General features: G+C 40.9%; 3 protein-coding genes across 5 annotated transcripts; 2 read left to right on the top strand and 1 right to left on the bottom strand.

The window, feature by feature from the left end:
* Window positions 1-422: 422 nt before the first annotated feature.
* Window positions 423-39,557, bottom strand: LOC127653649 (uncharacterized). Its single transcript, XM_052140419.1, has 8 exons — window positions 39,196-39,557; window positions 25,035-25,123; window positions 24,432-24,499; window positions 13,852-13,901; window positions 2,789-2,853; window positions 2,423-2,492; window positions 1,805-1,879; window positions 423-1,699 (listed from the first exon to the last, which is right to left on the bottom strand). The coding sequence occupies exons 2-8, from the start codon at window positions 25,100-25,102 to the stop codon at window positions 1,406-1,408; spliced, it is 690 nt and encodes a 229-aa protein (XP_051996379.1). The 5' UTR covers window positions 25,103-25,123; window positions 39,196-39,557; the 3' UTR covers window positions 423-1,405.
* Window positions 38,207-42,426, top strand: LOC127653648 (uncharacterized). The gene is made up of 5 exons (XM_052140418.1): window positions 38,207-38,325; window positions 38,414-38,542; window positions 41,738-41,878; window positions 41,969-42,104; window positions 42,206-42,426. Exons 1-5 carry the CDS (start codon window positions 38,236-38,238, stop codon window positions 42,424-42,426), a joined length of 717 nt encoding a protein of 238 aa, XP_051996378.1. The 5' UTR covers window positions 38,207-38,235.
* Window positions 42,427-66,146: 23,720 nt separating this feature from the next.
* On the top strand, window positions 66,147-111,771 carry LOC127653640 (kelch-like ECH-associated protein 1B). 3 transcript variants are annotated; one of them, XM_052140406.1, is made up of 7 exons: window positions 66,147-66,204; window positions 72,365-73,703; window positions 73,874-74,119; window positions 82,413-83,089; window positions 87,321-87,526; window positions 94,207-94,383; window positions 109,267-111,771. In XM_052140406.1, the coding sequence occupies exons 2-7, from the start codon at window positions 73,374-73,376 to the stop codon at window positions 109,428-109,430; spliced, it is 1,800 nt and encodes a 599-aa protein (XP_051996366.1). In that variant the 5' UTR covers window positions 66,147-66,204; window positions 72,365-73,373; the 3' UTR covers window positions 109,431-111,771. The 3 variants fall into 3 exon arrangements, 1 of the variants encoding a protein (XP_051996366.1); XR_007971842.1 differs by lacking the exons at window positions 66,147-66,204; window positions 94,207-94,383; window positions 109,267-111,771 and adding exons at window positions 91,160-91,783; window positions 91,892-92,153; XR_007971843.1 differs by lacking the exons at window positions 66,147-66,204; window positions 94,207-94,383; window positions 109,267-111,771 and adding exons at window positions 91,160-91,783; window positions 92,015-92,143.
* Window positions 111,772-144,179: the final 32,408 nt, after the last annotated feature.

The raw sequence follows: 144,179 nt of genomic DNA, 5'->3' as shown, positions 1-144,179 counted from the left end.
TGTTTTCATTTTTTTTCTGACATAGCCTACTGCAGTTCTTGTTAAAACATACTAGACATGCAAAATCTGTGCATTTTGGGCACTTTTTGTGTGAAATCATATTTATTTTTGTCCATCAAAAGTGTGCTTTCACTTTTAATTAAGCATGAGCAGCGCAGCAAAAATAGACTCGGATCTGGCCCATTATCTGTTCACCGATGCCAACAGTGACGCATTTCAGCCGGCTTTTTATTTCTCATCTCCATAAATATATCTAGTAGTAAAGCTAATGCAAGGGCTAGAAATCAATGAATTCTTTGCTAATACTTCCTCGTCATCATGGAGAGCGCAGTTCGCACCGCTTTCTCCTTTCCACAAGCGCGTGCTCTCCCGTGGCGTCTGTCGTTGCTATGCAACAATGAACTTGCGCGCCTGTAAAACGAGCGCGCCGCGTCGCTATTATGAGCTAATATCCAAAATATTTCCATATGTGTCTCTTTCCTCCTTTCTTATCAACAAGTGGATTTACAGCCACCACATCAGCAGCACCGCCGGTCGCAATGTCTCAGCACTTTTATGAAGAGGACGCAACTGCACGCGCTTCGGGCATGCACGCGCATCAAGTACCGGGTTTGAGAAAACCTGGTACCGTGGCGTGACGTTTAAAACAAAATTAGTACCGACTTGGTACCGGGTCTTTGACAACACTCATAAACGTTGGCTGCGCTGTTTCTTACCTTGCTCTACGTTGACTTTACTAACGTTAGTTCCAGCTTCTCCGTCACCACCTTTTTTAAAATATTTGTTTAGGACATCTCGAAGGCCTCTATTTTCTTCTTCCCTTCTTCTCTTTTCTTTTCTTTTCTGAGCACCAGACTTGTGCTGACCGGACATTTTGATCGTAACGTTAGCCTACTGAACTTCAAATCAAATGACAACATCAAATTTTGATCAGTGGCCAAACCAGTTTTGTTTTGGGGGTGGGCGGGGGTTCTTGACCACTATTTCAAGGACAATTAGGAAGAAAACAAATAAAAAGCTTTCATGTAACTTAAATATTAGATATTTTTTCCACAAATATGCCTATTTTATTTATTTTTTAACAATTATTCCATAATTTAATGAGGGCCCAGTTCTGGGCCCCCCTACCCTGGGCCCGGGACAACAGACCCGTTTGTCCCCCCCTGTCGGCGGGCCTGCAGATAGACATACTGATATACATACAGACACACTGATACAGACAGACAGACAGACATACTGAAACAGACAGGCAGACAGATACAGAAAACAGATACAGACAGACATACTGATACAGACAGACATACTGAAACAGACAGACAGACAGACAGATACAGACATACTGAAACAGACAGACAGATACAGAGACAGACAGACACCAAGTCTGTCACCAATAGGGAAAAAAAATTTAAATATCAGGGTTGTAAAATGATGACACTCTAACATTTTTGTTGTCCCTAACCGCTGACATGAAAAGGAGCATGTCCTCCCTGTTTTTAAATGTAAAATAGAATGGGGCTCTTATTTCATCATCCTCATCCAAAGTTGTGTCACAATGTGTATGCAGTCGAGCAAGGGCTTTCAGTGCATCTTCCTCCTCCATGCAGTCAATGCGTGGTGGCAAGTACTTGCTCTTCATCAGCTGGTGATTTTCCTTCAACCATTCAACACCTTTCCTGATGCTGCTCATCATATTGCCATTCTTTATGAAAAATATTTGAAAATTAACAGCAATCAACAATTTTATAGTTTCAAATAAATAAAACTTGAAGTCTAAATATATACATAGCAGAACTCTACAAAATACCTCAAGATTGTGTGGTGGCGTGACCCCCTCCAGCGCTCCTACGCCATACTCAATTTCTCCTGGTCCATTCATCGGCTGTAGAAGAGCACAATGTGATGTAATGTATTTCAATTGTCCATAAGACTACAAAATTATCATTTAATAAAATTTATAATTTCATGCACACTCAATGCAGAACCAAACAAAGAGTTGATATACTTCTAATTTACACATGAGAGAATTCAGGTATTTGTATCAATCCACTTTACAAAAACAAACAAAAATAACAAAGGTTATTGTCCCTGCCCTAATACAGGGTGTCCACCAGTTAAGACTTTTAAGCCCTTTTTAATACTGCATCATAAAACTACAACATTACATTTAGCAAGAACATACATTTAAAGTAGTACATGCCTGTAATGATCAGACTAGCTCTAGACCATTTGGCTTGGGGCACATGTGTTCACAGGGGTCTTTTAGGGTCTTTCAAGGATCAACCCTGGATCAATGGGACTTACTTGGTGTGTGTTTTTAGAACCCAGCTGATCTCTGTGTCCCCTGAAAGTCTAAGTATAGAATATTGTCGACTGAAAATCGGATAAAAAAATAAATAAAAATACTTTGACAACAAAAGCTTACTTCACTGTCAGTGAGGCAAGATCCAACCGCCATGGCCTCCTCAGCCCAGTGTGCAAGCCACCTTCCATGTCTGACAAAATACAAAAAGACAACAATGAGAACAAAGTTGTGCAGAATACATCAGTTGGTTGTCTAGTCATCAATAGTCTGTGCTTCCAAATGGAACACAGTATGGTTGTGAATTCAATCCCTGGGGCTGTCACCATTCTGTCCCTGAGCAAGGCACTTAGCAAAGCACTTGGACAGTCCTGAGCAAGGACTGTCCCTAAAGTTAGTTTACTAAAAGTCACTCTGGATAATAGTGTCTGCTAAATGACAAATAATAATAATTTGGTTAAAAAAAAAAAGCATAATCAGAAACCCTACCCTCCAAGAGCAAAATTCTCCATGAGGAGAAGGCACCACCACCGCCTGATGACTGGAATGTCATGCTGAGAAAAAAGCAATACTTCAATGAATACTATGAATAAGATTAACAATAATAATATTAATATTATTAATAATTATGAATCTGTAATCTGATATAACAGTGCCGGGAACAAAACATATGAAATTAACACAAAAGGAGAGTCAAAATTATATCTGTTAAGAACAATCGTCTGACTGTATGGTTCGATATAACTAAAAACTATAATTTTTGATAGTAAAGAATATTATAGTATAAGCCTAGATACAGGTTACATTAGTTATTTATAGCCATAACGTTACTTATCGATAAATACATTTCCCGCAGAACACATTATCTTTCTAAAGTTGGCTAACGTAAAGTTAGCTTTTAGCTCACCCTCATGTTGAACTGCTCGGTTAAAATGTAATTGAAGATGACGCTTGAGGTGACTTTCTCCTGACGGTTTATAATAATGTATTGAGCAGAACGGACAGTGATATTGGTCACAGCAAGACGAACATTTAGAATAATTAGGTAAATTATTTCCTTCCAGTGCCGTAATATGCATTTTGAGCGGGTAAAACTGATGTAGTGAAACTGCGCATGCGCGGGGTAAAACTGCTGGTGTGAAACTGCTGGTGTGAAACTGTGGCTCTGCGGCTCTGCAGTCAGACCCTTCTCGTTTGAGTTGGGAGCCGGATGTTTGCTGGATTCCATCTCTTAAGATAACGTTACCTAGTGTTGCAGACTGTTTGTTGACGCTGTTGAATAGCAGAAGCACTGAGGCAAGGCTCTCGGAAGCACACATAAACGTCACATCCTTTGGATTTTTCCGGTAAAAGCAACATTTGCATAGTTTTTTCATCTGTTGATTTGTTCTTCACGATGGTAAGACTGAAATAATGCCTTCTAAAGCTTCACAAGGACATGGAAAATATTTTTTTTTTTTCCTGCAAACTGAAAGCTGATTTGTGCTTTTAGAGACTGAGTTATTTCAAATACAGACTTATTTGTCATACTAGAGACAGATTTGTTCCAAATACAGACTTATTTGTCATACTAGAGACTGATTTGTTCAACCTAAAGACTGACTGACTAAATGTGAATTGTTTTCTGTATTTTCAGATTTTTTTCTGTTGTTAATTGCTCTGTATTGTAAATGTATGGTTTTATTTGTGAATTACAGACTTATTTGTCATACTAGAGACAGATTTGTTCCAAATACAGACTTATTTGTCATACTAGAGACTGATTTGTTCAACCTAAAGACTGACTGACTAAATGTGAATTGTTTTCTGTATTTTCAGATTTTTTTCTGTTGTTAATTGCTCTGTATTGTAAATGTAAGGTTTTATTTGTGAATTGAAATGAAATTTAAGTGGTTTGATTTGAATATCAAATTTAAACAAATTTCTGGGAATATAAGAGAGCAATAATTTGACTTAAATAGGTTTTAATAAAAAATATAAAATAGATTTTCACTAGGGAACAAAATTAGTTTAAATAATTAAGTAATAAAAAGGGAATCAATTAGTAAAACCTAAAAGTAAGTTTAAAAGAGTTCAATTAGTAAGCTGAATCATAAAATTAGACTAAAAGAGAGTAAATAAGATTTGATAATTAAGTTCATAATTCTTAAGAAAGAAAATAAAGAATAAGCATAGAAACCAATTTATTTTCATTTAATATTTTTATATTTGCTCATTGTTTACAGTGACATTGCTGTCATTGATGTTTGTTTTATTTTTTTTTCTGGAAAAAGAAAACGTCTAGGTTACGGATGTAATCTCCTTTCCCTGATGGAGGGAACGAGACGTTGTGTCGGAGAAGTGACACTAGGGGTCTCTCTTGAGCACAGAATATACCTCTGATCTATGAAAAAAGGCCAATGAGAAGTTGGCAGCCAGTATTTGCATACCTCGCCCCCGGACATACGGGTATAAAGGCGAGGAAATACTAGAGTTCAGGATTTTTCTGAGGAGCCAGAAATGGTTCTGGCCACTACAGCGGTTCGGCTCAGCAACGTGGCCGGGAAGACACAACATCTCGTTCCCTCCATCAGGGAACAGAGGTTACATCCGTAACCTAGACATTCCCTGTCTGTCGCTCTCTTCGATGTTGTGTACCTCTTTTCTCTCTATGTTTCTCGCATAGAGCAATAGACAGCCGGGGCCCTTACATGCATTGAGGGAAGGGGGTCTTACCCAATTTCCTATTCTTTCAGGGGGAAAAGACCCTGCGGAGACCACACCTACCCGGCGGGGAGGTAAAATGGCGAATACATCACATGTGTTTTTAGGCGACACATGGAAGTGGCACGGTGGTAGATCCAGCCTCAGCGAGGGGGAGTTGCTACAACACGGCGACCGGGGGGCAGCCGAAACTTACCCAAGGAAAACGCGGGTCCGCTCGTAAGGGGACCGTATTGCGGAAAATACACATGGGGGAGTCCGAGTAGGAGTCCTCACCCTGCGGAGCACCTATTCAGTACAGAGTAGACTGAGTACCCGCAGTGGATTGGGTTGGCAAGTTCCTCCGCTGAACTGCGGAGCCATGAGGGCTAGGGAGGAATGGACCAGTGATTCGAGATGTGGAATCTCCTGGGAAAAAAAGACGCACAATTTTACCTCAACCGAGGGAAAGGGCGCTATATGCAAGCGATTCACTCCAGGCAAGTGTCACTGACAGAGAACGCTTGCAGGTCCCCGACCCTCTTGATGGAAGCGAGTGCGATCAGCAGGGCAGTCTTGAGAGAGAGGGCCCTGAGTCCAACTGATTCTAGCGGCTCGAAGGGAGGTCTCTGGAGGCCTGCGAGGACTACCGAGAGATCCCAGGAGGGGAACAGGCTTGGCCAGGAGGGATTTAACCTCCGGGCGCCTCTTAGGAACCTGATGATTAAGTCGTGCTTACCAAAGGATTTGCCGTCTACTGCGTTGTGGTGAGCCGCGATAGCAGTGCCATACACCTTTAGGGTGGAAGGGGACAGCCTCCCCTCCAGCCTCTCTTGCGGGAATAAGAGCACTGACCTTCTGCGCACCTCTGTGGGTCTTCAGCCTGGGAAGAACACCAATCTGCGAACAAGCGCCACTTCAGGGCGTAGAGCTGCCTGGTAAAAGGGGCTCTGGCTTGGTTGATCATGTCCACGATGGTAGGTGGTAGACCAGCTAGATCTTCCGCGTCCCATCCAGGGACCAGACGTGAAGTTTCCAGAGGTCTGGATGCGGATGCCAAAGCAAAGAAGGTCCTTCCTCGGGAATTTGCCAGGGAGGGGCTGTCGCGAGGAGTGCGAGGTCCGAGAACCAGGCCCGGTTGGGCCAATAGGGAGCCACTAGTGTGACTTGTTCCTCGTCCTCCCTGACCTTGCACAGCACCTGTGCAAGAAGGCTCACTGGGGGAAATGCATACTTGCGTAGCCCCGCGGGCCAGCTGTGTGCCAGTGCGTCTGCCCCAAGGGGAGCCTCTGTTTGGGCGTACCAGAGCGGGCAATGGGAGGTCTCTAGGGAGGCAAGCAGGTCTACCTGGGCTCTGCCGAATCGTTCCCAAATCAGCTGGAACGACTTGTGGTGAAGCCTCCGCTCTCCACTGGGCAAGCGTTGTTATGACCGTGCATCTGCTATCACATTGAGTTTGCCAGGGATGTGAGTGGCATACAGCGACGGGCGAGTCGTGATGTGACGGGAGCGTAAGCCGCCTTGGCGATTTATGTACGTTACCGCAGTGGTGCTGTCTGACCTGATTAGGACATGTTTGTCTCTAATTAATGGGAGAAACTTCCACAGGGCAAAGAAAACAGTCAACAACTCTAGGCAATTGATATGTTGCGACGGAGGATGCTATATGCCCCAGGAGCCTCTGGAAGAGTTTTAGAGGGACCGTTGTGCCCGGCCTGAATTTGGCGAGGCGTCTCAGCACCGACTGCACACGCTCGTTGGTGAGACGTGCGGACATTGAGACTGAGTCTAACTCCATGCCGAGAAAGGAGATGCTCTGAACCGTGGTGAGCTTACTCTTTTCTCGGTTGACCTGAAGTCCCAAGCGGCTGAGGTGCCTGAGCACCTGGTCTCTGTGAGCGCATAGTAACTCTCGGGAGTGGGCCAGTATGAGCCAGTTGTCGAGGTAATTGAGTATGCAGATACCGGTCTCTTGGAGTGGGGCAAGAGCTGCCTCTGTCATAAGCCGCCGCCTTTCTTGGGTACAATGAAGTAAGGGCTGTAGAAACCCTTCTTCGTTTCGGTTGGAGGGACAGGCTCTATCGCGTCTTTGAGTAGAAGAGTAGCGATCTCCGCACGCAGGAGTTTGGCATGTTGGCCGTGCACTGCGGTAAAGCGGACGCCCGCGAAGGGGGGCCTGGCAAACTGAATTGCGTAACCGAGTCGGATGGTCCGGGCCAGCCAGCGAGACGGGTTGGGAAGTGAGAGCCACGCATCCAATCTCCGTGCTAGGGGCACCAAATGGACAAGTATTTTTGACGTACCCGGCAGGGCTTCGCAGCAGGCGGAGCAGGTAGCACGCCGTCGGGAGGCGAGGACGCGTCCCGAGGCTCTGGTGCTGAGAAGGACTCGAAGCACTTACCTTGCTCCGCACACCCGGCAGGGGGCAGGTTAGTGACTGAGGAGGAGGATTTGTAATGGCATCCTCTGGACTCGTCAGAACCGGCCGGCCGGGGAACAGTCGTGGGGCTGAAGTGCTGTGAGAACGGCATTTGCGGGCCAGATGACCCAGAGACAAAGGAAATAGCTCTTTTATTCAGAATTTGTGTACCGCTGCCCTAGTTAAGGGGAGCGGCAAATTAAATGTATTCAAAGAAAGATTCTCCTCCTGGCTCTCCACCGGGAGACGGAGTGGTCTTACCATCTCCAGAGCTAACGTCTTGGGCTCTGGGTCATCCGTCTCAGGAGTGCCTGGGAGCCTTCCGGGTCCTCGAGGGGGTCCGTCAGACGGGGGGCGTCTGCTTCCTGCGGGGCGCTCGACGCGTGGGCTGAGAGCTGGGCCCAGGTTGAGGCGGAGCAGCTTGTTGTTTCCTCGCATGGGGTCGCCCTCAGCAAGCAGACGGGGCATGGCCCGAGGCGGCGGGGCAGGATATGAGATATCGCCTCCGTCTGTTTCTTCATCGCGGAGAACTGCTGGGTGAAGTCCTCGACGGTGTCGCCGAAGAGACCGAACTGGGAGACTGGGGCGTCGAGAAAGCGAACCTTGGCGGTCTCACGCATCTCGACCACGTCCAGCCATAGGTGTCATTCCTGGACCACGAGGGTGGCCATCGCCTGCCCGAGTGACTGCGCCGTGAACTTCGTGGCTCTAAGGGCGAGGTCGGTCGCTGAGCACAGTTCCTGCAGCACGTCGGGATCAGGGCTACCCATGTGAAATTCTTTAAGCGCCTTGGCCTGGTGGACTTGCAGGAGGGCCATGGCGTGCAGGGCGGAAGCGGCATTTCCGGCGGCGCTGTAGGCCTTCGCTGTCAGCGAGGATGTTGTCCTACAGGCCTTGGAAGGGAGTACAGGGCGACCCCGCCAGGTGGTAGGGTTTCCGGGTCATAAGTGGAGAGCAACAGCCCTATCCACTGGGGGAATCGCCGTGTACCCGTGGGCCGCTCCGCCATCGAGGGTAGCGAGAGCGGATGAGCGCATGGCTTTGTGATGTCGTGTGGTGAACGGTGCCCTCCACAGTGACGTCAGCTCTTCTGGGAAAAACGGGACCGGGGGGGGCGTGGCTGTGAGCGGCACCCGGACTCCAGGAACCAGTCATCCAACCGCGATGGCTGTGGGGAGGACGGGGGGTTCCAGGCCCGGGAAAGCATGTCGGACATCTGGGCGTCAGCCTCAGCTTGGGCGTGCTGGCCCGAAGGCGGCAGCCCAAGGGACGGGTGGTCCGAGGGGGGGTACCCGACGGAGCCGCACCTGCTGCCATCCCCAGATCGCTTCCAGTGCCACTCGCATCGTCCTCAATCCCGTGGGAAGAAGGAGCAATGCGAGGGGCGGCTGGAGTGGCTTGCTTTCGATTGAAAGCGAGCCGTGACCGCAATGTTGTCATAGTCATGCTGTCGCAGTGAGAGCATGAACCATCCACAAACGCAGCCTTGGTGTGATCGCTACCCAGACACACGAGACAACGCCTGTGGCCTTCTGAAGCGGAGAGCACTCTACCTCCTCCAGGAACTACACAGGGGCAGAAGGGCATCTTTATAAAGACGCGTCCTGAAAAGGACGTTCAACGCCGCTGTGTATTTTGCTCTTTTACAGAAAATCACTCTTTTAGAGGAAATCACTCTTTTAAATAACTCTTTCGAGTTTGGGTTTACTGTGCTGTCGAAGTGCCCAGGGGCAACATGCACTGCAGTGCAAAGAGAAATCGTCGCTGTAATGCGCCCTCAATCCAACAGCATGCAGTAGCGTCAGAGGAATACAGGAACAGGTGTGTCTTCACGCAAACAGCATGCGCAACCATAGGCTCTGAAGAAATTTTCTGAATGTCCGGGGCGGGGTATGCAAATACTGGCTGCCAACTTCTCATTCTTTTCATAGATCAGAGGTATATTCGGTGCTCAAGAGAGACCCCTAGTGTCGCTTCTCCGACACAACGTCGAAGAGAGCGACACACGAGGAACAGTAACTACAATACCTTTCAACATAAACCAATGAATGGTTCAAACTCATCTTTATTGTCTGTCTGTTCATTCCATTCTCACTACGGCTCCCTACGAACCTAGGCACTGGTCCACACCACCCTTATACAACTTACCTGGTGCACTGAGGGTGGGCGTTACAGTTACAAAAAAGCAAACAAACATGTTTTCTTCTTTAACAACAATTGAAAAAAGCTAACTCTTTTCAAGCAACATATAGTCCTCAAATATTTCATTAGATTAGCCCAGGGGCGATTCTAGGGTCAGAGCTTTAGGGGTGCTGAGCACCCAATGAGCCCCACTGCCACCACCCACCCTCTTTTCACACAAAGACAAAAAATATGTCTATTGAAAAATAACTTTATCATTTTAACATTGGTTCAACTAACTCCAAAATCCAGATTTTTTTTTCTTTTTTTTGAGACCTTTTCAGAGCACCAGCTTAATTGTGAGAGTTCACACAGACAGCCCCCTGTAACAAACACAAAACCTTCTTCACTCAGCTGGTTTTCCTGACCGTTAGCTCCTTTTGTATCAACAGTCATCAGATTGGTTAGATTAGATTCAACTTTATTGTCATTGAACAAAGTAACAGGTACTTGGACAACAAAATGTCATTCATCTTCTGTAAATTATTTACAAATGGCCATCTCTAACATATCTGGTTGCACGCCTGTCTGAACTTTCATAAACCAATATAAGTCATCAATAAATAATAATAAAACAAGCTTCACATCAAGAGCAAAAAAAAAAAGAAAGAAGGTAAAACCAAAAAGTCCAAAATATCCAGATTATTTACAGAGGTCTTGAAAATACTTAGAAAGTAAAGATATAAAAAAAGAAAGAGAGGGATATCTTTGAAGTACTTCACCTGAATCCCCATTTGGCTCTACTTTGGGAGTTAATCTATGTCGCCGCACTTTGAGGGTGGCAAACCTGTCAATGACCCTTTGGTGTTCAATTTTTTCAAGCAACTCCTTCTCAATAGACATCACAGCTAGGTGCTGGAGTCTGCTTTGGCCTGTGGTCCTCTTGAGCCATGTATGGAGCCGACGCAAGGCACTAAAAGACCGCTCACATGTACAGCTGCTAACTGGTATTGTCAAGGCAACCTGCATAATAGCTTTCAGTGAAGGGAACATTTCCGAATCTAGGAGTTTGTACACTGCTAGCATGTCCTGAACTGTACCAGCCTCACTCTTGCGCTTCAGAAAGTTTTTTGCAACTATCACTTCCTCTGACTTAAGTTCAATATGGTAATGCAGAGCCAGTGCTGTCAGATGAGTCTCAGACAAGAAATGGCCTGAGGTTGGACTGCATGCCTGAATTCCATTGAGCACATCCTCATTCACACCAGAAAAACGCCTCTCAAGTTCACAGATCATTCGGTCCAGACAAGGAAACAAAAGTTTCCTCTTGAGATCTTTAGACTCTGAAGAGCCACAGGTTTCACTGCCTGCCCCACAAGTTGACTCAACAACATATTCATCCATTCTCTTTGTCTTCCGCCTCTGTCCTGAGGATGATTCTACTGCTATCTGGTTTGCCTCACACATAGCTATTGTTCTGGAGTACAGATCTGCAGCAGTGGTATCACTGCGTTTCTGCTTCATGGTGTCAGTCACTGCATTTTTGTATGTCACTGCTTGGGCAATGTCAATGGTCTCCTACTGTAGGTATCTGTGTAAACCTGCTGTTAAAGGCAGGAGAGTGTGGAAAACCATCAGCAAATACACTGAGGAGAATTTACTGAGTTTTGCCCTCAATCCAACTGCTGTAGGTGTCTTGATTGTGGAGAGGCACTCAATGATAGCAGGGAAATTATCAATCACTGCAGTCACTGAATGAAGCTGGCATGCCCAGCGTGTAGTTGACAACTGCACAAGTTCTCTTGGCTGCAACCCTAACTTCTTTTGAGTGTCCACAAACTTATGGTGGTTTACAAGGGAGACACTAAAGAAAGAATGGAGACTTTCCAGCATGTTGAAGAACTCTGTGGCTTCAGAGACAGCTTTGCATGTGTGACATAAAACAAGATTTAACTCATGTGCATAGCAATGCACATAAATTGCCTCAGGGTGCTTTTTTTTTTTTTAAATGGGCTTGTACACCCCCAACATCCCCACTCATGACAGCTGCCCCATCGTAGGTCTGTGCCACACATTTCAACTGATCAATTCCCTTCTTTACCAACTGATTTTCAATTGCAGATGTTATGGAAGTAGCATCAAACTGTGACACCTCTGTAAGGGCTAGGAACCTTTCTTTGACGGCACCCTCAACAGACACGTATCTAACACAGAGTGCCAACTGTTCTGTCTTTCCATCCCTGGCCTCATCAGCCATAATGGCATACATATTTGCTCCCTTTATCTCACTGATGATATTTTCTGTTAGTTCTTGTGAACAGCACTCTCTCAGCTATCAGATGAGAGGTACGTGGTGTTTGAAGGGGCTGTGTATCTCTGCAAGAAGAGATCAAATTTGGTCAAAAGTGACATGCACTCTAGGAAATTGCCTTTGTTGTGACTCTCATCTGTTTCATCATGACCTCTGAATGCTATGCCTTGCTTCCCCAAGAAGCAGGTTACTGCCATAATACGCTCTAGGTACTGCCTTCTTTCACTAATTTCAGTGGTACTTGCTGCCTCTATCTGCTCTACAACATTCCCTTTTGACAGGCTTGCTTTGTAGCTGTTCCAACAAACCACACTGTCCTTATGTGATTGTGTTGTTTCATGTTTTTGAAACTTGCTAAGTGACTTTTGCCAGTTATTAACTCCATCATTAACAAGTGCATCCTTTCTGACATTTTTGCCAAATACCCTACAAGGAAAGCAGAAAGCAGCATTTTGTCTAGCTGAGTATTCCACCCATCTGAAACTTTTGAACCACTGTTCTTGAAAGGCTCTTTTTTGTGTGCCAAACTGAGTATGAGGGTATTGAGACAGCTTTAACTGTTTAGGACCAGTGTCCTTATCCCCTAAGTCTGAACAGCTCTCTTCTATCTCTGCTGCTTTGGCTTGGTGGTCTCTATGTTGCACTCCCTCTGTCTCTTCATTTCTTTCACTAGTCAATACCCTCTCATCCCTTATGGACTCTCCCTGTTGTTTTCCTCCTCTATTATGAAAAAATGTGGTGTAAAATAATGTTACAAAAAGTAAATGTAATATAGGCTACTTAATGCCAATAAGTTAGTATAGTAGTATGAGTAGTTACTGTTTTGCTTGTGTAATAGGGTGATTTGTTAATAATTTTTTAAATTGTTGAGTCAAAGATCAGAGGGATCACACTTCAATTCATGAGTACAGTATATTCATAAAAGTAAATGTAAACACATCTATTAAAAGCTTGTTAAGACTTTCAAGAAGGTATAAAATGTTTCTATAATGTATAACATAGTAAATACTGTTTGAGAACGTTTGTATGTAAGCTATACCTGTTAAAGATTTCAGATCTGTTAGTTTAGTCTTTTTGAGAAAACCGATCCGTGAACTCTCAGCACGATGCCTCATTCTCGGTGTAGCTTCCGGAGAGAAAACATCGTTGTCTGAGTATTCATTTCTATCTCGCATTTCCAGCATTTCCAGGCAGTTACATTTGGAGGTCCCACCGAGATGGACGTGACGAGGGCCAGCTGTCTCTGATAGACGTCCCCGATCATCATTCACCTTTTCACACATCTACAGCCAGGGTGGACAATAGCGTGTGGTGATTCAACGCCTGCCGAAAAAGACTTGCATGCAATCTGAGGTTAACCACGGGTGCCAAGAGAGCTGCGTTGTCCATTCTGCAGAGAAGTAACTTCACCACACTGACATAATCCACGGGTCCAAGATGGAAATGGAGTCTTCAGAGATCGATGACTTGAAACTTGAAGTTGGTGGTGCTTTGTACAAGTTAACGAAAGACAACTTGATTGAAGTTTGTGATTTTCTAACGATTGCTGGGTGGGAATTTGAAAAAGTGTCCGGCAAAAGTCGTTCCTTTCATATATCACGATGTATTTAGAGAGAGAAGAGTTAACTAAATTGGAGGATCAGAGCATGGCAGAGTTACTGACACTTAATGATACAATTACCGAGCTGCAACAGGTTTTTAAAAATACAGTACAAGACAAGGTAACCTTAAGTAAAAAAACCAGACAAATTCTGCAGAAGAGCAGGTCTATCAGACTTCAGAGGAAGAGCGTTTAGAAAAAGAGATAGAATCATTACAGCTAGCGTTAGCATTATCACTGCAGGAGAAAGCAAATAAAACCAGAAAAACAGAAATGCCAGTCAATAGGGAGGGTAATAATGCCAACCATGAAAATGCCTCTGTTCAGCAGAACACCCAGCCCCGGATCTCATTACAGTGGGGTAGAGAATACAAAATATCAGGCCAGATTGGTGAGCCAGGGCAGAAGGATAAACTTACCTTTTCTAGTCTTGCACACCAGATCGAACAAGGCATCAGTAAGGGTTTTCCTGAAATAGAAATAGTTGATGTAGTTATAAGGGCAATAGCACCAGGTTTACAACTGCGTAGCTATCTGGAGGGCAAAACCAACCTTACCTTACCTATCTTGAGGAGGATTCTCAGATCCCACTACCAGGAAAAAGGTGCAACAGAACTGTACAAGCAGCTCACATCGGAGGTTCAAAGTACTAAGGAAACTCCACAACATTTCCTGATACGTGCTTTAGACTTGAGGCAAAAGATCCTGTTTGCATCACAAGAGGCAGAATCTGGACTAAGATATGATCCCGTCCTTGTGCAAAGTATGTTTCTCCATACTGTCTTAACAGGCCTGCAAAGTGAGAGTATTAGGAGCGATCTCCAGCCGTACCTACAACAAACAACAACAAGTGATGAGCTGCTCCTTGAGAAACTCAATATTGCCTGCGCCAACAAAACAGAAAGACAAAACAAAAAGCAATTACTTGCCCAACAGCGACCAACCACTGTGCAATCAGTCCAGTCCCATGACACACCTGCCGATAAAAAAGGTAAAAACATGAATTCAGAACGTCCAAGCAACATCCAGTCAGATGTGCTAAACGAACTGAAAGAAATGCGCTCTGACATGGCCACATTGATAAATCTAAGTGCTGAAGTTGCACAAATCAGAGAGTCAATTCAACAGCCTAACTCACAGACACAATATCTGACCGCACCTGTACTGCAGGAATGTGCCCCACCTCCTCAGTTTCAGTACCCACCGCAAAGCTACTGGCGTCCCCAAGGACCATGACGAAGAAGAGACACAGCACAATATCAACAAATGTTTGCCCCACAGCGCTACTATCCCATCCCAAGTCGTGCACGCCGGAGAAAATGTATTGGCTGCCAACAAAGGGGAAGTGAGTATTGCACCCATTGCTACAGGTGTGGTAGTACTGAACACTTTCTCGCTGGTTGCAGAGTGAGTAACCACGCAGAACATGGACAGTCCTTTAAACGAAAGAGGGTTACCCCACGGGACAGGGAGTAGCCAACAACAGAGTAATGTCCCAACATTATTGCTCGCACTGTGGCATTGCTGAGACAAACCAAAGACTCGGAAGATGTGCATCCTGTAAAAAAACCTTTTACTGTTCGAAGATCTGTCAAGCCAAACATTGGCCAGAACACAAGAAACATTGTAACCAGCATTATCACCAGAAGGCAAATGTCACCTGCACCAAGTAAAAGGACACCCGATCTCGTCTTGTAGGTAAACGATGTATTGTTGAGTGCTACATACAAGGACATAAAACTCGTGCATTGTGGGATACAGGCTCTCAAGTCTGTATTGTTGATGAAAAGTGGAAAAGGAGACATTTTCCAAGAGAAAAATTAAAAGATGTCTCTGAATTACTTGATGCACCTGATGATTTGAAAATAACAGCTGCTAATGGGCAAAATATGCCTTACATAGGTTTCATTGAAGTCACTTTTGGATTAGCTGCTTAAGGCGCTAACCCCAAAGAACTTGTTATCCCCATGTTAGTGATGAAAGGTGGAAGACTTTCGCAGCCCATCCTAGGCTACAATGTCATTGAGCAAATAGTAAAAACCTGTACTGCAGAACAACTGGATGCTGCAACAAAAGAGAAGTTCCATGAGACATTAAAGGCAGCTTTTCCCACTCTTGAGGAAGGAAGTTTCCCAGCCTTCATTGATCTTGTGACTACTGAACAGCTGTGTGACTACATGGTGAGAACGACAAAAGGAGAGTCACTGTGCCCAAACACACCTCTGTCCAGATTGACTGCAAAGTGCAAACATGGCCATTTAAGAAAGACACTACACTTCTCTTCGAGCCTGGCCTTAACCCACAATGGGCTGAAGGCCTCGAATTTTGTGAGACTTTGGTGATGATCAGAAGAGGTGTTTCACCTTACATTGTTCTTGATGTGCAAAATCCCACTGATCACGATATTGAGTTAGCAGGAAAAACTGTTGTGGGCACAGTACAGCAAGTCCAAGCGGTTTATCCAGACACCATGTTGGAGAAACCTGATCATTCCCCCCCAGTCTCAGTGTGTCAAGTGAATGCAGATACCGGACGACAAGTTACTGAGAGCTCATGGGATCCACCAATCGACCTAAGCCATCTGACTGAACCAGAGAGAGAAGTGGTGCAGAACATGCTTCGAGAAGAGTGCTCCTGTTTTTCCAAGTCAGATGATGATATCAGACAAATAGAGAAATTGAGATTGAGCATCTCATTGAAAGACATGGATCCAGTAGCACGCACTTACCTGTCAGTACCGAAGCCCCTGTACAAAGAGATGAAAGATTACCTACACAATCTCATTGCACAAGGTTGGGTAAAGAAATCCAACTCACCTTATGCTTCACCAATTGTCTGTGTAAGAAAAAAAGATGGAAGCCTACGTCTTTGCATCGATTACAGGGAATTAAACAAGAAGACTCATCCTGATAGACAACCGATTCCTCGAGTGCAGGACATCCTTGACAGTCTTGGTGGCCACTCATGGTTTTCCTTATTAGACCAAGGAAAGGCCTACCACCAAGGTTTTATGGATGAAGACAGCAGGCCTTTGACTGCATTTGTGACTCCATGGGGCCTATACGAATGGATAAGAATCCCGTTCAGGCTAATAAATGCACCAGCAGCCTTCCAACGCTGTATGGAGGAGTGTCTGGAGGAAGCGCGAGACAACATCTGTGTCCCTTACTTGGATGACACGCTAGTGTACAGTCAATCATTTGACGACCATGTCTGTCACGTCAGAAAAGTGCTCCAGTTATTGAGGAAATATGGAGTCAAATTAAAGCCAAGCAAATGTGAATTATTCAGACATAAGGTCTGCTATCTGGGAAGGATTGTTTCAGCTGAAGGGAGTCAAATTGACCCAGCTGACACCATTGCTGTGAGAGCTTTGAAAGATAAGAGACCAAACAACGTAGGAGAGCTTCGAGCAATCATGGGCTTATTAAGCTATTACAGGCAGTACATACAAAACTTCTCACGGATAGCGGGGCCACTGTATGACTTGCTGAAAGGGACAACAGGGAACAACAATGTGCCTCAAAGCAGGACAAACATAAGACGTTTCACAGGAAAGGGGAAAGGAGTACCATCATCCAAGCGGATTGAGTGGACTGAGGATCATCAACGTATTTTGGAGCGGCTGATAGACTGTTTGGTTGAGCCTCCAGTCCTCGGGTTCCCAGACTTCTCGCAACCGTTCATCCTTCACACAGATGGGTCAAATCAAGGTCTCTGAGCAGTCTTATACCAGCAACAAGATGACAAACTCCGTGTGATAGCCTACGGTTCCCGTACATTGACTTCTGCTGAGCAAAATTACCATCTCCACTCAGGAAAGTTGGAATTTCTTGCATTAAAATGGGCAATCACAGAAAAGTTCAGAGATTATCTGTACTACGCACCAACTTTCACTGTGTTTACCGATAACAATCCACTTACATTCGTCCTGTCAAGTGCTAAACTCAACGCAACTGGATGTAGATGGGTAGCAGAGCTAGCAGACTTCCATTTTACCATCAGGTATCGTCCTGGCAAAGAAAATGTGGATGCCGATAGCCTGTCAAGAATGCCTTTCGAAGTTGAGGGGATGATGAAACAGTATGTAGAAGAGCTTACATCAGATTGCATAGCAGCGACTACCCAAGCTGTTGAGACTCAAGACTCCAGCTCACTGTGGGTTTGTTCAGTGCCTACCTCTCTGCAATGTTCAAAAGCTAATGCAGACACACAAAAAACATTGTCAATTGCTGAGATCAAACAAGCACAACAAGATGACAAAGACATTGCGCCAGTATTGCAGTGCAAATTGGAAGACAAAAAACCATCGGGACAAGAATTTAAAGCCTTCAGTATGCATAGCAAGTGTCTGCTACGTGAGTGGGAAAGACTTCAAATTGATGAAGATGGTATTCTCTGTAGAAGAACCGCAAACAAAACACAGCTGGTATTACCTGAGCGGTACAAGACCACAGTACTAAAAGAGTTACATGATGAGATGGGACACCAAGGCACTGATCGAACAACATCACTGATTAGAGATAGATTCTTCTGGCCTTACATGCAAAAGGAAATTGAACATTATGTGGCAAGGACTTGTACCTGTCTGAAACAAAAGACACCATGTAAAGAAACACGGGCACCACTTAACAGTATCATCACAATGCAACCCTTTGAACTTGTGTCGATTGATTTTCTCCACTTGGACAAATGTGTAGGCGGATACGAATATATATTGGTAATCGCTGACCACTTCACCCGTTTTGCTCAGGCTTACGCCACCACCTCCAAGTCTGCCAAAACAGTAGCTGATCGAATATTCAACGATTTTGCCCTTAAGTTTGGACTACCAGCACGGATACACCATGATCAAGGAGGTGAGTTTGAAAACCAGCTCTTTGCCCAGCTGAAAAAGAACTGTGGTGTACTTGGATTGCGAACGACACCATATCACCCCCAAGGTAATGGGCAAGTCGAATGCTTTAACCGGACGTTGTTACAAATGTTAAGAACACTCACTGAGAGACAGAAGACAAACTGGAAAGAATCTTTGAATAAGTTGATCTACGCATATAACTGTACACGATGTGATGTAACAGGTTTCTCTCCTTTCTACCTGCTTTTCGGAAGATCCCCAAGGTTACCTATTGACCTCTTATTTGGTTTCACTTCAGAAACAGGAAAAACAGATCACCGAACATACATGGAGAAATGGAAATGAGAAATGCAGGAAGCCAATGACATAGTTCGAGAGAATGTATAGAAGTCCTCAGAGAGAGGCAAAAGACACTATGATGGCAAAGTGAGAACATCCGTCTTGTATCCTGGTGATCGTGTCCTTGTTCGAAATCTGACACCAAGAGGAGGCACTGGAAAGCTCCGTAATCACTGGGAAGAGAATATCCATATTGTGATCCGGCAGGTTGGAGAAAACATCCCAGTTTATGAAACAAAACCCGAACAAGGCAGAGGAAGATCAAGAATCCTACACCGGAACTTGTTATTACCATGTGATCACTTACCTTTGGAAATTCAGCCGAAAGCAGCATTTAAACAAAAGAAAAGGATGACAGAGACACCTGCAGAAAACGCAGATCAAGACGATGACGAAGAGGAATGAGTCTACTTCTATAAGCCAGTAGTAGAGGATCAAGTGCCCATTGCAGACAGAACTACTGAACATGACACACAAAAGGACAGTTACCAAGAGACACCATCACTGGACACGGATGAGCCCGAATCCAATACAAACAAAGCTGAGATGCAGCAGGAGGATGTACTGTTGGAAGCGGAAAACCAGTGTGATGATGAACCACTAGAAGAAGCACAGGATGAGGTTTCAATGTCCCCATTTTCAGATTCTGTTGATAACGAGAGACAAGAACAAAGACGTGATTTACCAAGGAGAGAAAGACGACCTCCTAAAATCCTCACCTATGATCATCTTGGAACTCCTGTATGCTATAGTGTAGCACAGACAAATAGAATGCCTTACCAGTATCAGCCCTTACCATATAGAGAAGTTCAGCCAGCGACAGTGTGTATAAATCCATACCAAATTTACCAACCTTACTGTATGCAGGAATATTAGGCATAAAATCCATGTTTTTGTTAAGCTCAGAACACGTATGTGGCAGCGGGGGCGTGGTCAAGCGCCCGTCCGGGAGAGAAAAGCGGTAAGAGCGCTCACACCTGAGCTAAATTATGTCTAACACCTGTCTCTAATTGCAGTAGCTTGAGGAGAGCGGCGTAAAAAGCAGCAGCAACAGAGCCCAGGGGAGAGCCCGACACGAAGGCCAAGAAGCTAGTGTGTTGTATTAGTGAGTGAATTAGTGTGTGAATTAGTGTGTGAGAATTAAAAACAACCTTACCTGAATCCTGTTGCTGTTTCCATCCCTTCCTCAGTGGAAACTCATTACACTGGTGCCGAAACCCGGGATTTGCAGGAACAGTGGTCTAAAGCTATGGAACAGAGTCGCCCCATAGAGTCCTCCCAGCTGGCGGAAGTCCTCCAGTCCCTCGCTACGCTCCATCAGGGCCACCAACAGTCTCTGCTTGAGCTCCGACAGGACCAGGATCGTCGGTTCTTTGAGATCATGCGGGCTCAAGCAGAGGACCGGCTTGCCATCCGGAGCCTCCTCAGCCAGGAGGCCGCTCCAGACGCAGCCGCGACCCCGGACACCCGCGCCACACTGCCCCCACCCGCGCTACAGAAGATGGGGCCGGCAGATGATCCAGAGGCCTTCCTGGACCTCTGAGCGCACGGCGGAAATTTGGGGTTGGCCACGCAACCAGTGGGCAGACCGCCTCGTCCCTCTCTTGTCCGGGGAAGCACAACTCGCGGCACAACAACTTCCGGCAACAAGCCTCCTGGCTTATACCGACTTGAGGAGAGACATCCTGCAACGGGTTGGTCGGATCCCGGAAGAAAGTCGCCAGCTCTTCCGGGCCATGAAACTGGATAAATCCGACCGCCCGTTTGCGTTCGCCCAACGGCTCCGTGATGCCTGTCGGAGGTGGCTGCTTGCGGGGGACCGCGACGTCGAGGAGCTCGTCGATCAAGTGGTACTGGAGCAGTTTGTCCAGCGCTTGCCCCGGAAAACGGCGGACTGGGTCCAGTGCCACCACCCGGCGTCGCTGGAGGAAGCCGTACGACTCGCGGAGGACCACATGGCGGCGATTCCAAGGGCGGATGAGCCCTCTCTCTCTCTCTCCCCTTCCCCTGTGTCTTCCCCTGTTTTTCTCCCCTCCCCTCTTCCCTCTCGCTCTGCCCTCTCCCCAGGGTCCGTTCCTGCCCCCCGCAGGCGCGGAGGATTCATGAGACCAACTTCCCGGCCGTGGGAGAACCCGCCTACCCCTTCCCCGTCCTTCAGCCGCTCTCCTCCTCAGGTGGGGGCGCCCACCAGCACGGGTGCGGCCGTGGCGCCTGGGCCGGTCTGCTGGAGGTGCGGAGACCCGGACCACTTCCGGGATCAGTGTACGCTGATGGAAATAGGGACGGTGGTGCAGGTCTCCGACTTCCCGACGGCTGTTCCCGATCGGGCTGGAGCGTACCGTATTCCGGTAAGGATCCAGGGGGGTACATACCAAGCATTGTTGGATACCGGCTGTAACCAGACCACCATCCACCAACGCTTGGTTCAACCCGGGGCTTTGGGATTAGCTAAAATGGTGAGGGTGAGGTGTGTGCATGGGGATGTTCACAAGTATCCCATGGTGACTTTGGCGATTAAATTCAAGGGAAAAAACCATAGTGTGGAGGCAGCGGTTAGTTCCCGCCTCACCCATCCGCTAATCTTGGGTACTGATTGGCCGAATTTCAAAGATATTTTAGAGGGTATTTGTGCGGATGGGTCCTGCATTAAGAGGTGTGCGGTGTGCAATGCTTTGGCAGGGGAGGCGGAGCCGGGGCCGTCCTCGGCTGCTCGGAATGATGAGGGAAGGGGCGAGGTGGCCGCCCCTCCTCTCAGGGAATTCCCTGAGGGGGACTTCCCTCTAGAGCAGTCGCGGGACGAAACCCTTAAACATGCTCTTGGCCAAGTGAGAGTAATTGATGGTCAACAGCTCCGGCCGGGCATCGCCATTGCATACCCATATTTTTCACTTATTAAAGATCGGTTGTACAGGGTGACGCAGGACGCTCAAACAAAGGAGGAAGTGACACAATTATTGATTCCACGGAGCCGCCGGGAAATGGTTTTCCAGGCGGCTCACTATAATCCTATGGCCGGTCACCTAGGGGAAAGAAAGACACTTCTCCGTCTAATAGCCCGTTTCTATTGGCCGGGCATTGGCGGTGACGTCCGCAGGTGGTGTGCGGCGTGCCGTGAATGTCAGTTGGTAAACCCACCGGCCACCCCAAAAGCGCCATTGCGCCCCCTTCCATTGATCGAGGTCCCCTTCGAAAGAATTGGAATGGACCTCGTCGGGCCATTAGAACGGACAGCACGCGGACATCGCTTTGTGTTAGTCCTAGTGGATTACGCAACGCGATATCCGGAAGCAGTGCCCCTGAGCAACATCTCCGCGACGTAGTGTTGCAGGGCGCTCTTCAAAATAATCTCCGGGTGGGGATTCCGAAAGAAATCCTCACCGATCAGGGCAAAACGTTTATGTCACGTACACTTTGCGAGCTTTACGAACTATTGGGCATTAAGTCGATTCGCACTAGCGTTTACCATCCGCAGACTGATGGCCTAGTGGAGCGATTTAATAAAACACTAAAAAATATGATTCGTAAGTTCGTACACGAAGACGCTAGGAATTGGGATAGGTGGCTCGACCCCCTGTTATTCGCAGTACGGGAGGTCCCACAAGCCTCCACGGGGTTCTCACCGTTCGAACTGCTGTACGGGCGACGCCCACGCGGGGTCCTGGACATCATCCGCGAAGCTTGGGAGGAGGGACCTTCTAATAGTAAAAACGAAATTCAATACGTTCTTGATCTTAGAGCAAAACTCCACACACTGAGGAAATTAACACTGGAGAATTTGCTCCAGGCTCAAGAATGCCAATGCCGGCTGTATGACAGGGGTGCCCAGCTACGGGAATTCGCACCGGGAGATAAAGTGCTTGTATTACTCCCAACATCGAGCTCGAAATTACTCGCCAAGTGGCAAGGACCCTTTGAGGTCACACGACGAGTAGGGGATCTCGATTATGAGGTTAAACGTACCGATAGAGGGGGCGCGCGTCAAATATATCACCTCAACCTCCTGAAATTGTGGAGAGAAGAGGCGGCCTCTGTGACGTTGGCAACGGTAGTTCCGGAGAGGGCGGAGCTCGGACCGGAGGTAAACAAAGCCCGCAATCTCAACACCCCGGTTTCTTGTGGAGACCACCTCTCACCGCGCCAACTCACAGAGGTTTCCGAATTACAAAAGGAGTTTGCAGACGTGTTTTCTCCTCTACCGGGCCGCACAAACATCATACATCATATCGAGACCGAGCCGGGCGTGGTGGTACGTTGCCACCCCTATCGCTTGCACGAACATAAAAAGAAAGTAGTTCGAGAAGAATTGGACGCGATGCTTAAGATGGGAGTAATAGAAGAATCCCACAGCGATTGGTCCAGCCCGGTCGTCCTTGTTCCCAAGAGTGATTTGTCTGTACGTTTCTGTGTGGATTATAGAAAAGTCAATGCGGTGTCTAAATTTGACGCGTACCCAATGCCCCGTGTTGATGAACTGCTCGATCGGTTAGGTACGGCTCGATTTTATTCGACCTTGGATCTAACGAAGGGTTATTGGCAGATCCCCTTGACATCAATTTCCCGTGAAAAAACGGCCTTCACCACGCCGTTCGGATTACACCAATTCGTGACGCTTCCTTTCGGTTTGTTCGGGGCACCATCCACGTTTCAGCGCCTCATGGATAGGATCCTCAGACTGCACACTGCTTACGCCGCTGCCTATCTAGACGATATCATCATTTATAGCAATGATTGGCAGCGGCACATGCAACATCTGAGGGCCGTCCTGAGATCGCTGCGGCGGGCGGGGCTCACGGCAAACCCAAAAAAGTGCGCGGTTGGGCGTGTGGAGGTACGGTATCTGGGGTTCCACTTGGGTCATGGCCAGGTGCGTCCCCAAATTGACAAGACCGCGGCGATTGCGACTTGCCCTAGACCCAAGACCAAAAAGGGGGTGAGGCAGTTCCTGGGGCTGGCTGGCTATTACAGAAGATTTGTGCCTAATTATTCGGATGTCACCAGCCCGCTGACTGACCTCACTAAAAAGGGGCTCCAGATCCGGTCCAGTGGTCGGAGCAGTGCCAACAGGCGTTTATACAGATTGAAGCTGCACTTTGTGGTGGGCCGCTTTTGCATGCACCTGACTTCTCTCTCCCTTTTGTTTTGCAGACTGACGCTTCAGACAGAGGGCTGGGGGCCGTACTCTCGCAGGTGGTGGAGGGAGAGGAACGCCCGTTGCTGTACATTAGCCGGAAGCTCTCCTTGAGGGAGACTAAGTACAGCACCGTAGAGAAGGAGTGTCTGGCCATCAAGTGGGCGGTCCTCACCCTCCGATACTACCTGCTGGGGCGGGCCTTCACCCTCTGCTCGGATCACGCCCCACTGCAGTGGCTCCACCGCATGAAAGATACTAACGCCCGGATCACCCGTTGGTATCTGGCCCTCCAGCCTTTTAAGTTCAAGGTGGTCCACAGACCGGGGGTGCAGATGGCTGCCGCTGACTTCCTCTCCAGAAATGGGGGAGTGGTAGGCAGGCCGGATGACGCCCGGCCTGAGTCGGGCGGTGGGGGTATGTGGCAGCGGGGCGTGGTCAAGCGCCCGTCCGGGAGAGAAAAGCGGTAAGGGCGCTCACACCTGAGCTAAATTATGTCTAACACCTGTCTCTAATTGCAGTAGCTTGAGGAGAGCGGCGTAAAAAGCAGCAGCAACAGAGCCCAGGGGAGAGCCCGACACGAAGGCCAAGAAGCTAGTGTGTTGTATTAGTGTGTTGTATTAGTGAGTGAATTAGTGTGTGAATTAGTGTGTGAGAATTAAAAACAACCTTACCTGAATCCTGTTGCTGTTTCCGTCCCTTCCTCAGTGGAAACTCGTTACAACGTACTTCAGGGTTATGACTACCAAAACATAGTTGACAATTAGGAGATATTAGGTAGTAACTGTTAGTTTATAGAGATTGTGATGTCGGGATGACATCTAATTTTGCAGGGGAGTGTGTAATAGGGTGATTTGTTAATAATTTTTTTAATTGTTGAGTCAAAGATCAGAGGGATCATAATTCAATTCATGAGTACAATATATTCATAAAAGTAAATGTAAACACATCTATTAAAAGCTTGTTAAGACTTTCAAGAAGGTATAACACGTTTCTAAATTGTATAACATAGTAAATACTGTTTGAGAACGTTTGTATGTAAGCTATACCTGTTAAAGATTTCGGATCTGTTAGTTTAGTCTTTTTGAGAAAACCAATCTGTGATTGATTAGTTATGTCTGCAAGGAACTCTCAGCACGATGCCTTATTCTCGGTGTAGCTTCCGGAGAGAAAACATCATTGTCTGAGTATTCATTTCTATCTCGCATTTCCAGCATTTCCAGGCTGTTACACTTGCCACTATTCACTATGTCAATTTATTGTTGTTGTTTCCTCACCTGGTTCTTCCTGCATGCTCTCCCTTTCCTTTCTCCATCTCCCTCTCTTTCCCTTTCTCCTTCTCCATCTCCCTCTATTTCCCTTGGTACTGACAATCATACACAAATATATTGTAGGCAGGAGAGTTGAGGTCAGTTTGTCATGTCACAAAAATTTTATGAAGACCATTTACAGATTCTAAGGATATGATCAAAAGGCACACAGAGGCATGCCATTTTAAATATCTTTATTATTATTATTATTATTGGGCTTAGAAACTTTTTTAAATCACAAATTCCTTTCACAAGAGAAGCTGTATTCTCCATTGTGGGTTGAAATAAATAAAAAAAATAAAAGCAGGGGACCATTGCCTAGATATGTAATTTGATACAAGAACAGATAGCTGGTTTGCATTATCTGTTACTTTAGCTTAACACTTTTCAGAAGAACAAAAAAAACAAAAAACAAGACAGAGGTCATTATGGACTGTCCCTAGTCTCTCACCTGAATCTGTCTTTTTTCTTTTAAAGAACTGTCGTATGTCCATTGCTCACTGGCAGGCCACACACACGCACACACACACACACACAGAGAGAGAGAGAGTAACGCTAGGAGTTCAGGAGTTAAGCCTGTTTCAGGTTAAATCCTCTGTGTGTGAGGAATTGTTACGTTCCCGTGTTGTCTGCCCTGTGTTCTCTGTCTCACTAGTCACGTTTATGTCACGTTTCCTTGTTATCTGCTCCGTGTTTTCCGTTTCACCCGTCACTGATCCCGTTCCATGTCACGTTTTCCCTGTTGTCCGCCCTGAGTCTCACTGTCCGTGTGTGAAACTGCACTTCCCACAATTCCCGGATCACGCTCCCAGCCCTGATCACTGTGTTATTGTCCGCACCTGTCTGTTACTTTGTCATTACCTTGTCTGTTTAATTAAACCCCGCTTTCTCCCCATCCCTTTGTCAATCGTTATCGTTTCGTGTTCGTGCTTTTGCCCGTGAGTGCTTCATTCGTGTTTGTGTTGCCATCTTCACTCGTGTTTGTTTTAGTTAACCCTGCCCTTCGTGGATGTCTGTCAACCTGTGTTCACTCGTGCCTTATTTTGTGTTTGAGTTTACTTTTCCCATTGTGGACTTTTCATTTGCTCCTGTGTTTGTTTTGTTGTTGTAAATAAACAGCGTTTAGATCCGAATTCCCCGTCTGCCTTCTCCTGATTTCTACACACTCATTACAGGAATGAATAAATAAATACAGCAAAAGAAAAACATTAAACTTTCTTTTAATGTCTAGTTTGATAGTCAGCCACAACTGAAAAATAACAGATATAAATCTAGGAATGAATAACAATTCATTTAAGAAGCCACAGTGAGTGTTTTCACACATACTGGTGGTATACAGTGATATGTTTGTTTTCACTCTGGTCCAAACACCAGGGCTTCATGTTTCCATGACGACTGACCAGAAAAGACGCACTTGATGTCATGTTTACATGACTCCTGATTGTTAAAATGAGTATCAAATTAACGATAAACTTTAACAACAGAGACACACGTACGCACTACACAGGTACGCAGTTTATTTGTCGCGCTGCTGTTTTTGTTTCACTCTCTAGCAGTTAATAAACAGAACTGCATGCGTCTTGCGGAAGAACATTGTAACCGGCGCTACTTCTCTCCGTTTATGACTATGGACGAATCACCCAGGTCCTGTGCTACTCCACAGCGGCGGCGACCCGCTGAACTAAAATAGTCCGAAAATAAACACTTATTATAGGTGTACCATGGTGATTCAGGATACTGACTCCAGTACTCACTGATATGGTTTTGGAATCGGAACAGCTCTAGGTAAAAGGAAAGAAGTGTGAGACACAGCTTTGGAGCAACTTAGTTGATTCACAACACTACATAACGGGTACTCACTCTGCGTGTGTTTCGCGCTGGATGACGGTCGTGCTAAGCGGTGCAGGTACAGAGGAGAAGTAGAAGACGAGAAGAGGATGACACCATTTGCTAAGCGGGGGTGTTTTCATTTTCATCCTTAACACATACATTTTAAACCACAAACTACGGAGTATGTTTTGGACATTATTTAACCTTGTCAAAGACAAAAATTTTTTTAGAATAACAACATTTCTTACTCCAAGTTTTAGGGGTGCTGAGCTCCTTTTTAGGGGTGCTGAAGCACCCTTAAAAAGGGGCTAGACTCACCCTTGATCCTGACGACAGCAGCTTGATCCAACGAGGCCCACAACCCCAGCTGAGTGGCGCGTTGAGAAGACGAACAATAACACGACCCTACTTCGCACGATAAGCGACGGCATCCATTGCGGTTTTAAGTTCGTTTGAACAAATAAAACAAAAGACTGTAAGTAAAACACAAACAAACACAAGAGTATTTGAACTCCACTGGCGGCAACAGAGACACGCACGGACGCGGGAGAAAACTTTATTTCACCTTCACTTTTCAAACACTCATTAACTCAAACTGAGACTCAGGAGCAACATTACGTAACTGTAGAGCATTTCGCGGGTCTAACGTAACATTTTAACGTTTTATCATTGTCAATTCCCCGAAAACTACCACACTCTTCTTTAGCGCGTCACACACTTCTTCTTCTTCTTTCAAGTTTAATGGTGGTTGGCAAACCAAACTTTAATGGTGCATTCCCGCCACCTACTGGATTGGAGTGTGGATAACGTTATGGTAGTTGTGACCTAAATCCTGTTACTTAAATGAGTGTCTTTTAAAAAATTAAATACTTCTTCATATATTTTAAATTGCTTTGGGACATTATCTAATAATGCTTGGATAGACAAAACTTCCATTTCCATTTTTCTTAATGCTTGAAATAATTTAAATCTTTCTTTTGCAAAAGCCTCACATTTTAATAATACATGTTCTACTGTTTCCATATTTTCGGAACTACATTTGTCACAATACCCTGTCTGGTGTTTCCCAATCCTGACCATACATTGATTTAGTAGACAATGGCCAATGCGCATTCTTGAAATTATCACATCCTTCCTCCTATTTCCAAAATTTCTTCTTTCAAAACCAACTGTTTCTTGAATTTTGTATAAATGTCGACCCGTATTTCCACTATCCCACTCCTTCTGCCATTTCTTCCTAATTTCCTTTGCTATTATACTTTTTATCTCAGTCTTACTCAATGCAATTTTAATATCAACTTCTTGAAATTTTATGGCCTGTTTGGCTAAACTATCCACCTCTTCATTTCCTGCCACCCCCATATTTGCTGGTATCCAAAGAAACTGAATAATGATTCTCAATTGTCTGATTCTAAAAAGACTTTGTAATATTTCAAAAATTAAGTCCTGTCTAGCTATACAAGTACTACTTGTTATACTTTCAATTGCAGATAAAGAGTCAGTGCATATAACTGATCTGATTGGCTGAACTTCTTCGACCCTAATGCTAATATAATTGCTATTAATTCTGATGAAAATACTGAGATGTGATCTGAAGTTCTTTTCAAAATGTTGACTTTAAATTGCGGTATGAAAACTGCTGCAGATGTTATACCAGAATCTGGATCTTTTGAGCCATCAGTATATATCTGGATGGCACTATAATATATATGATCTATGTAATATTGTACCTTTACTCTATCCAGGATACTCTCCTCATTATGTTTGTCTTTATGTAACTGGATATCTATAGAAGGTATTGGAAAAAACCAAGGAGGAATTGCTGGCAGAACCACACAAGTGGCAATATTAACATCTTTAATTATTTCTCTTGCCTCCTCATTTATAAACCATCCAAAACTTGTTAGCTTTTTATAGTTATATTCCCAACAATCACTTAAAACATTCTTAACTGGATGATTTTCCGATTGACCTATTACGTTTGCCCAGTATCTCATTCTTAGCTTAATTCTTCTCATTTCCAGTGGCATTACACCCATCTCAACATTAAGTGATGCCACTGGTGATGAACTTATTGCTCCACCACATATCCTTAATGCTTGATTCTGAATTGCCTCAATCCTATCAAGCTGAGTTTTTGAAGCAGAACTATACACCATGCTACCATAATCTATAGTTGCTCCAATTAATGCCACATAAATACTTTTGAGCGATTGCTAATATGCTCCCCATTCAGCTCCAGCTAGACATCTCATTATATTTATCACTTTTTTACATTTATCTATTATTTTCTGTATATGTACTCTGAAATTAAATTTTTAGTCCATCCATACTCCTAAAAACCTAACAACTGATTTCTGCTCCAATGTTTCTCTATACATTTTAATATTTATAGTTCTTTTTTGAAAAACAAATTACTTGTGTTTTTGCCATAGAGAGCCTAAAGCCCCATTTATTACCCCAGTTTTCTATCAATTTGACAGCATTTTGAAACTTTTCCTGTACAAACTTAACATTCCTACCTCTTTTCCATATAGCAGCATCATCAGCATATAAAGATTTCCCTATCCCAGGTTCTATCTGAGAAAAAATTTCATTTATCATTAAGTTAAACAAAATTGGGCTGCTGACACTTCCTTGAGGAGTTCCATTCTCGATTTCATAAATCGGAGCATACTCACATCCCACTCTAACTTGAATAGTTAACAGAAAGTTCATAACCCAGTTATACATTTTACCTTTAATTCCCATCATATCCAGCTTAATTAAGAGTCCCTCCTTCCACAACATATCATATTTTCAACGTCAAGAAAGACACCTACCAAAACTTCTTTATTAATCTGAGCCTTTCTTATGTCAGCTTCCAAACACAGCACAGAATCCATAGTGTTTCTCCCTTTTCTAAAGCCACTTTGATAGGGGGAGAAAATATCCCTCCTCTCGATAACATACACCAGCCTGCTCATTACCATACGCTCCATAATCTTGCATATATTTGAGGTTAGAGCTATAGGCCTATAATTTATGGGTTGCGTATGATCTTTTCCTGGTTTTGCTACTGGGATAATTACTCCATGTTTCCATTCCATCGGAAGCTTTCCTGAATTCCATACCTTATTATAAAGATTTAAAAATGACATTTAATGAAAGATCTGATAAATGCTTAATCATTTCATAGCATATCTCATCCCTACCTGGAGAAGTTTGTTTAGTCCCTGCAATTGCTCTTTTTAACTCATACAAAGTTAATTCATAGTCCAATGTATCTCCAGTTGACTCCTTAGCTTCCAATATATGTGGATTCTTCCTCATACTCTGTTCCCTTGACTTCATCATGTCATTTGATATATTTTCATTACTATGTACTTTCACAAATGTTTGTGCTAGTATCTCTGCCTTCCTACTATCAGACACAACTACTTCCTCATTATGAAATATCGTCGGAATACTATTATTTCTTTGTTTTCCTCCCATCTTTCTAATCATATTCCAAATCTCGTTGATTCCAATGTTTCCCCCAATATTATTGCAATACCCTCTCCAATAATTTCTTTTTGCTGTCCTGATAACCCTCCTCACAATTGCCTGAGCTTTTTTTATAAACAATAAAGTCATCATAGCTAATAGATCTTCTTACTTTTTTAAGCGATTTGTTTCTTTCTTTAATTGCGACATTGCATTCTTCATTCCACCATGGAACAATTTTTCTCCTACTACATGCCTTCTTTCTACCAAATACCTTCTGCTGTGCTCCTAAGAACCTCACTAATCTTTGAATTTAAAACATCTATATCTTCCTCAACATCCTCACTAATTTCAGCCATTTTATTATGACATATCTCTAAGTACAACTCCCAATCCCCTGATTTAAAATTCCACCTAGAAATTCTTTCCAAACCTGATTTTACTAAGTCTACTCCAATTGTACTACACACAGGAAAATGATCACTACCAATAGAACTTTCATTTAATACTTTCCAATCACACCTACAAGCTACATTTTCTGATACTATTGTCAAATCTAACACAGAATATTTGCATATAGAAAGATTTACTCTTGTGTAGCTTCCGTCATTAATGCATACTAGCTCTCCCCAGTCCAGCATATCTTCTATGATCAATCCATTATAATCAGTATTAAAACTCCCCCATAAAGTACTGTGTGCATTAAAATCCCCACACCACACCATTTTAAAGTCCCCAATTCCTCTAATATTTTCCATCATATCCTTAGTTAGCTTATCACATGGATTATAAAAATGTATTACCCTAATACTCTGATTTCCTTCCCATACCTCCACTACCACAGCCTCATACTCATTATTAACCTCAATTTTCCTAAATCCTATACCTTGTTTAATAAAAGTTGCTACTCCACCACCATTACCTTTATTTCTATCTTTCCTAACTGTCTCATACCCACAAATCAAAATATTTAACTGTGGTTTAAGCCACGTTTCCTGAACACAAATAATATCTGGGTACACATCACAATTTTCTATAAAATGCTTAAATTCTTGCCCATTTGCAATTAAACTTCTTGCATTCCACTGTAAGATTACCAAAGCCATTATGAGCCCCCACATGATGTCTGACTGTTTGTTGCTTGTACCACGAGTCTTTCATTTATCATGTCAATTGATATGTTCTTCCATTCCAAATATTTTCCTGCAGCTCTAATGATTATCTTAATCCTTTCAGATCTACTTTCAGTCTGCGCTGAGCAATTCACCACTTCTGCCACAAAAGCTATGAATGAAACTTTGTCTTCAATCAATTCAATTATTTTCCTTGGTGTTGGCATCTTACTTGATTGTGGTTGTACCCTAACAGGGGCCTCCACTACGATGCTTTGGGTGTTTGTTTTACTTTTTTAATTGCTTCAGCATATGATATTCCTTCTTCCATTCTCACGTTTTGGACCTTAATTGCATCTTTCCTTACTTCACAACCTCCATAAGCTGCACTGTGCTCACCCCCACAATTACAACATTTTTGGCATTGAAACACCTTATTGGAGGAGGAATATAAATTCTGACTCCATAACTGACAAATCCTAGAAATACTCTTTCTGGTAATTTGAACTCATCAAAGACCAACATAATTGACAGACTGTCCATTTTCTCATTGTTTCTGAAACACTTCAAGCGTCTTACTTCCTTAACTGCTGCTCCCTTTACATTTCTTTTTATTATCTCATCTGAAACATCCAAAGGAATTCCAGATATTACACCTCTAATCCAGTTTCTCTCTTCTGGAATTGAGCATTCTATTTTATGTCCGATCATTGATTTAATTCCCAAAGTTGCTTTTTGTTAGCTACTCTCTTTACAAAATAACAACAGTCTTGATATCCTTCAAAGTTTTTATATTCTCTACAATCCCTACACTTTCTTTAATTGCTTTAGTAAGTTTCAAAGGGTTGATGTTACTCACAGAGTCGGTAGCAAACTTTATCATTACTTTATACTCCTTCTTTCCTTGTGCCAGTTGATTTCCCTTGTCACTTTCCGAGTCTGATTTTAACTCACGACATTTCTTCCTTTTCTTTGTTTTAACTACGTTCCACCCTAGACTTGAATTTCCCCCACTATTTTCCTCACACCTTTCGTCCTCCATTTCCGGATCGCTTCCGGAATCTACGTCAGATCCTACCATCCGTACACCAGTCACAATCCAGCCGTTTGCCAACCGCCTGTCCCGTCACACACTTCTTCACCGTCTCACCGTTCTCTTTTGCACACCTATAATGGCGCCGCCCATGGCAAAGAAAAAAAGTCAAAATAAAATTCTTCACCGGATAGAATTTATAGATCCCCTACACATACATCAATGTGTTTTGGATTAACGGTAATAACGGTTTTGATTTACAAATTTTATTATATTCTCTATAAGTGCAATTAAGGTTATACTTGAGCAAAAATGCTAAATGTCCTAAAAAGTTACCATAATCATCTAATTTATCATTCACAAACACAATACCCTTCTCATACCAATCACTTTTAAACAATGATTTCATATTAATTGTAATGAACCTGTTATTCCATAGGGTGGATCCATGGGGAAAAAAGTTGTGGGTAAATATAATTTTACAGTATTGGAGAAGTTGTTTGTGGAAGTTTGATAATTTAATAGGAATCTCAATCACATTTGAAAAGAAATTCAGTCCCACCTATTTTATTAAATAGAAATCTAGAGATCTATCACATAGAGTAAGTATGATTTACACGTAAATGCCCCAAAAATGTATTCAAAGTCCAAGGCATTAATACCACCCTTATCATTCTCTTTCACTAACTGTGATTTCCTATGGAAGTTTTTTCCTAACATAATGAAAATTAAAATTAAAATGCTTAAAAAAATCTAATAATAAATCAAAGTCTCAAAACAACTGCTCAAATGATGAATCAAATGGTCAAATTAGTAAATAATAAATCAAACTCTCAAAATGGCTGCACAAATGATAAATCAAATGCTCAAATGCAATTTTATTTCCTCATTCGTGGAAGCATGAACTGTATCAAAAATAAAGTTAAAACTCATTTGTATTTGATTTTTAATTTTCATTATCAAACCAGTATAAACCTGTCATAATTAAATCTATAAGTCAATGCTCAAATCATAAATCAAATGAACAAAATATAAATCAAATGCTCAAACCAACATCGAAAATGATAAATCAAATGCTCAAACGGACATCGCAAATGATAAATAAAATGCTCAAATGGAAGCCGGAAACGGCAAATGATAAATCAAATGCAAATGAGGAATGTCAATTAAGTTGCGTGGGCGGAGCTTTGAGACTAACGGGCCGTGTAACGTTACCTTAGCCGCTGCTGTAGTTACCTCTTCGACGACATCGTTTTTTTTTTATATATAAAATGGACACAAATGCCATAACAAAACTTTTAAGGGATGCAGCAGAGGCTCTGGAGCAGAGCACATTATTGACAACCGGCCCTCCCCAGCAGCCTTCGGCTGAATGTGCTCCAGATCGACGGGCACAAGAGGTAGTAACGTTGCAAGGTGAGTCTAACGTTAATCTCAGTCAGCCATTTTGTAATCGCTCCAGTCCCCTTAATATCTATGGTAAAAATAAATGTGGTATCGTCATGTTTTCAAAATAAATCTGAAATTAGCTGTTTTAACTTTGTACTTAGTAACAGTGTATTGAGTGTACGAAAGAATAGGCGACACATTAGCATTAAACGTTGCGATGGCGCGCCTGCCACAGGACACCGCACCAGTCGCTTAATGGCATATCGTTTAATTCGCGTATAACTAGTGTTGAGGAATCGACTCCATGGTCAAATTCCAAACGCCATTTTGCGCCCTTTAAGGGCATTCAGGGAAAGAGAACAACGGGATCCCTTCATAAAGGATATAAACGATAAACTCAGATATAAACGATATCTGGTGTCGGGTGTACATGGAGACTGCCTGCTCTTTAATGAGTACTTTGAATTGAGACATACTACTTTTGTCATATTGGTGATGTAAGGGGACAGAGTTAAGCTAATAATGACTATTTTCTACTTAAGGCAAAAGTCAATACTTTGTATTTAGCACTGCTTTAAATTTTGACATTTCTAGGTGAGGTGAATCGATTATTTTCACCCTACCCTCGTCGTCCAGTTAATCAACTAAGAAGAACTGGGCATTTCCCTCCTTCACAAACTCCTAGACTGAAAAAAAAGTGTGTGTCATACACGCACAGATTCTTTTGCCTAGCCAAGAGGAAAGATTCAGAAGTTCCAAAGGTGCCAGAAAAATTTCAACTGGAGAGAGCAGGACTTGGAGAAAAGAAAATTATTTTCTCTGGTGAGAAAATAACAGTTATGATAATAACAGTTATATCATATACATAATATCATAACTGATAATGTGTTGTATGTTAATGTGCATTTTCTTTAAATGTTTTCCTCATCAGACAAATACTCTTCTTCGTCAGAGTTTAGTCAAGAACTCATGCGCCAGTTCCCAAAACTAAGTGAAGCTGGTGGTTTTCAGCTTTTAAAGACGAGAGGCTGCACCAGGACAAAAATTCTGGAACCTATCCCATGTCCAGATGAAGGCTACTCTCCTGAATATTTGTGCTCTGATGCAGTCGGTATAGGAGCTGCAACAATTTATGTAAGACCCCTGCAAAAAGATCTGAATACAGAAGTAAGTGTTTAAAAAATTCTTAAAACAAAGCTCTGTTTGAGGTACTTAAAGATAATTTGCATACGAAATAGATCAAAGGGACATACTGTACTAAGGGAAAGAGCAGATACATGTAGCCTCACGGGAAGAACTTTGCAAATGGGTTTCCACGAACACCATGGGGATAACCAAACCAGTGGATGAGTTTTATTATATGTACAAAATACGTCAGGCTACAAACAAAAACCCACATAATCTTTTAGAGTGTCTACAGTTTGTTGCGAGTTTTCAGCCACAGGGAGCTGAGCTACGTGTCATCTGAAGTTTTTAGATCCAGGATTGAATAAAATTGTCAATTCCAAAAAACTGGCAATGTGAACCTTATACATGCAGTCAGTAATTAATATTTCACTTGCGTTTTCAGTATTCCATAGAGAAGATCTAGGGATTGTTTCAACATGCTTTCTTAATGCAGAGCAATTAAGAGTGCAGAGTCTTATTTCCAGCAGCTTTAAATAAAAGATTAAAAGATTTTTCTAGAATTACTAATTATATTTTAAAGTGCTCACGTCCAAGCACGAGAGTAAGTAAATAATTAATTTTCATTTTTGGCTGATCAGTATGGAAGCATATGGGTAGCAATATTCAATTTGAAATGTAATATGCAAAATGACAATGCAATATGTAAAATGGCAATGCATTCTGTATTTAAATTTACATTTTACTTTACCATTCTAGCAACGTTTGGTGCAAAATGAAAATGAAATTACATAATTTACATTTGCCATTTCATACACTAGTTTTAATATGCATATTTGAAACGCTTTATAAGTTGCAAAATTAAAATGAAAATGCATTACAGAAATGATTAGATATGTGTAACATGTTCAAGCAAAAACCGTAGCAAAATGATCATTCAAATGTTATTTTTCTTAATTGCATTTACACTCAGTCAAGACACTTGCGATTGCATTTTAATGAAATGTCCCGCAATGAATGTAGCAAAATTCAATGTGCACATTGAAAATGCATTCCGAGCCGATCACGCCCTCTCCTGCCCTGTCAATCACTGCATCAAGGCGGGGCTTAAGTTGTGTTGTTTCTCTCTATGGCACTGGTCGGGGGTATTACGCAGAGGGTCAAGAAGGTTCAAGTGAGGCAACATGGACAAGTCTTCGGAATAATAATCTTCGGAAATACTACCGTTTCTCTGTTCACGCTCCACTTCATCTGCTAAAGAATTTAACACTCGTATTAGCTCTGCCGTCGCCATTTTTTCAACACCTCAAAACACTTAACATAGCCATAACATGTTATGTTTACCTGTTGCCGAGCCCCGCCTTGATGCAGTGATTGACAGGGCAGGAGGGGGCGTGATCGCTCGAATGCATTTTCAATGTGTACATTGAAATCTAGCGCCACTTTAAGCCTTTGTAAGTTTGGTATGTTTTTGGCAGGTTGCTGTAGGACCAGTGTCTGGAAATGGGCCACCAGTGGTCTGTTTGTATTGCAGCAAGATTTTCCCATTACCGGAGATACAAGAACATGTTGATCGCTGTGAACTGTAAGTATATTCCTTAGGCTACTTTAAATTTTATTTCTGAAGTGTCAAATTTACAGTGCCCCATTCACACATTATATTAATATAATCTGATCACAAGTCTTTTAAAACTCCACTTTAGCAACATGCAGGGCAGCTTTACTTGCAGCAATACACCAGCAAGTAGTCCCAACACCCTACATTATGAGAGCAGAGCAGGTTGCAGCAACAGCATTCCCACTTATCAGAGCAGCAACAGCATTCCCATTCTCGAAAGCAGCAGCAGAGCAGGAAGCAGCAACAGCTTTTCCATTCTCGAAAGCAGCAGCAGAGCAGGTAGCAGCAACAGCCTTTCCATTCCTGGAAGCAGCAGCAGAGCAGGAAGCAGCAACAGCTTTTCCATTCACGAAAACAGCAGCAGCAGAGCAGGAAGCAGCAACAGCCTTTCCATTCACGAAAACAGCAGCAGAGAAGGGAGCATTCTTTCTGGTAGAGAGCAGGAGCATCAAGAGGCCAGTGTATCTGAGATCTGTGCTGTAGTGGAAGGTCTGCACATTTCCAGCAATATTCTAAATGGTTCTTTTTATCATATGTCTTCAAATGCAATTGGGCGAGCTGATGTCAAAGCAGACAAGAATAGTAAACAATAGTTTTTTTTACAAAAGAACACTGAATGGCCTAATATTTTAAGTGCAACCACCAGTCCTAACCAAGTTATTATTTGTAAAAACTTTAGATTTCGATTGTAAAACTAATTATGTTTTAAAAATGTGTTATTTGGCAAGTGACCATGGTATAAGCGGGTTAATGCCCTTCGAGGTGTCCATTGTCTAGGTATTAATGGACTTCGGAGGAGGCAACCGTCCGTCCATTAATACCTGACAATGGACACCTCGTCGGGCATTAACCCTTACATAGTTTTATGAGGAAATATCTGTCTGGCAAGAAAAAAAATTACTAGCCAATCACGATTCTACTGCCAAGATGAGGGTTAATTTGTATGTTTGAAACTAATATTTTCAGATTGGAAAATCGAGAGTGATGAAAAGCAGGCAGCATACCAGTTTAGAAGAAATGTATTACATGGATCGGAGAACCAGACACCCCTTAAGGTTACACTAGATCTAACCAGCAGTATGGAAGACAGAGATAGACAGTTTCTGTCATTCTACAAGTCAAACCGAACTGACTGGGCATCCCCACTATCAATCAACCTTAAAGGTATGGTTAAAACGTAATCTTTTTCATTAAACATAGGTTTATTATTTATATACTATTTGTATGTATAAAGAATGCTTTTTTTATTGCGTCAGGTGATGCTGCAATTGGGGATGGCGTAACGCGTTACTACTTTGCAATGCTTATGTCCAGAATACAATACGGCTTCTTTTTAAATATTGGTAAGTGTATTTTATTTACTTTTCTTGTGCAATTGAGAAGTTTTTGTCTTAATTATTGTGTGAACTAATTGCCACCTTTTACAACTTTTTAAGATAACACTGGAAAAATGCTGTTCTTCAATGGAGAAGAAGATCACTTGGTACCATCGTCCTCACGAGTTCTTCTGGACAGTGATCTTTTAAGGTCATTGGTCGAATGATTGGCCACTCGTTCATTCATGGAGGGCCACTCTTGACAGGACTGAGCACCTCCATGTTCAACCTACTTCTAGGAAGTGATGAGCCAGCCATCACAGACATGAGAGACTGCCCAGACCAAGATATAATCGATATTGTTTCTCTGGTTAGTTTAATTCTACTTTAAGCTTTTTATTTTGCAATTTAAATGACAAATAATTTATTTAAACAATTTGCTTGTTCTTTTTGTATAGCTTGAAGAGCCACGGAATCTAACAGATGTGGAACGATACAAAGTGAATGATCTTGCTTTTAGCTGGGACTTGCCAACATTAACTACAGAAAACCGGAAGTGGCTTGCAGAAACCATTCTTCAACATGCGGTATTCAGTATTGTGGTGTATTTCTGTGTGAAACGTAATGTTGAATGATAAGGAATAGCTTGTTTGCAGTCACATGATTCTAATGAAGTTTGAAATTCAGATGGAGGGCAGGAAGTGAAATGCAGATTAGACCAGATGAAGAAAAGTTCCTATTACAGGGTCATATCAATCAAATTTCAGAAACTTCCCTAGCTGAAATTTAGTGCTGAGCAGTTTTGACAAAATTTGTATTTTTTTTTTTAAGATTCTAGCCTAACGACCCCGATTTTTAAATGATTTTATTTGTCCTTACAATTTTTAACAAATCAGTACATAAAGCTAACAATTTAGTTTAAAATGTAATCAAATGAAAAATATATAATAATAGGTATGTTTTAACTGTGTGCAATTTCTGTAATTTTAATGGACATTAACGCTTTCCCGGTCCGACGTGCCGAACTCGACCCACGGTGTGTTTCAGAGGTTTATGTTTTTGAAAGATAAAACTCCAAAAAAAAAAAAGTAAACATAATACATATATTTGGAAAGCTGAGATACTCGTGATTCGAACGATGTAAACCTTTTTAAGATACAATCACAACAGCAGGTACAATCTATATCTTTGTCAGACCACCAACATATAAACAACCAAAAACAAAATTTAGGCAACTCACCTATGAAGCCTCATAGTTGTCCACTGAGCCATAACTTCCCGACAAAAACGGTGTTGTTTCATTGTCAAATGTCCAAACGATCAAATCAAGTAAAATGTTTAGTCCAAATCACATTATTACATCAATAAATATCCACAGACTCTTGTTGCATCATTTCAAAGCACCTGGCAGCTGTGCCTAATCTTTCACATATTATCGGTAATAACTTCAGTTCAGATGTAAACATTTCCTATATCCGGTATCAAAATGGAAGCACGCACTCTGACCTTTCGATTGACACCTCATTTGACCCAATAGGAGCTTCCATGTCCTATCCAAAGCCTTCAATACCCAACCACAGTCTGTGTCGAATGTAAGGGCATACCCACATTCCTTTGTTTACTGATCAAACCAATTACATCGTCGAAGAGTGGAAATGACTGACGCATCGTATAGCCAATGAAATTCTGAAAACAGTGATATGCGGCTTTAGTGGATTGATTAGAGCACGATTCTGTTATGCGTGTGCGTAAGCAGCCTCGAGTTTACCGACAGTTTTGCGCCTCCGCGCATAAAGCCATTGGAGAAATGTTTTGGAACTGTTTACACATTTGCCGATTTAAATATGGTGAAACGGACGCGAAAAACAGGATTTTCACCCCAGTATGTGATATAAGAAGGCATTCATTGTCAAAATTCTGAGTTTGGAGATGAAATTTCTGAAAACAATACGGATGATTTGGAGGCAGAGGAAATATGGAGAGATGAGACATGGCTCTGGACAAGTAAGTGTTTTCTTGTGTTTTATAACATATATTACTGTATATTCCGCATAAATAAGCTTTAGTTTGAATAATGAACACATTTTGTAATTACCCTTTGTCGTGTGTTTCCTCAGTGAGTGTTTGAACCGTTTGTGCGTGTTTTTTGTATTTGTATGTGCGTGTGTGAGGTTTTAGTTCATTGTTTGTTTCAGATCTATTGACATGCTATATAGATGTTTTGTATATTTACTGTAAATATATATATATATATATATATATATATATATATATATATATATATATATATAAATGGATATATATATATATATATATATAAATAAATAAATAAATATAAGTTGAAAATAAGAATATATGTTGTGTTTGAGAGTCTATTTGTTACAATGCGGGGAGGTGGGGGAGGTGTAGGCTCATCTATTTGTTACAATGCTGAATTGATGGGTGGAGGTGTAGGCCCATCTCTTTGTTCCATAGTACATTGGCAAAGTATACAGTATTTACAGTAAATATATATACAGTAATGCATATTTACACACTCGAAAAGAAAAACTATATATATATATATATATATATATATATAATACAGAAAAGATGGAAAAGTTGTGTCTAGCTTTGTAAATTACATTTATTTATTCTCCCCCACTCAGCAAGCGGCCACATAAAGTGGAGCAGCAGGACAGCACCTCATCAAGAGAGGAGGGCTTTCAGAGAGACCCTTGCTGAGGAGCTGGCAGAGTTGGGGTCTCACTCCACAGCCAGACCCGTATCTCCTGCTCCACGAAGAGCAGATCACAGGCCGTTGCACATCACCAAATCTTGCACCGCTGGTCGTCTGAAGTGCAGGCAGTGTCATGCAAAGACACCAGTGAAGTACTCTTCCTGTGTTCTGCCTTTGTGCTTTGTACCCAAATGTGACTGCTACAATGACTGGACACAATTTTATAATGGTTTGTAAATACTTTGTGTAAAAATTCATGTAAATAGTTTGTTGTGTATTTTTTATATAAACAAATTGTCCACCATAGCACTAGTTTTGACTCTTTTATATGCACAACATTTAGTTTCAAGAAGGGAAAAGGCACTCTAATGTGTTTATGCATCAGTTACTCTGTGTCAGCAAAACTAATAGTGGATCTGGATATGGAATATGATAGCTCTAAGTGTCATCTTTCATTAGAGCCCAAAATTATGACTGTACGTTGAAGCGTTCAAAAGTAGGAGCCTTTTTGTCCTAGGTTACCAAAGGGTCCTTTTGGAGTATCCAAAGACACTTTTGTAATACGCCTGGGTGTACCCTTAGAAAAACATGTGTAAAATATTCATTTTTTATGGTATTGTTCTAAAATTTGAACTTGGACTAGGTAAGGCTTCATGCTGTGATCCCATTGTGTTCTCAAGCTAATAGCTACAAGTTATAGTCATCTGCAGGCATCTGTATGCAAAAAAAAATTCAGGCGGAAAAAAAAAACTTCTATTTCATTGTGTTCAAACTTCTATTACTCAGAATCAGTAGCACTTACAGTAATTCTGACTGCTGGGGAAAAAACTTCAGAGTATCCCCTTTCAAATGTGACCAAAACCATGCATGTACTCCAAACGGTTCAAGAACAGCTTTAAATTTACTTTGGGTATGCCTTGATTAGGCGTTTTAGGCTAATTTTACAGGATTGGGAAGAGGTTTTAACAAATAGCTAAACTAACCTAGGGGATAACATAAGCTGCAAACCTTTATGATGTTTATAAATATGCCAGTTCTTATAATATGGTGCCTGATTCTTTAGGTTATTGGTCGTAGAGAGAAGCAGATGAAACAAATCAAACGGGGTCTGAAGGACACTGGGGTCCTGCTCATGATAAAGGAACGCCCTTCTCTCATTACAGTGCTGTTCCCAAGAGCTGTTGACAGAATCATCCTTCCTGAAGTAATTGATTATTTATTGTTCTGAAAACATGCAATCTTTAACCAAACTTTTCATTTTCTAAAGCATTTATGCTATTTCCTTTGTCCATAGATGGTTTTAGAAAGAGTTATATGGCCAATGACGCAGAATGAGGACGACGAGGAGGATGAAGATGAGGATGATCAAGAGGTTCCTCTGGAGTTGAAATGCCAGATGGCATCGTACCTCAGGATGTACATTGAAAATGGTAATGGCCTTATTACCACACATTCATTTCAGACATCAGTTGGCTCATTTCATAATTTTGTAAATTGTGCACCCACTTTTTTTTAATTTTCTTTTTTACAGCTACAGCATTGGATATTGAGCAGCTTGTTACATTTTGGGTGGGTTGGGCAATCCTCCCACAACATCTCTATGTGGAGGTGTCTAACTCCATTAAAATGCCCACTGCATTCACATGCACAGAGAAAATAAATCTGCCTTCTCACTACACTAACTATATGGACTTTCAGGCGGACTTAAAAGCAGCCATGTCCACAAGTGAAAGTGGATTTGGATTAATTTAATCATTTGGAGAGTTCCTGGGCTTTTTAAATGAAGAGGCCAGTATGCTCCCTGCCATCAGGCTTTTAATTGGACTGTTTATTGAGAGAAAAAATTTAAATTAATGAATTCAAATGAAACTAAATACTACATGATTTTATAATTTCATGTCCATTTATTTGTTGCAAGTTACATATCTTTAAGTTACAAATTGAAATTTTATGGTAAAAAGGTAAATGTACTAGTACTTTAATATTTGTAATATGTGTATTTGTAAGTTTAATCAAATGTAATTACCAGCCAGTGCATCAGAAAAAAAATTATTTGTACAGCAATAAACAAATTGTATTCAAGAATCTCAAGAGTTGAACTTGAAGTTCTTATAAGAGGTATAAGTTTTAGTGATTATGACATTAACTGGTTAATCACACTGACAGTATCATAATAAATTTGAACAGCACTTAAAAATGGAACGTCAGGATGAGGCAAGGTTGCAATTTCCTCATTGGTAAGTTCTCGTGGTAGTTGAACCTCGGGGATATTCACACCCTCTTCCTCAGAGGAGTGTGGTCCTTCCCAGTCCACACCATAGTCGTCATCCACCTGGAGTAAAGAAAATCTGTTACATTCTCCCCAATATACAGTTAAGGATGCTTAGGAAATGATGAGAGTCTATTCATGTGTTCAAGATTTCTGCATTTTTATGAAGGTAAACATAAGATCAATGAATGTAACATTAAGGAGATCACAATGTCAATAGGTTCTCTAAATGTAAATGTCTACACAATGAATAACAAACCAAAGTTTGAAAATACAACTCCAGTCAGTGTTATTGTCAGTAATTATCATTGTAATCCTAAGATTGTTTTTGAAGTTTCAGTAATTTATCTAATTTTGTATATTTATGTAACTATTTTAAGTAATGAAATATTTATATATTTGCAATTAACTAAAATAATCTTGCTTCAGTAGATTTAATTTATTGTTAATTTCCAATTTATTTAATAAATTTTTTTTTAGCTCAACTACAGTATAGAAATCACTTTTACTCAACCTTCTGATCACGTATTTTTATTCAAGGATGTTCAGATATTTGTATTGGAAAACAAGAAAATGATTGGGGAAGACATTTTTGAAGTACATGCAACTTTTAATGTCACGTCTTTATGAATTTAAGACCTTTTTAAGGCCTTGTTTTGTGTAATGGCACATTTAGACTGTAAGCCCCAAAAATTTTCCTTTAATATTTTTGTAGTTCAGTTTCTTGTTTGTCATCCACTACTTAAATTTGTGATTTTGATTAGCAGGTAACTAACTTAACAATTTGAAAGCACCTGGTATGGATCTTGAATATCTTGGAACCTTGTCCAGAGTTGCAGTGGAGACTGGTTGCCTGCTGTTCTGATTTTATGATTATTCCATGCCTCCTGGAAAAATCCGAGATGCCTTTGCAGCTGTGGCAGATAGGTCCAATGCAGAGCAAAAAGATGCACCTCATTGTCAGGATTTAATGTGCCATCTGCCTCCAGATCAAGGAAGAGACAGGAGAAAAGGTCCAAAACTTGCTGGTAAACGTCCCTCCACAGTCTCTCGATCCTGTAATTATAACATAAATGCTTCCTCAGACAAAAGGCCCGATGTATTGTGATAACGTAGATACTTGGCACTACAGCATTTCTTAATGCTGCATTTCTTACAAATTATAGAATATTTTCAATCCTCATATGCATTTCTTTATAGTGGGAAAGAAAACCCACAGAGTCTTAATATTAGATGCTGAGATATAATCAATCACTTAATGGCAAAGTACTTTTTGAGTAATAATAAAAGGGGGGGAAAAAAAGCAACCTTTGGTTATGGACACTGCGCCCTGTGATGTGGGAGTGTCGGTTTTCCCCTCGATTGGACACCATGAAGTAGGCCACATCAAAATTCTCCCGGCCCTTATCAGATCGCACTCTGGAGGGTAATCCAAAGCGATTTACAGCTTCTACGAAACTGTGCAGCACAACAGAAGCACTATTTTTCATAGCAGCTTTTAGGTACACAATCATCCTGCTGAAGCCATCTATGCCTCCATGGACCACTATCCTCCACCTATGCAAAAAAAAAAAAATTAAAATGTACATCTTCTCTGTTGCCAGAACAGTGAGTTTATAAATCAAGGAACAAAATGTCAGCAAACTAAAAGATAAATTCTGTCATTAGCCCTATTCAGGCAGTAATCATTTCTCATGTGGACATCTGTAAAACAAACAAAAAAAAAGTGCTTGGCATCTCTGATAAAACTCATGCACTCAGACGGTTCTATTTACAGTGATAGTTCTGTGATCCTATGAACATGGAAAAGCGCTGCTTATGTGGTCAGTCGCATGGTTGTAAGAAAGACATGAACATCTTGGATGACGTGGGGGTGAGTAAATTATCAGGAACTTTTAATTCTGAAGTGAACTTGTCCTTTAAATCTTAAAAACATACCTAATTAGTTTGTGGTTCCCATCTATATGCCACATGGCATTAGGTGCTGGAACGGAATACTGTCGACGCCTTATTGTGTGTAGCGACAAGGCTCGTAGCTGTGTTCCCTGTGGATCCACTCTCTGCAGGGACTTGCGCACTCTTTCAACTAATATAACAAGAAAGAAATAACAAAAAAAAATCTTAATCTTACTGATTATCGAATTTGCCTGTTTCAGGAGTTACTTAATTTAATGGTGTCCAGGCTACTGTAGAAGTATGGCCAATTGTATGCAATAATCATTTTACATTAAAGATACTCCACCGTTTTTTCATATTAAACTATGTTATTCTCTTAACTAAGATGAGTTGATACATACCTCTCTCGTCTCAGTGCGTGCACTAAATCGCTCTGTCTTTCAGCGAAACTTCGATAGCACTTAGCTTAGAGGATAACTATAATGTATGGCAGAATACCATCCCAAGCACTTGCTATGGTATTCCACCATACATTATAGTTATCCACTTAATACGCTTAGAAAAGCGCAACGTTTTATTTTGTGTCACCATTCTTGGTCGAGTTACACTACTCGTGTATTTAAATAGGGAAAACGTGGAGGTGTTTGGTCGCTTCTCTGCTTGGATCCTAATGAATGAACTGGGCTAAGCGCTGTCAAAGTTTTGCCGCAAGACAGAGCGATTTAGTGCACACACTGAGACGAGAGAGGTATGTATCAACTAGTCTTAGTTAAGGGAATAACATAGTTTAATATGAAAAAACGGTGGAGTATCCCTTTAAGATGAACAAGTCTTACCTTGTACTTTAACACCTCTTGAGCTCAAGTGGCCATGCATCATACGGTAGCCAGAATTGGGGTAGAGGTTCTGGATTTCTGCTACAGTTCTGTCCAGATCATCATTTGATATGTCTGTGTATAGGTCAGATACTCTGCAATAATGGGGAAACAATGGTATGGCAATTAAACGAAAAACAAAGTTTAAGCCACAAAGACAGAAACTAGTTCCAAATTCATTTAGAAAGAACAATTTGAAGCAAGCAAGTTTCATGGGACTTTATTACCTTCTAGTGCCCCTAATACAGTAAATTTACCACTGGTTTTTCATACACATTTCTTAAATTAATCCCTGACTAAAATACAGATTCGAGTTGAAAATAACTTAGACTGACATATCTTGAAATATGCCATTGTCATTGTCTCAAGATGCACACCAGTAATGTTTTATCTAAGACATTTTTATAAAGCTGCTTAAATATCCAAGTTCTGGCTTAAAATAAGCCCTGTCTGTGAAAACTATTTGGTTACAATTGGTCCCTTACAACGATTAAGACTAAGGGCTTTTAATTCAAATCAAACTGCACAGACCTGTTCTGACAGAAAAAACTCTGATCACACGTAACTTTAGTGAATCATTCGGTGAATAATTTCTCCAATAACTAACTTAGTTAACTGCAACTAACTTATTTAACTAACTGCAATTTAGTAATAACGCAAAAAAAGTCCCATATGTGACTTACCTTTTTCCATATTCACGCATTCGACGACGTATAGTCATCTCCGAAACGCCAAACAATCTTGCGATTTCCGCAGCCTTTATACCTCGCATTAGATACGTCTCGATGGTCTCTGCTGGGATGTTTTGACTTGGTCTCCCTGGCAATGGCGTTCTTTTGACTTTTTGCACCTGCAGTTGCCTCAGTACTTTGCGCAGGTTTGCAATCGCAACGTTGTTGACCTCGGTGTCTGTAAGGGCCGATATTTCCCATATTATCTCTAGAAGATATTCCACCATTGAGTCCAAAACCTTTTCATCAAAGCTTCCCAAGGACACATCTTCGGAGATGGCACGCAAATGTAAAATTAATTCTTGAAAAACCATTGTCACCGATCTTAATATCTTCCGTCTTAAAGCTCCGCCCACGCAACTTAATTGACATTCCTCATTTGCATTTGATTTATCATTTGCCGTTTCCGGCTTCCGTTTGAGCATTTGATTTATCATTTGCGATGTCCGTTTGAGCATTTGATTTATCATTTGCGATGTCCGTTTGAGCATTTGATTTATATTTTGTCCATTTGATTTATGATTTGAGCATTGACTTATAGATTTAATTATGACAGGTTTATACTGGTTTGATAATGAAAATTAAAAATCAAATACAAATGAGTTTTAACTTTATTTTTGATACAGTTCATGCTTCCACGAATTAGGAAATAAAATTGCATTTGAGCATTTGATTTATCATTTGTGCAGCCATTTTGAGAGTTTGATTTATTATTTACTAATTTGACCATTTGATTCATCATTTGAGCAGTTGTTTTGAGACTTTGATTTATTATTAGATTTTTTTAAGCATTTTAATTTTAATTTTCATTATGTTAGGAAAAAACTTCCATAATTTCCTAATATAATGGGTTTTATTTTTACAAAGGAGCTAGGGAACTGGGAAGATTGGGAATTGGATGATGGCAGACAGTAAAGAGGTTATGGTTTCTTTCTAAATTCCTCCTTAATTGATGTTTTGTGCATTTATTTATATATATATATATCTGTGTGTGTGTTTTCTGTCTTTGATAATAACTGAAAATAGGTGGAAATATAGAACGCAGAAAGGCGTTTAGTGAACCTGTTTAGAGGTACCCTATCTATCCATATCTATAAATCTAACGTTAATGTTGAAGGGAACGTTAGTGTTTCACAAAATGGTAAGTGTAGATAGCAAGATGCCAGATAGTTCCCAGCTTGTTTGTGTGGTACTGCAAGGGCCACCCACTACTCATCAGCCTCTACATTAATTCATTATATAGATGATATGCAGGCTCAGAGAGGAAGCCAGTCAGGCCCTGGGACCCTTGGGGCTGGGAAAGCAGAGCAGGTGCAGCAGAACAAGGCCAGGTTAGGAAATCAAGTGTACATAAAATATAATATTATTACAGGAATGTCTCTCTGAAATGTTTGATTCTGATTTGTCAGTTGCAACATTATATGACCGATAATGATCGTCGTCAGTAGCAAGGCTTTATAATGACCGCTCATCCGGCCCATGTCTCTTATCACACTTCAGATGGACGCGCTCTTGTTTTATTCAAACGCAGCTAGTGTCATCTTGCCTCTCATATGTGTGTGTGTGTGTGTGTGTGTGTGTGTGTGTGTGTGTGTGTGTGTGTGTGTGTGTGTGTGTGTGTGTGTGTGTGCACAAAACATCTTACAGCTACAAGAAATTGAGGAATTTAGAAAGAAACCATAACCTCTTCTGCATCATCCTTCCTAATTTCTGTCTGTTCTCGTCCAACAACAGCCAATCGCGAGAGATTCGAAGAGATGCAGCCAATCAATACAGTATTTGGTCAGCAACCAATAGCATTTGTTAACAGAAAGGATTGGGCCCCGCCCCTGAATGTGAAAACCGACTTGTGTGCAGAAAATAACTCGCGCGTGTGTTCAGATCTTTATTGTTATTAATGCTCGTGACTTGTTAATTTGTGTGCACAATCATATTTTTTTGTGCTCAAGTTTGGGATTTGCAAGTTCTGCAGGTTTACATTTATGTGCGAGCTTTGTCATGGTGCTAACAGTGTTGTAATTCACTTGCTGTGTTTATGCACTTGCGCTGTTTTGTCCAACATTTAAAGCCATAGTAGGCCTCCACTGTTGTTTCAGGCGCTGCATCAGGGAACTTCACACTGTGTTGTGGAAACAATATTACTGTAGAAAAACCATGGTTAACTATTTGTTTTAATTACTTATTAACAACAATTACACACAATTCTAAGAAATAAGAATTGTCACCTTTAGATATGTTGTTATTTTAGTGTGAATTAACAGTGGTGTCATAGTGTCTGAAGAGGTGGGCATACTGTGCATTTAAGAAAGACCCCTATAAAAAACAAAACGTATGCACCACTGATCTATATATATATATATATATATATATATATATATATATATATATACACACACACACACACACACACACACACACACACACACACACACATATATATATATACACACACTCACCTAAAGGATTATTAGGAACACCTGTTAAATTTCTCATTAATGCAATTATCTAATCAACCAATCACATGGCAGTTGCTTCAATGCATTTAGGGGTGTGGTCCTGATCAAGACAATCTCCTGAACTCCAAACTGAATGTCAGAATGGGAAAGAAAGGTGATTTAAGCAATTTTGAGCGTGGCATGGTTGTTGGTGCCAGACGGGCCGGTCTGAGTATTTCACAATCTGCTCAGTTACTGGGATTTTCACGCACAACCATTTCTAGGGTTTACAAAGAATGGTGTGAAAAGGGAAAAACATCCAGTATGCGGCACTCCTGTGGGCTGAAAATGCCTTGTTGATGCTAGAGGTCAGAGGAGAATGGGCCGACTGATTCAAGCTGATAGAAGAGCAACTTTGCCTGAAATAACCACTCGCTACAACCGAGGTATGCAGCAAAGCATTTGTGAAGCCACAACACGCACAACCTTGAGGCGGATGGGCTACAACAGCAGAAGACCCCACCGGTACCACTCATCTCCACTACAAATAGGAAAAAGAGGCTACAATTTGCAAGAGCTCACCAAAATTGGACAGTTGAAGACTGGAAAAATGTTGCCTGGTCTGATGAGTCTCGATTTCTGTTGAGACATTCAGATGGTAGAGTCAGAATTTGGCGTAAACAGAATGAGAACATGGATCCATCATGCCTTGTTACCACTGTGCAGGCTGGTGGTGGTGGTGTAATGGTGTGGGGGATGTTTTCTTGGCACACTTTAGGCCCCTTAGTGCCAATTGGGCATCGTTTAAATGCCACGGCCTACCTGAGCATTGTTTCTGACCATGTTCATCCCTTTATGGCCACCATGTACCCATCCTCTGATGGCTACTTCAGCAGGATAATGCGCCATGTCACAAAGCTCGAATCATTTCAAATTGGTTTCTTGAACATGACAATGAGTTCACTGTACTAAAATGGCCCCCACAGTCACCAGATCTCAACCCAATAGAGCATCTTTGGGATGTGGTGGAACGGGAGCTTCGTGCCCTGGATGTGCATCCCACAAATCTCCATCAACTGCAAGATGCTATCCTATCAATATGGGCCAACATTTCTAAAGAATGCTTTCAGCACCTTGTTGAATCAATGCCACGTAGAATTAAGGCAGTTCTGAAGGCGAAAGTGGGTCAAACACTAGTATGGTGTTCCTAATAATCCTTTAGGTGAGTGTATATATAGATCAGTGGTATGCACCCAATTTATATTTATCTACAGTACATAAGTAAACCTTGTAAGAAATGATTTTTTTCCATTAAAAATAATATGAATGTTGTATTTATAGTCCCACATAAACTTACAAAATGTATATCAGGGCAAGTTTCTTGCTGGCATAGTGTACAGTACACTACTAAGAACCATGGTATGGTAACTTGATGTTAAATATGTATTTAAATTAACAGGTGTCATTAATGTTCCTTTTATTAGGCTACTATGAAAAATGTTAATACTTTATTATTATTCTAACTAGTAAACTAATTCACTATACGCAATAAACCTTTAAGCATTGTAGCTAATATGAGGGTAGTAATGTTCACGGTCCGGGTATCGTTCGTTCATTTGTTTTTGCTTTCATATATAAAAACGAAAAAATGAGAAAACAACTCCTTTTTTCGTTTTTTCGTTTTTTTTGAAAAACGAAAAAACTAAATTATGACTTGATTTTTGGTTTTCCCGTTCTTGCACGGAAATCAGAAAAACTACTTGATATTCCGATTTTCCCCTGTGGGTGGGGCTAAATCTGATTGGCAGGATATGCATTCATTGTTTTTTAAATTAAGAGTTTTCCAAACGCTGTATTTGTTAGCCTGTAAAATTAATAGTCTATATGCATGCTATTTGTCACCCAATTATTTGGCTTCACTGACTGAAAAAATCTATTGAAATAGCCTAAATTCAAGCCTAAAAGCCTGTTCACACACTGACAGTTGTCATTATACAAATTTAAATAATACATTTATTCTTTGTTTTAGATGTTTTTATTAACTTAAATTCTTATGAATAATATATTTTTTATAATGTCTTTTTGTTATTTATGGCCTGTATGCACATACACATAAATATGCTTTGAGGTTCCTAGTAATATGCCACATGCAGGCTATAGTCAAAGTTTAGTGCTATATTACATCGTCATTATAATACAATATAATGCAGGATTGTCATCTGTCCTCTTATGTCAGATTCTTAAATTTAGTCAACAAATTCAATCAGAATGCAAAGACACTGTGTTTGGTGTATGGTTACTATGACCAAATAAAAGGAAGTCGGTATCAATATAATACATTTTTGGATTGAGATTTTGGATTGAGATTGACCCAGGCTGTTTAGCCTGTGTCATATGGATTTACACATACACAGCAAATTATAATTGCATAAATTATGTTAAGAGATTAATGTTTTAAATGTAAAAAATTGTATGTAGAAATATGAAATTATTGGAAAAAAAATGAAACGTCTACTTTTTAACTATATGAAACTAACACCGCCATTAGGTGGCGGCAAGTCTCTAATGAGGGAGTTGATTCCTTTATTCCAGGGGTCGACAAGTAAGGTTGGCATCGGGCCAAAAAATATTTTTGACACTAGATGGCTGGCCAGAACATAGTCAATGGATAATTTAAGAAATTAATTGATGAAAAATGCAACTAGAATTGCATGTGACAGACTGTTACAGTGTCTTTTGTAACTGGTAGTGAGCTGTTACTCTGTGTTAAATCCTGTAGTAGGACAGTCATTAACAAAAAGCCACATTTGTGTGGGGGTGTCCGGGTTTTACACTGAATACATTAATAAAGCAGTAGGGATGAGTCACGATTTTCGTATATTCGATTTGTTGATTTAATTATAGAATATCGAATAGGTCGTGCGATTATTGTCTAAAAAAATCCCGATGTTTTCGGTGCGATTCGGTGGTGACGCCGTGTAACCAGAGGGTGACGCTGCCAATAACGCAAAAGCTGTCACAAGGAACCGGCAAAAGTAATGATTATGAATGTTTCAAATATAGCAAGGAGACATTTTAATTGTTAGTGTATGTGTCGGCTGCAATATTGACCGCAGTAGTTAACGCGCATAGAGAAATGCACATTTCGGATTAGACATAAGCAGAGAGTAGGCTAGTCGGTTTCTTTTCGTTTTGAATTGTTTCGTTTAAAATTAGACATTTTTAAGCTTTCTATATATTTCTGGTGTCTGTGAGGCAGCTTAAACGCCGAGTTTCGGTTCATTTATAAGATGAGCTCCAGTTCACGAGCAATGCAATCTTGCCGGCGCCTCCATGTCCTGATTATATTGTCTGCTATATTTGCTTCTTATTTATTAACTCCAGGCAATTGGTTGATAAAACATTGATTAAAAATAAGATACAAATGATACAAAACGAAATTAAATTTTTAGAAAGGCTTTCTACAAAACAAAACTTAATGATGGTCAAAATTTCAGGCAGAGGAGTACCAAATCGCCTGGCTGAGGGTGGATGCAGAGCCAAGATTGATGAAGTGTTTCTGCCAAATGCCTCTGTTGCAGCAGATATGTATCATCAAGAAGTTGGGTCAACTCTGACCAGGTTGTCCATGTTTGGCAGTAATCCCATCACATCAGTAGAGGACAGAGCCAGTGTGGAACAGCACTTCACAGAACAGTGGCCTGACATTTCTGTTCTTTTTGATGAGGCAGTGAACTACAATGGCACACCTTTCAAAAATGCGTTGATGTGTCTAATAAACACAACAAAAAGATTTGCCTAAAAATTGTTCATGTTTTATTGATTATCTGATGTTTCAACGATTTACTTAATCAAAATAAATGCATGTAACAAGCTAAAATTTCTGTAAGTGTTTCCATGCATATTGGAAATATAATTTCAATAACATCTTAGTGAAAGCTACCCTACATTTCAGATGACAAATGTGGATATTTGTAGGCCTATGAGATTATTAATTCATGATTCAAAAGTGTAACAGTTGTTACTTATTTTTATATATTTGATATAGTCTATTGGTGAAGTAGCTTTTTTAATATAGAACTGCTTTTGAAATTATTATACAAATGTAAAGTCATTCTGTTGGATAATATTTGTTCCTTAGTGTAAAATGGAAGTATATGGTAATTTTATTATATGAGCAAAAAACTATATGCTGTAACAGTTTTAGAACTAGACAAATCTCTGCATTAATAATATGGTAATAAATGCATTAATAGGCTAATATAAAAATTGCTGTGTTTGCTCGGGATTTGAACCCGTGTCATGATCGTAACGTAAGTTCTACCACTCGGCCATGAGTGTACTCACTGAGAAATGCCCAAACATTCGTTTCTCCAGTGTGTGTTCGCTCACATTTCATTCGTTTCATTCCTCAATAGAATAGTAAAAAAATATCAGCTTAATTGCACCTAATTTATTTTTGTTTGTTTATTTGATTTTTTTTTTTTGTTATCGCGCTGCTCCCCGGCCCGGGGAATAGGCTTATGTCGCCAACCGACGTCAAGATAGGCCTACAATATGAAATATATAGGCTATATATTGTTCTTGTCTCTATTTTTTCTATTTTTCTGGGCTAAAAATGTTTTATTCTGTTTACCATAGTTGTAGTATTTCATCTTTACTGTTAATTGACATTAACCCCACTTACATTTCAAAATGCGGCAATTGCTGCTGTTTTGCACAATATCCATTTGCGCCACCTCCCAGTAAACACAGAACGTTCCCCTAACGTTCCCATATGGTTCTCATTTGGTTATTTTTTGGGGAACCAAATAAGAACGTTCTAGGAACGTTCTCTGTAGGTTTTCTTTTTTATAACCTAAAGAGAACGTTCTGGGAACGTTCCCTGCAGGTTGTTATTTTATAACCTAAAGAGAACCTTCCCAGAACGTTCCCTGCAGGTTATTTTTAGGTTTAATTTTTATAACCTAAAGAGAACGTTCTGGGAACGTTCCCTGCAGGTTGTTATTTTATAACCTAAAGAGAACCTTCCCAGAACGTTCCCAGAAGGTTATTTTTAGGTTTAATTTTTATAACCTAAAGAGAACGTTCTGGGAACGTTCCCTGCAGGTTGTTATTTTATAACCTAAAGAGAACCTTCCCAGAACGTTCCCTGCAGGTTATTTTTAGGTTTAATTTTTATAACCTAAAGAGAACGTTCTGGGAACGTTCCTGCAGGTTATTATTTTAATATCACTTACCATTAACAGGCAGTAGAGGGCGCTCATATTTAATATTTATAGGGTTTCCTTACCATTTTCCTGGAATGTTTCAGGTCTTTAAGTAATTTACTACTCAACAGATGACTTGAATCAGGTATGTTATACCTATATTATAAATTATAATATAGAAATGATATAAATTTTAAAGATTAATGGTTTATTTGAAAGATTTTTCATTTTTATGGTTTACAATTACATACACTGTTGGGCGAAATCTATTTGGCAAGACTGAACAAAACAACACTACAATTTCACTACAGAGTTTAACAGTTTTATTAAAACAATAACAAATGGGAGGGAGGTTTTATTTCAACAGGAACAATAAAATAAAAAACTGACTCTGTTGTATTCCAGATGTGTTCCTCGGGACACCAACCCCAACTGCTGAATACAGGGGAAACATTATTGTGCATCATTCACCTGTCACCCATCTGTGTCCTTCATGTAATGCAGCCTCCTCCCAAATCAGCAAAATGATAAACCGAGGAATAGATGAACACTTGCAAAAGTAGAGACTGGCCTAGTGGTGGATAACCTCACTTTGCACCATTGAGGCTTCCAGTGGATAAAGCAATTTCCAATTGACTACATGCATCAAACCTGCCTAGGTGTTTAAAAAGAAAACACAACATTAGTATCACTAAGGTTGTAATTTTCTAAGAGATGTACATTTATGAGGGGACACTGAAAAGTGAAAAGAACTGACCTGTGCTAGTTTGCTCTTTATACACTGGCAGCCAATGTATACCATGTGACCAATATAACCCAGTTGTAGGTTAGAAACAAAAAGATTCATATGAATGTGATTTTTAAAAGATCCGATTCACCATTACATCCTACAACAAAATATATAACAATTACAAATGATCCATGAGTGTTTTAATTTTTATAATCTTAACATTATTCACCTCAGAATGCTATGTCATTTTACTTTACCATCACGGTTCACTGTAAGGTTGTTGAATATGATGTGCCACACCCCCGGAAGTGATGTCATAGCCATATAACCTATTTTTTTTTACCTTAAGACCTCTTTTAACCTCTTTCTGAATTACTTTACTAGGATTTTTATTTAATTTTAAGAGTAAACACCCACATTTCTAAAAACTTTCTTAGGATTTTGTCACTATAGCTACTCTTTGCAATTATAATTTTTATGAATACGGGCCCAGATGTGCTATTACAGTAGTCACAGTCAAATCCAGACTCAAAACACATCTGTTTAGCTGTGCATTTACTGAATGAGCACTGTGCCACTGTTCGTACTTTAATTATTCTTATTTCTTTTGATTATTTTAATTTCTTCTATGTAAAGCACTTTGAATTACCATTGTGTATGCAATGTGCTATATTAATAAACTTGCTTTGCCTGTCCCTGCATGTTTCATTCTAAAACCTGTAGAAATTTCCTGCACATATTGTCAATGCATAAATAAAACAATATCCTGCAAAAAAACTGCAGGATTCCTGTACGTTATTTTTGTATGCAAAACGGTTTCATTCACAACTAATTAACATATGATGCACCTTGCACTTCTCTTACATGTTTGATTTACTTTAAATTCTATAAGATAGATTTCATCACTGCATTTTAAAAATTTTAAAGCTCCTTTAACAGGGCCGCGTGCAAAACGCGTTAGACAGCTCTGGGAAAGCGCTCACAATCCCACAAATTATCACACTATGAAAAAAACATACATTTCCACATATTATTCCATATCATTCTACTTACTTCTCAAACATTTGCACATCAAAGCCGAATGCTTCCACCATAAGGGCTGCCACGCGTTGATAGAGTAAACTCGCGTGTAGCTGGTTAACCAAATTAAGTTAAGAATTCTTCGCTTGCATGCATGCTTATGACGACTATAGCATATATCGCCACCTATGGGTTGTTGAATATGTATTATACGTTATGTGTATTTCCCATCCCGTCCAGGCAGGTACCCAACACCCGATTCATTTTAATTGTTAATTAATTTCGTAAATCTAGCCAATTTAGTTAACATATTTATATTCAAAAGTTTATATATAACTTATATTTACTAAATTATTGTGGTATATCACTTTTTGAAAAGGTAACGCAAGGTATCATTATATAAATGTAGCCTACATTTTAAAAAAATATAATAATAATATAAATATACATTTGTGCGCGTGCCATTGTCCGCGAGCGGGCATATATAAGCAGGGGTTGTGACCACTGCGCGCAGAACCCGGTTTTCATTGTAAGTGGACATCCTATTCTACCAGCATTTTTGAGGTAAAGTACTTTTTACGTAACTGATTTTACTTTTAAAACATACGAACCCCTACAAAGGTATTACACTTACAAATTTGAAGAAAGTAAATAATAAAATCTAATTATAGCATACTAGTATAACCTAACGTTATAGGCTATAACGTTAGGCCCCTAACGTTAAGTTACTCTAACCACATAAATAAGATAAATAACTGCCGCTTTCACCTAAATGAACATTTTTAATTGTCACAAAATTGATTAACTGTCTTTTCCAGTAAATGTACCCCTACTTTTCACATAAACAATGGTTTTCCGGTTTTTTCCCCACCGTCCACTAGTCGCTATAATAAAATACCGTTAAATGCCGTTAAGTCTGTGTGACGTCATTTGGGATAATAACCCGCTCATTTTGAAATGAACTTTTGCGTTTCATCAGTCATCATGTCTGTGATGTTATCGTTACTTTAAAATAAATAAAATATACAATTATTAATAATATTATCTTTACTTTGTATGGAAAGCCCACAGGCTTGGCTGCGAGCGCGTGAGCGCTCGTTGTTTGGCTGCGAGCGCGTGAGCGCGCCGCTGGTGGTGTACGCGCCAGCGCTCGCAGCTAAGCCTGTGGGCTTTCCATAGACGTGGCTTGTAAAGATGAGATCAGATCTATAATGAAATCGGCCATCCGTCTGTCTGTCATATTATTATTATTAATACCACTACATTTAATAATATTTAATAATATTTATAATAATATAAATATTGTTTTATTAATAACAATAATTATTATTATATTTTATTTCAATCATTATTGTTAGCAGTTTTAATAATAATAATTATTATTATTAGTAGTAGTAGTAGTATTACTACTACTTCTACTATTAATAATAGTTAAACTCAAATAATAATAAAATAAGTTATTATTAGTATTATTAATACTATTCATAATTATAATGACAATGATAATAATTATATTTTATTATTACTGTTAACAGTATTAAAAATAATAATACTAATTAGTAGCCTAGTAGTATTTTCAAGAAGGAAAATGTATTTTACTGACTTAATATGGTTTCTTGTTTGTTAGTGGGTTGTAAAGTCTCATCAGATGCATTACTGCATTCTTCTCATGCATTTTTTGATGCAATTGATATATTAATAAATCAAGAGCCTTTATTAACTTTTGGAATTAATACCATGAAAATAATTATTCTCTTCTCTTTTTTCAGTATATATTGCAGTCTGATTATTGTAAGTGATAAGTAAGCTAGCAGTCATCCTGATTAGTCAAAAATTATTGCCGAAATTGAATGCATTTTAATTTGTACAGATATATCTCACTCATATTCAGACATGTTTCTACTTTCTCTCCCGTTCCTTGTGTCAACAGCAGCTAACTACACCCCAAAGGCTCTTTTAAGAGCCCTAGCACAGAGCGACTTTGTCTTTGTAAGTAGCCTATACGTTTTGAATGCCTACCAGAAACATTCATTTAAAAGTTATAAGTCAGATGTTGACCTGGAGACTCATATAGATTTCATAATTCAATTTGATTCACAAGCTCTTGCAGTTTCTGATTTTTTTCGATTCATGATACCAATGTATTTACCTAAACCAACCCAATGATTATCTTTTTTAGATTTTACATCGTTTTCAAGAGTCAGCAGCCACTGATCAAGGTAAGTGACAAATATTAAGAGTGGTGACCTTCATTAAATTGTTGTTAGAAAAACAGAAGCACATTCAGACATTAAAATATTTACAGGCTTAACAATGAGTGAGGACAAAATAGAACGTTCGAGGCAATATCTAAGATCCTGGAGAGCAACTAAACGTGTTCTTCAAAAAATACAGTGGAAACTTAAAATACTCTATCATTTCTGGTCATACAGAAAATAATAATACATCGTGAAAAGATCTTGGTGAAAAGATCCTGAGTGGAAGATCCTGTGGATCCCACAATATTTTGGCCTTATAATGTATTGTCCTATAAATATTGTATAAAAATATGTATAAATATTTCCAAACAACATTTTACATGAAATCAAAAATGTTGGATTTAGAATGGACTCAAGATCCATGAGGCAACGCTACACAAGGCAGTGGAAATATGCCAGGAGGTCACTGGCTGAAAGGAGTATTGGAGAAGAATCAAAATGGCATCCAATAACAACTCAACACAGTCAAAGTCATGTCAACATGGATGAAAGAAATTATAATGACAAGGATATCCAAAGTGCTTTTGAGAGTGTAGAGTCTGGAGTCAGTGAGCAGAAAAGCAGTTCAGGGCATGAGAGTGTGGGAAATGGAGACAGTGAAGAGAAGTGCAGTTCAGGACACGAGGGTGTGAATAATGCGGTCAGTGAAGAAGACTGTAGTTCAGAGCCTGAAGATGTGGATGAAATGCCTCCAGCCTCACTCACAACGTTTCTGCAAGAGTGGAGTATGAAACACCTCATTACTCATAATGCCATTGATGACCTTCTGAGGGGACTTAAAAACCATGGACATCCAGAACTGCCTTTAACAGCAAGAACCTTGCTGCAAACTCCAAGACAAATCAAAACAGTGACAAAGTCAGGGATGGGGTGTGTTCATTTTAACATTAGAGAGAGTCTTAGTGAGCAGCTGCAGCACTACCCGAAAGAGATGACAGAAACAATAACAGCACTGGAGATATCATTTAATATTGATGGACTGCCGATTTTTAGAAGCAGCAGGACACATCTATGGCCCATTCTCTGTGCCATTCATCTGACACCCATCAGAGTTTTTCCTGTCACACTGACATTTGGTCCTTCCAGACCAACAAATTTGGATTTTGTTGAGGAAGCCATAAAAGACATTCAGGAACTCCTTGACAATGGTTTGGAAGGAAAACAGATCAAAATTAGATGTGTTGTCTGTGATGCACCAGCAAGAGCAATGGTGAAGAAAATCAAGCAGTATTCGGGTATTTTGGGTGTGACAAATGCACACAGAAGGGAACATGGATATCTAGGCGAGTGACGTACCCAGAGGTAGACAACCTCACACTACGCACCAATGAAATATTTCGTGCTGAAATGACCAGACGTCAGGAGAATGAGGCCACTCCAACATCTCCCTTTTTGAGGCTCCCATTGGACATGATAAGTCAATTCCCAATTGACTACATGCACCAAGCCTGCCTGGGTGTTATGAAGAAACTCATTACAGAGTGGGTTAGAGGAGACAGAAAGGTGCGAATGTCTGCTGGCCAAATAAATGAGGTGACCCAAAGGCTGCAGTCACTCAGGAAGGCCATCCCAAGCTGTTTCCAAAGAAAACCAAGGGGTCTAGAGGACATAGATAGGTGGAAGGCAACTGAACTGCGACAATTTGCTGTATACACTGGCAAGATAGTGTTAAAGGGAATTCTAGCAGACCAGCTGTACGACCATTTTATGGCATTCAGTGTTGCATTGGGCCTTCTTCTTTCACCCAGCTTGGCAGTGGACTACAACAACTACAGCACTGAGCTGATGACTTACTTCGTGGGAAAAACAAAAGACCTATATGGCGACCACTTCATGGTGTACAACATCCATTCAATGGTACATCTACCAGCAGAGGCGATGCATTTTGGCAGTCTTGATGCTTGCAGTGCATTTCCATTTGAGAACTATCTTGGAAAGCTCAAGCGACTCATAAGGTCAGGAAAGCAGCCACTTGTTCAAGTGGCAAAACGGTTGATGGAGATTTCAAAGTCTTCACAGACTCAATCTGTGGTGGTCACAAAGTGCAAAACCGCAAGACCAAACAATGCCTTCATTCTTGGGGAAGGAAAATGTTGTGAGGCCATTGAAGAGAGGGTTGTGTTGGACGAGTCAGGTTCCCCAATGGTACTGTGTAAGATTTTCAAAAATCGGAACCACTTTTCAGGGAACCATGTGACTCACGAATAATTGGCTGTTTCAAAGTGCAGTCAAGGCAATCCACAATGACACTTGTGCCGGAACAGCAGCTGACAAGAACTGCAATAATGGTGGAAAAAAACCAGGAAATATTGTTTTTGGCCATCCTGCATGAACTTTAACTCTCGCGCTCACCCTCACACACACACACACACACACACACACACACACACACAGCCAGAACAAGACACATTTATATAGCCCACAACCTAACAACAAAATGTAGAGAATGTTTAGAACATCATTGTAACAATCTCCTGTATTGTCCTACAGCTACACTGTAAAAAATTGCTGTAAAATACGGCCACATTTTGACAGTAACATGCTGTTTTCCATTAAAACAGTAATATACCGTAGAAAAGATGCATTCTGTGTGAAATTTGTTGTTTTCGAGAAAGTAGCGCACGGAATCACCGTGTTTTGCACCTTGCAAACAGGTAGGCCAAAAAGGGAAATAATATAATTCAAGCAATTGCAAGCTGTTGAATGACTGTACAGAACTGGTTATGTGTTCACCTTTATTAATTGCTTAATTTTATTATTATTTTAATCTCTTAACAGATGGAAAAGAAAACATTTGCAGTGGTGGAATTTGCAGATGACAGTTCGGTGGAAATCATCCCAACCACATGGCTGGAGGAGACCACTGAAGTATGCTTTTGTATTCAATTAACTTTAAAGTAACATTAACTTACAATATTAAAATCAGATTAATAAAATACAAACAAAACAAAAAAAGCTTCTTTTTTTTTTTTACAGGGATATTCTGTTACTGGACATTTCTGAACACACGGCAGTTGGTTAAAAAAAGTGCCATGCCTGACAAACAAAAATGGAAACGGTTCCGTATTAAAAAAATTTGGCTAAGAACAGGTACAACAGGATTAAAACAGGTCTATAGACTATGTGTATTGTCTGTAACTCGTGAATATGTTGTTGTAAGGACCGCCTATTTACCAAACAATAGCCTTACAATGTTGTTTACATTTTTTGGTTTATCTCTAAAATTACTTAATGAAATGTAATATTCTGGCAACAATCTATATTTTCCAGACTCATATACAAAAGCATCCCAGAAATGCCGGCTTGTTGCAGAGACGTCTAATTTGGAAACGGAGGACACCTCAAATAAAAAGAGGCAGCTCAAAAAGCCAAGAAGATTTCAGTCTGAAACTGACATCTCCTCAGATGGTAAATGTTTAAATCACACAACATGCATGTGAAAGGTCAGTTTATTTATATTGTAAGGGCTGTCTGCAGAAAGTCACAGGAGTGCTCCAGTGGAACATAATGACATTTTTTAGCATTAAGTAATTATACTTTTTAACATTTGGAAACGTTATACATTACAACGTGATTAAAACTGTGATTAAAAAGTAATTAAAACTGAAACTGTTAAAAATCTATAAAAAAATATCTAAATACCAAGTCCACTGAAGAGCAAAATTGTCAATTACTTTTTTTATACATAAAACATGCATTTTGCTATAACTTTTATCTTTTATACTTTTTCTATATATTTTAGATGAGGGCAGATTTATCCCAATTCAGGGAAAAAAATTGTCAAAACCTGTTCCACCCAAATGTAAGTCATGTAATAATACATGTTATTCACTCATCCGCTTTAATTAGTTTTCTAAAACTCTGAAAATTCAAAGCAACCTGCTAACATTTAACACTTTTCAAATTTCTGGTGTGTTTTTAGATCAGCCATTTCCCCAAACATTCCCACAAGACAAAGGTTTGCAGAATATAATACTCTCCAGTTTATTTATTTATTTAACATATAAGGTATCATTCAAAATATATTTAAAGCAATATATTACTCTCTCTCACCCACAGAACGACAAATGACAAGATCTCCGGATTTATTCAGTAAACAGTTGAATGATATTAAACTTTTTCAATGTTTATTTATACCTGCAGCTCTATAATAAATGTTATTTTTACAGCAGAAGAGTCATTACCAGAGTCTTCAGAGACAAATGTGTCTCCCCTCCATCAAGGTGTGGAAATCAAAATGTATTGTGTTCTATTCATTAGCATGTAATACTTTGTAACCTATTTTGTTGTTTGTTGCAGTGTCAGATCTCCTCCTAAATGAGCCACAGAATTTAACTGAGGAAGCCACAAAAAGTAAGCTACAGTAGCAGCTCTTCGACACAAACATGCCTGCATACATAGTGTTTCCCACAAAATATTATAGGAGTCTTAGGAGTGGACCCCTCTGGGTCTGGGGGCAAGGTCCAGTCCAAAAAGTGGAGGTGATTAGGTATTATTAGAAGTGTACTGTCATGCGGCCACGTCTAGATAATGAATGGCAAAAACTGCATAGACATTTAAGGAACGAAATTTGTCATGTTTATTATTTCTCCATAGACTATCGCACAAAAGTCCTACAGAGATTGCAGGAATTATGTGAAAATCAGCAAGACATCCTCTCCTTGCAACGCAGTATACTGGCTGCTGTGGCTGTGCCAGGTGGCGAAGCAGAGGAGGAAATCCTTGCTGGGCCATGTCAAAATGTTGAGGCTTTTAAAGAGTTGGACATTGCATTGAACAACAAGGAGAAAAGGACAAAGATGGTAATAAACGTAATGTAATAAGCAGAGGCTGTGCTGTATCGTGAATTCACGGCTGAAGGGCGTTATAGGCACGAGGTGAAACGGAGAAAAAAAGACCAAAAAAAATGTCTTTATGTTTCTACAATAATTTCGAGATTATATGTGAAATTGGTACAATATAAAAAATATATTACAAACTTTAATGGTGCTAATAATAGCGATTAATTACAAAAATAATGTGCAACTAAGTTCGTTTTTTAATCGATTGACAGCACATATACAATTTATTAACAGACACTTTAATCCTTTCAATCAGCTATTGCATGATAATTGCATTATTTTAATCTGTAGAAGCCTATTGTTCCATTTTAATAGATAATTGTATTCTTTGTTTATATAACATTGTTGTTTTAGTTGTTAATGGTGTTGTTGTTGTTTTATAGATGAACTACCTTCGCTCCCTTGGGGTGCAAATCCAGGGCAGCTATACGCAAAATGTTGCGTAAGGTGGCATCGAAAGAAGTGCTGAGTGCCTACAGCCTGAAGGGGAGGAAGAACAAACTTGCCTTCCAAGGCCTCAACATTTGCTCTAGTATAATAGGAAAGTTTCTTCTAACTCTTCTAACTTCTTTTGTGGAGTTATCTAAAAGTAACTATTTTATATGGAAGCCCGTTTTTGCCACTTTATTAACAATACAGTGTATATCTTGCAAAATCTGCTTCAAGGTGCAAAAGCGTATGTGACGAACGGATCACGAATTGACCGAGGCTCAGGATTTAAGGGAATACAGAAACTGAAATGTATTATGATTAATTATATTGATGATACGTGTAGGCCTATTTAATATAGCCTATAATGTTGTAATCCAACAGCATAAAGGGCTGCGTTTCCCAAATGCATCAGCAGGTGCAGTTGTAGGCCCATAGCATACCACTCAACCATTTTTTTCACGTTTTTCATCTGCAGAACAAAATTAATAAAGATTTCTGTTTACTAAATTCACTATGAAATGGGATGGTGGTGAATGCACAAAAATACTTTACATGTCGGCAGACATTAGAATGAATCTTGTCTTTCTGTGTACAAAATGCATTATTAAAATGCATTTTTATGTATATTTTAATACAAAATTTCGAGAAATTAGGCAGGTCCAACTTGAGAGCATCATGGTTTCAGGTCCTGTGTTCACATGTCAAAACTTGGAGTAATTTGAAAATGTCAGATGGTAATTTTATTTAATGTTTATTATTATTATGGGCGAAAACGGACTTCTAGCCTACAGGTCAACAATATGCCTACACTTCAAATCTAACTCTATTTCTAATATAAATGTATATACAATGTACGTTACGAGATTATTTAGACTTTAACAGAGATTATTTCATTCTATTTCTAGGAGCAACGCAAAAAAACTTCAAAACACTGAAGGCGACTGAGGTGGAAGACCAAATTGGATTGGCCCTGAAATTTGCCCCACACAGGACTTTAAAATGGTAAACACACTGTATCAGAATTTATTATTTATTTATTTATAATTTATTATATGCGTTCATGTTAAGTGCATTTTTGGGAAACGCACGTGGATTTGCCGCGAGCGTTCGTAACCTTGCGTATGAGCGCTCTCATGCTAGATAGCCTTTACATCGTTATCGGGAAACCCGGCCCAGGCTAGATGCGACTGTCACTTCATGACAGAAGATTGTTTCTTTAATTGTTCATCTAATTGTTTCATCTAATGTCCATGTAACTCGTTGTCTTTTCATTTTCTTGTTAAATTTGCAGATAACGGTGTTGGAGGCTATACACGTTTTGAGCGGAAGATCAGTACATTGTATATTGTATATAAATTAATTGTATATGAATCAATTTTGGTGTAAGTTACAGTTTGCAAAAAGATAGTTTTAATTAAAATGTTTGTGCAATTTTATTTATTGAAATATTTTCATGTTAAATATTCCTGTTCCTTAATAAAGTTTGTTAACGCTGTGTTAGTGACTTATTTTAGGTTGATAATTAAACAATGAATCAACAAAAACATGGATTGTGTGCTGATTTAATTATTTAATACAAACTGATTTAGGCCTACTTATTTTCTGTAATATATTGTAGGCTAATAATAATATATTCATAGGATTCTTAAGTGTTTGAGAATAAAAATGTAGAATATGTTGTTTGTAGACCTATAATTTGTGTACAGGCATATCAGAATGTAGAGGTTAGGAAAACGTTCGAGGAACGTTCTGGGAACCTTCCGAGAACCTTCCGGGAACCTTCCGAGAACCTTTCGGGAACGTTCCGAGAACGTTCCCCTAACCTATAGGAAACGTTCTATTAACGTAAAGAAAACTTTCCTAGCTAACCAACAGGGAACGTTAGAATGTTAGTTCAGGGAACGTTCTGGGAACGTTCTGGGAACCTGAAAGTAACGTTCTGGGAACGTTCTGGGAACCAAAAATTGTTAACTGGGCTGGCGGTCATTTCGCGAATGACTTGAAATGCGACTGGTTTATTTTTTCTGCGGCGATAATAGGCATTTTGGTTGACTACTGTAGGTGTTTGCCAATGACTGTCTTGAAAGGCATCCTCAAAACTGTAGTGAGCAGGAGTATAGGGACGGCAAAAGTAACCTATATTGCGATGGAATGCAATAAAAACTGTAATAAGGGCCTTCTCTCCATTCAGCCTTTTGTCTGATAACCACCGTGACAACTTCAATGCGTGAACATGTTTACATTTAGGCTATTTCAATAGATTTTTTTCAGTCAGTGAAGCCAAATAATTGGCTGACAAATAGCATGCATATAGACTATTAATTTTACAGGCTAACAAATACAGTGTTTGGAAAACTCTTAATTTGAAAAACAATGAATGCATATCCTGCCAATCAGATTTAGCCCCACCCACAGGGGAAAGTCGTTTTTCTGATTTCCGTGCAAGAACGGGAAAACCAAAAATCAAGTCATAATTTAGTTTTTTCGTTTTTCAAAAAAAACGAAAAAAAGGAGTTGTTTTCTCGTTTTAACGTTTTTATATATGAAAGCAAAAACAAATGAACGAACGATACCCGGACCGTTCACGTTAACACGTTATCTTGTATTACCATATATAAATTACATACAAATATAAAATACAATTTTATACAATAAATACATTTGTTTAAAAACGTATAGTTAATATGATTAATTGACGAGCTGCTCTGGTGTGCGCGTGCGTGCAGGGTTCGGGAGCGCGGGTGTCTGTGCTTAGTCACGCTGAATTTCTTCTTTCAAAACACGCACACACACACACACACACACACACTCTCTCTCTCGCCGCTGATGATCCGTAAGTGTGATGTTACTACAGTCTGTAGTATTAATGAGAATTGAGAAATTAAATTGCATATTTTCAGAGTTTTCTCTGTGTCGGCATAGATATATTTGCAGGCTGCCGTAGTCTGATGCTTTATTGCTGATATTAAACTTGTACAGTCATAACAGTTGATAGATATTTATTCCGCATCATGTTAATCAAATATTAAGGTTTGTGATCGTGTAGAAATGTCCGTGATTAATAGTTTGACACAACAACATTTTGCACAGAATATTTTAATACCGACTGAAGCTGTAGTTTGATTAAAAATAAGCGTTGTAAACTAATTTATCAAGTAATCTTTATGCGCGGTGCTACTGCTGTGTGTGACCGACGGAGATGTACTGAAGGCCGGATTGAGTCTGAACTCCAGCCCGGGGTTTTTAGGCGTCTCGATGTTTTAATGCGAAAATGTGCGAATATGTCATATCGTAGACACACTTTGAACGCTGTGTTGTATTTTTTCCTGCAGTGATCTGAAAGAGCAGTGACAGAGCATCTGTAAAAAAGGAAGACATTTATCAAACCGTTTATGAAGTTTCAGACTAAAAGTGTAAAATCAGTGTTATGTTAATTGCTTTTAGAATTAAAAACTGTGAGTTTAAATACTTATTTGCAGAATAGATATAAATATACATATTTCACAGACGTTTCCTGATCTGTGTTAAACTTTCCCTCCAGTTCAGTGAAAATATTGCGAATCAGGAGTTTGTTCATTACGTGTGTGTGTGAGAGAGAGAGAGAGAGAGAGAGAGAGAGAGAGAGAGAGAGAGAGAGAGAGAGTGTTTTATGTAGGCTTAGAACACACACACTCTGGTCTTTGTGGACATCTCTCTCTCTCACACACACCCACACCATTACCATTGAACTTGAGTCCAGTTGAAATCGCTCTGTCACTGTTGTTCAGTCCACAACTGTGATACTCTTTTGGAGACGGGTCACTGGTCTGCAGAGGTGGACAGCAAAGTAATAAATTTACTTGAGTACTGTACTTAAGTACACTTTTTGAGTATCTGTACTTTACTTTAGTATAATTTTTTTCTGGAAACTTGTGACTTTAACTTCACTACATTTGAAAGACAAATATCCAACTTTTCACTCCACTACATTTCTATCAAGGTCCTCGAGTAGAAAGTCGTTACTATGTAGCAGCTTTGAAAATCAGTGGATGATTTTTTTCTTCTTCTTTAAAAGGTGATTGCTTTACAGGTTTTGCAAGTGACAGAAAGCCTATCAATAATCACTTATAGCATTTTTTGAATACTGATCAGTTGGCAAAATGGAAGACGGCAGTTCCTTGGCGCAGTGCATGCACCCATGGCCATATTTAGAAAATATTTACCAGTTTTCTGAAAATGTTGATGCGTTTCATTTTAAATGTTTTTTTGCCTTAAACGAACCATATCACAGCCTTCAAAAACTTGCCGTCCAACCTGTGGAAGCATATTGGTGTATGTAAACTTTTAATTTTTTCTGAAAGCTTGAAATTATCTTTGCTTTAGAGCTAAACTTTCAGTATGAAGTATGGTCGATCAAATAATTTTTTATGGATTTGACCAGCAAGTTGCCATAGCTTATGGATACACTGCTAACGCATCGGTAAGGTTTGACAATGAAGTTAGTTAGCACACAAAAGTGTGAATTCAAATGTAAATGAGCTAAAGAGTTAAATAAATTAATATCTTGTGACTTTTAAAGTTTTGTTGTTGTTGTTGTTACCTTGCATAATTACTATAGTTATGTGTAGAGCTGCATGTTTAAATCATAAAAAGATTGTGATCTCGATTCAAACACCCACACAATCTCTTTCCTAAATGATAACGATTCGCTGTCTATTAAACCTTTGACAAAAAACATACCAGAACATTCAAATCTGCGTTGGTGCTGCCGCTGAGCCACAGAGATTAGTTATCATGTATAGGTATGAAACAGCTTCATAAACAATTTTTCTAGACCAGAGGCGGCGATAACATAAAAATTCGCTCTGGCAGCCCTGCCAACAACACTATCGAAGATTCGTGGACGCTCTGACGTAGTTGAAATAGGTGGCAGCGTTTGTTCAGAATGCTTGGTTTTGTGAATTATATTTAAAGGGGCCGCAAAACATCCAGACATGTCGACCGGTATCTTTTTGCCGACATATCACAAGTAGCATATATCCTCATGAAATCTTTTAATATATTATTATATAAACCATAATATCCACTTCACCAACTCACCTGGCACACCAACAGTTTCAGACACCTTTGTCAACACATTGTTTTTTTTATTTTTTATTATTTATATCCCTGTAAGCAAACGGACAGATCATATATTATGGTAAAACATCAGTTTCAATCAGTTTGTCCTCCATTTTGTCTTTGGAACTAATGTTTGATGGGAACCAAAGTTTACACTGTTGTGTTCTGTAGACTTCACTAGAGCGGAGCACTTCTATACTCCAATAGGTTGCCGCCGAACTGCATCAAAGCTCATTACCATAATGTTGTCACACTTTAACTTTTCTCTGACGGCCACACTGCCCAAGACGCGCCGCCCACGGCCGCGCCTCTTCTCGCCGCCGAGAGATGCTGGCTGCCATAGAAAATGAACGACTTCCAGTCGATTTGATGCTCTCAACTCCTCTGGCCTTTTTACAGCTGTAGTTATGATTGTGTTCATATCAGAGATGGGGACTCGAGTCGCATTTTAATAGGCTTCAGGCTCCACGTAAAATGACTTCAGACTTGACTCGACACAAAGGACTTGTGAATGTATCAAAAACTACTCGAGTCTCATAACTTTAACTATTGATAACGTAAAGGTCTTATTTGTAGGATATTATTACCTCTGCTTTACATTTTTCCCCATGAGCATTTCCCCTTGTGCCATTATCGATCGAACTCTTATTATATAATTCGATTATGTATTTCCACGTAAACCCCGAAATGTGATAAGAGTCCCATTAAACTTGACGGCACCCACTGTGCCATTTGTCCTCACATTTGGTTGTGCCCTCAGAAGCAGAAATTTAAGGAAGAACACATTGTCAAAGGTTAGTAACATTAAATAACACACAAAGCTAGCTAATATTATATTGTCGCAAACATTGGGTAGTGTAGCTACATAGCTCATTTGGATCGTCGATTCCAACCAGAGGTTGCGTCATTTTAAACCTTGCACTTTTATTAATGTTTTCGTAGTATATTTGGTGCATTACCGCCACCTACTGAGCTGGAAAGTTAAATGTCACTAGAAAGTCATTAGTTCACCCCAAAATGTACTCACCCTCACCTAGGTGTATATGACTTTCTTCTTTCAAACACAATCAGAGTTATATTAAAAAATATCCTGGCTCTTCAAAGATTTATAATGGGAGTAGAGTTCTGGTGTGTGACGTAGGCATAGCATAAGCTCCGGTGAGAAGAGATGAACATGGAAGCGTGTGTTGTTTACAGCAAAGGAAACCGGAAAAAAGTAGTGAGTTGTTTTATCTATACTGTAGATTTGTATTAGTCTTAAAATGGTGCGTTCTTGTGTCTATCAAGTCATTCCAATCGTCCATTCAAGGCAGTAAACACTCTTAGCCTCTGTTGGCATTACCTCGCATTTCCTGCATGAGCACCACCACGTCTCCCGTACTCTCTGTCTACGAGATTCTTTTGTTTGTGCCGCTGCTGCAGACTCCTCCATTCCTGGTTGGTGTACTCCGGTTTAAACAAATAGGGCTGGGCAAAAAACACAATCTCCTCTTCTCTTATATTGAAATCCTCTGACATTTAAAAAAAAATCCTTGTTGTTGTCTTCTAATTTGTGACCGCCGTTTTGTTTTGCTCTATACACTGCGCTTCCGCGTTCGCCACTTCTCACCGGAGCTTACGCTACGTCATACGCCGGAACTCGACTCTCTTGTGAAAATGCGGATGGCCTTTACCAGAAGCCAGTGATTATAGTTTATAAAGTTATAAATATGGATATTTTTCTTACAAAAACACATCGCTTCGCTTCAGAAGGCCTTTATTAACCTCCTGGAGCCGTTTGGATGGATGGATTTTTGATGGATGGATGTGCTTTTTCAAAATCTAATTTACCATTCACTCCCGTTATAGAGCTTGGAAGAGCCTGGATGTTTTTTAATACAACTCCGATTGTGCTTGGCTGAAAGAAGAAAGTGTAGGGTATTACATATATAATTAGAGATGTGGACTGGATCAGTTATGTGGAGTATTTTGCACGCATTCTACCACCATTATATGTAGGATATTTGGTATGAGAATTTAGGTTCTTGAAATATGTGAGCTCTGGACTGAATTAAACTGTCCTTATTGTACCTTATTAGGTAATTAAATGTATACCGGAATTAGTCGTGTTTGACGACCATTATAAATGAGATAAATGGCAAATAACTAGATTATTTGTCTTAATAGATTCTCCACCTAGTCTAGTTGTATCAGCTCACAATTTCTACTGTAAGGAATTAGCTTTAATAAGTGAATTATGGTTAATTCACTTATTGGAGTGATATTATTCTCATGGCTTATTGGAAATAATATCACGTATTTAGGTACAGCTAAGAAGTCAAATCTTGTAGAAACAGGGATGATATTTATCAAAATATACCACAGTCAAGTCGTCTTTGAACACAGACAAATATTTATTACTATTCTAAATATAAATCTAATCTAACACATATATGCATAAGATAGGTTGGTGAAACAAGTGATTAGTACAGTGAAAATGAACTTTTAAGGAGTCTGTTGACAATAACTTAAGGACCATTTCATCCTTCTTTGAGTCTACATAGATTTGCTATCAGATTACCCAAATGATTTGATTAATACACCAGGTGTGGCTTGGTTCTTGGTTGAAAGTTTGTTCCGTCTATGTTTTGATCTCTGTGTGAACAAATTTATTGACCGTATGAATGGTGAGGTTAGTTGTGAAGCGAGGCCTTCTCACTCCTCCTCGCGACATCAAGTCCCGTGCTCCCTTGGATCTCACATGTGGAAGAGTCAGCACGAAGTCTGAGCAGTCAGCGGAGCAGAAGATGAAGCAGAAGAGAAGAGACCAGAGAAGAGTGAATAGAGAATGTGTTCTTCCTGTTTGGAACTATTTGAACTGAAATTGGCATCCCCCAAAGGTGTCCTGCGCCAATCGGAAGTGACTTTTCAGAGTCACATGGTCAACTGGGCTGTCTTTTCCGACAGTTGAGTTATGGTCCTTTGTTTCAGACTCTTAAAAATTCAAATATAGTGCATATTTAATCATGAGCTTATATATCTTGAGAATGGTACAAGAGACATGATATTCGTTTCATCAGCTTTCTCTTCATACACCAGCGAACGCTTGCATACTAAAGATTAATTTTTTTCATGGATGTTATAGGTGTAGGTAACAAAATTATGAAAATCTCTGGTTACAAAATCAATTTGGTTTTGCACATCATTGCATTTGATCAAGTTAAGCCTTATAGTTACCATTCTTTAGAATTAGATGAATCATACAAAATTAAAGATTGTATTTATCAATTGTAGGTGATTGCACCTCGCTACACACATTTTAAAGAGTTCCATCAGTCTGTAATCATTAATTTGTCAGGTACAAATGTTACCACAGTTCAGAGTAATTTTCAGCATTATCTAGCAAGGCTAGATTAAGATGAAATGTCTTAGAGTTGTGCAAATCTGATGGTCCATGTAACCTTACACAGAACTGACTGGTGTAACTGTGTGGGGGTTCTTGTGAAGGCCTGTTATTTACGATGTTGACACATTCACAAACTGAAAGGCTGGATTTTTTTCATAGATTCAAATCATGTTGCTGGAATTCTTCTACATATATCATCTTACAAAAGTCATATCCACTTAGGATGGCTCTAGTAAGAAGTCTACAGAACACAACAGTGTAAACTTTGGTTCCCATCAAACATTAGTTCCAAAGACAAAGACATTTTTTAAACATGTGAACTAACCCTTTAAACATCCCAGATTTTTCAAAGATCATACATTTTATAATTTTTATTAGAGTATTAAAATTATATATATAAGATGAACAGTTAGGGACATGAGACTTGACTCGGACTTCAGATAAAAGACTCATAAACATCTTTTTTTCAGATATCCAATGTAAATCTCTTCTGTGTTTGTTTTTATAGGACTCATAGTGACCAGAGGAAACCATTAAACTACAAAAAAAAGAGACAGAATGACACACTTCTGTCACTGTTCTGCCGCTTGTGTACTGTGAAACTGCAGTGTGACGCTCACCCATAAAGAGTCTGATATCTGTCAGTCATCTCAAAAGTTACTTAACAGTCAAAAGACTTGCAGCCCAGTTTCTCATGTTGCTTTTCATCATGTAACTGCCTAGGAAAACCTCTCATTATTATTGGGCTGTTGAAAGTCACTGTGGCATTGGGGGAGTGGTCATGTGTCGGTCTGCGGGAGAGGGAGAGTGGTAGGGCTCGAAATCTGACTTAGAATTATCTCTAATACCTGTCTCTCATTATAGTGATGGCGGAGGGAGACTTAAAAGGCACGCCAAAGCATCAGAGAGGCAGAGAGTGACCAGAAAGCGTGACAGCCCTGAACCCGAATGAGTGCTTTCATTTCTTTAAAAACTATCCCTTTTTTTTCAACGGTTACCGTCGATTGTGTGTTTAAGAAAGTGAGTAAAACGATTGACCTTGAGCCTGCTTTTTTGTCTCCTGACTCATCCATTGCCCACAAACTAGGATTCTTTACAGTCATATATTCTAGATGTTTCTTTTTCTCTCTCGAGTAAAAGACACAAACATATGAGCGACAGACCGGTCAGATCCTTCTCACCTGACAGGATCGCTGCTGCTGTGCTCTTCCTGTTTTTTTTCCATAACAAATCAAATCTGCATGGTTTTATTTGAGCAGTACGAGCATCAGGTGAAGGTGTACTACTAAATCTAATTCCCCATTCATGAAATGTCGTCATTCGAGAGACATCATGAACCCAAATCTCCCAAAGATCACTCGTGTAGAGGACCGTGAGCAGTGTGAATAATCATGAGCTGTGTGCCACAACCTTTTATAACATTAAATCTGACCTGAGTGACCCGTAAGACTCACCTTGTCTTTCCTCAATCTGCTGACCGTTGTTTGCTTGTGCTGGGGAGTGAGGATGTGTGTGATATGCTGCAGCCGGTGATGATGTACGAGGCGTCTGGTATGACGGAATGTAAGGCGGAGGTCACTCCGTCCACTCGGAATGGGCACAGCGTGTTCAGCTACACACTAGACAGCCACACGGCCGCCGCCTTCAAAATCATGAACGAGTTGCGACTAGAGCGACAGCTTTGTGACGTCACGCTGAGGGTGAAATATAATGATCTTGAGGCCGTGGACTTTGTGGCTCACAAAGTGGTGTTGGCATCTTCGTCGCCAGTGTTTCGTGCCATGTTCACTAATGGACTGAAGGAGTGCGGGATGGAGGTAGTGCCCATCGAGGGAATTCACCCTAAGGTAAAAGGAGCTCTGAACCTGGATTTACCAGCCTCATTTTTTTTTCTTCAGTTCTAGATTTCACTGTCTGAACATTCTAAAATCTTAATGTCATTCAGTGTCTACTAAAATCTAATGTCATCACCATTAAGTAATGACGATGAGTCTGTAACTGTGATTGTTGTTATCAGGTGATGGGGCGACTGATCGAGTTTGCATACACAGCGAGCATATCTGTGGGAGAGAAGTGTGTGATTCATGTGATGAATGGTGCTGTCATGTATCAGATCGACAGTGTGGTGAAGGCCTGCTGCGATTTCCTCGTACAACAACTCGACCCGAGTAATGCCATTGGCATTGCAAACTTTGCCGAGCAGATCAGCTGTACGGAGCTTCATCAGAAAGCCCGAGAATACATCTACATGAACTTCAGTCAGGTCAGTCATGTTCATCGTCTGCTGCAATTTTAGTTTTCTTTCCTAAGAATATAAAAATATCAGCACTTCAAAATATGTGATTAATTGTGATTAACTATGAAAAATTATGCAATTAACTGTGATAAAAAAAATTAAGCGATTGACAGTACTAATGACAATTAGTGGTCAATCATCGCAATTATTTGTTTGAAAATGAATCATCAGCCAATTTCATAATCCTGACAGCCCGAGTTCTTCTAAACATTCATCATTTGCTGTAGTTTCTCTGAGCTGTGGTTGAAGCTCTGATTAAACCTTTATGACAGTCTGAGAGTTACACACGAGGTTGACCGGATTTACAGCATACTTCCCTGGACAGCTGTGATTTACATTCAGAAGATTTACATGTCACATAACATCAGCAGTTATGACTTAGTCTTATTCTATTAGTTTAACACATGTAAATTGGAAACTTTATGTGACACAGCAAGATGTAAAGTGTTTCTGTGTTTTTGAATCAAAACATAATACTGTATACTGTAAGATTCTCTGTGCACTCGTGACTTGAGAAACTAATGGCTGAAACTGAACGTATCGACTGATGCCAGTTGTTAAAAAATTCAGAGTACTGCCCCATTTATCAGCCTCTGGAAATGATTACCGTAATTTCCGGACTATAAGCCGCAAATTTTTTCCCACGCTTTGAACCTCACGGCTTAAACAACGACGCGGCTAATATATGGATTTTTCCCGCTTTCAAATTTTATTTAAAAAAAAAAAAAAAACATTCTGTGACGTGCTCAGTTTTTTGCTGGCATGAAGCTTTCATTAGACCAATGAAATTGCCGAACGGGTTAAGGTCAAAAAGCTTTTTTGTTTACTGTTTATATTAAATCGAGCGCGCTCAAACTTCCCACCATTCTGATTATGGTAGTCATTTTGTCACCCTCAAGACACGGAGAAATGCATATGATGCAGCTTTCAAGTTGAAGGCGATTGATCTGGCTGTTGGAAAAGGAAATAGAGCTGCTGCACGGGAGACGTTGGAAACAGCAGCGTGATGAATTGACTCAAAGTGCAAAAAGACAACTAAAGCTGAGGCTATTCAACTCCGACACCGAAGGAGATGACTTCAGTGGTTTCATGTGCACAAGAGGAGGAAGATAGTGACCAATGACTTTCTTGCAAGGCTACTGTCTACTGCTAATTTTTTATTTTTTGTTACAAGCCCTGTGTGGCAGCGGGGGCGTGGTCAAGCAAAAAGCGGTAAGGGCGCTTACACCTGAGCTAATGTCTAACACCTGTGTCTAATTTCAGTAAGCGTGGGGAGAGCGGCATAAAAAGGCAGCAGAGTGAGAGTGTGAGTGAGTGAGTGAGTGACAGACAGACGTCAGTCGTCAGTCTAGTGTTGGTGCATAGAAGTCCAAGAATTGAGAAACTTTATAAAATTGATTGTAAACATTGCTGTGGCCATTAAAAGCCTTACTTGGAACGTCAAGTGCCCTGCGTCACGTGTCCTTCTTGGTGCCAGTGTGACAGTTTTCAGCACTTGATGTAAGCGCCCTTACCGCTTTTCTCTCCCGGACGGGCGCTTGACCACGCCCCTGCTGCCACACCATGTTTCGTTAAAGCCTATTTATTTTTGTTACAAGCCGTGTTTCGTTAAAGCCTGTGTAAAGTTCATTTGTTTCAATGTACCGGTAGGCACCTGCGGCTTATAGACAGGTGCGGCTTATTTATGTTCAAAATAATATTTTTTTTAAAATTCAGTGGGTGCGGCTTCTATTCAGGTGCGCTCAATAGTCCGGAAATTACGGTAACACTAAATGCAATGCAACCACAGTGATGCATCTGAGGCATGTCTAGATCATTTAAAATAGCTAATCTGGAACACAAAATTGGATCATGTAAGAACTGCCCTAGTCTACCATATTTATAAAATACTAAATGGATCCCTGTGGATTATAGGCTAATGAAAGGCTTGCTAAAATAAATGATTGATTCTAAAGCCACTATTTGTATTATTTAATGAGTGCTTCACTTGTTTGCAACAATAATGTAATGTCTTTGAATTATATGAATTATTATTTATAATTATTGCCTTTTTCAGCAAATATTGATAAATGTGATTGATTGTGATTAACTTGAGTGACCAATCATCATGTTGTATAATTAAAGGCGGGTGCACAATGTATGATTTTGGCCACGATTCTGCTGTCTGAGACAAATTTAGGGAATCCTAAAAGATTTCTCTCGTCGCAGGGCAAAATCGGCGATCTTACAACGTTCAGTGTTACATGTTCACAGATGTCCGATTAATAGCCTTTGCGATGATCTTCAACCTCGACGAAATTTGGCCAGTGTCTGAAATTTAGCATCGTAGCCGTATAGTGTGACTGCTATTATGACGGCCAGATGAGATATTCCTCTTTTCACTTGGAAAGAAACCTGCTCCGTGTTTGTACTACCATAGAAACATTTGTGCCCAGTTATCACTCTACTCTACTTTTTCTTCTTTTAATGTTATATAAAAAGTTTTCATAAATAAATACGCAGAAAATACTTAGAGAAGTGTAACATGTCAGCAATATGAAAGCATTATTCTCTGAATTAAATACAGAGCATACAAAATAAATATAAATAAATGATTGCATTTTCTTGTTTTTTTCTTTACATTTATCATGCATTTTCTTTACATTATTTTACTTACTATTTCACTTTTAATAAATTTACTTTAAACGTCTGTAAACTTCTTTAATTTAGATTCACACCACTCCAATTTCATTTATAAATAAATAAAATAAAATAGATTGAACAATTTATACTGGTAAGTATTTATGGGATGTTTTAATCGAAAACAGCAAATGCAGTTGGATACTATTATTAGGGATGCACCGATCCGATACCTGGATTGGTGTCGGCTCCGATACTGAAGCTTTTAGACAGATCGGGTATCTGTCCGACGAGGCCGATCCAAATCCGATACTGTGTGTTAGTCATGTTCGTTACTGTCAAGGTCAAAAAATGACATAAACAAAAATTAAAACACAATTAAAGTAGTTAATAAGACTCGTGCATTTTATTCAAAGCCACTTGAAGACGTGCGATAGCTCTGTGAATCACAAAAGGCTTTGTTTAATAAGTAAATATATACAATTCTGTGAACTTTCCTACAGACACTTACAAATTATAAAAATAAAGTAGAATGGGTTCCAAAAAATAACTGTGAATGAAAAGTGAGCTGATATCTTCCAACTAAATTAACAAAAAAGAGATCTGAATCCTTTAATGTCCAGATACAAGTTATAAAAAAACTGCTTCTTTTCTACTGTTAACTTATACTAGAAATACTGTTAATTTTGCTGCTACATTATTCACTATACTAGTTATAATAATAAAGTGTTTCTTAATAAGATATACATTTATATTGATATAATGTGTAGTTAGAGGTTTGTATTTCTTTACATATTAAAGAGTACACCCACTTCGTTCCACACAATAATGTAAAGATTCTAAACCGATTATGCAAAAACAACACTGGTATCAGATCGGTATCGCTGATACTGAGATTTCCGATATAGGAATCGGAAGAGAAAAGTGGTATCGGTACATCCCTAACAATTATAGAAATCTACGTCATGTTTGTGCATCATCCATAGGGAATTTGCAAGTGCTCTATATTATCAGCCTTTATTCATTTTGCGTGGTCGATAGCTTACAAATCTAAAAGAGGAGAAAGACTTTGTTTTCTCCAATGTGAACGGAGAAGATTGTAATTTTTCGTGCCACAAGTCTTTTTATTTCCACAATGAATATTTGCTTGTGGTAGCTCATTATTACTGTAGGCTACCTCCCACACTCCTGTTCATTCTCAACAGCTGTAATTTTCTGTATTTGTGATCAAGCTGTCTTATAGGCCTATTTGACTAAATCCATCTTTCTTGTAAATGTTAGCCTATGCTCGTGATGGAGTGGTATTGGAGAAATGGAAATGCTGATGTCCTGACATTCAGAGAGAGAAAAACGATCCTCCTCCAGTGTGGGCAAATTTCACAGTTTTGCTTCTATTCCGCAACACTCCCGTAACTGGAGTCATGTTCACTGATCGGGACGATTGGGACCACAGTTGGCTACCATGTATATCGTGCAGTCTGACATAACGTGGCACAGTGTGCCATGGCAATATCAATGCATTCTTATCGTACAGTCTGACAAGCAACAATCGTAAAGGACTATTATAAATCGTACAGTGTGCATCTGCCTTAATTTGTTTAAAAAAATATATATCAGTTAACAGCCCTTAAAATAAACATAAGATAAAAGAATTATCCAATGCTTTAGTTAATTATTTGAAAAATCAACTTAACTCTTCAAAACAAAATTTAAGAACACTGTAGTATAAATCCAGCTAAAATGCTGATTTGCTGGATTGCCTCACAGTGATTGGATGGGACATGTAGCTGATCATCCAATAGCATAATTGACAAGCACTGTAAATGTCAAGGCTCATGGGTTGATGTTTCTGGAGTAGTGGTCGACCGAAATGTTGTTCTTTTAATGGCCGATATCCAGAGAGCAAGGTGGCCAATAGATCAATACAGTGCTGATATATAACAATTTAATATAGTAAATGAAACAAAATAAAACCCAAACCAACTCTTATTTAGCACTATATTTACTCAATTTCACACAAAACTTAAGATAAAGAATAAAAAAAAAATTATATTGTATTTTAAATGATAGATAGCGGTTTCATAAAATTTTTGTAATACATATAGATACACACAGTAGTCCAGCAACCATAGATGGCATGTCCACCTTAGCAATCGCATTTTCTCCAAAAATACAGTATCAAACCAATTGTACATACAGTGCATAGTGAATAAGACATTTACTAATAGCAGGGGTTTTCAAATTGGATGAAGTTAGCCTCCCCTAGAGAACTTGAAGATATTTTGAAATGGGTTATATTTTTTTCTAAAAATTTCAAACACGTTTGTCTTTCTTTTTAAAACATATTGTGAACACGTACTTTGCAACACATTTTTATCACATTCAAGCAATTGGGAAACTGTTAAAATTAGCCTTCTGAACAGAAACCTCCGCAGACAAAAAACAAAGTGTTCTCAACATGAACAGACATAGAACGAAATCAGCATGATGGACAGCTCTATTTTCTGATCGCTGAACAGATAACCCTCGACGGTCATATAACTAAACTGGAAACATGTTCATTAACAGCCACAGGCCACTAACGTTATATAAATTGAATAAAAGCTATTTTGGAGATTTTAGGCTACTTAAGCCAATTCAACATCAGACATCAAACAACATCAGCTATGGACAGCGCTGTTTTGTCACAGTATCAAACAGTATCCCCCCAGGGGGAGGCGTGGATACAAACATTTACAAACAAAGCGATGTACAGTTTCTTCTGGCTCAGCGAATTATCTCTAATGTGATCACACCAACAGCAGAGCAGGCCATTCATACGCTAATGTGCTGAGACGAATAAATCAAATGGTAAACGCCCCCGACTGTGCCATAAAAACAAAGTCATTCACTTTTCTGCGCGTTTGAAAGACAACACGATACACAAGTGAAAAAACTCCTGGATAGTGATGAAGAGTTACAGTTTTCCTCAGAAGAAGACCGGGACTCCGATGAACGTTTGTATTTTGAAGAGAGACTTTTGATCCAGCCGAGAATACAATTTCGGACGAGTAAGTCATTTAGTTTTCATTAGTTGACGTGCTATTTTATATAAACATGTACATATTTTACTAGTGGGACTGTTTCCAGACTTGCCAGCCAGGATTCAGAGTATTAAAATTTGAAATATGTCCTAATAGGCAAGTTTTACTTACATTTAAATGCTGTTTCGGCTAAAGCAGGTATTTAAATTGTATGCTGTATGATATAAATATGATATGTAACATGATATAAAAATAATATGAATGTTTAGATTACATTTTAACTAGTGTTTATGCTGCCTCATTATCATCAACAAAGCTTGTGCTTGCAAATATTTGTTCAGGTTAAATGAGTAAAATGCACTTTAAATATGCCCATATTAGAAAATCACCATCTTATAATGATTTCTGAAGGACCATGTAACACTGAAGACAGTAGTAATGATGCTAAAAATTCAGCTTTGATCACAAATGCATTTTACAATATACATTTTACGCTAAACTATTTTTACAATTTAAAAGAACAGTTTTTACTGTATTTTGGATCAACTAAATGCAGCCTTGGTGAGCAGAAGAGACTTCTTTTAAACGGTAGTGTAGGAATAAAATTAAGTAAAGTCTTTATGTAAAGAAAATGTATAGTCAGATTACTTCTTTTAAATTAACTTGATTTTGATCATTGTCTTCTCACATTCTCTTTCTATCACATTCTTCATTGATAGGCCCAGGGGAGGGGTCTTTTGTCTCCTCAAGTGTGAATTACAATCAATATTCATTATAGTTCACGCCGCCTCGCATATGACCTTTCTAACACTAAAAGTGTCTTACAAAAGTTCAGTTACTATATTGTTTTGTATGAATGAGTGATCAGGATGGTTTTCACATCATTTTGTAGCAAAAATGTGCGTGCGTGCGCGGGGGGGTGGTGGGTGTTGGTCAGAGGAGTCGTCGTGCGAAGTGGTGCATTTGTATGATTGCAAGACACGCAAGTAGACATCTGTATATAATTGCGCAGCAATGCCGTTATGGTAAATAATCGGAGTACAAATATATTATTGGAATTGGATCAAAAGACCCGGGGCTGAATCCCAGGCTTAAAGCCACTGGCTCAAATGTGTCTGCCACGGCTCTGAAATGCGGACCGTTTAAATGAGACCGTGTTACACACTGGTCTATTATTGTAGTAACATGATGGAACATAACTACAAAATGACCCTTGACTGGTCTTTAACTGTCCCAGTCGCTTCACGTGCAAGCAGGCAATTCTCGTCCCCATCTAGAAACAAATCGGTCAAAGGAGAAAATGTATCAGCCGATGCGATAATTAAAAAAGTCAGAATATTGGCCGATTTATTGGCCTCTGCATTATATCAGTCAACCACTAGTCTGAAGTCCAAGGATTGGTTACAGTTCAGTTTAAATATGCTCTTTTTGGACTGGAGAGGAAGTTTTGAGTTGTGAAAGTTTTGGTATGTTTTCATTATGGTTGTTTTATCTCAAAAGATCAAGAAACATTTGATTCCTCACAAAATTAACTGGCAGCCTTCTATACAATTCACTCTGATATGAGACCAAATTTTGCGCTATGTGACTAAAATCAAAATTTTATTTGCCACTGGTGAGTAAAAAGTTTTTCTCGTCAGAGCTTGAGTTATGCATTGCATTTAACGACGTTAACTCTCATTTTGGTTGAACTGTTTCCCGGATTGTTCTTTTTTTTTCATCCGTTTTAAAGCAAGATTACAGACCAGTTACATGCCTGTTGGACATCAGTTTGAAGTTAAGTGTTATAAAACTCGAGAGCTTGTAGATTTAAAATTGAGAACATGTACAATAAATATTTGTACAAGCAAGTCATACACATTATACAAGTCAAGTTTCATTTTGCTTTGTTACTTTTTGCATGTATTTTGTATCCAAAGATTAGACCCAGGCGCACAATTTGCATTTCATGTCTCTTTTAATATTATTTATTTACAGACAGTTGATGATCAAAAAGTTAAGTATAAACATTATTTCTAATTATACATTGCACAGATGAGGGAAAACAACAGTGCAACTTCTCTCTCGTTAATGTGCGCTCACTCAACCATAAAAAATTCTCTTAAAGAGACGCTTTGTTGTACATATCAATGTAAACTCAATGTAAATTGCACAAGTGAATGTAAAAAATTCAACAAACTGTAATGTAGTAAGTGTAATAAATGTGTAATTACATTTATTTTTAAAGGTACAATCATACATTATGAAATATTTTAACTGATGTTTAATGATATACATTTTTATATCATATATATATATATATATATATATATATATTACACATACACACATACACAACTGAAAACTAAAAGATATTAAGAAAACCGAGAAGGGGCATCGGTGTGTGTGTGTGTGTATGTATGTATGTATGTGTGTATATATATATATATATATATATTATACGATGCCCCCTTCTCGGTTTTCTTAATATCTTTTTTAGTTTTCAGTTGTATTATGCTTACATGTTGTCAAATGTCTGGCGATGATTCATTTTCCAACGTGTCCATAGAGGGTTGTGAGGCCCGCAAATGTGTGTGAGATTCAGTCTAAAGATTGTCTGAAATGCATGTGTTTGTCAGGTGGCCACACAGGATGAGTTCTACAACCTGTCTCACTGTCAGCTGGTGACGTTGATCAGTCGTGACGAGCTGAACGTGCGCTGCGAGTCAGAGGTCTTTCACGCATGTGTGGACTGGGTTCAGTATGACCGTGAGAACCGCCGTCCATTTGTTCAGGCACTGCTGCAGGCAGTCCGCTGTCACTCGCTCACGCCGCATTTCCTGCAACGGCAGCTGGAGCACTTCGAGTGGGATGCTCAGAGTAAAGATTACTTGTCACAGATCTTCCAGGATCTGACGCTACACAAGCCGACGAAACTCATCCCCTGCCGCACGCCCAAAGTCCCTCAGCTCATCTACACTGCTGGGGGGTACTATCGTCAGTCGCTCAGCTACCTGGAGGCGTTCAACCCCTGCACAGGTGCGTGGCTGCGGCTGGCAGATCTGCAGGTGCCTCGCAGCGGTCTGGCAGCTTGCGTGATCAGTGGGCTGCTGTATGCAGTTGGCGGGCGCAACAATGCGCCTGACGGCAACATGGACTCCAACACGCTGGACTGTTATAACCCCATGAACAACTGCTGGCTGCCTTGCGCACCCATGAGTGTCCCGCGCAACCGCATCGGTGTAGGCGTGATCGATGGCATGATCTATGCTGTGGGCGGGTCACATGGATGCGTCCACCACAACAGTGTCGAGAGGTGAGGTGGGGCTGGGGTCACATTTCTCTTACAATGGTTTTATGAGATTGGTTTGTTAATGTGTTTTGTTTTATATTCTGCAACAATAAACAAACAGACTTGCATGTATTTAACTATTTGGCTCGTAAAGCAGCATTCAAATTATCTTTAGGTCAGTGATTCTTGAGACAAGGGTCAAAACAGAAAAACTAATTTCATGAATCAAGGATGTGTTTGGATTGTGGATCAAGGAAGTTGTGAAGTATTCACCTGTGTTTGGTGCAATATCCTTGTTCTCCCATTTTCACACAAAATGTGTTTTATATGAAGGTAAATTAGTGCCTAAAAGATTTGCATGTGTAGAGTAAGATTTGTAAAGGTGTAAATTAAGTGACAAGCATCATAGAAAGATTTGCAAGTGTAAAGAAAGATTTGTGAAAGCATAAATCAAATTGAAACAAGAAAATTTTAAAGTGCAGAGAACATTTTGTAAAGCTGTAAATCATGTTGCAAGCATAAGAAAAAAATATTTGCAATATTCTAATCCTTTGCATAGGTGAAATTTGTGTGGTGTTATTCTGCAACTTCATATTAACACAAAGTAAATTTGATCTGTATTCTTCTGACTTCCCTTTTTTTTGCACTTACACCTTTGGCACAGTTTTTTTCCAAAGCGGCAATCAGCGATGTGCAAGCAAAGAAAGGGTGTCGTGATCAGCAAAAAGAATAAACCGCGTAGATTCAGTCTGTCTTTGTAAAAATAAACAATTGCAAAAGTGTAAATGACTTGTGTATGTGGCAAAAGTATTTTCCTTAAGTAATTAGGTATTTGTTGACCAGATTACTCTGACCTGATTGTATATACACTCACCTAAAGGATTATTATGAACACCATACTAATACTGTGTTTGACCCCCTTTCGCCTTCAGAACTGCCTTAATTCTACGTGGCATTGATTCAACAAGGTACTGAAAGCATTCTTTAGAAATGTTGGCCCATATTGATAGGATAGCATCTTGCAGTTGATGGAGATTCGTGGGATGCACATCCAGGGCATGAAGCTCCCGTTCCACCACATCCCAAAGATGCTCTATTGGGTTGAGATCTGGTGACTGTGGGGGCCATTTTAGTACAGTGAACTCATTGTCATGTTCAAGAAACCAATTTGAAATGATTGGAGCTTTGTGGCATGGTGCATTATCCTGCTGGATGTAGCCATCAGATGGGTACATGGTGGCCATAAAGGGATGGACATGGTCAGAAACAATGCTCAGGTAGGCCGTGGCATTTAAATGATGCCCAGTTGGCACTAAGGGGCCTAAAGTGTGCCAAGAAAACATCCCATTACACCACCACCACCAGCCTGCACAGTGGTAACAAGGCATGATAGATCCATGTTCTCATTCTGTTTACGCCAAATTCTGACACTACCATCTGAATGTCTCAACAGAAATCGAGACTCATCAGACCAGGCAACATTTTTCCAGTCTTCAACTGTCCAATTTTGGTGAGCTCTTGCAAATTGTAGCCTCTTTTTCCTATTTGAAGTGGAGATGAGTGGTACCCGGTGGGGTCTTCTGCTGTTGTAGCCCATCCGCCTCAAGGTTGTGCGTGTTGTGGCTTCACAAATGCTTTGCTGCATACCTCGGTTGTAACGAGTGGTTATTTCAGGCACAGTTGCTCTTCTATCAGCTTGAATCAGTCGGCCCATTCTCCTCTGACCTCTAGCATCAACAAGGCATTTTCGCCCACAGGACTGCCGCTTACTGGATGTTTTTCCCTTTTCACACCATTCTTTGTAAACCCTAGAAACGGTTGTGCGTGAAAATCCCAGTAACTGAGCAGATTGTGAAATACTCAGACCGGCCCGTCTGGCACCAACAACCATGCCACGCTCAAAATTGCTTAAATCACCTTTCTTTCCCATTCTGACATTCAGTTTGGAGTTCAGGAGATTGTCTTGACCAGGACCACACCCCTAAATGCATTGAAGCAACTGCCATGTGATTGGTTGATTAGATAATTGCATTAATGAGAAATTGAACAGGTGTTCCTAATAATCCTTTAGGTGAGTGTATAACATGATAGATAGCTTCTCACCTTCTCACAGGCAGAACGGCAACTCTTCTGTCTTAAATAGAAATCTTGAACTTAATTCACATTCTTTTATTGTGTGTGAAGCATAATTTTATGATATAAATATGATTATTTTTATTGTTAATTATTGTTAATTATTGTTAATTATAATTACGATGGATGGATAGATAGTATAAGATTTCTATTTAAAGGGGGAGAGTTGCCCCTTAAAGCTCTTTTCAGTGCCAAAGTGCAAGACATCGGATTAGGAAATTACTTTCGCCTCAAACACAAGTCATTTACACTTTTGCAATTGTTTATTTTTACAAACACAGACTGAATATACCTGGTTTATCTGTTTTTCGGTTCATGACACCCTTTCTTTGCTTGCACATAGCTGATTGCAGCGTTACAATATCTTTGGGCAGATTTAGGCAGAAAAAAAAAGGTCCCAAAAGTGTAAGTGCGAGGAAAAAAAAAGGAAGTCATAAGAATGCAGATCACATTTACTTTGTATTAATATATAATATAATAGAGATTACAGGAGTTCTCTTTGATCTTCTGCTGTATTTTGTCTTTTATGTTATTAGCATTCTAAGTTAAGCATCACTTGTACAGTTGCTTCCAGTGATTTAATTAAACTCATTCAGTGTGTAAGTAGTCCTGCGCTTTTATGCTCCAAACATCATGTGTGTTGTTAAGGAGAGGTGTGCTGTTATTGTAAGATATCACCTGAAAAAACCCATAGAATTGCATATCTAGAGAGCAGAAATTCACAGACTGGAGGTTGGTAGTAAATTTCAACCCTCTAGAACTCATACAGAATATTTTAGCAATACCATGCAATTTTTACATGTGTGACATTGACAATCATGCACATTTTCTTATTTAAAAGAATAAGAATAAGAAAATGTAAAAGTCTAGTTTCATGCAACTGTCTCCTTTGACAGAGTTTTGATTTGTTTATGATCGCAGTGGAGAGTTCACGTCCTTCACCTGATTAAATTACAGCGCTGGTGAGGTCACCATGACGACACATTATTTGATGTTTTTGGAGATTAATAGACACTGAAACACTCTGGACTGTACAGGAACTTATAAAAGACACTGCTGTCTGTCTTTCTGTCGTGTCATGTGTGTCAGTGTAATCACTTACCGGTGTGTTCTGTTAGATGGTCACAATGTATGACTCAATTATCCACTTGATAACCACCATAAATTACCAAATGCTACCAAAGCTAGTTGTAATGAAGAAATAGGACAGTGAATAATAACATTAAATTAGTAGTTTATGTTTATTAGTTGTCATTGTTTAAAGGGAAAGTTTACACAAATATGAAAATTCTCTCATCATTTACTTACCCTCATGCAAGTGAGTATAAAAAATAGAAAAATATCTAAGCTCAGTAGGTCCTTAAAGAGCAAGTGGATGGTGATCCGACTTTTGAAGCTCCAAAACAAACAGACAGTCATTCATACGACTCCAGATTTTAAATTAAGTATTTTTTAACTATAATCCACCACTTCTGGTCAGCAGCAGTATGTGCACCAAAAGCGATCATATCACTTTAGAAGACATTCATTTTACAACATTAATGCTGACTGTCTTTTTTTTTTTTTTTTTTTTTTGGGAGCTTCAACTCTGATCAACATCCACTTGCATTTTAAGGACTTACTGAGCTGAGATTTTTCTGTTTTTCTTCAAACGTGTTCTTGTGAAGAAAGTCAGTCATACACACCTGGGATATCATGAGGGGGAATGAATAATGAGATTATTTTCATTTTTGGGTGAACTTATCTGTAAAGGGATCAATGGAAAGGAGGAGGCGAGAACCGGCTTTACGATATAAATAATAGTTTAATGAAAAACTTAAAAGACAACACAAACACACACATGACGGACATGTCCGCTAACGATCTCTCTCTCCCGCACGATACTCTGCAGTCGACCTTTAAACCTCAGAGGCTTGATTAGCCTAATACGGGACCGGGTGCGTAGGATCACGACCCGGCCCCGCCCTCCGCCCTGCCACACTATCCCTTTAAGCTTACAGCTATACGAAGTATGATGAGCCTATTTCATATAAGGATGACTTGTATGAATATCCAAGAATGATCATAAGTTATGAATGTGAACATGCAGTATAATTTTGTTTTTGCAATTTGTTTGTTTCAGGTACGACCCAGAGAGAGACTGTTGGCAGTTGGTGGCGCCTATGTTGACGCGGCGTATTGGAGTGAGCGTGGCCGTGATAAATCGTCTGCTGTACGCGGTGGGCGGGTTTGATGGGACACACCGGTTAAGTTCAGCTGAATGTTACAACCCAGAGAGAGATGAGTGGAGGAGCGTCGCATCCATGAACACAGTGCGCAGCGGCGCAGGTGAGATCACACCATCCACACACGTCTACTCTAGGTATGTGCACGAGTAATCGAGTACTCGTTCTGCACCAGCAACAGGGTACAAGTTTTAAAAACACTACTCGAATATCGCAAATTAATTAACTCTGGGTGCGCTGTAGATGTGTGTCTTCGAGGTGTTGGATGAGAGGAGGAGATATCATGGCATCTGTGCTTCTAAAGCAGAGGTTTTCAATTGGTGAGGCACACCTCCCCTGGGGGTCACCAGAGAGCCCCAGGGGTGGCGCAGCGCGGGGAAAAAAACATGAAGGTTCACGTCTGTACACATCTGTCCTGCTAGCTTGCGTGTTATGCATATGCGTGTTGCAAATGGATCGCTTTGTAGTGTCAACAATACAAAAGTCTATAAGAGAGGAGGCAGATTCTGGGCCAAGCAACAAAACGGAGGAAGTATGATCATGAATGTTTTTTTTTTCTTGGACAGGTCCTGATGATGCACTGCTGCCACAGTATGTTATTTGCAAAGAGGTGCTAGAAAATGATAGTATTAGACCCTGTAAGCTCCGGCGTCATATTGAGGCCAAGCACTCTAGTCTGGTGGCCAAGCACCTGGAATTTTGGAAAACAGAAAGCTGAAAGAATTGCGAACACTGAGAGTAATCCAGACTTTTAACTGTTAATACTAAGGCGACTGAAGCATCATGTCGCATTGCTTTACGTATTGGACTAAGTTTCTCCACCTCTCTTGAAAGGCTACGAAAGTCCTCATCCCCTTCACCTCCACTTATGTGAGTGCGGGTTTTCCGCTTTGACCCTGCTTAAAAGCAAATCCCGAGCAAGGCTGCAGGTGGAAGACTATTTTAATTTATTCCTTTCTACCACGCAGCCCTGCATCGATCACCTGTGTGCATCAAAAAGTCGGTTTTTGTGTGCTTATAAAATTGACTTTATCAGGGATGCAAACAGCACGCTTTTCGGCGCCTCCGCTTTTTTCACGTCAGTTTGGGTGACTTGTGTGAATCGTGCAGATTCGAAGAGTTTTTTTTGGGGGGGGGGGGTGTCTGTCTAATTATAATTTCACCAACAGTAATTCTGGATTGCATCCACCAAACAAGTAAATAGGAAATAAGCAAATCAAAACGCTGCGCGCCAAAACATATCATGCGCGCAAGCGTGAGCCACTAGTGTTTCTTCTTGCGGCGTAACTGCCACTTCAACAAATTTCTCCCTGAGGACCAGAGTTCGGCGCCGTGAATTCCCGTCTTACTGGAAACTGGTGAGATCACTGGAGGTAAGGATATTTTTGATTTATAATGTTATATAATCTACTAGTCATGTAATTTATTAAACATTTCAACAATGCCTATTTCAATTGGGTAGGTAATATGTTGTGTGTGTGTGTGTGTAACCTACATATATATCATTACGTTTTAGCTAACGTTACATCAAGTTCACCTGTAAAAGACCTAACGTTAGTGCTTGTTAGCAGATCAAATTATGGATGGCTGTAGCTACGTAGAAAAAGTTGTTCGCCTATAATCATGTTCGTTTGCACGTTATGCATTTTAATATTAAATTCCTGACTTGGCTAACGTTACTATCGCCTATCTTGTACAGTAATATTAAACCCTACGTTACCGATTTTCCAATGTTTTTGTTAATGCTAGATTAGGGCTAATGCTAGATAAATGCTGCATGCATGCCCATGGATTTACTATGGTTAATGTGTAAGGAATAATTGACGACAGGCCGTTGAATTATTATAAAAAATAATGCACACCCGAGGTGGTAATGCTTTCACGTTTTTTTAGAGTTAGGAACGGAGGTTTGAGCCACTGATAGCAGACTAATGATGGGGACACACTTACGACTTGCTGAAACATTTAAAGACTGACTGTTTCCATCGACTGTAGCAGGTCATAAACACCGACTCTGAACACCGACTGAACGCGCTGAACACGCGTTTGGGCATGATCAGTCATAAGTATAAAATTACATTCATAACTGGCCTTAGAGTAAGTGTGTGCCCGGCTTTTATGCAGTTATTAATGCAGTTATTAGAGAGAGAGAGAGAGATGTTGCAATAATGAGACAGAAAAGCATGTGCGTCAATATTATTATTTATGTATTAATTCAATTCGTTTTAATTCGTTCATTCTTGTTTTCTATTATTGACAGTAGATAACCTAATAAATGAAACGCACAAAGCCCTTTTAACAAGTAGGCCTATCAATAATTATTTATTTGTTATATTATCTGGAATAATTACGAAAACCCGTGCAGCAGGACTATTAATTTATTTATATATTCAGTTTAATTTTCTATTTATCATAGATAGGACTATATGCTTTATTTATTCAAATTAAACTACATGTGTCCATTGATTGTGAAGTTAGACATAGAAAATTGCAGATCAAGGGCATGGGGCTGCATGTTTTTTCTTGTTATAAATTGTATCCTATTTTCCGTTATTACAGTTAACAACGCGCAGTGATATGGAACTGTAATGCGGTCAAACCTACTTGAAACTATAGTCGTGCGTTTCCCTGAAAATAATTGCACACCTTAGAACATTCTCAACCAATCAGAATCAAGCATTCGACAGCCCCGTAGTATAACTAGACATATTGCTCTTGACTTTGCTTACTGTTGGTTAGCTAGCAGCATTGCGTCAAGCATTACTTCTCATAACTTTTTCTCCATATCCGTGTCCTTGATTTTCTCATAGTAACGTTTTGTTTACGCGATCCTACTAAAAAATAGTTTTGCTATTTTTAAGGAGGTCCCTTTTTAAATGTAAATTGACGCAAATAGACTGCTGACGATGATTTTTAAGTAGCGCAGGGCACTGATGGACCCAAACCTTCTACATTTTATGGCAACCCCAGAATGAACGAGAAATATTGCAGCATATAAACAAGACATTGTGGAAAGGGGCAGAGTGAACTATTTGCACTCCGTTATGATACAGTTTTACAAAAATATTCAACTCTATTCATTGGCAGAATGAGGGAAATTGAGGAAAGTGAGGCACTTCTTGTGCAACAGATGGATCGAGGCTGTAAAAGCAGTTGGAATTGGTCTTGGCTGAAACTTGAAACTACAATCAAGGTCCATGCAGTCAAACACACATTCATACTGTCTGACTTTTTTAAGAAAATTGAAAAAAAGGGTTGTGCTAAATGCACTCTCTGCATGAAGGAAATTAACCACAGTAACAGAGGAGTGCATGCCCTGTTTGCACACTGTCAGACATCCATACACACAAACAGAGTGACCTCAATCTTATCAACTCAAAGTGTGGCACAACTCCTCCGTAAGGAAGATCCTTTACCAGCTACTCAGAACCAGGTCTCAGCAGCAGAAAAGATCAGGGAAAGTGTTAAGCTTCCAGTGCCTATGTGTAGTCGCATTGCTAATGGAGAGGTGTGTGTGTGTGTGTGTGTGTGTGTGTGTGTGTGTGTGTGTGTGTGTGTGTGTGTGTGTGTGTGTGTGTGTGTGTGTGTGTGTGTGTGTTGAAGACTAGTTAAACAAAAATCATTTTTGTGGAAATGAGTACATAATGAGGACAAAGCAAATGGAGATTAGTTTAAAATTAGTTTAAACTGAATCACTAAATGAGTAATTTATGTATTTTCTTTCTCTATTTACTAGGCAATGGTCCTGGCAGTTATTGCTGAGCACTCTCTACCTTTGACAATGGCACCTGTGTTGGTGGATTTAAGCCAGTGTCTAGCTGCAGACAAGGCAGCCCTTAGCCAAATTAAACTGTCCCGCACTGCAGCTTCTTACAAAATGGTGTATGGTATGGGCCATACATTTGCAGAGAAAACATCCTCTAACTTATGACGATACCCCTTCTCTCTGAATGTGGATGAGAGTACCTCCAGTAGTTATAAGAAGGTCCTTTCTATGCTCGTCAGCTACTTCAACGAAGAGCTAAATGATGTTGTGGTTGAACACCTGGGCTCCCTTGTAGTTGTAAAAGTCAGTTCAGCCAGTTTGGAGAGGTTGATGTGTGACTTTTTTCAGAAAAAGAACATTCCTTGGTCGAACCTAATCAGCATAATGCTAGACTCATGCAACGTGATGCGCAGGAGCAAATCAGGGCTGGAGACAAGGATCCGAGAGAGGCATTGTCCCACTCTGCTTGATGTGGATGGTGACTCTTGCCATCATGTCAACAACGCTGCAAAGAGATTTGCAGGACCTTTTGAAAACTACTTGGAGCAGCTCTTTGCAGACATCCACACAGACCATCAATGGGCATCAGATCAGGTATCTGAACATGCATTTAATGTTTTATGAAAAATCAGTTTCTAACTAGTTTATTAACTGTTTTGAGTGTTGCTAGTAATGTAACATATGTTATGACTTTACTTGCAGTTGGCTTACCTGAAAGAAATTCCTGGACATACCTGCCACCAATCCCCAGCGATTTGTCTCCCATCGCTGGTTGTCAGCTTATGATGTAGGGATCAACACTAAAAGAATGTTTCTTGTGTTCAGAGTGCTCTACTTTGGATTTATGGGAAAGCAGGACCAAGAACTGTACAATGAAATATTACAGGACCTGTACAGAGATCATAGTGTGAGTGACAAGGCTCAGCGAAGGGTTGAATTTATTCACCAGGATCTCTGCAAGAAGGGTATGTTTGTGTATGTATGTATGTATGTATATATTGTAAAAGATTGTTATATGGTCAAGAAGGAACTAAAATCCTACTATTGAATCTTAGTATTTAGTAGTAAACATGCTGTATGTGTCTGTCTATGTGAGAGACAGATGAATAAAATGTGTTGTACATCTATACCTACTGTTTTATGGTTATGATTTAGCAGACACTTTTGTCCCAAGTAAATTGTTATTATTATATCTTATTAGCCTAAGAAGTACTCCTACTGTTACAATCTTTGCAACATTTTATGTATACCATTGGTATTGCACAAACTTTAAATCTGCACCGTTATCTTTATATTGTATCTTTGATTTTTGATTTCTTTTTGAAGGGATGACTGATTTGGGGAAGAAAAGGAAGGCCCGAATTGTAAAGAAGATTTGGGTGGAAAACCAAAAAGTGGACCTGAATCTTAGTGTGTACCTTAGTGTCCTCCCAATTTTGAAGGAATACGTGATGGTCTTTCAAGTGAGTATTTTTCTATACAGTATATGCAACTCAACAGATGTAAAATGATTCTGATGTCTATTAAAAAACAACAGCAAGTTCAGTTATAAAAATGTGATTTTTATGTTCATTGAAGGGAAGTAAAACCTTGGTTCACCAGCTTCATGACAAGCAACTTGAAGTGTTCATCAACTTTCTTGCCTGCTTCATCAAGCCCGAGCATCTGAAGATGTCGCCAAACAAATTGCTAGAATTGGACTTGGCCAATAACACACTTTACTCCCAGATTTACGTTGGGAAAGTCGCAGAAGACCTGATTGCAGCCCATCCAAAGCATCTGGTTAGTATTTTAAATAAAGTTTACTACTTATTTTAATTTTCTTTCCATTTTATCATTAGCGGTTCAGAACAGGGGAAACAGTATTGAGAAACTTGCCATTGTGCTGCAGCCATGAAACCTGAGTATGAACTCAGGATAAACATGTTTTTTGTATGTTATGTGTTGCAGATAATCATGGATTTTATTGGGAAGGTGACCAAGGCATACACAGCTTGTGGCAAGTACATGCAGAACAAACTACCTCTCAAAAGTAAGACCCTACAGGCCTTGTCCTCCATTGATCCTGTGGTAAGAGGCCATTCCCAGGCTGTTCTTCAGCTGAAAGAGTTGGCTAGGATCATGAAACATTTAGTGCCCCTAGAAAGTGACATCACCCAGGAGATCATTAGGTACAATGTGGACCCTAACCTGGCCAAGTTTGAAGATGGAGATGACATTGTGAAGTGGTGGGCCCATGTCATGAGTTTGGGGAAGTATCCAGCTCTCAGCCTGGTTATCAGAAGTGCCCTCTCCATCTTCCATGGGCCACTGGTAGAGTCCTCCTTTAGTCTCATGGGAGATGTGATTGACGCTAAAAGATCTAACATGAAGATCTCCACCTTTGATGCAGTGCAGACTGTGAAATATGTCCTGAGGTCTAGGGGCAAGACTGGCATTGGCATGTTCAAAAGAGATGACATCAACATGGGGCCAATTGATAAAACTCTCTGCCGGAACATTAGGGCTGCAGGGAGAAGGGACAAGACCGACAGAGAGAAGAGGATGGAGGCAAAGCAGAAGAGGCAGGCGAGTATGGCTGCAGTGCTACATGTGAAAGTGCCGAGAAGGCCAAGACCACTGCTCTGGCCAAAGAGAGGCAGACACGTCTCAAACATGTTGAAAATAAAATGAATGCAGCCAGACGGAAGGCCCTGGATACGTTGCAGGAGGTGGCCAGGAAGAAGAGGAAGGAGGTGTAAAGCAAGAAGAATAAGTGCTAGATAGTTAAATAAGAGTTTATTGTTCAGAATTAAAAAATGAAATTGAAATTCCAAATTTGTGTCGGTGTATTTGATTTTCAGTATTTCATTATACTCTATGTGCCTATAGGGGTGGGCCGGGGATGGCAGGGGTTGGTGGCAATGTAAGTATCTGGATATTTTCCGCGGGGCGAGGGCTTCGATTACCTCTCTCTTTTTTGACCATACATGTGTTTGCATCCCTGCTTTATAAGATTTGGAATTCTGTGTGTGCAGGTGTGTGTGCGCTGGGGAACTACATCTACGTGATGGGCGGATACGATGGCACGAATCAGCTGAACACAGTGGAGCTTTATGACGTTGAAACGGACAGCTGGAGTTTCACAGCGTCCATGCGACACAGACGGAGTGCGCTTGGAGTCACCACACACCACGGACGCATCTATGTGCTGGGTACAATCTCTGAAACGCACACTCACATTTAACATGTTATTCACTGGACACCATTTCAACGTTATTGGTAAAGGGAGAAAGAGGCAGAAATCAACTCAAATTTATCAGCTAAATCTTCAAGTAGCAGCTCCACATATAATCTGTGCTGAAATCTGCTGGAGTTTTGTGGTCATCTGTCCCTTGTCTGTTTATTAAATATTGTGGCTTTTTACACGGCTCTCTGGAATATGTGATTCTGATTGGTTAGCAGCATTCAGTGTTAAAATATATTTCTGAATGATTGTTGTCCACAGCAATAATATGTAGATAAGTGATCGCTCATCAGGAGAATCTCTGTTTCTTACGGAGCTGTACTTGTGTTCTGTTTCTCGGCACTTTCTATAAGATTCCACTTAAACAAATAAATGGACATGAAATATTGATCTATTTTGAAAGCAGTGTAATATGTGGGATAAAATACAGTCAGCTTTTTCTCTAGGTTTATTTTTGATAATGACTAGGGATGCTCCCATCGATAGGCCACCAATCGAATTATATTCACGTCCTATGGCTTGATTGGTTATCTGTAATTTGGATGATCGCATAAACCGATTGCTCATGTCGCAAAAGACATGCCGCTCTTAAGACTTCGGCAGCATTGTCATGGTATAATGGAGTGTGGGGAATACTGGCGTAGTGTTTTAAGACAACAAACTTTATTCAGAACGATGCAGTGGGAGAGGTATGGTGCATATGAAAAGTTTGTGTACTGTACTGTTAATGTGGTGGTTCACATGCGACAAGACAGGGAAAAGAGTGTGAGCTGTGAAATGATCCTTACTATCATTCATGGTGACAGCCTCTCAGTCTCTGCGGGGCATAGGCATCTCCGTAATAATGCGAGTTACAAAATGTGGTGTAATTCAAACATCTTTATTAAATATAATGCAAAAATCAAATCAAATAAATGAAGGAATAATAATAAAATAATGACAATGAATCAATAACCAAAACACATTACATTTAGATTAATTGCACCTATGGGTCAGTTCAGTTTGACACTAAGCTTCATTTTTTTGAAGGGCTATGTATCTTTAATATAGAGAATATTTTGTTAGCCTACACTTGTTTTAAAGTCGTAATAAAAAAATTATAAACTTCTTTCTGGCGATCATGATGCTGGTTTGGACCCAACTCTTTATGTGTCTATTCTCAACATCGATGACTGCCCCATCGCCCAGAATACAGAGTCAGGGGCAAAATGAAACCCGAGTGCCCAATACATCACACACAAGACTCTGAACATTCACCCAAAACTCCTGGATCTTAACAAACCTCCTAAAGACATGGGTCTCTCCATCCTCTGATTGGCAATCCATAAGCATGTGGGTTTGTTTTTAAGACCAAGCCTATACAATCTAGAGGGGGTCCAATAGAATTGATGTAAAATGTTGAATTCCATAAGGTACACCCTTGCATCTCTCCATGCAGACTTGACTTTTTTAGAATCCTAGCCCACTCGCCCTCCTCCAATACAAAGTTTAAATCTTTCTCAAATAATATCTTGACGTTTAAGCCTAATGACCTTTTCCAAAAGCAGTAATCACCACTCCCAGAGTATCTGCTGCTTTAGGGTGTGTATGCTAATCCCAAAAAAGTACAGAGCAGGTGGCGCAGCTGTAAATATCTAAAGAACTGAGATCTGGGAATCCCAAAATGTTGAACCAGATTTCCAAAGGATCTCAACACTCTCATATAGGTTACCAAGTGTATTAACCTCCCTCACAATCCACTCTGACCAGCAGAAAGAAGACTTATTAATACATAGTTTGGGGTTCAGCCATAAGCTCGAGGAAACCTTTAAATAAATGTCCGAATTAAACATTCTGGACACTTTTGTCCATATCGAGTGTAAATGCAAGATAACTGGGTGTAATTTAACTTCTCTGGTTAGTTTGATAGAAAGACTTTGCAATGGCGAAATAGGGGCAAGAACTTCCTGTTCAATACAAACCAGCAAGGTGCTCTCTCAGGTGGAAGCGACCAATGAGCCAAATGTCTGAGACCAAACGCATAATAATAAAACAAAATCTTGGGTAGGCTTAGCCCAACTTTGTCAGTCGGCCTATGCAGTTTACTGAAATGTAATTTCAAATGAAGGGCTTCACTATGCTATCAAATTGCTTGTAATAAGAGTTGGGGACATCTATAGGGAGTGACTGTAGCAGGTAGATGAATTTTGGAATAAAATAAATTTTAATAACATTAACCGTCCCAATCATCAATAAATGTAATTAAGCCCACCTGCCCACATCGCTTGAAAATCTTTTTATTATAGGGTCAAAATTAACAAATAAATTACCCAAATTTGCTGGGAATAAAATACCCAAATACTTAATGCCACTGAAAGGCACCCGGCTGAAAACCCGTTATTGGGCAGTACGCAGTCAGAGCCAAAGCTTCAGATTTAGACCAATTAACATCCTGAGAAATTAATTAATTCCGTGGAGGCAAGGCATAGATCAAAAAGGGTCAGAGATGAATAATAAAACATCATCTGCGTAAAGCAGAAGTTTATGCGCCACACCTCCCGCCATCACCCCTGGAAAAAATCATCTTATCGTGGCTGCTAATGGTTCCAGGGCAAGACAGATCAATAATGGTGAAAGATTCAAATAATCTGAAATTAATTAATTTGTTTGTACCGGTACTGATGTCTATAACTTAATCCATCCAATAAAAGCGTTCCCGAAAACGTATATTTCCAAAATCTTAAAAAGATTAACCCATTCTACAATATAAAATGCCTTTTCGGCGTCAAGTGAGATGGCCGCGACTGGAGTCCGATCATTCGCCACTGACCACATAATATTGATGAAATTAATCAATGTTAATGTTATCAGAACCTAATGTTATCAGAAGAGCTGCAGCCCTGAATAAACCCCACCTGATCTTTATGTATAAGAGATGTCATAACTTAGCCAGAGGTTAGAGGTAAGGTTAGCCAGAATTTTTTACAATATTTTTACTTCTAGCTGGATTGGAGAAATTGGATGGTAGCTAGGGCTGCACAATTAATCAAAATAAAATCGAAACCGTGATATGACCTTTTGCGATTATTAAATTGCAAAGAGCTGTGATTTTAAATATATAAATAGTCTGCTCCCTTCAAAGTTTATTTGCATTGCTCTGTCCAGTCTATATTAAATTAGAACATTATTACAGTGTTTTTCGGAGCGGTTCTGTGCTCCACAACTCCCTCTAATTCTTAGAGTAACAGAAGTGCTCAGAGTTCGGCTTACGTGCGCTAAACTCTTTATTTACACTAAACTGGCGCGTCCTGCGTGAAGCGGTTTTTATTATTATCTGCGGTAGCAGCATCTCCGTCTCCGCAAGGCACATGTATCATAATAATAACGCAGAATACAAAATGGGGTATAATTCAAACATCTTTATTAAATGATTGCTGAGCAAACAGCATTAAAAGTAACACCTGTAGAGTCCAGAAACATCTCTTCCATTCTCCTGCAATTTGTTTACCTCACGAGAGAGTGTGTCACCCTTATTACACTCCCGAAACAAGTGAACTAATATTACCAACATTCAACAAAATGAAAAGGAAGTAACACACATATAATAAATCTATATAAAATATTTAGTTACTACAATATAATGCATTGCTAAATTAAATATAATAAAAGAATGAATAAAAATAATTAAATGGTGACAAACTAACCAATGGGTTATCAGTTCAACTTCAGTTTGACATTAAGCCTCATTCTTTAGGACTATCTTATATACAGTAAAGAATAGTTTGTATAAGCCTACTAGTTTTTAAGGCCTAGAATAAAGAGTAACATAAATTGTGTATACTGAATTATTCAATCAACCAACATTATTTTTGACAGCAAAAACTAGGCAACAACAATGGTATTACTGACAGGGAAATTTAGTTAACAGTGACATTGAGCAGAAAGCTTACGTACATATAACCAGTTTTGACAGAGCTGCTGTTAAAAGTTAAATGATCAGCATCGATTGATGAGATGAAAAGGAAATTGGAGATCGGTATCGGATGTTAAAATCCTGATTTGAGCATCCCTAATATTCAAGTTGACTTTGTTTCAAAAACTAATGATGATGATTAGTGGGCTGAGACCCTATCACAAAATGGACAAAAACGGGTACATGGTGGATGGTAACATTTAGATATGAAGAAGACTTTGTTTCACTGTTTATATATTTATTTGTTTGTGGTTGAACTGAAAAAAGGTCTCAGTTTGGTTCTTTTTAAGAGGGTTCAAATGTGAAAACCCCAGCAGCCTTTTTGCAGTTGAACATGTAGAAAACATTACCATCATAATTGCAGTTCAAATCGCAATCGCAATATTTTTCTAAATAATTGATAGGACTTTTTGTCCAAATCGTGCAGCCCTAATGGTAACTCTAACAATCACTTGGATCTTTGTCCTTTTTAAGAATCAGACTGATCCGGGCTTGTGTCATGGTTGGCGGAAGCTTCCCATTCTTTAATGATTGAGTATAAATTTCTAACAAAAGTGGAGCCAGTTCTGTACATAAGATCTAAAAAAATTCTGTGGCAAAACCAACTGGCCCTCCAAGGTTATCTCAGAATCAAGATCACTTTTTTGCTCGTCGTCAGTTTAGGGAGTTCTAATGGTTCTACAAAGTTTCTAATATCTTCATCAGTAGACGAAGTTGAGGAACTTCTTTATAAAGCATTATTAATATTTATGGCTGAGGTAAATATTTCACCACCAGCAGATTTCACTGAGGGAATGGTAGAAAAATCTCTCTGCTTTAAATATCTAGCCAAAAGCTTCCCTGCTTTGTCCCCCGACTCAAAGTATGACTGTCTTGCCCTGAATAGCCAAAACTCCACCTTCCGTGACAAATTAGTATTATATCTGTATTTCAATCGGGTAAATTCTCTGAGGCCATCAGATGACGCTCTGCCTCAGCACTTATATTCTCTACCAACTCCATGAGTTCTCGTGCTTTGGATTTTTTGATGAATAAGGCATTCTGTATGATCGACCCCTAAGAACCGCTTTAAGTGCCTCCCAAGCCACGACCACAGAGGATACTGAGGACCAGTTTGTCTCCATATAAATATTGATTCCAGCCTTAAACATTTGTTGGAATTCAGGATTGTGCTCAGGTGATCAGGTGGGGATGCTCAGGTGATTGGTGTGTGATGGGTGCGTGATTCAAACATGGCAGCGCGCTGCTGCTAGAAAGACAACAAACTTTATCCCCTATCCCAAACTTTATCCCCTTTACCCCCCATCAATATTCTTACATTAAACTACTTGCACCACTCACACACATTGTATACTAAATGCTCCAAATTAACCTTTATGCTCATTGCTTATATGTTTTGTTGTTAGTTATAGGTATTTATGTTTGTCCTGTTTTGTTTGTCTTTTGGTATCGTAGATTTACAAGTACACACACACACACATACAGTGGGTACGGAAAGTATTCAGACCCCCTTACATTTTTCACTCTTTGTTATATTGCAGCCATTTGCTAAAATCATTTAAGTTCATTTTTTTTTCCTCATTATTGTACACACAGCACCCCATATTGACAGAAAAACACAGAATTGTTGACATTTTTGCACATTTATTAAAAAAGAAAAACTGAAATATCACATGGTCCTAAGTATTCAGACCCTTTGTTCAGTATTTAGTAGAAGCACCCTTTTGATCTAATACAGCCATGAGTCTTTTTGGGAAAGATGCAACAAGTTTTTCACATCTGGATTTGGGTATCCTCTGCCATTCCTCCTCACAGATCCTCTCCAGTTCTGTCAGGTTGGATGGTAAACGTTGGTGGACAGCCATTTTCAGGTCTCTTCAGAGATGCTCAATTTGGTTTAAGTCAGGGCTCTGGCTGGGCCATTCAAGAACAGTCACGGAGTTGTTGTGAAGCCACTCCTTCGTTATTTTAGTGGTGTGCTTAGGGTCATTGTCTTGTTGGAAGGTGAACCTTCGGCCCAGTCTGAGGTCCAGAGCACTCTGGAGAAGGTTTTCGTCCAGGATATCCCTGTACTTGGCCGCATTCATCTTTCCCTCGATTGCAACCAGTCGTCCTGTCCCTGCAGCTGAAAAACACCCCCACAGCATGATGCTGCCACCACCATGCTTCACTGTTGAGACTGTATTGGACAGGTGATGAGCAGTGCCTGGTTTTCTCCACACATACCGCTTAGAATTAAGGCCAAAAAGTTCTATCTTGGTCTCATCAGACCAGAGAATCTTATTTATCACCATCTTGAAACTCCATGCGGGCTTTCATTTGTCTTGCACTGAGGAGAGGCTTCCGTCGGGCCACTCTGCCATAAAGCCCGGACTAGTGGATGGCTGCAGTGATGGTTGACTTACTACAACTTTCTCCCATCTCCCGACTGCATTTCTGGAGCTCAGCCACAGTGATCTTTGGGTTCTTCTTTACCTCTCTCACCAAGGCTCTTCTCCCCCGATAGCTCAGTTTGGCCGGATGGCCAGCTCTAGGAAGGGTTCTGGTCGTCCCAAACGTCTTCCATTTAAGGATTATGGAGGCCACTGTGCTCTTAGGAACTTTAAGGGCAGCAGAAATTTTTTTGTATCCTTGGCCAGATCTGTGCCTTGCCACAATTCTGTCTCTGAGCTCTTCAGGCAGTTCCTTTGACCTCATGATTCTCATTTGCTCTGACATGCACTGTGAGCTGTAAGGTCTTATATAGACAGGTGTGTGGCTTTCCTAATCAAGTCCAATCAGTATAATCAAACACAGCTGGACTCAATTGAAGGTGTAGAACCATCTCAAGGATGATCAGAAGAAATGGACAGCACCTGAGTTAAATATATGAGTGTCACAGCAAAGGGTCTGGATACTTAGGACCATGTGATATTTCAGTTTTTCTTTTTTAATAAATGTGCAAAAATGTCAACAATTCTGTGTTTTCTGTCAATATGGGGTGCTGTGTGTACAATAATGAGGAAAAAAAATGAACTTAAATGATTTTAGCAAATGGCTGCAATATAACAAAGAGTGAAAAATGTAAGGGGGTCTGAATACTTTCCGTACCCACTGTACATATGCAGACCTATGCTCACACAACATAATTATGAAATAAACACTATAGGTTCATGCAATTAAAATTCTTAACTTGGAATATTCGTGGAGTTGCTTCTCAAACAAAAAAAAAACAAAGTCCTAAGTTACCTAAAAAATACGCAAGCTGATATATGTCTTCTACAGGAAACACATTTCTCACAATCTACACAAAACAGTTTAAAAACTACACATTTTAACCACTGTTTTTCCTCCTACTTTAATTCAAAACAAAGAGGAGTGTGCATCTTAATAAACAAAAAAATACAATTTAACCACCATACAACCATTTCAGACCCTGAAGGCCGTTTTATCATTATTAACATTTCAATCAATAATAATCCAATCACAATTGGCAACATTTATGGACCAAACTCTGATGATCCCTCCTGCTTTTTAAATTTCTTTTCCTCTTTTTCAAACCTTTCCAGCGGTCCAATAATTATAGGGGGAGACTATAACACTGTAATCAATCCATCATTGGACAGGTCAAAACATACAGGGAAATCCTGGCAGTCCTCCAAAACAATAAAACAGTTCATGAGTGATTTTGGTCTTGGTGATGGTTGGAGGCTACAACACCCACTCGCCAGAGAATACACTTTTTATTCTAATGTCCACGAAACCTACTCCCGCATTGATTTCTTTCTAACCAGTAATTCAATCATACCAAATATCATAGAAACCAAAATTCATCCCATCATTATTAGTGATCATTCTCCGGTAACTCTCACATGGAACCCACCTGCAATACAGAGGCACCCCACCAGATGGCGTTTTAATACATCTCTCTTGAAAGATCTAGAATTTGATCCCACGGGTCAAAGACAATCCACTCATTTTCACTTTTGACATATTAGAAAAAATAGATTGTCAAACTAAATTATAAAGACAGCATTCCAACATTAGAGCAACAAACAAACCCTGAACTTCCCCCAGAAAAAAAAGAAAAACAGAAAAAAGAAAAATCACCAGTTGACCGCGCCAACTGACGTCCATCCCTCTAAACTAAAACAGTCCACGTACACCTATGAGAGCCCCTGCAACAAATTTGTCGTCGGATTACTTAAGTTACTTAAACTTCTATACAAATTTTGTAAGACAGAATTACACAACAGAAAATAATCTATAAAACAAATTCCAGCCAATAGGCTGGATAAACTCAAAGACGTGTAGTTCCCCTTCTGTCACTCATTCAACGATGTGTCGAATCAATTGACATAAGGGGTCTTGGGGAGACTTGTGTACCTCTGAACTTGAGAAAAGGCCAATGAGAAATTGGCAGACAGAATTTGCATGTTCCATTTATACATACGGGTACAAATGGAAGTGGGCATGTGTCTGTCAGTCATATTTTTTCTTCAGAGCCGAGCGGTTGTGCATCAGCAAGCTGAGTCTCACTACTGTTCCACTCACCTCTGTGGCAGAGCACTGCTTTTAGATCTATGGCGCATTTCCAGCGGCGTTCTTTCTCTGCACGCTGTGCTGTCCATGCTCCTGGGCGCTTTGACGAGTCAGATACTTACACCAGACTGCTTTTTACTGAATTTAGCTCAGCATTTAATACTATTCAGCCTCACATCATAATCAAAAAGATTAATCAAATGGGTGTTAACCCCGCGATTATACATTGGTATCATTCTTTTCTAACAAACAGAACTCAGTGCGTCAAAGTAAATAACAGTCTGTTGGAACTAAAATACTGCAGTACGGGTGTACCGCAGGGCTGTGTTAGCTCTCCAGTCCTCTTTACACTTTACACAAATGAGTGCTCAAACAGGCACTCCAAAAATTATATTCTTAACCCTCTGGGGTCTGAGGGTGTTTTGGGCCCTGGAGAAATTTTGACATGCCTTGACATTTGTGCTTTTTTTCAGTTGCTTAAAAACGTATTAATGGCTAAAGTCTGATAACACTGTATTCAGCACTGGGCTACAATACTATGTGAGCAACATGTGTGTACATGTTTGTATTTTTGAGAAAATAACGTTTGTGCATGGTTTTAAAAAAAATTTAATAAATTAAGTCATTGAAATAAGGCCATATAACACATACTAAACATTTGCCCACAAGACTTTTGAGAACTGGATCTTGTAGCCTAGATTTTTTGCTACAAAATGATGTGAAAACCATCCTGATAACTTATTCATACAAAACAATATAGTACTTTAACTTTTGTAAGACACTTTTAGTGTTAGAAATGTCATATGTGAGGAGGCATGAACTATCATGAATATTGAGGTAATTCACACCTGAGGAGACAAAAGACCCTCCCCTGGGACTATCAATGAGGAATGTGACCGAAAGAGATTCAATGTGAGGAGACTTAATGATCAAAATCAAGTTTTAAGTTAAAAGAAGTAATCTGAATATACATTTTCTTTACATAAAGACTTTACTTTTTTTTATACATGCACTACCGTTTAAAAGTGTTAGAAGTCTCTTCTGCTCACCAAGACTGCATTTATTTGATCAAAAATACAGTAAAAACATTGTGTGAACTCATTTTACAATTTAAAAGAACAGTTTTCTATTTGAATATATTGTAAAATGCAATTTGTGATCAAAGCTGAATTTTCAGCATCATTACTGCAGTCTTCAGTGTAACATGATCCTTCAGAAATCATTATAATATGCTGATTTTGTGTGCATTTTACTCATTTACACCTGAACAGATATTTGCAAGCACACACATTGATGATAATGAGGCAACATAAACACTAGATAAAATATATTCTAAACATTCATATAATTTTATATCATATTACATATCATATTTATATCATACAGCATACACTTTAAATACCTGCTTTAGCCGAAACAACATTTAAATGTAACTAAAACTTGCTTATTAGGAGTCATATTCCAAATGTCAATACTCTGAATCCTGGCTGGCAAGTCTGGAAACAGTCTCACTAGTAAAATATGTACATGTTTATATAAAATAGCATGTCAACTAATGAAAACTAAATGACTTACTCGTCCGAAATTGTATCCTCGGCTGGATAATGTCTCTCTGCAAAATCAAACGTTCACCGGAGTCCTGCTCTTCTTCTGAGGAAAATGTTAACCAGGGATGCGCCGAAATTTCGGCCACTGAAAATTTTCGGCCAAAAATGGCACTTTCGGTTTTTGGCCGAAAGAGAAAAAAGGCCGAAAACATATACCTCCTCGCCCCGCACCTCGGTGCTCAGATTTCACTCTGGATCGATCTAGCCCTTATCACGGCGCTACCCAACAAAGGCCAATCATGTCAGCGGTGTGGAAATTCTTAAAAGTTTCTGATAAGGACATCAAATTTGCGATCTGCAGTGTTTGTTCAGCAGAAATTTAAAGAGGGGGTACGGTGCCGAAGAACTTTTCCACGACAGGTTTGATACACCACCTAATATCACGACATACAATTCAATATACGGCGTACAGCAAAACAACAACGCTTAAAAGTACCCCAACTAGCACAACAACACCATCGGTCACCACAGTCTTTGAAAAGGTTAAGAAATTTGCAAATGATAGTGCCAAAGAACATGGCATTAGATAGTGCCAAAGAACTGTGGCAGAGAAAATAATGGAATTCATTGCCTTAGATGACCAGCCATTCTCTGTTATGGAAGACATTGGATTTCGTAGGCTCATACAACATATTGAGCGGCGTTACACACTGCCAAGCAGACGTTATTTTGCAGAAACATGTCTACCTGAAATGTTTGACCGTATTGCAAAACACGTTCCTGAGCTCATAACCACAGAAATCCCAGCCCTAAGTTTTACCACAGACATGTGGAGCTCAGATGTAAGTCCAACTTGCATGCACCACTTAACATCGCAGTGGATAGACGCTGATTTTAAATAGCAAAACAATTTGCTTCACGAGTTTGTGGGGGTCGCACACTGCAGCAGCGATATCTGATGCTTTAGCTACCATACTTGTCACTTGGCACATCGACAAATCTAAAGTGCATCTGATTGTCAGAGATAATGCACGGAACATGGCAAAGGCTATGGAGGACAGTGGACTCAACAGCAGTGCATGGCACACACCATTTCCATTGCTTGCACGGATTGCACGCAGGTATTTATCTGCCCCAAGCACCAGCACAGAGAGTGAGAGACTGTTCAGTGCGTCATCTCATGTTCTTGATGAGAAGAGGAACCGTCTCTCCTGTCAGAAAGCTGAGCAACTTTTGTTTTTGAAGAGAAACCTGCCACTTGTACTTAAATAGAAAGCGATCCAATTTGCTGTGTATACAATTACATTAAAATTTGTGTATCCCTGCAAGACTTGTTCTTCACTTGAGGCTACATCTGTTTACAGTTTGAGGTTGGATTTAGTTCTGTTACTGCTGTCTTGCACTGTTGTTTTGCACAATAATTTTCACTTAAAGCGGACATACGTTTACATAAACAGAATAGAGGCCCTCTGCCATTCTGTGTTTTGCCTGTTGTTTTCATTAAAATGACTGTTGCCTATTTAAATTTTTTGAAAGATGCTAGCCAAGTTCACAACTTGACTGTTGTTTTGCATATTGGAGTTTTCTAAAACTTTACATTATTTGGATAATTGTTAATAAAATCTGTAAAATTTGATTGTTACAGAACTGAATGAAGAATAATATTTAATATTGTATTCATATATTTTCTGTCCAATTTTGGTGTTACTTTCAATAAAAGTGTGATTTATTTTATTGGTTTGTAGTTTTTCAATTCAGATTCATTAAATTCATGAAAAAGTATCATATTAATACAATTATACACAAAAAATATATAAATTTTTAAATGGGTAAAATAAAAAGTCAATTTCGGTTTTCGGCCAAGTGCATCCTGGATTTTCGGTTTTCATTTCGGTGCATCCCTAATGTGAACTCTTCCTTACTATCCAGGAGTTTCTTCGCCTGTGTATGGTTACAAACGAGCAGTAAAGTGAATTAATTGTTTACATCAAACCTCACTGTTGGGGGTGTGTACCATTTGCATTGATCGTCTCAGCATATTAGGGTATGAATCGCGCATTCAGCTGGTGGGTGTGATCGCATTAGCAATAATTAGATGAACCGGTAAATGCTGTACATCGCTTGGCTTCATACATTTTAATTTGAATTGTTTTATTTAAAAGTAGAAATCTTAAGCTTTCTTTAGACATATGTTTCATGTTTGTGTGATAAGTATTCACATAGTTTCAGTTCATTTTTGTGACGTGTTTCAGAAATATGCTCATGAACACGGAGACTGCTGAAAGCTCACCCTTTTTATTTTCTTTATTTGACAAAAGCACAAGGTTTTGTTATTGTGAGTGTACACAAATAAATGTAGACCCTTTATAGTCTCTTACACTTATCTGTATGCCCCAGAATGACAGAGAATTTTAAGTTGTTTTTGCTGTAATGACGAAAATATCCAGCAGGACGAGCCAGCGCGTCCGTCGACCCCAGAGGGTTAAATATTCTTATGATACTGCTATAAGTTCATTAAACTAACCTGATAGTACTTCGATGTATTATGCAGAAATTGAGTCGTTTGCTGGTTGGTGTGATTCCAATTATTTCATTCTATATCCAATTAAAACAAAAGAGATTATATTTGATCCTAGAGGCATTGGTTGTATTCATACATAGCCAAGAAATTTGTCAAGTGCAGTCCTTTAAATATCTCTGAGTCTACATAGATAGTTTTATAAAGCTATATTAGAGAGTGTTATAAGTTATGGCTTAACCACAAGGTATGGAAACCTTACTGTGAAATCAGCAATGAAATTGACAGGACAGAAGGACTATTACAGCATCCAGTCTCTGTAAAAACTGTGTAAGTTAAGGGAAGCTAGAAGAATTTTAAATGACCCATCTCACATTCTTTTTGTTAATTATGAATAGTTACCTTCGGGCAGGTGTTTTAGAACGTTATGGTGTAAATTGAATAGATTTAAAAATTAATTTGTGCCTTTTTCTATTAAATTGCTAAATGATGCCAAATGATGTAGATTGTATGCTTCTATCATGTTTTGAATCTTTGTTATTAGATGCTTTTATTGAAAGATATACTTTTTATGATTGATGGAAATGTATGCTATGTTGAATTGTGTATTTGATGTACCCTTTGTATTGTTATTTTATCTTTTTCGGGTGATGTTATGAAATGCAAAAATGTTGTTTATTGAGTCCACCACAAGTTTCCCCTAACAGGGACAATAAAGTATATTCCATTCCTCCTCCCTGCAAGCCATGGCTCTCCTGCAAGTCCACCAAGCCAAGGCACTTAAAGATCTGCACTTGGGTAGTCCTGATCCCGACGTGCCGCAGGAACTGCGCTCTGCCACCAACCTCGCTCTCAAAGCCACGAAAGGTCACAGCGCAGGCACTCGGGGAGGCAATGGCCACCCTCATGGTCCAGGAACGTCACCTATGGCTGAATATGTTTGAGATGCACAACGTTGACAAGGCTCACTTTCTCAACGCCCCCGTCTCCCAGCTTGGCCTCTTTGACGACTCCACCCAGCAGTCTTCATCGGTAAGGAGGCAGACGGAAGCGATCTCGCACATCATGCCGCCGTCCCAGCACGGTCTGCGCCACGTCTGTCCACTGAGGGCGTCCCCCTGCGTCCAAGCAACGGGCAGCTCCGCCTCAACTCGGGCCAAGCTATCAGCCCCAGCACCTCGCAGGCGGCGCATGCAGATGTCCAGACGTGTCGTGGTCACCACAGATGCCTCTCAACAGGGTTGTGGCGCCGTGTGCAAAGGGCACACTGCCGCTGGCTCCTGGACCGGGCCGCTGCTGCGGTTGCACATCAACTGCCTAGAGTTGCTGGCTGTATTCCTTTTCTTGCAGAGGTTTCTCCTGCTGATTCGGAGCAAGCACGTCTTGATCCATTCAGACTGCACCGCAACGATAGCGTACATAAATCACCAAGACGGCATGTGCTCTCATCATATGTCACAACTTGCCTGCCATCTCCTCCTTTGGAGTCAGCAGCGACTCAGGTCACTGCGTGCCACTCATATCCCTGGCAACCGGAACACGACGGTAGATGTGCTGTTGTGACAGGTTTCGCCTAGCAGAGAGCGGAGGCTCCACCCCAGGTGGTCCAGCTGATTTGGGGCCGATTCGGCATGGCACAGGTAGATCTCTTTGCCTCCCAGGATGACACTCACTGCCCGCTCTGGTACTCCCTGAAAGAAGCCCCTCTCGGGACTGACGTGTTGGCACACAGCTGGACCCGGGGGCTGTGCAAGTACATATTTCCCCCAGTGAGCCTTCTTGCACTGGTGCTGTGTTAGATCAGGGAGGACAAGGAACAAGTCACCTTGGTAGCTCCTTTTTGGTCCACCCGGACTCGGGAACATCAGTGCAAAAGTGACCTTCCATTGTTGTAAGCGTTTCTTGCTATTTTTTAATAAGCCATTATAAACTTATTTTTTTTTTCAGTAAAAACTAGGCAAATTGATATTACTGGGAAGAGGAAAATATAATTAATAGTGACTGTGTGCAGAAAGCTTGCATATAGCCAGTTATGACAGATCTCGATAAAAGGTGAAATGATCCGTATCGGACGATCTGGTGGTAAGATCGGTATTGGCTGAAATAATACTCATTGGAGCATCCCTAATAAGGACTGTATATTATCTCTTGTAAATTATGATGATTCTTTACAGTAGCAATAAGAGCTGTTTTGCATTTATTCATGTGTTGACTTGCAGTGTGCATTCAAGCTCTGCACTGATATTATTGAACCAATGTATTTCATTCATTCTACTGAAATTCATTTGCATGTTTACTTCTCTCTGTCTGTAGGTGGTTATGATGGAAACACTTTTCTGGACAGTGTGGAGTGTTTTAACCCAGAAACAAATATGTGGACTGAGGTGACTAAAATGACTTCTGGTAGGAGCGGGGTCGGGGTCGCTGTGACCATGGAGCCATGCCAAAATGATCTCAACCAGTATCAAAAACATTAGTGCCCTAATCTGTCTCGATTAATTAAAGAGAATGTTCACCCAAAAATGAATATTCTCTCATTTATCATTCATTCAACCTCATGCCATCCCAGATTGATTTGACTTTCTTTTTTTCTGTAGAACACAAACAAAGATTTTTAGAAGAGTATCTCAGCTCTGTAGGTCCATATAATGCAAGTGAATTGTGACCAGAACTCAGAAGGTCCAAAAAATGACAAAGGAGGCATAAAAGTAACCATATGACAACAGTGGTTAAATGCATATCTTCTGAAGCAATATGATAATTGTGGGTGAGAAACACATCAATATTTAAGTCCTTTTTTACTATCAATCTCCACCTTTGACCAGCCCCAACCAGTTGGTGGCTGAAGGTGAAAGTCACTTCCACACCAGAATGTGGAAGTGTATATTTACAGTTAAAATGGACTTGAATATGAATTTGATTAATAAACTACACTAATGATGTTGCTTCAGAAGATATAGATTTAACCACTGGAGTCTTATGGATTACTTTTACATGTATACTACCTTTTGGGCCTTCAAAGTTCTGTCACCATTCACTTGCTTTGTGAGAGCTACCAGAGCTGAAATAGACTTTTAAAAATCTTTTTTTTTTGTGTTCTTCAGAAGAAAGTCATATACATCTGGGATGGAATGAAGGTAAGTAAATGAGAGAATTAGCATTTTTGGGTGAACTATCTCTTTAATGATCTTTATCTTTGAGTGTCATTAGCACACAATAAATGTGTTCAGACTTCAGTCACTGTATAAATGAAACAGGATCTTCAGGGGAGCTCGAAATGTCACGAATTGAGTATCAAATTAAAAATGGGCTTTGAGTTTTTCTTCACACGAGTCATTTCTTCAATTGCCAATGTCTTAGTCAAGCAGAGAACCCTCAGTGTGAAGATGAATCACAGCAGAACTTACAGAAGAGAAGTCACACATTCACATTTGCATGGATGTCCAGCTCTGTGTTTAATAAAGTGCCATGACCCCCCGCATTAGTATCTGCTCACCTCAGATGGTGCAGTGTCAGTGTGCCATCAACACAATTCTGTCATGTATATCTGAACCCAAAAGACCCGAATCTCAGATAATAAAGTTTAAAATCACATTTGACTGAGGTCAAGCTGTTTGCCTAAAAACACCCCAAACATTTTGTATTCAATTTTTTTTTACATCAAAATTTTGAAGTCAGTATCTTTCACAGAAATGCGCTGAAGATCAACTGCTTTAGAAATGTACAAACCTACAAGAAGGAAAAAAAAGTTGAAGCAATTCCAGATTTCTCAACTTGTATTCCAGCCTACAGATGCATTTGATGCAACAAATGTAGCTGTTGCTCAAATTAAAGAATTTTCACCACCTGTGTTTGTAAAACAAATTTAAGCAGCTTTTTTCAGGGAGTTTTGTACATTGGTGTTGCATGAAGTCTTGTACATTGTTTTTATTTTATTTATTTGAAATATGTTTTGAGAGACTTTTGATCTTGGTCGATTAGCTCATGTTAAAACTCGATGGAGTGAACTTGTGTTCGTCTTTACAAATCAAGCTTTTTGTTTAAACAGATAGTCATCATTGATCACTGAAGAATAAAGGGTTGTTTAAATTCTGCTTTATAAATTTTACAACAACCAGTACACTGTAAAATATTGTATTAAAAGCTGACGTTTCTTGTGGTTTGTCTTGATTTGTGAGTCTCGTGCACCGTCATGAATGAGCCGCTCGGTGGCGACAAAACTCAAAATATTAGAGACGCAAGCCGAGAATTTGCCTGTATTAATGCGCAAACAAGATAAATCACGATATCTGCTTGTTAAATATATATAAACGTTTGAAATAGATCTTAATAAAAAAGTTATATTGAAGTTTTGATTTTGACTTAATACTGAAGATCCTCTTTAGTTCAAACAATGGGGAGTCCTAACACCTTCGGTGTTTAAACAAAGGTATATACTGAAAGGTTTTTGTAGAACCGATGGATGTAATTTTATAGATGTATGTGGGTCATTCTACAGAATTGGTTCAGAGTTGGAAACATCTTTTTCCACAAATATTTTATGTATGCAAATTGTATAATATCCAAGGTACACATTTCTAGTAATTGTGCAGTTAATTCTCATATTGTATTTTCAGAAAGTTTTGGAATATTTTTTCCTCTCCCCAAATGTGTAACTACCAAAGCACAATAATATATAATTTAATAAGAAGTGGTATATTGACCTATTAAGATTTTGTTTACATATACCTTGTAAATATATATTTTTGCTATTTTATTAAAGTTTTCACAGGTAAATCAATAACAATTACAATTTTAGCAATATTTCAAGTGTAATTTATGAGATTTGTATTTTAAATCCAATCTTTTTTTGTAAAAAGAATAAAGTTTATCATACTGATTTAAAAGTTAAGGGTTCATTAGTTTGAATATACATTGAACCAAACACTATCATAACATCTTAGTTGATAATTCAATATACTTTGTTTTACAAACCATCCCATGGTCGTGACTGCACATTTTTGATAGTGACAGTAATGTTTTGGTAGAGACCACAATATTTAGTTTGCCATGGCTGAATCGGACTGTCAACATTTTATGTTAATAAAAATAACTATGTTGCACATTTGCAGCCAGCACATATAGAAGAAGCACATCTGACAGTAAATATCTGATTGGAACACCTAGCTGAAAGCTATTCTATACTTTGGGTCTTGAGGAGAGTGCACGTAAGAAGAGTTATGCACATATATTTTTCTAACTAATCACTTGTCAAATGTAAAATAAAATGGATTCCATCTATAGCCTAAAATTACAGTAAATCAAGAAACACATTTAACCTCCATTCCATTCTTTTATGTTTTATTTGTTCAAATTCAGTTTATTCCTAACTGATTGTCCATTTCTACATCTCAGATATATAACTTATCGACAATGTCACCAAAATTTAGCTTTTTGAGTTATTCAGATAAATCTTCAGAACCACTGAACTTGTGTGTGAGAGAGAGAGTTTATGTGTGTGCTTGCATAAAATGTTAATTTCAGAATAATTGTTTATGATCGCTCTGATAGGTTAACCTAAGACATGGGTGGATTTCAGCCTTGTTGAACATTTTGTGGGAGATACCAACACATTTTCTTATCATAGAGACAAGTTTTTTATTTTCTAAGCAACCCGTTTGTGAAAGCTCTTCTGAATAACTGTTTCTCTTTATAACTTGCAGACTTGTATTTTTCTTGTATTTGGTGTATAAGCATGTTGTGAAAAAGGGTCTTTCTGACTTGTTTAGGAAGTCTGTTATTCTGTACATCCATCTGAGTCTTTGATCTTGGAGAACATTTTGACTGGTCTGATGTCAACTTCTGCCTTAACCTTTGACACAGCTTTCTATATTTTTCTTCCCTCTTCTGCATTTCTTTGATCTTCTGTTCTAACTTCTGACATTTTCTGTAGTTACTGGTTTTTATCCTTTTTTTCCCCATTGTGTATGTGCACTGGTGTCTGATCACCCTCACTGGAAGTGCTAGGTGGTGTGAAAGCCCTGCAAAATGTCTCCACCACTTTTTGTCTTTTCACCATCATCCTGTGTTTTTGCTGTCTTTTCCTCCATGCTTTACTGACATGTATTTGCTCCCTGTCAGATAATTCACTGATACTCTTAAACTTTCCTTCTCCCCTTCCCTTTGTTTCATTTTTACACACACACACACACACACACACACACACACACACACACACACACACACACACACACACACACACACACACACCTTTCCTGGTACCTCACTGGGTCATCCCTCAACCTTTGGCTGTATTCTCTCAGTCTCTCTGCTCTAGTTTTTCCATTTTGTTTAGGCATGTTTGTGTTCAATGTCATTCTCCCTGTTAAGTAACCCATAGAAATTAACATTACTGACAACAACCTAAGTGCACCCTTAAGTGTTACATTTCACGTGGAATTTAAACCACATCACAGAATTTTAATTCACACACAAACACTATTAAAACATTCTAAAATACAAATGATTTGCATAACTGTACTAAAATTTAGCTTATTCCCCCCAAATAAAGGATTAAGTGTTCCCTTTTGTCACTACAATACAATATCACAACCGAAACTTCATGTTTCGGTCGTGACTGTTTTGGTTGTGACAATTTTAGATACTTTTGAGCCAAGCTCAAAGATGCTAATCTGCACATGGTTAGCTAGCACGGTTTTGAAAAGTTGCACACACATAAACAAAATTATATGGAATAACACCCAAAAACGTTTGCTTAATTGCAGAAAAATGCATTTGGTAGTGCTGTTCCCTAAAGTTACACGCAGATGTTCAGACTTTTGAATACATTTACCTCAAAATGATGGGAATTATCTACTCGCCATGTAGCTATGAGAGAGAGGGACACAGGAATAGTTCATGATAAAAAAAATCTAGGGGTGTGATTAAAATCAGTCTCGGTCAATGGACTAAAACATACACCGTTTCCGTAGTGACATGAAAATGCGGGACACATTTTTTTACATAAATTTTCATGATTTAAAAAGAATATAAAATAAAAAATTATTTTGAACTTCATCTTCATGAAAATCAAAAAGATATTTGCAAAAATTATTTAAATATAATTTTCACAAGTTGAAATTTAGTTTTTGTTTTTTAAAGTAGGCTACCCAATAAATGATGATTTTATATATATATTAAGTGTTGCCAAGCAGTACAGGTTTCAAAATAAGGAATTTCGACTACGCCACCCATGGGCATTTCACCCAGGGAAATATAAATGATACCTAAAGATTTAGGTCACACAGGTCCGACTCTCTTAGAAAGGTAGGCAGAAACATAGGTATTATATAAAAAAAAAAATACAATTTTATTATTACAAAATTAGATATTAAGAGGAGAATAATTCACATTAAAATAGTATCCGTTGTAACAGTAACAATTATATGACGGCTTGTTAGAAGTGCATGACTGACATCAGTTCAAAATAAACACATACACAACACTTTATATAACTAATATTTACACAACTCACAAAACTACACAATACTTACAGGGCTGAGGTTCACCACAGGAGAAGTGATCACAAGACTATTTAGGCAACAGCACACTTTCTCACACACTCACACACACACACACAGTGCTCTCAGATCATACAACCAAAAAAACACTTGGAAAGTGTCACATGGCAACCGTTGTAGGAGTACCACCACCACAAGAGACCCTTCACCCATGGGACCCCAGCGACTGTAAAAGAAATAAACAAACTTCAAAACATAATTACAATAAATCACAGTTTGATTGTATCATAGAGCAGACAATAATGAAACAACAACAAATCAAATACGAAACTATACAAATATTATTACAAATACTAAAAGAAACAAACAGTTTGTAAAGAAAACAAATTAACTAAATTCAGACAGTTGGGGAGACAGGCTCACACGGAGCACAACGCGTCGTTCTGTGCTCCTTGTTCCAAAAATCAGTGAGCGTAAACCCAACAACAAACTATAATACAATGAAACCAGACAGCAACAATCTCCTTTATTAGTTGGACGATACGGCGTTCTCGCAGTTTGGCAGCAGAGAAACGACAGGGCTATAACTATAGCGACAGCACAAACAAACTGATCGCCATGAACGAGGGAGAATCCTGAGCCAAATACAAACAGAGAAAAACACAATTACTAAAATGCATGCATCACTTGCTAAAGGTCTCAGCACATAACTACGTGCACGACGACACTTACCGGGAAAGGCAAAGTGCTCTTATTATCCCTTCACAGGCACGGGTACACGGTATTCATTTAAACCGCCGTTTAGCTGAGATACAGGGACACTGCACATAACTCAAATCGTCAGCCACCCCCAAACGAAGCTAAACAATCTGCTTTCCACAGAACAGTTTGCACATACCTGAGGTGAGCAGTCTTAACATCCACTTAAAACAAGCCGAAAGAACCAGGGAGGGGAAACGACAAGCTAGAATGCAACAATGAAATCATTAATGCCACACATACAGCAATTAAAAGCAGAACTTGCTACATGCTAATGGCACATACCGGTAGCTACTGTCAACACAGAAAAGGGGAAGAGCCAGACGTGACGCATGACGGGCCATAGCCAACCAGCTCTTAAATAGGAAGAACTCACAAACGTCAATCACCACCACTTAACTCATTAATTTGGTTACATAAGCAAGCTGATATTTTAAATATTATTGTGGGTTTCAGTAGATAATAGAAGGATCTTAGTAAACATCTAAGATTTGAATACGAAAATGCGTTCTCTTACGAGAGGTTCTCTCGTATTGCGTAAGCTAGCTTACGCTACGGGAAAGATTCATCTTTTCTGAGATATTGAAGCCAAAAAATTATCCTTAATTTTTGTATCAATTGTCAACGCAGTGCGGCAGCTGCAGACCTTGAGCGAGCTAGCTAGCGAGCTCATAGGTTGCTCTGCGGCAACTGCTGCAGCCTATAGACGAGCTTGGGCGAACTCGCATCCAATGAGAGGCGTCCACGGCTCACTGCATCAAAGCCCGCCAAAATGGGTGTGACTAGAGTGCATATAAGCGTAGTTCGTGAGGCTGGAACCCTGATTTTCATCTCTTCAGCGAAGCTCTCCGCATCGCTGACCTGGAAGCCGCGTCGCCATTTGAGGGGCATCTAGCAAGCGTGGACAGCGCTAGAAGAAGCCGGCCGTCTCAGCCACCTTCAGCCATCCTGCGAGCTATGCCATCCGACGACGTATCCTTTTATTAAGCAAGCTAGTTCTCACGAACTATTCACAAAAGAGTACGAGCGTCTTTTTCAAGATGCCTCGCTCCACTTGCGCCTCATGTCGCGCCCTTCTCAGCACAGGAGACCGCCACATCATCTGCGCTCTCTGCCTGGGACTGGGGCACGCAGAGCTCGCCCTCACTGAGGGCGGATGCGATTTCTGCGAGGAGCTACCGATGTCGACCCTGCGGGCTCGACTCGTTAACACGCCTCCTCACACAGGCCGTCGACCGCCTCGGGCTCGAGTGGTCACCGCCCCCTGAGCAGGCACCCAACAGACTCGACGGCTGCTTTCTTCAAAGCCATCGCCGCTCTACACCCGCGGCCCGGGCCGCTCCCTTCCTGCCGGAATTACATACGGAGCTTGCAAAGTCGTGGAACGCCCGCTTTCAGCCAGGACCCGTTCACACGTCTCCACCTCTCTCGGCCGGTGGACGGCACCACTGAGAGAGGCTACTCCTCCATCCCCCGGTCGAGGACTTCGGTAGCAGCACACCTTTGTCCGCCCTCCGCGAGATGGCGTTCCAAGCCTGTGCTCCCGTCTAAGGCCTGCAGAGCGACTTCCGCCTATGTTGGCCGCGCCTATTCCGCCGCCGGCCAAGCCGCATCTGCTCTGCACTCAATGGCCGCTTTACAGATCCTACAAGCAGACCTTCTTCGGAGTGGGATGAGAAAGGCAGGCACCCAGAGGCTGTTACTGATCTACGAGCCGACAGACCTTGCCCTTCAGGCTACCAAAGCTGCAGCCCAAGCTCTAGGGAAGTGCATGGCCTCGCTGACTGTGACCGAGAGACATTTATGGCTAACACTAGCCGACATGGGAGAAGCAGAGCGCTCCACGTTCCTCAACGCACCGCTCTCTCCAACCGGTCTCTTCGGCTCCGCGGTGAGTGGCATTGTTGACCGCTTCTCAGAAGTCCAGAAAGCCACCCAAGCCATGAACCTCTTCCTGCCGCGTCGCGCTAGCTCCTCTGCAGGCCGCTCACGTGATCAGCCTCCTGCACGAGCCTCTTCACAGCGCCCAGTTCAACAATCTCAGACTTCTCAGCGTCGACAGGGCGGCCGCCCTCGATCGCGCTCAGACAGCCGCCGCAGACCGCCGCCCCGCGGGCCTCGATCTAAGGTAACGCTGAAACCCGAGCAGCCGAAGTCTTCCTAACTGTGTTGAACAAACGACGGCTCAGTCCCACCGCGCCGGACCACTGTCAAAGCTTTACCCCTGTCAGTCCCCTTCTCTCAGGCTACTACAGTGGTGAATTTAGCAGCCAACAAGCCGGTGACACTGCCCGCTTGCTCTGCACTCAAACGCCGTTTTCACGGCGACCCAAATAAATCTTGTAAAGAGCAAACATGTCTTATGTGTAGAAAAAGTGCCCACAACCCAGTGTTCGCCCCTACACACAAGCATAACACATTCCGTGCCCCTATCAGAGCACGCTCTCATAAAGCGGTTACTGAACCGCTCGAGCGTCAGAGTCAATGAAGGCGCCCACAAATGCGTGCGTGCGCCCATTCTCTGCCCGCTCTGTCACACGACCAGCCCTATGTGTAGAAAATGTGCCCACAATCCAGTGTTCACTTCTGCACACAAGCACTGCATGTCTCGTGTCCCCACCAGAGCACGCTCACATAAAGCGGTTCACGAACCGCTCGAGCGCTAGAGTCAATAAATGCGCCCACAAATGCGTCGCGCGCCCATTCTCTGCCCGCTCTGTTACACGGCCAGCAACCATTCCTCTGTGTGTAAGTCCCGTGCCCATGACTATGCTTGCGCATCACGTAACAGATGTGACTCTTTCCCCATTCATTCCAATCGGAAGTCACTCACAAAACAGCCTGTTCATGCTGTTTGCGAGCAATCATGCATGAACACACTAAACGCGCTCACACATTTTGTTCAGCTCTGTGTGCGGCAATCAGAGCGAATTGGCCATTCACCCTCTAGCGTTACGCTTCAAAGCGTGGGAAGCTATTCCAGGGATATCCAAGTGGGTGTTAAGCACAATACAACAGGGCTATTTGCTACAGTTCGATCGCCGCCCCTCGCTTCAGAGCGCGGCTCGAAACCACTGTGAACACGGAAGCAGCGTGCATGCTTCGTTCAGAAATAGCAAGCCTTCTGTGCAAAAGGGCCATAGAAAAAGTGCCAACCTCTCTGAGCGAGTCAGGGCTTTACAGCCGTTATTTTCTTGTTCCCAAGAAAGACGGCGGCCTCAGATCCATATTAGATCTCAGGGTTTTGAACAAGGTGCTTGCAAAAAGACCGTTCAAAATGCTTACAATCAGGAAACTCCTCGCGCATGTGCGCCAGGGGGACTGGTTTATTTCTCTCGATCTGAAAGATGCATACTTTCAGATTCAGATAAATCCCCGTCACAGGCCATTCTTGAGATTCAGCCTGACGGCCAGGTTTATCAATACACCGTCCTTCCGTTCGGCCTGTCCTTAGCACCCCGTACTTTCACGAAGTGCATGGATGCGGCGCTCGCACCCCTGCGGAGTCAGGGTTTGCGAATTCTGAACTATTTGGACGACTGGCTGATTATGGCTCAGTCACATATGGAGCTTCTGTCTCACAGAGCAGTTCTCCTCAGCCATCTGAACAGTTTGGGTCTTGCAGTCAATTGGACCAAGAGCTCACTATAGCCCAGTCAGACCATTTCCTTCCTGGGAATAGAACTAGACTCCGTGGCAATGACGGCTCGCTTCTCTACACAGCGCGCACGCCGTGTTCAGCGACTAGCCGCATCTTTTCAGATGAACAGCCTCACGCCTCTGAAGAAATTCCAGAGAGTGCTAGGTTACATGGCCTCAGCCGCAGCAGTACTTCAGCTGGGTTTACTGCACATGCGCCCGCTTCAGCATTGGCTAAACACCGCGCGTCTCGCCGGGCTTGGGCCACAGGCCGCCAGCCCATCAAGGTGACTCAGACCTGCATATCAGCTCTGCAGCCCTGGACAGTGGCCGAATGGTATCAGCGGGGAGTGACAATGGGAGCTGTATCTCGCCGAAAAGTCATCTCGACAGACGCGTCCAACACGGGTTGGGGCGCGGTCTCGCGAGGGCTCTCCGGTTTTCGGCCTATGGTCAGTTCAGGAAAAGCTCCTTCACATAAATTGTCTGGAAATGATAGCGGTCGAGTACGCGCTCGTGCGCTTTCTCCCGGTCATTCAGGGTCACCACGTCCTGGTCCGTTCGGACAACAGATCTGTGGTATCCTACCTAAACCGTCAGGGCGGTGTCAGATCCAGGAACCTCTTCCATCTGACAAAACGCATACTGAGTTGGTCCCAGTGCCACCTGCGCTCGCTGAGGGCGACGCACGTGCCAGGCCACCTGAACGACGGCCCGGACAGACTGTCCAGAGACAATATTCCCCCAGGGGAATGGTCCCTGCATGCTCAAACAGTCCAGACGTTATGGCGCCTATTCGGCAGAGCAGAGATAGACCTCTTTGCGTCCAAAGAGAACTCTCACTGCCCAATATTTTTCTCGAAAAGCGAGGACGCACTGGCCCAGACGCCCGCTTTACGCCTTCCCTCCCGTCTCGTTATTGCCACAGGTAATGCAGAGGATCAGGGAAACGCGTCACTCGGTGCTCCTCATAGCCCCGCGTTGGGAGAATCAGACATGGTTCCTGGAGCTTACACAGCTGTCACTGACAGCGCCGTGGCCCATCCCAGTGAGAGCAGATCTCCTCTCTCAAGCTCGCGGCACAATCTGGCATCCCCACCCAGAGCTGGGCTGCATGCGTGGGTGATCAACGACTACCCGTCGCTCTGCCAGAAGGAGTAATAAACACCATCATACACGCTAGAGCCCCTTCCACGAGAAGACTCTATGCGTCAAAATGGTCTGTGTTCTCAAAATGGTGCACTGACAGAGACCTGGACCCACGGACATGTGGGGTGTCGTCGCTGCTCGTATTTCTACAAGAGCTGCTGGATAAGGGCAGATCCCCATCCACGCTCAAAGTGTATGTGGCGGCTGTTGCGGCGTTCGCTGAACCCCTGCACGGCCAGTCATGGGGTAAAAACGAGCTGGTCATCCGCTTCCTCAGGGGAGCTAGAAGGATGAACCCCCGCGCCCCCATCGGTTCCTATCTGGGATCTTTCTATAGTTCTCGAAACTATGAAAGCCCCCTTTCGAACCACTTCAATCCGTGGATTTGAAATACCTTTCACTCAAAACCGTTTTTCTGACTGCCCTGTCATCAGTCAAACGTGTGGGAGACCTTCACGCGCTGTCTGTCAGCGCTGCGTGTCTTGAGTTTGGACCAAGTGACTCCAAGGTCATTTTAAAGCCTAGACACGGCTATGTTCCCAAGGTGATCGGTACTCCTTTCAGAGCACAGGTCATTTCCCTATCGGCGCTGCCAGCACCGGATAGCGAACGCGACGCCAATCTCCTTTGCCCGGTCAGAGCACTGAGATTGTATACTGCGCGCTCCGCTGCTTTCAGACGCTCCGAGCAGCTTTTCGTTTCGTTCGAGGGCGCACCAAAGGTCTCGCCGCCTCGAAACAGACACTATCTAGATGGATAGTGGACGCTATTGCTGCTGCATACGCGTCAAAAGACCTGCCATGCCCGTTGGGCATTAGGGCTCACTCCACTAGAGGCATGGCATCCTCGTGGGCATGGTCCAGCGGAATTTCCATTCACGACATATGTGTGGCAGCGGGATGGACTTCCCCCTCCACCTTTGTCAGATTTTACAATATGGAAGTGCCCGCTCTGCAGGCAAAACTACTAGCGGTTTAATACGCTACAGCTCCCCTGGTGAGCTGCACTGATGGGACACATTCCACACAGACCGGCGCCGCCGCTCTGTCGTTCCCATCCTACTATGTGCTTATGAATTACACAATCAATGACCCGCATTCTTGCCGGCCAAATATTATTTCCCCACTCATAAGGGCTCCCCCGGGTCCCCCTTAATTCCCTGGGGCTCATACAGTGGATGCTTGGCGCGCACGGCGTTGACAATGGGTTCCCGTAGCGTAAGCTAGCTTACGCAATATGAGAGAACCTCTCGTAAGAGAACGTATCGGTTACCTAACGTAACCTCGGTTCTCTCTAGATGAGGGAACGAGTATTGCGTAGCCGGCCGTGCTTCGCGCCACGCAGCGACTTTTCGCTTCAGTCAATGAAAACCAGGGTTCCAGCCTACTGAACTACGCTTATATGCACTCTAGTCACGCCCATTTTGGCGGGCTTTGATGCAGTGAGCGCGCGGACGCCTCTCATTGGATGCGAGTTCGCCCAAGCTCGTCTATAGGCTGCAGCAGTTGCCGCAGAGCAACCTATGAGCTCGCTAGCTAGCTCGCTCAAGGTCTGCAGCTGCCGCACTGCGTTGACAATTGATACAAAAATTAAGGATAATTTTTTGGCTTCAATATCTCAGAAAAGATTAATCTTTCCCGTAGCGTAAGCTAGCTTACGCAATACTCGTTCCCTCATCTAGAGAGAACCGAGGTTACGTTAGGTAACCGATACGTTTTAAATGTGTTTTTTGGTTGTGGGACAGCAGTTTGCACCAATTCTGTAGAATGGCCCATATAGAGCACTAAGATTTAGACTGTTTTTAGTTGAGGATTTAATCTGATGCCAGTTCGTGTGCGGTACAAATTTCAAAGCGTAATTCCAATCGGACAGTAAAATATAATTATTTAATATGAATGTGCTGTCGGCTTTATATTACGGTTTTAATTATTGTTCGTTTCGTCTCTGACCCATTTTGTTACGTTGAAACTTTTATTCTTGAACGCGGCTGCCCCAAAAAAAAAAGAATCACCTTTACGGCAAAGAAAAACGCCTGCTAATCATAGTGGTTTAGTTTTACGAATATTTAATTTGTCAGTATTCAAATTTAAACCCGACAAGATGGTAAAACACTTCTAGATCTACCGGGAGACAGACAGTGACACAGATCTCACTTAAAGTGTGTTTAAGATCACTTGCATTTGTGATTCCAGCTTATTTTCAACTAGACATTCTACGATTTCATACGAGCAGGTTTATATATGAAACTTTATCATGTTAATTGTGTTAAATCAGCCTAAGGCGTCTCATTTTTTCATTTAGTCTAAACTCATTTAGTTTCCGATTAATAACAGCTAATCGTTACAAAAAGCACAGACACCTAATGTAAATGGAAACATGCCATTCAGTCATGAATTAGCACTTGTAGCCTATTCTGTGAAAATTAAAAAAAAAAAAAAACATTCCCTCAGGAATACAGGTGAAACTCGAAAAATTAGAATATCGTGCAAAAGTTCATTAATTTCAGTAATTCAACTTAAAAGGTGAAACTAATATATTATATAGACTCATTACAAGCAAAGTAAGATATTTCAAGCCTTTATTTGATATAATTTTGATGATTATGGCTTACAACTTATGAAAACCCCAAATTCAGAATCTCAGAAAATTAGAATATTACATGAAATCAATAAAAAAAAGGATTTTAAATACAGAAATGTCGGCCCTCTGAAAAGTATAATCATGCATATGTACTCAGTACTTGGTTTGGGCCCCTTTTGCATTAATTACTGCCTCAATGCGGCGTGGCATGGATGCTATCAGCCTGTGGCACTGCTGAGGTGTTATGGAAGACCAAGATGCTTCAATAGCGGCCTTCAGCTCTTCTGCATTGTTTGGTCTCATGTCTCTCATCTTTCTCTTGGCAATGCCCCATAGATTCTCTATGGGGTTCAGGTCAGGCAAGTTTGCTGGCCAATCAAGCACAGTAATACCATGGTCATTGAACCAGGTTTTGGTACTTTTGGCAGTGTGAGCAGGTGCCAAGTCCTGCTGGAAAATGAAGTCAGCATCTCCATAAAGCTTGTCTGCTGAAGGAAGTATGAAGTGCTCTAAAATGTCCCAGTAGACGGCTGCGTTGACTCTGGACTTAATAAAGCACAGTGGACCAACACCAGCCGATGACACAGACTGTATAAACTTCACACTGGACTTCAAGCATCTTGGATTGTGTGCCTCTCCATTCTTCCTCCAGACTCTGGGACCTTGGTTTCCAAGTAAGATGCAAAATTTGCTCTCATCAGAAAAGAGGCCTTTGGACCACTGAGCAACAGACCAGTTCTTTTTTTCTTTAGCCCAGGTAAGACGTTTGACATTTGAAGCCCATGTCCAGGACCCGTCTGTGTGTGGTGGCTCTTGATGCAGTAACTCCAGCCTCAGTCCACTCCTTGTGAAGCTCCCCCACACATTTGAATGGCCTTTTCCTGACAATCCTCTCCAGGCTACGGTCATCCCTGCTGCTTGTGCACCTTTTTCTTCCACACTTTTCCCTTCCACTTAACTTTCTATTAATGTGCTTTGATACAGCACTTTGAGAACATCCAACTTCTTTTGCAATTACCTTTTGAGGCTTTCCCTCCTTGTGGAGGGTGTCAATGATGGTTTTCTGCACAACTGTCAGGTCAGCAGTCTTCCCCATGATTGTGAATTCAACTGAACCAGACTGAGAGACCATTTAAAGGCTCAGGAACCCTTTGCAGGTGTTTAGATGATTAGAGTGTGACACTTTGAGCCTACAATACTGAACCTTTTCACAATATTCTAATTTTCTGAGATTCTGAATTTGGGGTTTTCATAAGCTGTAAGCCATAATCATCAAAATTATATCAAATAAAGGCTTGAAATATCTTACTTTGCTTGTAATGAGTCTATATAATATATTAGTTTCACCTTTTAAGTTGAATTACTGAAATTAATGAACTTTTGCACGATATTCTAATTTTTCGAGTTTCACCTGTATATCTAACATTCATTGATTAGGCCTATTTGATCTGTATCAGACAAATATTAACTCTATTTACTGTATTAACTGAATTTTAACTATAAGAATTATTTTGTGTCATGACTTCCTGAGCTTTAGTACTAAAGTAACCTGTCATAATTGATGGTTTTAGGAATAAAGGTGTCAGGATTTTTCATTGAGCACTTCTCTTCTCTTCCGCTCTCTGTCACCTGTGGCAGATGTGAAGATGATGTGAATGAATACAGGTGTTGTGCGAAAATCGGTGACCTGTTGAAATCTGTGACTAGGGGCCACAGTTCAGTAAGTTTTCGTGTGAGTAAGTGTCCGATACTAGTGCTCAATGAACGTCACCATGCGCTGACAAGTGAGGCTTGAAATTGACGCGTTGAGGGGGCGGGGCTGTTTAATGCGAACAGATTTCATAAAGACACATCCCAGCAAACATGAGATGTCAGCCAGATGTGTAGATCGTGTCTACAGGTGCTGGTCATATAATTAGAATATCATCAAAAAGTTGATTTATTTCAGTAATTCCATTCAAAAAGTGAAACTTGGATAATATATACATTCATTCCACACAGACTGATATATTTCAAGTGTTCATTCCTTTTAATTTTGATGATTATAACTGACAACTAATGAAAAACCCCAAAATCAGTATCTCAGAAAATCAGAATATTGTGAAAAGGTTCAATATTGAAGACACCAGGTGCCACACTCTAATCAGCTAATTAACTCAAAACACCTGCAAAGGCCTTTAAATGGTCTCTCAGTCTAGTTCTGTAGGCTACACAATCATGGGGAAGACTGCTGACTTGACAGCTGTCCAAAAGACGACCATTGTCACCTTGCACAAGGAGGGCAAGACACAAAAGGTCATTGCTAAAGAGGCTGGCTGTTCACAGAGCTCTGTGTCCAAGCACATTACTAGAGAGGCGAAGGGAAGGAAAAGATGTGGTAGAAAAAATTGTACAAGCAATAGCAACCACACCCTGGAGAGGATTGTGAAACAAAACCCATTCAAAAATGTGGGGGAGATTCACAAAGAGTGGACTGCAGCTGGAGTGCTTCAAGAATCACCACGCACAGACCTATGCAAGACATGGGTTTCAGCTGTCGCATTCCTTATGTCAAGCCAATCTTGAACAAGACACAGCATCAGAAGCGTCTCGCCTGGGCTATAGACAAAAAGGACTGGAGTGGTCCAAAGTTATTTTCTCTGATGAAAGTACATTTTGCATTTCCTTTGGAAATCAAGGTCCCAGAGTCTGGAGGAAGAGAGGAGAGGCACAGAATCCACATTGCTTGAAGTCCAGTGTAAAGTTTCCACAGTCAGTGATGGTTTGTGGTGCCATGTCATCTACTGGTGTTGGTCCACTGTGTTTTCTGAGGTCCAAGGTCAACGCAGCCGTCTACCAGGAAGTTTTAGAGCACTTCATGCTTCCTGCTGCTGACCAACTTTATGGAGATGCAGATTTCATTTTCCAACAGGACTTGGCACCTGCACACAGTGCCAAATCTACCAGTACCTGGTTTAAGGACCATGGTATCCCTGTTCTTAATTGGCCAGCAAACTCGCCTGACCTTATTGGCAAAATTATCCAATAGCGACATCTGCAGATTGTTATAGGAAGCAAAATTTCTCTGCCTTCATAGTTTAAACCTGTTGATGTTCATTGACCCCACTCATGGGTTGGACTTTACTTTGCTTAAATTAGTTCACATTTTCTATATAGTGAACTGTTCAAAATGTTTCATAATGTTGACCAATTTTTAATCACTTTTTTTTTGACTAAACTATATATTAAATCTGAACTCATTTAAGTAAGGGGGGGCATGCATATCAATAGGTTTTAAAGTTATAATCAAAAAACGACTAGCTTTGTGTTGATATTGAAACTAGACAGTACCTCTTCAGAATAAACCCAGAAGAACCAAATAGAAAAATGCAGTAAAGTATATACACACACACACACAAGTTCATATGCAGTATGTGTACGATATATATATATATATATATATATATATATATATATATAGTATCTCACAAAAGTGAGTACACCCCTCACATTTTTGTAAATATTTTATTATATCTTTTCATGTGACAACACTGAAGAAATGACACTTTGCTACAATGTAAAGTAGTGAGTGTACAGCTTGTATAACGGTGTAAATTTGCTGTTCCCTCAAAAATAACTCAACACACAGCCATTAATGTCTAAGCCGCTGGCAACAAAAGTGAGTACACCCCTAAGTGAAAATGTCCAAATTGGGGCCAAAGTGTCAATATTTTGTGTGGCCACCATTATTTTCCAGCACTGCTTTAACCCTCTTGGGCATGGAGTTCACCAGAGCTTCACAGGTTGCCACTGGAGTCCTCTTCCACTCATGATGATGACATCATGGAACTGGTGGATGTTAGAGACCTTGTGCTCCTCCACCTTGCATTTGAGGATGCCCCACAGATGCTCAATATGGTTTAGGTCTGGAGACATGCTAGGCCAGTCCATCATCTTCACCATCATCTTCTTTAGCAAGGCAGTGGTCGTCTTGGAGGTGTGTTTGGGGTCATTATCATGCTTGAATACTGGTTCCAGTAATCCATGTCCTTAGTCTGCTTGTCTTCAGCAAACTGTTTGCAGGCTTTCTTGTGCATCATCTTTAGAAGAGGCTTCCTTCTGGGATGACAGCCATGCAGACCAATTTGATGCAGTGTGTGGCGTATGGTCTGAGCACTGACAGGCTGACCCCCCACCCCTTCAACTTCTACAGTAATGCTGGCAGCACTCATAAGTCTATTTCCCAAAGACAACCTCTGGATATGACGCTGAGCACGTGCACTCAACTTCTTTGGTCGACCATGGCGAGGCCTGTTCTGAGTGGAACCTGTCCTGTTAAACTGCTGTATGGTCTTGGCCACCGTGCTTCAGCTCAGTGTCAGGGTCTTGGCAATCTTCTTATAGCCTAGGCCATAAGAAGATTGCCAACAATTGTAGAGCAACAATTCTTTTTTCAGATCCTCAGAGAGTTCTTTGCCATGAGGTGCCATGTTGAACTTCCAGTGACCAGTATGAGGGAGTGTGAAAGCGATGACACCAAATGTAACACACCTGCTCCCCATTCACACCTGAGACCTTGTAACACTAACAAGTCACATGACACCGGGGAGGGAAAATGGCTAATTGGGCCCAATTCGGACATTTTCACTTAGGGGTGTACTCACTTTTGTTGCCAGCGGTTTAGACATTAATGGCTGTGTGTTGAGTTATTTTGAGGGGACAGAAAATGTACACTGTTATACAAGTTGTACACTCACTACTTTACATTGTAGCAAAGTGTCATTTCTTCAGTGTTGTCACATGAAAAGACAATCAAATATTTACAAAAATGTGAGGGTTGTACTAACTTTGAGATACTGTATATATATATATATATATATATATATATATATATATAACACACATGAATTTACCTTTAATTTCTGGAATTACCCATGCATTTGCATTCATTTCTGGAATATGTACATAACAGCTTGCGAAATTTTTATTATTTCAACAATCCCCTGATCTATTAAATCATAATCATAACAGCTTTATTGACACATGCACACTCAAGGAAATCATACATATATATTTGTTCAATAACAGAAGCTTTCAAGTACACACAAAAATGGACTATTAAACTGAATAATTAAATACAAATTCGAAAATATGTGGGGACAAATCTGCTAATGGTTTTAACAACAATCCCACAGCAAGGCAATTTAAATCAGCTTTCAAAAGAATGGTAGCAAGATATGCTATCAGAGCTAGTGGCAACTGTTCTCCACCGGATAGCACAGTGACACTGGAGGCAACATCTTCTGATATGCTGGCAAAAGTACGATATAAAGATCAGGGGCCGGTTGCACCAGTTACAACTTAGCATAGCTATGGCGTAAATGGGCACTAAGTCACAATTTATGCACTACTAAATATTTGAGCATTGCACCATTAAACTTATGTAGAACGTAACCCTACGTATGAACTAAATATTTACAGAAGACGGAGTAATGGAATAAAAAAGCGGACTGATATTTTATGACATCAATGAGCTCATGTTTTGCTTGACAGGCATCAGTCATTTTGATATACAGTATGACGTTGACATTTACAAGAGAGAGAAAAAAATCGTAAGCAGCTCTTCAGTATGAAACCATTCAAATGGTGCAGTTTTCAGGATGCGTCGCCCATTGTCAAATTTCAACATATTCAAAATATATATAGGATATTAAAATGAATAAAGTCTGTTTTTCCAGCCTGTTGTATTAGTATTATTTATCACCCCTTATTTATTTTAGATACAGTTCCTAAATATTGTTATTTACACAGGGCAAATACACTATTTATTAAATCTACTTCATGTATCATATATTAATGTGGATATAATTTATTACAGCTGAAAGTTACGTGAACAAACAAGTTTTGAATATCAACCTTAAGATCAAATTGACGTTCATGGTTTTTTAACACTTCTGTGCAAATTTTAAGGCTGCTTATTGGATAATACAGGTAAATGTCAAATTATGCTACTACACTTTCTGGAGAGCTTACGATCTACTTGTTAAGACTAGTTAAGAATAGGTGGTGCAACCAATTTAAGCACTAACTAGTTACAAACTAACAAGTAGTTACTAAGTCCTTAGGGTGAACTTTACGTCCCAACTTACGTTGGACAGCTATTTACTCAACCTCATGTCCTTCCAAACCTGTATGACGTTTTCTGTGGAACACAACAGATGATATTTTAAAAAATGTTTTTGTCCATATAATGAAAGTTGATGGTGACCAAAACAATCTATTTTACTCACCATTTACTTTCCTTATATGGAATACAAAATACCTTTTTTTTGGGGTTCTGCAAAAGAAAGTCACATGGATTTGAAAGGACATGATGTTGAGTATATGATGACAGAATTTACATTTTGTCTCAACTTTTCTATTAACATTAAAAGTTATAACAATCTGAAACACAATCATTTATTAAGATTATTGTTATACTGCATGTTGCAAAAGTATCTTAATTGCAAATAAAAACAGATAATATTACTCAGCTATTGTTGTCTATTCTCTTACCTGTTAAAATAGCGCTTCAGTGAAGCCAGGCTGACAGTTGTCTCCTCATACAGCTTTTCCTCCTGTTGCAAACCAATTCCGGTTGTAGTGGGGCTTTACTGGTTTTGAAATTAGTCACCAATATGGGGTGTCTAGTCAGGACACGGAAGGCAGGGATATTCGTTGAATGGTTTAATATATATTAGAAATACAGATGCACAGGCACTATTCCTCATTAACTTTACAGTGTAAGTGTGGTTCTGAAGGAAAGGAAATAAACATCAATATTAACTAACATAAACACAATTGAGGTTGTTAAGTCTCTCTAGCCAGTTAAATAAACAATGCTAAACACGTTCTGAAACATGAACTACAAACAGAATGCCATACAATCTACACATACGACAGAGATAAAATCTGTCACTAACTGTAAACCTAACATAAATTGCTACTATTAACCTATCCCTATGATACTTGTAACTTACTTGTGGTCACTGACGCACACGAACACAACTTGAAGCTTAACGTAGAAACTGAAACTAAACTGACGATCGTTCTCTGTAATCCAGGGCATGTCGCAACATGTCAGAAAAGGGGCGTGGTCTGAGTGAACACTCTCTGTACATGCTCAAACTAAGTTCACATCACTTGAGCCTTTTGCACAGCCGCCCCATAATTCACAGTGTGAATTATCTCCTTGGAAGGCTCAACTATCCACAGGAGCTGTTGTCGAGGCATCCTCCGGGATGGCTGGCAGCTCAATGAGCTTGGCTACTGGTCTGGTGTAAGTCCTCCCGTCCACCTGCACCTCAGCAGTCCTCACTTTCCCATCGACACTCCTAATGGTCTTTGTGACTCATCCCACATGCCCGAACTAACCTTTGGTCAATTACCATCACCACTGTACCAACAGTGAGGTTCTCTGTGTCCTTTACCCATTTCTGCCTTGACTGCAAGAAAGGTAAGTAGTTCCGTATGAAGTGGGTCCAAAACTGGTCAGTTAACACCTGACTGTGCCTCCATCTTCTCCGACTGAGAATCTCAGACTCAGGGTACACCACTTGAGGAAGCGAAGAGTCGGGCCGCCCCATGAGGAGGTAGTTGGGGGTTACGGGATCTACATCGGCTACATCTGTCGACACATAGCCCAGTGGCTTGGAGTTGAGGATTCCCTCTACCTCTATCAGAACAGTCTGCAAGACTTCTTCGGTCACTGTCTGTGCTCCCAGAGTAACGTACAGTGCAGCCTTAATGGATCTGACTTCCCGCTCCCAGGCTCCACCAAAGTGAGGTGCATTTGGTGGGTTAAAATGGAAACGGATCTGGTGCTTAGCCAACTTGGTCTGTAGCTCTTCGCACATGGCCTCAAAACTTGCTTTGAGCTCGTGCTCTCCTGCGCGGAAGTTGGTCCCACAGTCAGAGAGAAGCTCGAAGGGAGTTCCCCGTCTAGCCACGAACCTTCTGAGTGACATAAGGAATGAGTCAGTATCCATGTTGGGCAGCACATCTAGGTGAAGGCACCTGGTGGTCATACACTTAAACACTATTCCCCATCTCTTTTCTGTACTCAGACCTCGCTTGACCTGGAACGGGCCAAAGCAATCTACTCCTGTTGAATAAAATGGAGGCTTCAGGAGGCGGAGACGACAAGGGGGCAGATCTGCCATCTTAGGAATAACCGGCTTCGCTCTCCATTTCTGGCACTCCGGGCAGGATCTCTGATGACGACGCACAGCTTCGCGGCCTTGCAGGATCCAAAACTTGCGTCGGAGCTCTGCAAAGACCCTTTCCGATCCAGAATGGAGTAACTTATTGTCATACTGTTGTATGATAAGTCTCGTAATATGGTGCTTAGGTTCTAGCACAATTGGGTGAACGACATCTTATTCCAGACTAGTAGAACGGCGCAACCTACCACCTATTCGGATAAGGACCTTAGAGATGTCGTACTCTGGAGCAAGTGACAAGAGCCGACTGCTGTATGGAAGTGCTTTCCCTGTTTTTAGACTCTTTACTTCGTCTGGGAAACTATCATATTGCGCTCTCTGAAGGATCCGGAGTTCTGCTTCTGCATAGTCATCTGCACTGAGGGCGCTTGACTGGGAGGCTGCCCCATGCAGTGACCTACTCGTTGCCTCAAGGAGATCTTCAAAGGTAGAGTGGTCTTCAGCGGCTGGGATCTCTGGAGCAGTAATGGCTGACAAGATGCCACAGAACGCAGATCTCTTCATCTCTGTCTCATCTGGGACCTCCATGAAAGAAGTTGCGGCTGGCCAACTCTCACGTGGTAGCCGAAGGAAGGTAGGACCTTGACTGAATTGGTTTGGCTGGTGATAGCATCTGCGGGGTTATTCTGTGTGTCCACATACCTCCATGACCGGTGATCCGTTAGCTCCTGAATCTCAGATACACGAGTCCCTACAAACACCTTGTATCTGCAGGACTCTGACTGTATCCGGGTGAGTACTGTGGTGGAGTCAGACCACAGCACTGTGTTACTCAACTGAAGGGTGAGCTCTCTCTGGATCATCTGGGCAAGCTGAGCTCCGGTAAGGGCGGCACATAGCTCAAGGCGTGGCATTGATTGTTGTTTCTTCGGTGCCACTCTTGAGCGTGCCAGCACAAAGGCTACATGGACTTGGCCATGAGGATCCTCACCACATAGGTAAGCAACTGACCCATAGGCGGACTCTGATGCATCACAAAAGACGTGAAGCTCGAGGGTGATGGCACTTACATCCACGTCCAGTGGGAAGTAACTCCGGGAGAGACTGACCATTGGGAGCTGAGGGAGCTCTTCTTCCCATGTAGTCCAGGCATGCAGGAGGTCGACCAGTAAGTCTTTGGCCCACAGTCTCTGGACCAAAACTTTAGCCCTTGTGGTGAAGGGCAGGATATGACCTAGGGGATCATACTGGCTTGCTAGTATCTTATAGATATTTCTCATGGTCGTCTGGCTTGGGGCAACCGGGCGATGCCTGTAATGGTGTGTGTCCTCCATGAAGTGCCAACTGAGGCCTAGCGTCATCTCATGAGCTTCACCATACATCTGAGAAACCCATCTTTCGCTGCTGTCAGACTTGGCCTCCTTAGGCAGGTTACAAATCACATCTGGCTGGTTACTGGCCCACTGGCGTATATCGAAGCCACCTGCAGCTAGAAGAGTTCTAAGCTTCGTCACAAGGTTACTGGCTTCTACTACAGTGGGTAGACTCTGCAGGCAGTTATCGACGTAGAAACACTGTTCTACACTGTGTCGGACATTATCCCCTGGTTGACTTGACTCATTGATGTGTTTCTGGAGAGCAAAGATCGCGCAGCAGGGACTGCACGTCGTCCCGAACGGCAGGACCTGCCACTGGTACACTGATGGCTGTTCGTCCATCTTTAGATCCTGGAGTGTCCAACCGAGCTTAGTCTTTACTGCTGCAGGACCACCAGGGGGACCCAGATGCACTGGCTCAATCGGAACGATCAGATCAGCATTATCCGATCCAATCAGGAGGGTTGGCTGAGCTCCATCGATGGGTGGGATTGCCAGACCTCTTAGATGCCGATATCTTATCTGGAGCTGGGTAACTGGGTAGCTGTACTGAGAGAGACCTAAGTGTTCACCTGTGAATGCGCCTTGAGTGGAGAACCTCTTCGTTGGTTGGGAAGCTGGAGTGATCGTAAAAGACACACGTGAGCCTGACAGTATCTTGATGTCTTGGCGGATAGTACGGAGTGTGAGGTCTTCTGCTTGACCCTGTACTCCCAGGCGGCGTGCTGCAGACAAAAGCAGGATGGTTCTCTCACAGCCATCATCTAACACTGCATACGTGTCGAGCACTTTATCCTGGTATTGCAAATTGACTCTGACAATCTTCAACAGCACCTGGCTATATCTATTTGGCTGATCCAGGTAATGAGTCTCTGCTGTCGATATGATGGTGGGCTCGTTCTCACTCCTCTGGTTGACCTCGTGTAGAACAGAAAGGTGTTTTGACTGACAAAGGCGACATGGCTTCTTGAGGTCACAGGCAGAGGCTAGGTGAGAACGTCCGCATCTCCAGCACCTTCTCTTGACTTTAATCCAGTCCACCATCTCTGCTTTGGTAAGCTTAGCGAAACTCTCACATTGGCTGAGGTAGTGTTCTGCTTCACAGTAAGGGCAGTTTATCTTACCCTTCCCTTGGGTTCGGATAGAATGAGCTGCTTGGGAGGGCATGTCGGATGGATGGTTACTGAATCTGCCTGTCCTATGCATAACAGTAGTGATCTTAACCTTGGACTTAAGCTGCTTGAATTCTCTCTTGTCCTTCTCACTGTGAGTTTGGAGTGAAGGCTCAATGTCCAGGCATCTGACTTCTGCTTTCAGCCACTCTGAAAAGTCAGTGAGTGTTAACTTTAGTTTATCAGGGTCCTTCCTATACTGTTGACGACGAAATCGCTCTTGCTGGTGTTTGGGGAGCCTACTTAGAAGGCGCTTCACATTTGAGCCGCAGTGGAGTTCCTCATGGCCTTCACCTCGGAGAGCTTTCAGCATCCCGACAAGCGACTGCACTCTGATGGAAAACTCGTCGAGAGCCCTATCATCTCGGATGAGGGGTAGGCGTTCAATATCCTCTATCTCCTTCAGCACAAACTGATATGGACGCCCATAGCTTTCATCCAGTGCTTTCAGAGCTTCAGAGTAGGGCATAGTGGACTCTGCATGAGCTAGCACGAGGCGATGTGCATGTGGCACTTTGACATGTTTCAGCAAAATGGCATACTTGTAATGCTCGGACTGAGAAGGATGAAGAAGTGTAAGGGAAAGGCGTAGCTCCACATATTGAGCTCTATCCTCCTTGGTAAAGTCAGGAAATGTTGGGCCTTCTATATTGAGGGGTGCATGCTGATACCCGGTGGAGGGATAATGGGCCAGCATGGCTGGGTTCCCTTGGTAGAAGGGTTGGGGTACATAACGAGGCTGGTGTATTGACTGGTGCACGGATAGAGGCCTCATCTGATCGAGAGCTGGATTTACATGTAGCGATCTGGGAGGAGCCACATGTGGGAGATAGATATGAGGCTCAGGTGGCACCAGATGTGGATTTCCCAACTGAGGCCCTACCTCTCTCGTGCTGGCTGCCGAGTGCTGCTGCTTTGGGCTTACAATTACCTGAAATGGGGTAGGATGGTAGTGGGCTATATAATGAGGCATTTCTTAAAAGGCCTACTGAATGCTGTAGTCCCTGGGGTGACCTGCTAGGATGGCTGGGCTGAAGGTGAGCTGGTGGATCATGTTCAGTATCCTGCTTGACAGCTTGAACGTCATAGCGTGGATCGAGCGTGTGCCTAGGGGGTTGAATGACTCGGCTAAGAGGCGGAGGAAGTGTCATTTGTTTTAGCTGATGAGTAAGGTCTGCAGCAACACTTGGGTGATCCTCAGTTCTGTGGTGGTGAGGAGCAAGGGCTGGGGAAGGCTGTGGTTCACCTCCTCTGTCTGGGTAGAGTTGGCGTACTGGGGTCTGATGCCGTGATGACCTCCTTGACCACTGAGCTGAGATCCGAGGGGAATGGTGCTGCAGGAAAAACTCCAAAAGCTCTGTTTGTTTCTTGGCCGTTTCACTCTGTTGCCGCGCTGTCTCCAAAGCCTGATGAACAATGGCGTCATTTGCATTCTGCATTGGTGTCATTGAGGATATACTTCTAGCAGGACTGAGTAGCTTCCTCTCCTCTTCGTGCCTGTGCATCTGCGCTAAGCTATGCTGGTCGGAATATTCAACTAAAAAATCATCCAGATATCTTGGGCGTTGCTCTGCGCGTTTGTTGCGCGCAGGTGAAACAGGGAGGCTGATTCCTTCCTTACTGGTTGCCATATCGTTGACTCTATCCAGCTCGAAGGACCATAAATTGTAGTGGGGCTTTACTGGTTTTGAAATTAGTCACCAATATGGGGTGTCTAGTCAGGACACGGAAGGCAGGGATATTCGTTGAATGGTTTAATATATATTAGAAATACAGATGCACAGCCACTATTCCTCATTAACTTTACAGTGTAAGTGTGGTTCTGAAGGAAAGGAAATAAACATCAATATTAACTAACATAAACACAATTGAGGTTGATAAGTCTCTCTAGCCAGTTAAATAAACAATGCTAAACACGTTCTGAAACATGAACTACAAACAGAATGCCATACAATCTACACATACGACAGAGATAAAATCTGTCACTAACTGTAAACCTAACATAAATTGCTACTATTAACCTATCCCTATGATACTTGTAACTTACTTGTGGTCACTGACGCACACGAACACAACTTGAAGCTTAACGTAGAAACTGAAACTAAACTGACGATCGTTCTCTGTAATCCAGGGCATGTCGCAACATGTCAGAAAAGGGGCGTGGTCTGAGTGAACACTCTCTGTACATGCTCAAACTAAGTTCACATCACTTGAGCCTTTTGCACACCGGTATTAACTAACATTCAGTTGGATGATTATTGAAATCCAAGCTGCAAACTTACCTTGTTTAACTTCTACAATATTCATGTACTCCTAGAAATGATGCCCGTGAGCTGGGCCATATTCAGGCCTGCACTGCAAAAAGTACAAATCACACACAGAGAATTAATGCAAGTCCACAATATATTTCTCTGTTGTATCACTGGTGTTGATCTGCAAGTAGATATTCAACTTGAACAAAAAAGCTAACTTGGTGTGTTATACTGTTAAAGGTTAAAGGTTAAACTTAAACAAAAGTTACTAAGCATAATTATGTATTCAGAAGCCTGCAAAACACACGATTGAGAATGTCTAATGATATCTTACCTCAATTTCTTGATTCTATTGAGGTAACATGTGCACTGCTGAAGGTAATGCTGCTGCAATAAAGAGTAACATAACACGGAATAAGCAGGGGGGAAAATGAGAGTTCAAATAAATAACTAATTACATGTATAGGAAGATTGCATTGTGGTGCTGTATATGCAGACTTAAAAAACTTTCTTTAAAGTGACTGGATGGGTAAAAATTACTCACCAAAATAGATGATTTCCCATTGAGACCCATAGGAATACAGAATGTTAGGGAATACAAAGATGCAATAGCTTCACTGTTGTGACGTCATATGCAATCTAGTATATATATAGATCAGTGGTCTGAATGCTGATGACAACGAGGCATGCTTAAGAAATGTTGAGTTTTGTGAAATTTAGATTTTTTTCAGTTAAATTTTCTAATTTATTAGATGGCGCCCACAGATTAAGTGTATTTTAGACTCAGTTTAGTTAATTAACCAACTTTTAAAAGGGCAAACTTGAATCGAGCTAGTGTAACACCTAGTTAAGTTAATGTAATATTTATGAATTTGTAGAAATTTGTCAAGAACTCTCAGCCCGTCCCTCCCCTCAAATGCTGATGAGGTACGCCTGAAATAGCTGTTAACCCATCTATGTTTTTCCTGATAATTATATGGAAGTGTGTAAATAAATCATTTTAAAATACACTCTTTTTTCCTATGTAATAACATGTTAAACGTCTAGGTTACGTATGTAACCTCCGTTCCCTGATGGAGGAAACGAGACGTTGTGTCGAAGAAGCGACACTAGGGGTCTCTCCTGAGCGCCGAATATACATCTGATCTATGAAAAAAGGTCAATGAGAAGTTGGCGGACAGAATTTGCATGTCCCGCCCCCAGACATACGGGGCATACGGAGTGGTGGTGGCGTAGTGGCTAAAGCACAGGGCTGTTAATCAGATGGTTGCTAAGAAAGGCCTATGAAAAAAGGCCAATGAGAAGTTGGCGGACAGAATTTGCATGTCCCGCCCCCGGACATACGGGACATACGGGACATACGGAGTGGTGGTGGCGTAGTGGCTAAAGCACAGGGCTGTTAATCAGATGGTTGCTGGTTCTAACCCCACAGCCACCACCATTGTGTCCTTGAGCAAGGCACTTAACTCCAGGTTGCTCTGGGGGGATTGTCCCTGTAATAATTGCACTGTAAGTCGCTTTGGATAAAGGCGTCTGCCAAATGCATAAATGTAAATGTAAATGTATAAAGGAGGGGAATTCATTCAGATTTTTCTGAGGAGCCGGAAATGGTCCGGCCACAACAGTGGCTTGGCTCAGCGACGTGGCCGGGAGGACACAACATCTCATTCCCTCCATCAGGGAAGGGAGGTTACATACGTACATATGTCGTCGGAACCCTTATGGTTACCCTAGAATGGGCCGAGCCTAGCGGGGCCTCTTTTCTCTCTATGTTTCTTGCATAGAGCAAAACGGCTGGGGCCCTTACATGCATCGTGGGAAGGGGGTCTTACCCAGTTTCCTATTCTTTCAGGGGGAAAAGACCCTGCAGAGACCACACCCACCCAGAGAGGGGGAGGTAAAAGGGGCTTTTAGGTCTCATGTGGGAAGTGGCATGGAGGTAGATCCCACCTCTTCGGAGGGAGGAGTTGCTACAGACACGGCGACCGGGAGGCAGCGGGAACTGCCCAAGGGAGACGCGGGTCCACTCGTAAGGAGAGAGTACCGCAGAAAATACACACAGGAGGAAAGTCCACGTAGTAGCCCTAACCTGCGGAGCACCTATTCCAGTACAGGGTAGATTTGAGTACCTGCAGTGGATTGGGTCGGCGAATTCCTCCGCCGAATTGCAGACCACAGGGCTAGGGACGAGTCATCCAGGGAGCCGAGTGAGTGGGCTCTCCTGGGAGAAAAAGCACACGGTATTACCTCAACCAAGGGAAAGGGCGCTAGGTGCAAGCGATTCACCCGGACAATCCGTCAGCGTGTTACCGAGTTCTACCGGCTTGGACCTGAGAAAACACGGGACGAGACTGACTCTACCCTGAGATTGTAGAACCTCGCAAAGGTATTAGGTGTTGCCCAACCCGCTGCTCTGCATATGTCTGCCAGGGAGATGCCTCTGGCCAGTGCCCACGAGAATGCAACACTCCTTGTCGAGTGTGCTCAGAGTGGTCCTCTCTGAAGGCGTGAGAGGACCACTGAGAGATCCCAGGAGGAGAACAGGCATGGCCGTGAGGGATTTAACCTCCGGGCGCCTCTTAGGAACCTGATAATCAAGTCGTGCTTACCCAAAGACTTGCTGTCTACTGCGTCGTGGTGGGCCGCGATAGCAGCTACAAACACCTTCAAGGTGGATGGGGACAGCCTCCCCTCCAACCTCTCCTGCAGGAAGGAGAGCACTGACCTGACTGCGCACCTCTGTGGGTCTTCAGCCCGGGAAGAACACCAATTTGCGAACAAACGCCACTTCAGCGCGTAAAGTTGCCTGGTAGAAGGGGCTCTGGCTTGGTTGATCGTGTCTACAACAGCAGGTGGTAGATCAGCTAGATCTTTCGCATTCCGTTCAGGGGCCAGACGTGGAGGTTCCAGAGGTCTGGATGCTGATGCCACAGCGTGCCCCGTCCCTGAGAAAGAAGGTCTTTCCTCAGGGGAATTTGCCAGGGAGGGTCTGTCGCGAGGAGTACGAGGTGGGCCAGGTGGGCCAAGCCGAGTGGGCCAGTAGGGAGCCACAAGAGTGACTTGTTCCTCGTCCTCCCTGACCTTGCATAGCACCTGTGCAAGAAGGCTCACTGGGGGAAATGCGCACTTGCGCAGCCCCACGGGCCAGCTGTGTGCCAGTGCGTCTGCCCCGACGGGAGCCTCTGTTTGGGCATACCAGAGCGGGCAGTGGGCGGTTTCTCGGGAGGCGAACAGGTCTACCTGAGCCTTGCCGAACTGTTCCCAAATCAGCTGGACCGACTGGGGGTGAAGCCTCCACTCTCCACTGGGCAAGGGTTGTCATGATAGCGCGTCCGCTACCACATTGAGGTTGCCGGGGATGTGAGTGGCATGCGGCGACTTGGGTGATGATCACACGGTGCGTGCCGCGGCACCATGCTCGTCTCGGGACTCGAGTCTGTAGCTAGTGTTGAAGCGGTCTCGTGCCCCAGGAGCTTGGCTGGAGGCATGGGGTCCGCCTCCAGGGGACAGTTGAGGTCTGGCGGCAGAGTGCCGTGAGAACGGCATTTGCGGGCCAGGTGACCTAGAGACAAAGGAAATAGCTCTTTTATTGAGAACGTGTGTACCGCAGCCCCGCTTTCTGAGGGGTGCGGCAAATGAAATAAACTCAAACAAGTAGTCTCCTCCACCGGGGGACCAGCTCCGGAGCGAACGTCTCGGTCTCTGGGTCTATCCTCTCAGGAGCGCCTGGGAGCCTTCCGGGTCCTCGAGGGGGTCCGTGAGACGGGGGGCATGCACTTCCTGTGGGGTGCTCGATGCGGGGGCCGAGAACTGGGCCCAGGTTGAAGTGGAGCAGCATGTTTCTTAGCCACAGGAGGACACCCTCGGCGAGAAGACTTTGGGCTTGGCCCGTGGCGGCAGGGTAGCGGATATGTGAAATGGCCTCCGTCTGCTTCTTTACCACGGAGAACTGCTGGGCAAGGTCCTCGACAGTGTCACCGAAGAGGCCGAACTGGGAGACCGGCGTGTCGAGGAAGCGTGTCTTGTCCGTCATCTCGACCATGTTCAGCCACAGATGACATTCCTGAACCACGAGAGTGGCCATCACCTGCCCGAGTGACTGCGCTGTGGCCTTCATGGCCCTGAGGGCGAGGTTTGCACGTCGGGATCAGGACTACCCTTCTGCAGATCTTTAAGTGCCTTGGCCTGGTGGACTTGCAGGAGGGCCATGGCATGCAGGGCGGAAGCGGCCTGTCCGGTCAATTGCTGCCGATTTTTATTTCTGAAAACTGCCAGATACTCATGACAATATAAGCTAAAAGCACATATGATTGGTTAAGGGGTTACCAGACATGAATAATTCATGTATCATCATCATCGTCATCCTTCATCTGTCGGGAGATTTATTCCAGTGTTGGTCTTACTGCTTCAAATTCAAAACTGAGGCGATCTTTCAAGGTAAAACACGTTATTTAACATGTGTTGTCAATATTGTCTATTGAAAGTCAAAACGTTTTAGTTATGAAGCATTTATTTGTACGAGTAATGCTAGTTATTTCTGGCAAAAAATTACCATCTGCGTTCATCAGATATGCAGCTAGCCTCTATTTTTAATTTGCCAATGTTGTCGCTGTGATGTTCAAAGGACAGGACTATGTTTTATTAAATGTCTGAGGTTTTATTCAGAAAACACCTTGCTCTACACAGGTGACATGTAACTCTTCAGTTTAACGCCTAGCGCGTCTCCACCAATAGTTGAGCACCACAGCTCCCCACATAGGGTTACTTACTCATTACATGACATCACCCCTCCTTTTGAGTTGCTTAACATGAACACAGTACACTTTAGATATTAATGTTTGTTTAACCTACTAATACTTAATTGAACCTTGTAACATGTATAAAACTGTTAACCAACAGTTGATACAACCTTTTCTTAACATTCTCTCAATGATCAATACACAAATTTACAATTCAACAGTAATATGTGTCAATGAACATACTTATTTTCTTCACTTTTTCTTCTTCTTCACTTTGATTAACATACAACACAAAGTCCTTGTTTAGTGAATTTGTGTTTGTATATATTAATTATAAAAGTCTCTGTATCTCTCTGGGAGTTTAACGATTCTACCAGACATTGTTTTCACTTTTGGTGGTGAACTGCTAGTAGCATGACTGGAATTTAACTCTGGTAAGTTTTGTTCAGGTTGTTCTTCCTGCACTAGAATGTCTGGGGCATTATCAGGGGAAGTATGTCACAGGTACATTCTGACCAGGTTGTTCGACCTGTACAGGTGTGTTTCGTATCTGAGCAGATGCTGAATCATTATCACCAGGTATGGGCATTAAGTGTCGACGATTTCGACGAAGTATTCCTGTATCGGATTGGATTAAGTAAGACCGTGGGGTGTCACTTTTCTTAAGGACAGTTCCAGACCTATTCCACCCTCTTTCATCATCTAGCTTAATAGCAACTACAGTTCCTGGTGAAAGTTCAGGCAACGTTCTGACACTTCCTTTTGTTGTAGTACCTGCTGTAGTTCTGTTTGACCTTTACATCCGCCTTTCTCATTTACATTTACATTTATGCATTTGGCAGACGCTTTTATCCAAAGCGACTTACAGTGCACTTATTACAGGGACAATCCCCCCAGAGCAACCTGGAGTTAAGTGCCTTGCTCAAGGGCCCAACAGTGGCATCTTGGTGGTGCTGGGGCTTGAACCCCCGACCTTCTGGTCAGTAACCCTGAGCCTCTACCACTGAGCCACCACTGCCTCACTTTTCTCAAATCAGGCCATGCTGGTTGCAGGTGTGGCTCCAGTGTGGGAAATGTTGTTCTGATTCGTCTGCCCATCATGAGTTGTGCAGGACTTACACCAGTTGCTTGGAGTGGTGTGGCTCTGTAGCTCATCAAAGCTATGAACGGGTCAGACTGTTTCAGAATCTTTTTTGCTGTTTGCACTGCCCTTTCAGCTTCTCCATTTGACTGGACATAACGGGGACTCGAAGTAATATGTTGAAAATCATAGTCTTTAGCAAAGTCTTTGAAAGCAGATCCACTGAACTGTGGTCCATTATCTGTAAAGAGAACATTGGGACAGCCCCATCGTGCAAACATGTTCTTTAGACATGCGCGTGTTGTTTCACCTGACAGATTCTGAAGATGAGCTACATCTATGTATCTAGAAAAATAGTCGACTGCCACTAAGTAATGCTGCTTGTTCACTTCATAGATATTATGGTATATAACCTTGAAAAACAGGTGTATTTCTTCAAAAACAAAATGTGTTTCTGTTAATCAATAGTATTCTGATGTGAGTCCTTGGTGTGTTTCCTTTGTGCTGGCATGTATGTTTTCAAAGATACTTTTAATCAGTTATTATATGAATGGTGTCTTGTTCTAATGAGCTGAATGTATGATATCTTTGCAGCTGGTGTTTTCTTTCATTAGTCAAACGATAATGTGTATGAGCAAACAAGGCCGCCTCATTGTAAAAAGTATGTGATGAGGACATGGCTGTTTGTCTCTTACGCAAATGTTTTTAGGAGTTGATGTACTCTGTCCATGAACTGTAACACAAGGTCAAGATATGAGAGGCTACCAAAGATACATGTTTCTTTTTCTTTTTAATAGATGGGCGAGGGATCGCCCACCAATATTTAATTAACAAAGGACGTAGAACATATTGGTGGGAAAGAGACAAGGCAGTGACCTCGTGGGTCAGAGAAAGTGGGTAACAAGATAACAAAAAGGTAATATAACTGAGAAGTTAGGATAATGAGTCAGAACGGACAGCTGACCAGTCTCATGTTTGTTGGTGTTCAATAAACTACAACTTTGGCATCTGGAACTCAAGACTCCGAGAGTTTTCTTACAACTTAGAGAGATTCATCCACGACATATTGCTGGCGACCACAGAAGGGATGGCAGTGAGGTCAAAGGGGTCGAAAGGTCACCGACAGGACGGCTTGCACGAGTTACACAAGATCACCGGCGCCACAAAATCAAGGTAAGCGTTTTGCTTAAGGTGTTCTTGTGTGATCTGTGATAGCAAGTCCCAGTAAGTGACTTCCCTGAGACTTTTGCCGGTCCGGACATAGAATAATTTGGACTAATTGGCTAAAATAGAGGCGAGTTCCAGATTTCAAAAATTGGGGGTGGGATTGTTTAAGAAAGTTTATGTAAAGAAGGCAGAAAAAGCCTGGGGGTGAGTCGAGAAGCGACGGCGCGTGAAAATTCCCGGTTAGGTGCATTTATTCAAGGTTTTGCCAGAAGAGTGGCTGAAAATCCTGTACAGGTGAAAATCCTAACACGGGTGGAGAAGTGAAAATTCGCCTAAAATTCCTCCAGGTGTTAGGTTAAGTTATTTATTGCAGTGTTTGACGGAACCCGGACTGTGCAGAAAACGGGGAATTGTTGAACTATGTGCATGTTTGAGATAATGAATAATGTGCATGACTAACTATGTTGTTGGTGCATGTGTGCTTACGGTACTAATTGCACTGTTTTTGTGTTTATTCAAATGCATGATTGCAGTGTGATGATGTATTGTGTGCAAAGGCAGAATAATACAGAGAATCAGGTGCAATGAGGAGATGCTAAATGAGAGCAAAAGTGGAAAATGAATTGAAACAGTGAATTGAATAAAACAATTGTTGAAAAAGTATAAAGATGCAAAACGGCACCTGCTTCTCTGATATCTCCCTGCCTTGCTCTCACTCACTGGTCGGCTGAACGGACTGCTCTGTGAGTGAGGGGAAGGGGAGATTCAGAAGACAAAAAATAGAATAATTGGGAAAAAGATAAAGAAAAGGCTAAATGTTTTCCATTGCAGTGAACAAGACTAGAGAAAAATGCAAAGACAAGCGAGTTTTGTAAAGTTTGGAGATCAACGCAGATCTGAAGAGTGGCAGAGAGAATTGGAGAAAACACTGAAAGTCAAAGGGGATCAGTGATCATTTTTGGAAAGAATCAGAGTATATAGATTATACAGGGCAGAGGAGGATGTTAACTAAGAAAAAGAACAAAAAAAGGAACTGGTGAAGGGTCTGATTAAAGTAGTAAACTTAGCGGAGACCTTACAAGAATGGCCGTTTGTTGACTGGAAAGAAATTGCAGCAGGTAACATTTCTCTCTCATACAGTACGCTAGAGACTGAGTGCTGTGAAGAGCTGTAGGGGAGGGGCTGCTAGAGCGAGAAAAGGGAGCTGTAAAGGGAGGGCTGTGAGCATGCACAGTAACAGAGATACTTTTTTTTCTTGTCTCAGTTTCCACCTGAAACAAAAATCCTAATGTGGTGGCAGGCTGAGAGGAGAAAATAAATATAATTAAAAAGATTAATAATAGAACCACAGGGAATTAGTGATCATTTCTGGAGTTATGAACAAATTAAATACAGTCCAACATTTTAAGGTGATTTTTAATAGAGAAAGGAGAATTAACACCTATGTAGAAATTTTCTTGAACAGAGACCCAAAATGGATGTGACCGCTGTGGGTGGAAGTATATGGGTTTTAATATAAGAAGTAGTAACCGATATAGCAATCGACCACTGTAAAAAATGAGTGTTTTTTTTTTATGGAAATAAAGGAGAGAGACGGATAAAAAGAGGAGAGCAAAAGGAGGGGCAAAAGTAA

Source organism: Xyrauchen texanus, chromosome 13, assembly GCF_025860055.1.
Source record: "Xyrauchen texanus isolate HMW12.3.18 chromosome 13, RBS_HiC_50CHRs, whole genome shotgun sequence".
Classification (NCBI taxonomy): Eukaryota; Metazoa; Chordata; class Actinopteri; order Cypriniformes; family Catostomidae; genus Xyrauchen; species Xyrauchen texanus.
The sequence above is the reverse complement of the archived record's forward strand: the minus strand, read 5'-3'. Positions and strand labels throughout refer to the sequence as shown.

Coding starts and splice junctions, on each gene's coding strand:
- LOC127653649 (XM_052140419.1), bottom strand. CDS start 25,102: ATGGAGAAGGAGAAAGGGAAAGAGAGGGAGATGGAGAAAGGAAAGGGA. Junction 13,902..24,431: donor GAAACAGCAACAGGATTCAG/GTAAGGTTGTTT, acceptor TTTCTATTTCAG/GAAAACCCTTACTGATGCCT. Junction 2,854..13,851: donor GGTGTGCAAGACTAGAAAAG/GTAAGTTTATCC, acceptor CTTTTTTCTCAG/CATGACATTCCAGTCATCAG.
- LOC127653648 (XM_052140418.1), top strand. CDS start 38,236: ATGTTCAACCTACTTCTAGGAAGTGATGAGCCAGCCATCACAGACATG. Junction 38,326..38,413: donor TAATCGATATTGTTTCTCTG/GTTAGTTTAATT, acceptor CTTTTTGTATAG/CTTGAAGAGCCACGGAATCT. Junction 38,543..41,737: donor AAACCATTCTTCAACATGCG/GTATTCAGTATT, acceptor CTGATTCTTTAG/GTTATTGGTCGTAGAGAGAA.
- LOC127653640 (XM_052140406.1), top strand. CDS start 73,374: ATGCTGCAGCCGGTGATGATGTACGAGGCGTCTGGTATGACGGAATGT. Junction 74,120..82,412: donor TCTACATGAACTTCAGTCAG/GTCAGTCATGTT, acceptor TGTGTTTGTCAG/GTGGCCACACAGGATGAGTT. Junction 87,527..94,206: donor CACAGTGCGCAGCGGCGCAG/GTGAGATCACAC, acceptor CTGTGTGTGCAG/GTGTGTGTGCGCTGGGGAAC.